The sequence below is a fragment of the Cavia porcellus genome, unplaced genomic scaffold, assembly GCF_034190915.1.
Source record: "Cavia porcellus strain 051 isolate PalLab524CR breed Dunkin Hartley unplaced genomic scaffold, mCavPor4.1 scaffold_30, whole genome shotgun sequence".
In the NCBI taxonomy this organism is placed as follows: domain Eukaryota; kingdom Metazoa; phylum Chordata; class Mammalia; order Rodentia; family Caviidae; genus Cavia; species Cavia porcellus.
The window spans coordinates 28,510,948-28,625,969 of NW_026947513.1; the positions used below are offsets into that span (position 1 = coordinate 28,510,948).

Here is a 115,022-nt window from a genome sequence, read left to right on the forward strand (position 1 = left end):
CAAAATGGAAGACTTTCAGACACACTGTTCTGCTTAGATATTTGATACATTACATTTCTCTAGAATGAATTGCTTCCCGCTGTGCGGTAGGATATGACACCATAAGGGCCAGTTAAATCTGCTTTATACCTCAGTGGGATTATGACATCAGATACAAGGCAGCCAGTCATTTCCTTCCTTTTTTCCTTCCTCCCTCCCTCTCTGCCTCTTTCCTTTCCTTCTTTCCAACTTTCTTCCCTCCCTCCTTTTTTTACTTTTTTCTCACAAGCTAGTTGGTTTGTTGAAATCTTTTCTTTAAAGAAGTTCACAGGTTGATACAGGAGTCAGACAAGTATTGTAATAATGTAGGAATTGCTACAGTGTCCAAAAGTTAAGGAGAAAAACAAAAGAAGAGTGATGAAGTGGGGCAGGCTGGGATTTTAGGAAGTGTGTCAGATTAATCTGGGTTTCAATTTATTAAAAGTGCAACTGTAGAAAAATTCTTTGTTTATCAGAGGTTGGCAATATCTGTTACCCCAATAAGCTTGCAGAACAATCGTACCCAAACGAGGTGTTTAGTTTTTTATTAGTAGTGCTATCAGGACAACTGCTAACCAAAAATGGAAGCAAAGGACAGATTTGCTAAATCTGGAACCTAATTAGCATGTTAAAGCAGCACTAAAGACCCTGTTACAGCTCTTCTAGTCCATGCTTTTCATTGTATAGTTGAAAAAATGTGGCACAGTGGTTAAAGACTAATGAAAACTCATCAGAACTCACTAACAGTGTGACAAAGCAAGAGTTTTCAAGTTCGAAGTTTATTGTTCTTTCAACTTCCTCCAGAATTACCTTTTTGATACAATACTAAAGTAATTAAGTTGGCACAAAGTTAGAACATCAAAATATTCTCCAAAGAGAATCTTTATTTACCTGGTATTTTCTTTCATTAAAGCAAATAGGTTACTGACTTTTTAAATAGAATCACAACCCTCCTGACCCACTCTCCCAAGTAGTGGGATTGTAGGCATGTGTTACTGTGTCTGGCTTTTTAAAACTCTTTAAATCAGCTATGTAAAGTGGTTGTACACTAGCTCTTGCTTTCTTGAGTTGACTGATACTCAAAAGCTCTGTAGAAGTGAGTATCAGTAAAGGCATTTATGAAGATAATTTGTTTGTTCCTAAAGGTGTAGACATTCTAAGTTTATGTCAAGTAACCTTCCCCAAAACTGAGAAATAGGGTACCAGTTTCTTGTCCTGCTCTTTGATGACATCTGTTCTGTTGTCATCTCTGGTATTGATCAAAGGCAGCTTCAAGAAACAATCATACAAATATTGTTTCTATGCTTTCTTCTGTGTTGTTCCACGCTCTTTTTCTTGAAATTTGGTTATTTTTATTTTTTTTATTTTTAAGAGAATAAAACCAAAGAAAATAAAACAGAATAAAGCCAATCAAAACAAAACAGTGAAAGTGATACAGAACCTCAAAACAAGATAATAAATCAACAACGGCTACCATAGTGCCTCTTGTTATCTTCAAAACAGCTGCCCATACTATCAGACATAATACAATCAAACAAACAACAGAATAAAACCAGTCAGAACAAAACAATAAAGCAATACAGAACTTCAAAACAAGATAATAGGAAATCAACAATGGCTACCATAATATATCTTGTTATCTTTGAAGTAGCTGCCCATACCATCAGATATAATATAATCAACCCAAACCAAACAGAATAAAACCAAACCAAACTAAACCCAAACCAAACCAAACAATGGAAATACAACATTTTAAGACAAGATAATAGGCAATTAACAATGGCAACCACCTACTCTTTTTAGACTCTTCCCTTTCACAATATCTATTGTACATCGTGGACCCCACTAACTCCTTCAGTTTTTTATTCTAGGGAGACAACATGATGTTCACCCATGTGAACCATGATCACCCATGATCATAAGTTGCATCTATTTACCTACAAGAGCCTCATGATTATCATTCTTTATAGCTGAGTAGCTTTCCATTGTGCAAAGTGCTGTATCTTTCTTACACGTTTTGTGGTTGATGGGCAAGCTACCCTTGCTTTTTTCTAGTTTTCTGTCACATGGAGCATTGTTTTCTCTCCTTTGACTTTCAATCTATGAATTTCCTTTCACATTAATGTGTTTCTTATATATCACATATTGATGGATCTTGTTTCTTGACCTACTCTCCTGTGTTTCTTTTTATTGGTGAGTTGAGGCCATCTACATTAATGGTTAGGGCCAATGTGCACTGGATCATCCCTGCCATGCTTTTTTCCTGTCGTTGGCTCCTTACTGTTGCTTTCCATTCAATTGCCTTCCCTGATCAGTGATCCCACACTGCTGCTATTCCTGGGACTGGGATCATTTTTATCTGTCTCTAGAATATATCCTTTGGTACTCTTTGTAGGTTTGGTTTGGTGGTAATGAATTCCTGCAGTTGTTCTTTGTCATAGAAGTTTCTTATATCTACATTAATTTTAAAAGATACTTTTGCAGAGTACATTAATCTGGGTTGGAAGTTGTTTTCTTTCTGGACTTGAAATATTTCACTCTAAGCTCTTCTTGAGTTGATTGTTAGTGTTGAGAAGTCTGTAATGCTTCTGGTGGATTTTCCTTTATAGGTGATCTGTTTCTTTTCTCTAATAGCCTTTAATATTCTGTTCTTGTGCTGAATTTCTGGGATGTCGATTATTATATGTCAGAGTGTAGTTTTATTTAGGTTATGGCTAGTTGGAGTCCTATATGCCTCACTTATCTGTATGTCGGGTCCTTTTCCCATGCTTACGAAGTTTTCTGCTATTATTTCTGTAAATAATCTTTTTATGTCATTTGACTCCTGCACTTTTACTGACACATATCATACTTAAATTATTTTTCTTTGTGTAGCCTTGCAGCCATTGAATTGCATTTCCTGGTTCCTTTTATTTTTAAGAGAGCTTTTCTTTTGTAATCCCTGGTTGCCATTTGTTTTCAACGTCTGAAAGTCGGTCTTTATTTCCTTTCAAGTGGTTTTGCCAGCTTTCAATGGAGTTTTTAACTTCCTAGATATCTCTTTGAAACTGTTACATGCATTCCAATTCTTCTATAGATTGTTCATTCAAGGTTTCCATTGTCCTATGTTCCTCTCTTTTTTTAAAATCTATGTCTTCTTTAGATATGCTGAGCAATTCTTTTGTTTGTCATTGCTTCTTTTACCCGAGATATTATTTCTGATCTTATTTCTTTTCCAGCTTAATGAATTAGTTTCTTTACTTCAGTTGCCATCATCCCAGAAATTTCAGGAGCTCCACTTCTTCTATGTCTGTGTTTTCTGGGCTTGTTCTGTCTGGGCTGCAGGCCAGATATTGCCTTTTCCTCCTTCATCTCGACATTTTCCTGGGTTACTCCAGACAAGCAGGTTGTGGGGTCCCAGGTGCTTTTCGCATTGGCTACCTGTTCGCAGTGTAGGGGAAGGGGTCAAGCACTTGGGTTTCTCCTAACCCAGTTTACCTGGAGAGGTGGTGGGATGTAGGATGGGCTTCACTGGACACTTGCAGCTTCTCCAAGTTGTGATGGCTGGTTTTCCTAGCCCTCACTAGCTACAGGTCCCGGAAGGTTATGGTGGCCAGCAGGCTTGTGAGGATGGGGCTGGCTGTTACTTCTTGTGGCCCACACTAGCCACCCATGGGAAAGTCCCAATGGCGGTGCCCATGCTCATAGAGGCTGGGCTGGCTGCTTCTCCCTGACCATGCTGGTTACCCTCAGGAGAACCCTGACCTTGGTTATATTTTTGCTTTTATTTTTATCTGTTAACGAAAAACATTTAAATTTTTTTATTTGTGTATGTTTGTGGCACATAATGATTACACTCATTGTGGGGAGTTGGTACACATACATATCACATCTTAGACCTTTTCTCCTCCCTCTTCCTATTCCTCTCCTTTTCTTCTATCTCTTGGTCCCCTGTAAACCTGGGTGTGCATGTATCACTGTAATATGATGTCTTTAACTCTTTTAGGAAGATACCCAGAAGGAGAATAGCTGAGTTGAATTGAATTTTTCTTTTTTACTTTACTTTTTATCAGTACCGGGGATCAAACTCACGACCACCTGCTTGCAAGGCAGGTGCTTATGCCACTGAGCTAAATCCCCAGCTCCAGAATGGAATTTCTAAATTGAGTTTTTTGAGGAATCTCCAGATTGCTTCCATAGTTGTACGAGTTTACTTTCCCACCACAGTGTATATAGAAGGGTTCTTTCCTCTCTGTGGCCTCACCAGCACTAGCTATTATCTGATTTCTTGATGATAGCCATTCTTTCCAGAGTAAGATGGAATCTCACTATTATTTTAACTTGCAGTTCTTTAATGTCCAGCAATAGTGAACCTTTTTTTTCACGTATTTTTGGTCATTTGTACATCTTCTGAGAAGTGTCTGTGCCAGTGGTAGTGAACCTACGGCACAAATGCCACAGCAAACTGCTTGCATCACTGGAAACTCACTGGTATTTGCCCTCACTGGTATTCATCTCAATTGCCCATTTTTTGATTAGATATTTGTTTGCGAGGGTTTATTTTAAAAAATTCTTTATATAGTCTAGACATTAACCTTTTGTCTGAGGAGGAGCTGGCAACTTTTTTTTCCATTCTTTTCACTGTCTTGGTTATTTCCTTTGCAGGGCAGAAGCTTTTCAACTTGATATAACCCTATTTGTTGATTATTGATGTTGTTCCTTTTGTAATTGGGGTTATGTTCAGAAAGTCCTTTCCTATATCTTCAAGAGTCTTACCTTTTTAGCTCCCAACACATTAAATATTTCTGTTTGAATATTTAGGACTCTAATCCATTTTACTTTAGTACATGCTGAGAGATTTGAGTCTAGATTCAATCTTCTGCATGTATGTAGCCAGTTTTCCCACTTGTTAAAGAAGCTATCTTTTCTCCAGCATATGTTGTTGGCCACTTTGTCAAAGATCAGATATCTGAATATGCCTGAAGTTATTTATATATCCTCTGTTCTATTCCATTGATCAACATATTTGTTTTTATACCAGTGCTTTGCTGTTTCTATCACTGTAGCTTTATATTTTGAAATGTGAGATTGTGATGCTTTCTGCTTTGTTCTTGTTGCTCAGGATTATCTTTGGTATTTTGTCTTTCTTTAGCTTTATGTGAATTTCAAGGGTTTTTTTTTCTAGTCATATGAGGAATATTGTTGTTAATTTGACCTTTTCATTAAAACTCTGTATAAATTTTGGTAAGATGGTCATTTTTGCCAATGTTGGTTTTGCCTACTCAGGAACAGGGATATATTTCCATTCTCTGATGTCCTTTTCAATCTTTTTAGAATATCATAATTTTCATCATAGAAGTCTTTTGCTTTGTTAGATCGATAAGAATTTAATTTCTTGAAGCTATTATTAATGGTATTGTTTTCCTGACTTCATTCTTGGTGGGTTCATTGTTAGTGTATAGGAATGTTGTTGATTTTATATCTGCCACTTTGCTGAATTTGTTCTAGGAGCCTTTTGGTGGTGGATCTTCTACATAAAGGATCATGTCATCTGTGAATAAGGGTAATTTGACATCTTTCTTTTCTATTTTTTTCTTTCTCTTTCCTGATTGCTCTGGCTAAAATTTTGAGTACTATCTCAAACAGGAGTGGTGATAGTAGACACCTAGTCTTGTTTCTGATTTTAGAAGGAAAGCTTTCAGCTCTTCCCCATTTAAAATGATGTTGATATTAAATTAGTCATAAATAACTCTTGCCAAATTGAAATAAGTTTCTTCTGCAGCTATAGTCTTCAGCTTTTAAAAACATTTATTTATTTTTGTGTTTTGGTATTGGGAATTGAACTCAGGACCATGCACTTGCCAAGCAGTGTGTTATGCTGCTGTGCTATATCCCTGGTTCTTTAGTTTTGTTAAAATATGAATGGATATTGGATTCTGTCAAAATCTTTTTATTTGTATAATGAGATGGTCATATGATTTTTGTTCTTGCTTCTGTTTATATATGATGTATTACATTTAACATTCATACATGTGATCATCCTTGAATGCCTAGGATGAAATCTACTTGGCCACGATATATGATCTTTTAAGTGATTTGTTGTGTTTGTCAATATTCTGTTGAGGTTCTTTGGGTCTATATTCTTTAAAGAGATTGGCCTATAGCTTTCTTTTTTAGTTGGATCATTGTCTGCTTTTGGAGTCAGCATAATGCTAGTCTCTAGGTATGAGCTTGGCAGTGTTCCTTCCCTTTTGATTTCATTAAAGAGTTTTCAGAGCATTGGTATTATGTCTGCCCTGAAGTTCTTGTAGAATTCAGTGGTGAATCCAGTGGCTCCTGGACTTTTCTTAGTTTATAGGTTTTTTATTACCGCCTCAATTTCATTGCCTGCTTTTGGATTATTTGGGATTTTAAAATCTTAGTTCAGTTTTGGTAAGTCATATTTATCTAGGAATGTAGCCATTTCTTCTAAAGTCTCCCATTCATTGGAGTATATCTACTAATAATATTTTGCAGTATATATTTTGATTTCTACTTTTTCATTTTTAATTGCATTGATATGGGTCTTTTCTTTCTGCTTTGATAAGATTTGCTAAGAGCTTGTATATTTTGTTTATTCTTCAAAGAACCAAGTTTTCAGTTTATTGAATCATTATAATTTTTTGGCCTCAATATCACTAATTTCCACTTGTTTATAACTTTTTTCTTGTATGAGGTTTGCATTTAAGCTCTTCCTGTTTTTTTAGGACTTTGAGGTATATAGTTGGGTTATTTATTTGGGCTAATTCTGTTTTCCTAACACAAGCTTTAGTTTTTTCCCTTGATTTATTCTGTGATCCATAGATGATTAAAAGGTATGTAATTTAACTCCAGGTGTTTGAAAAATTTCTGTGTTTTCCCCCATTAATTTCTAGTTTTAGCACACGATGTTTTGATAACATATATGAGATAATTCTTTTGTACATATTTAAGCAAGGAGTAATATGTGATTTATTTTGGAAAAAGTTCTATGTACAGCTGAGAAGAATGTGTAATGTGTTGTATTAGAGTGGAATACTATAGGTATCTTAATTAATTTGTTCAAAGGTATGTTTCAAGTCTGATATTTCTTTAATTTTTTTGTCTGATTTGTATATTTATAAAACTGGGATATTGAGTCATCCACATGATTAGGTTGAAGTTTATTTGATCTGTGTGTAGCAATATCTGTTTTATGATACTGGGTATGTCAGTATTTAATGCATATATATTTATAATTGTTATCTCTTGCTATTGGATTATTACTATAACTAATGTATACTGACTTTCTTTGCCTCTTCTGATCAATTTTGGTTGAAGTATATTTTAACTGAAAATAGGATAGCTACTCCTTCTTGCTTTAGAGGTTCTGTTACATTGAATATAGTTTTTCATCTTTTGATTTTTGACTATGAATTTCTTTTTGGATTAGACATGTCTTTTGTATGAAATATTCCATTGAGTTTTGTTGTTTTTGTCTTTTGACCGGAGAATTGAGGCCATTCACATTGCAAGTTGTTATTTGTGGCTTCTTTCTTTTATCCGTTTTTTTTTTTTTTTTTTTTTATACTTGGAATCAAACTCAGGACCTTGCACTTGCCAGGCACACACTTATACCACTGAGTTATATCCCCAGTCCTTGAAAGTTATTATGGAAACCAATTGATTTATTCCTGTCGTTGCATTACTTTCCTATGTTGTTACTTATTGGTTCCTTTTGGTGCCCCAAGTCACTGTTTTCTTGACTTAGTTTTATGGCCTGGGAGTGTGTGAAGTACCACCCCTGCCTGCTCCAGCAGACCTTCTGTTTTTGCGTCTCAGGATATGGCAACCATTTAAGCTGAAGTGTATCCTTGATAATACTCCTAGAAGGGCAAACCAAACAGACCACTGAGCTTTGGCTGGATGTAGACAGCAGGGGGCAGGTGACAGGTCAAGCAATCCTTTTGGTCTTTTAAAAAAAAATTTTATTTAAAGAAAGACTAAACAAAACAGAAAATAGGTAGAAATAATACATACGTTTAGTGAAAAAATAAACAGTAAGAAATCACTAGTTGATGTTTACATATTGTCGTTTTACAAATAGTTGTTCAAGAAACAAAAATGGAACATGTAAAGTGGGAATTTAAACAGCGAGACTGCAAACAATTTTGTTCAACTGTCCAACAAAAACTTAGTAACATGGTTGTGAATCTATACACTTAAACATACATGCAGTTATCCATATATTCATTTATGTTTAGATTAAACAAACTAAAGCAGGTTAAAATCATTCTCAACAAAGAATAATAGTATTGCTGGATTTCACATCATGACACTCCATGATCAGCAGTGAGTATTGTAGCGTCTTTTTTTAAAAATTTACTTTAAAGAAAGACTAAACAAAACAGAAAACGGGCAGAAATCATACATAATTTCAAAGAAAAAAATAAACAGTAAGAAATCACTAGTTGATGATTACAGATTGTCCCCTTACAAATAGTTATTCAAGATACTAAAGTGGAGCTTATAAAGTGGGGATTCAAATAACGAGATTACAATCAGTTCTGTTCAACTATCCAACAAAACTTAGAAATATGGTTATCAATCCTATACACTTAATGCAGTTATCCATCTCTTCAATTATGTTGAAAGTGAATAAACTCAAGCAGGCTAATATCACTCTGAACAAAGAATAATACTATTGCTGGGTTTCACATTATGACACTCGAGGATCAGCACTGGGTATTTAGTGTCTCTTTTTCTTCAAAGTATCTGTTCATTTCATCATGTGTCATATGTTCCATTCTCATAAACTGTTTATAGATTTTACACATGCATGAGTCTTAACATGTATTTCTATCCTTTCTATATTAGAGGGAGAAACAAAACAAAGCAAGACAAAACAAAATATATTCCTATAAACATATGAAATGAAATAAACATATAAGACCATTGTACAAATCATTCTACCATAGGTCCTGTGTTGTCTCTTGTTATCTCCAATAGAATTGGCTATATCATCAGACATAGTATAATTGAATATGTCAGTACATAACAGTATTAATAAAAACACAACTTTATATATAGTATAGAACTTTAAAAACCAGCAGTTATCAAACCATAATGTGTATTGTTGAGTCTTGTCATCTTCAGTGTAGTTGTCTATACTTTCAGACTTGATACTATCAATCATATCAGTTTTGAATAAAATCTTCTCTGCCTCATTTCTGTTATGCTCTTTTTTCCCCATCAGTTGTCTGCTTATCCTCTTCATTCTCTTTTCTGCTCCATTCATTGAGGCCTCTCTGCCACTGTTCCTGGAATCCTAGTACTTTTCTCTCTCTCTAGAATTCCCTGCAGTATTCTCTGTAGAGTTGGATTGGTGGTTGCGAATTTCCCAAGTTCCTCTTTGTCTTGGAAGCATCTTGTTTCTCCATTAATTTCTAGAGACATTTTATCAGAGTATATCAATCTGGGATGGAGGTTATTTTCTTTCAGGGCTTGGAATATTTCACTCCAGGCTCTTCTTGACTTGATGGTTTGTGTCGAGAAGTCTGCCATTATTCTGATGGGCTTTCCTCTGTAGGTTATTTGTTTCTTATCTCTAACAGCTTTTAATACTGTTCTTATATTGGATTTCTGGCATGTTGATTATTATATGCCTGGGTGTAGCTCTGTTTTGGTTGTAGGTGGCTGGAGTTCTGTATGCCTCATATGTCAGAATGTCATTTCCTTTTCCTATATTTGGGAAGTTTTCCTTAATTATTTCTGTGAATAACCTTTGTAGTTCCTTTGTTTGTATCCCAGCTTCTTCACTTACATTCTTTCTTCTCAAGTTATATATCCTTTTGTCATCTTCTAGCCTTTGTATTGTTACTGCTTGTTTCCTTGTTATTTTTTAAAAGTTTTTCCCTTTCATATTCCCACATTGCAAAATTGTCCTCCAGTTTGGATAATCTATCCTTAGTTTCTTTCAAGCTGATTTACCATCTTTCCATAGAGTTTTTAATTTCCTGGTGATCTCTTTGAATCTGCTTCATATATTCTATATACTTTTTTATATTCTTCACCAAATGGTTCTCTCTGGTGTTTGAGTTCCTCCCTTCTTTCGTCTGTGTCTGCTTGAGGGATGCTTAGTATCTCTTTAATTAATTTTCTTATATCTTGCTTTATTTTGCTAAATATTTTACTTTTGAACTCATCTATGAGGTCCCGAAGATACCTCTTTATGTCCACTGGCACTGTGTCTGACATTGCATGTTTGCTGTTCTCATTCTCCTTTGTATTTACCTGTCCTGGGTCAATGTTCTCAGGGTTGGGATCTAGAGACTTTTTGTTGTTGCTTCCTCTTCCCATCTTTTTTGCTTCTTCCAGGAGGCCCCAGTTTCTTTCTTTGTTGGTTACAATTCTTCTGAAGTGCACTGGCTAGATGACCCTCCCCACTGCAGTGTGCTAGTGAGTTGCAGACAGGGATAGTGTATGCTAGGCCCTCCCCTCCAGATCAGTCAAGCTGCTGTGGCCTGCACTACTATATTATTTTGTGCTGCCTCCCTTCTGGACCATCCAAACCTCTGAGGCCCCACTGGGTTAGTGTTGTTAGTGTGCGCCACCACTGCAGGGACTTGACCACAGATAACCTATTGGGTCTCAGTCAGGTCACGTGACCCAGGCCTAGCTCACTCCACCAATCCCGTTTGGGATGGGAACAACTGAGAGAAGTCACTGCTGCCCCTTGTATTTCCCAGTCCTGCCCGGTGCCAGAATGTTGTCTGCCAGAGCCCCCTATTTATGGATTGGTTCCACTCCTGTCACTCACCACAGGTTGATGTAGGCTCCCCGCCAACTCAGCTCTCCATTCAGCTCACTGACCTCCGAACTCAATGTAACTGCGCCTCCAGTGAGTTGAAGCAATGGGACCTCGGATGGCTCAACAAGCCGTGTGGGACCTCAGCAAGTCGCGGCAGGACCCCAGCCAGTTGCAAGTCATGCCAGGACCCTGGCAAGGTGCAGCGGGACCTTGGCAAGTCACGGCATTGGCCAGTTGCAGCGGGACCTCAGATGGTTGGCAAGTTGCCTTAATTTCTTCGGGGACAAGAGAATTCATCTTCCTCTGTTTGGGGCTCCCCACTCTGTTATGTTGAATTCTAAGTTGACTATCTCAGGGAGTTTCTCAATCTTCTGGTCTTAATTTCAGCTCTTTCAGACCCAGCCCTCTCTGAAGACCACAGTTGATTGGCCTCTCATCACAGAAGGCAGGAATGCTGTGTTCTCCCCAATGTGACCATAAACTTCTCAGGATGTCCATGTCTAACTGCACCCTCTCTGTGACTGTTTCTTATGACCATTTCTGATCCAGTTACTTTAGTAGGGGGACTCCAACAACTCTGAAGTGTAGTTGTTCCGTGGCTTCTGATTACCAGGGTAGTTTAGTCTTAAACACTTAACCCTTTCCCAAAATGGCCTCTGGAATGGAAGCCTCTCTCTCTCTGTCTCTCTGTCTTGCTTTTTTCACTGGGAATCTAACTCAGGACCTTGTGCTTGCAGGCAGGTGCTTGTGCCACTGAGCTATATCCCCGGCATCTTCTTTGTCTCTTGCTGCTATGAGGAAAGAGTTCCATTCAGAGTACAACATCAAGTTATTTTTGCAGTTTATATTGCTCCATATTCTTTAAAAAAGACAAACATTGTTTAGAATTGTTCCATGAAAATGTTTCCATTTAAAAAATCCCATATGTATTTTAAAAATCAAACAATCACAATCTTAAAACTCATTTTTTTTCAGCTTTGGTTCCCACAAAGAATAAAAATATTTGTGAAATAAAGTTTAGTCAGTACAGATATACAAATTTGGGGCATATTTGTTTTTGCCTTTTAAAAATTTCTCATCTAATGATATTTCCTGTAAGTCTTTCACAGCAAGCCATCTCACATACCTTTTCGGAAGCAGAGTACATGTTTATGTGTGTGTGTTGGGGGTGTAAGCTATTAGTAAATGCATGAAACATTTCCTTTGTTTCAATTCACTGAGCAGAAGGTCTATGCTTCTTTGTTATCAATAAACAGAAGGGTCCTGCTGTGTATAACACATATCTCCTAAGTTCTAGTACAAATGACTGCAGGCTTTCCCAGTCTTGAATCTAGTTGGAGAGCAGATCACAGAGCATGTGTGGAGGTAATTCAAGGTGTTTGCAAATATTTACTCTGTCCTAAAATTATGTTGAATTATCAAATTAGTTTAATACAGATAGTTGGTTAATGCATACTCTGTTTTGAATCAGCAGCTTAAGTACTGATACTTTGGTTGTCATTTTTTCTGAAAATGGTAATGTTTTGAAGTAACTTCTCGTGTTGTTTGTCTTTTTGAGACAGGGTTTCACTATGTAGTCCAATTAAACTCACTTCATAGCCCAGGCTGGCCTCAAACTCACAGTGATTCTCTTGCCTCAACTTCTGGAGTGCTGGGATTACAGGCATTTGCCATGACACCTAGCTCCAGCTCTTTTTATTTTGAGCCAGGATTTTGCTAAATTATCCAAGCTAGGTTTCAACTTGTGATCTGCCTACCAAGTCTCACAGAGTGCTGGGATTACATGCCTGTGCATCACACTTGGTTTAGATAAATAAATGTTTTTGTTAATTTTTTCTGAATAAACATGTGTTTTTTTTTTTTTTTATAGCAGGACTTGAACTCAGGATGTTGCACTCGCCAGGCAGGTACCTATGCTCCTGAGCTATATCCCTGGCCCATGAATAAATTTTCAAGTAGAAATTATTTCTCAAGTTCATGATAGAAAGTGGGAAGTCAGAAAATTTAAAACATATTAAAGTCATTCATAATCATAACTAGGGTTCATATTATATAACAATGCAATATATAATTTAGTGTTCTCCATCTTTTACATATATTATACGTTGAAAGTGTTGTATGATTTAAGAATTAGGAGAGACCAATTGGGAAAAACAGGGAGACTTTATTTTTAGGTGTGTATTGCCTCAGCTGATTAATCCAAAATGGCTGAACAAAGGACAAAGGACAGTTTTGGCTTTTATACATTTGGTCAAGGTACGTAACTTGTGGGCAAACAGAAGGAGAATGAAGGAGTTTGTCAAGCTGTGACAGTTTAGTATGTTGGTGGCCCTGCTCAGACATAGTAGGACGTTACAGGAACAGGAGATTATAAAATTTCACTTAGAGAGACAAAAGGTACTGCTTCAAGAGTTCCTAGATGTTAGATATTCTTTAATAGCAAGATTTTTATTGTACAGTATCTCATTGATTGATTTACTTAAGCATTACCCTGTTGTTGGTAAGTGACTTTTGACTTGTTTTTCTTTATTAAACACAATACTGTGGTCAATATTCCTAGCAGTAGCAGTCATAACATTTACGGAGCACTTACTACAAGACATGCCAAGTGCCGTGTTAAGTACTTTACAGGAATTACCTTAGTCTTATAACAATCTTATGAAGTAATAAATACTATCCTTTTATGGATGATGAAAGCAAGGCTTACAAGCTAATTAAGCAGTGCATAGTAAGGGCAAAGATTTGATCTCTAGTGTGCCATAAATAGCTGTTTCATTTTGGCTTTTATAAATAAGTAAACAAAATTGTTCAAATTGCTATTATTTGTTGGAATATAAAGTTCTGGGTCGAATTAGAAATCTATGATGTTTCTCTGTTCCTTTCCTTAGTACGTACACACACACACACACACACACACACACACACACACACAGTTTTATGAAGAGATGGCTGTTGAATTTTTTTTTTTACTTTAGTAAGTAGTATTCTACTATGATGTGATCTACAGAAAATGGTAGGAATACAGGTCCCAGAATGAGCCTTTTTCTTAGCGCACAGTAAAACCACTACAATTAAGTGAAATATAGAGGTGGTGAAAATTCCTAATTTTATGGTAACTGCATATTTGATATATGCAACATTAATATAAAGTATGAATGAAACCAGCTTAAACTAGCTCACTCTACTTCCACTGTCTTAGTGAGTAGATAATTTACAATCAGCATATCATTGATAGTATATAAGTCTTTTAACAGTCGCTTTTCAGTCTTGATGATGGTTGAAATAGTTTCATTTAAATAGTTTAAAGGGTCTCCATGGCTGACTGCATTCTTTTGAAATTCTGCCAAACTGGGTGCAAACTTTCACAAAGTCTCGATTAAAGAATTCAGAATTAAATGAAGGTTTATAGTACTGAATGACTAAAAATATGCTAAAATATATATACATATATCATCCAACCTTACCCAACTTTGAGGGATTAACTGATTTGTAATCCTCCTGGAGCTAAAATGTATTGACTCAGACACCCGTAAGAAAAATGCAAGCGACAGAGGTGGGAACAACTGAAATTTTAGTTGCAGCAAAGCTCAAGCGGGCAAACCTTAGCTTTGAATTAAAGGCCTGAGATGGGAAAAGCTACAGAGCCCAAGAATTGACTTCGGAGAGTCCGATCGGTAACTTCCACCGAAGGCTAATTTTGCTTTTTTGGGCGGGGACGACGGCAGCGTCTAGACCGCCCACGGAGCCCCGTCCCGCGCGGCGGCGCGCCTGGCCCCACGGACGGGTCGCCCGGCCGCCGCCCTCCCGAGTCTCGGCGCCCTGGATCTCTCGGCACAGCCCGCGGTGCGGGTGGCCCCGGAGCCCTCGCCCTCGGCCAGCAGCAGCAGGAGAAGGAGCAGGAGGAAGAGAAGCAGCAGGAGCAGGGGCAGCGGCATGGCGCGGGCTGGGCCGCGGGGCGGGGGCGGGGCCCGCGTTGCCCCGACACTGGCCGCGCGTCCCTGGCAGCCGCCGCCACGTCAAGGTTTGTTTAATAATCGCAGGGTATTTATGGCCGGGGCCCGGCGCCGCGGCCGGGAGCCGAGACAGCAAGCCGGGCGGCGCACGCGGCGCTGCCCTGGGCCCAGGGTGCCTCCCCCTCGGCTTGGAGAACGCTGCCCGGCCCGCCGCGAGGGGGAGGATGGAGGCAGCCGCCTGGCTCTGAGCCCCGAGGCGCCCGCTTTCCCGCCGCACCACCAGGGCTCCGTCTCCCCAAGCGGGGAGCGCGGAGAACCCCGCTATGGCGGACATCCTGAGGAGGCTGACCGCGAACGAACCTTTACGACGGTTGCAGGAACAGCTGGAGTGCTGGGCGAAGAACTACAACGTGAGTCAGAGCGGGGGATCCCTCCGATGCCGCCCCGCGGGGCGCGCCCTGCCTCGGTTCCCCCTGCGGCCCTCTGCTGGGGGACTTGGGGCTGGAGGCTGGGAGGCCGCTTTGCACAGCTCCGGCGCTTTTGGTACCTAATAGGACCCTCGGCCTCCCCCCGGGATCGTGGGACCGACGGGCACGCGTCCGCCGGTGTCTTTTTGCAGAGTTAGCGTGCCTGGCAGCCAAAGGAGAGCGGTAACCAAGGACTCTGCTGGCCCTAGCGACCGCTTATGCAGGGTCTAGGCCTGCCTGTGGCTTTCTTGGGTCTCTCCTGCCAGGCAATCCATATGACCTCCCTCCCTGATTATTATTACTGTAATTGTTATACGCCCATTCTTCTGTGTTTCTGCAAGGCTCGTACTCTGAAGAACCAAGGAGGTGTAACAAAATGGACTAATATAAACATCCGCCCAAGGAATTATTACCCAGAAGTTAGTGAAACCGATAGTCATTAGCTTTAATCATTTCATCTACGTGCTGGTCAGTCAGCACAGCAATTAAAGCAGAGGTTTAACACCAAAACAGATTTCAGGAGGCCTGTTGTCAAGGCTTTTGTAAGAAGTCAATGTTTTGTCATCGACGATCTTCAAATCTCACGCCTACTCTCCATGCTGGCTCTGTGTAAAACCTCGTTTCCAGGAAGTAGAATTTCTGTTGGATTTGCCCTGAATTGGTCTACCTCGAGTAAGAGGTTCTTGCTCTTAATATAACAGAGACACCCGGTAGAAAGAGATGTGAAGTGGAAATTAAACCCCCTCCCTGAGTCCTAATTTGTAGAAATTTACTTAATCTTGCTGATCTGTTCAGTAAGAGGATTGGACTAAGTGCTAAGTAAAGTTCCTTTTCGGATCTCAGGTTTTTAAGTGTCGATCGACTTGTTTCCTCTCTATCGTGAGTCCCTTGGCCTTCTCTTTAATCGGGTCTCCTGAAGTAGAACGGGCTTAAAGAACAGGTAGGGCTTTTTCTTTAGGTTTCCTTCTAGTGTCTGGTGGTTCTCTTTGTAAGTCAGTGCCTAGCATGTATGAGGTCCTGGGGATTTGACTCCTAGTGCTGCAACAAAACAAAACAACAGGAAAATTAAATATTACCTCTTTATGATAAAGACTTGGATTTCGTCCACCACTTCTAAAAATACCTGTTTATTACCCAGTATCAGAAGGTTGAAAACAATAACACGTGTATTTATCTTTTTAAAAATACGTCCTATGACTTAACTCTAAATTAAAAAAATTAAACATTGGGGGCTGGGGATTTAGCTCAGCGGCATAAGCACCTGCTTTGCAAGCAGGCGGTCGTGAGTTCGATCCCCGGTACCGATTAAAAAAAAAATTAACATCAGTGACACCAGCGCTGGCTGAAACAAATTAAATAGTTGTTTTAGAAACCTCCTTTAAGCAGCGAGAAATGCCATAGTTTATTACTTTCCTGTGACAGTTACATCCTGTTGCTCTGTTTTCCTTAAGGGCTTTGCCCTTTGCCACTCTGTGCTGATGAGAACTTTCTCACATCCGGTGGGCATTCTTCAGCCTCCACCATTCCCTTCACCCTCCACATCTGCTTTGTCTCTTCTCGTGTGCTCATGAATCTTATGTCTGTGTTCAGGGGTGGTATTCTCAGCTCTCATTTGTCTGGTTGCCCACTGGACATTTTTGATAGTGAGTACTATTGTCATCTCAAAGTCAAATCAGTCTAAAAGTTAATTTAGTCTCTCCTATGTCCGAGTCACACACCTTCCTAACTTGATGTCTTCTTTATGATGTAAATCGCATCTAGTTTACCAGCGTGGTTGCAACCTCAAAATTCAGGTGGAAGCTGAACACTTTTTGCCACTTTCATTGCTACGCCCATCCCTTTCCACCTTTGGCCATCTGTCATCTTGATTATTACAAAACTAATTCAAAGTAACTCTTCTAAATATCAAGTCAGATCAAGATACTCCTCTGGCAAAATCCTCCAGAAAAAGCCAACATTCCTTCAGGGGCCTTCAAAATCCAATAGAATTGTGCTCCTACAATCTCTGTACCGTCTGTTACCCTCAGTTCAGTTCACTCTGGGAATATTGGGCTTTTTGCTCTTTCTAGAGCAATGCTGTACAATGGAATATGCAATGGTGATGGATGAGTTCTCTATTTGTACAGTATATTAGAATACTGGCTATTGGATCCTTTAAATGTGACACATGTACATGGGTGGAACTGAATTTTTAATTCCACTTAAGTTCCAGTTAAGTTCCACTTAAATTCAAGTAGTCATATGTGGCTTCTTACTGGCTTGGACAGCACAGTTCTAGAGCATGGTAGACGTGCTTCTGTCTCAGGGTATTTGCACTTGCTGTTTCCTCTGTCGGGGCAAATTTCACTTGTTGATATTTGAGTGAGATATCAACATCCTTACTTTCTCACCTCCTTCCAATAATTGCTTAATGTTACCTTCTCAGGGAGGCCACTTGACCATCCTGTTTACAAATACCATTTCCTATCCTCATGCCTGGCACTCAGTGTCTTGGTTTTATTTCCATGATAAGTACATTTTCTAAGTTTTACTTATTTACCCATTTATTTACCATCTATCTCTCCTCTGCCTCTTAGAATATAAATTTCAGACAGCAGAGATGCCTGTGTTGTTTTGCTCACTGATGTATTTCAGCACTGACAACAATGCTCAGCACCTAGTAGTTGTTCAACTATTATTTTCTTAAAGTAAAATAATAGACATCAGGACACTATAGTCTAGAAAGTTTTGGTTATTTAGTAGGTAAATGGAGACAGTGACGAGGGGTGGTAATGCAGGAAGACTTCCTCATTACTCTTATTTTTTGTTATAGATAAGTGGACCGACAGGTGAAAGAAGCATATGAAATATCAGCACAGATACCAAAGGAGATCTTACTGAGGTGCGCTTCTGTTTGGCATAGGGTGATCTTTGCGGTTAGAATAGCGGTCTGTGCCAGCATGCGTGTGTTTCCTAGTACAAAAGATTTTGCGGTTGCTATGGTGTGTTCAAACACCAGCTCCCTGCCACTTCATTTCTCCTTCGTCAACAGACTTCTACATTCTTGAGGATTCCATCTAATTAGTAAATCTGTAGAGCATTTCTTTCTTTGAGGGTCTTTATCTCTTACTAGCCAGGCCAAGCTGCAGTAATTAATAAATTCCCAAATTGTGGTGTCTTTAACAGGTAAAAATTTTTTTCCCTCATTCACACAGTCTGATGACAGCCCTTCTCTATCACTGGCTCAGTTTCAGTCTCCCCTTGTCCAGTGGAGTTGCCATCCTACGTGGGACCTTGAAAGGCTGTAGGAGAAGAGGCAAAAGAACTTAAATTGCTCTTGAACGACTTGCTGTACTCTCACTTATCATCCACAGCCAGAAGTATGGTCACAAACCAGTTAATGACAGGGATATGGTCTAAGAAATACATCGTTACAGTGATTTTGTGGCTGTGTGAGCATCATAGAACAGACTCACATGAGACAGCTATGGCGTCACTAAGCGGTATAATCCCATGGGGCCCTTGTCTTGTGTGTGACCTGTTAGACAGAATCGTCTTTATGAAGCACATGACTAAAAGTTAGATGTTTTTGATGTAAATTGTAGGGCAGCCTGAGCAATGTGGAAAGCACATGGAGAACCGATTTGTTCCTACTTTTTCTGCCTCATTTGTGGCTGCAAAAGAAATTGACCAGTGGTTAAATCAGAATATCTCATTTTTGATAAAGAGGCTATCAACTTTATAAACTTGACTTTTTGCTGGGTGTGATGGTGCACACTTGTAATCCCAGCGCTTGGGAGGCTGATGTAGGAGGATTGCCTCACATTCAAGTTTGGGCTATAAAGTGAGTTGAAGGCCAGCGTGAACCATATAGCAAAACCCTGCCTCAGAAAAGACCAAAAATCAATCAATCAATCAATCAATCAATCAATCAACCAATCTTTTTCATCTTGGACCAACGGGTTAATGTAAATATCACTGGAGAGTAAATAATGAAAGAAGTCCAGTAGGATTACTCTTTATCATACTAGATAATAGATACTATAAAGCCTGGTGGAAAATCTTAATAGAAGCTTTGCTGAACTGTTGGGATATAGAGGCCAACTTTTTCTTACATCTGCAATTTAGTATCGTGACTCAAATTTTTGTTGTTGAGGTGATAGTGCTGGAGTAAAGTCAACTTGATGCCAGTTTTAGGAATCATACTCCTAAAAGTTGAAAAGACTACCCGCTTGTGGGACTACTGTTTCCCCAGATGAGAAGTCCTGGCTGGTTACAACTCGCTATGCAGAGCCTTGAAAGCTTCCAATGGACTCTTCATGTATTGTTGCCTTTACATTTTATAAAAATCTGTGAATAAGTCAGTTTTATTTTCTACATTTTACAGGTAGGAAAAAACAATCCTTAGGATACCAGTTTACCTGCCCAAAGTCTCGTTTGGTGATAAAAGATGTAACTTGAATTTGATGCTAGGTCTTTAGCATGTCAGGTCTCCTGCAGAGGAAGGGCAGGCAGAAGGGCATTCTATGTACGTGCAGTACCGTTCTCCTGCTGTCTTCCTCCACTTCCAAATCCCTTGAGTAACAGACCCTGAACAGTAATGGGTAAGGGAGGTAGAAATTTAGGGCTTTTCTTTTCTATATGTGGATTTCCGTGGCTGGTGGCAAGAGGCTGGCAAGTTTTGTCCCTAAGTGTCTAGACACATTATTATTATTATTATTATTATTATTATTATTATTATTATTTTGGTACTGAGGATTGAATTCAGGACCTTACACTTGCCAACAATTATTAGAGGATGCTTCACTTTTCCTTATTCTGTGAATTTTCTGATTAGCCAAATAGAAATGCAGTTAACATGAGTTTTTTTTAAATAAAAAGGGAAACCACTTTATGTTTTAATTGCATTTACATTTTAAGGAATACTTTGATGAATGCTGTTGTATTCTACTAATTCTTATTTAATATAGGGCATTTTTATATATATGAGACTGAAGTCACTGGAAATTGCTATATTGATGAAATTGATGCTTGAAGCTACCTTTAAAGGTACCCTTAAAATTGTTGATTGAAAATGTTCATTGGAAAATTTTACTAATTTTGTGAGAAGTATGTTAATCATGCTTTCACTCTTTTTTGTATTGTGGAAGTGACTCAAGGTTAGGAATAGAACAGTAAGTGTGAAAAAACCATTGATACAGTATTGAATTACAGTCTTACATGGGAGGAAATAGCTGGCTGTCAATATAGAAGGTAGAGGCTGCTCAAGGGTAGGGAAGTAAAAGAGACCAAAGGATCAGAGTTCCTTCTGGATGAAACCACACTGTGCAAAGCGGAGCAGGAGAGTGGCTGGATTGGACAGAGAACTGGATAAGAACAGAGAGAAATAAGGCTTGTTGAGTCCAATAAAAGCATTTATGGAAGACCTTGGAAATCAAGCAACATTTAGGGTCAGAAGCTTGTGTTTGAGCAACAGTGTGATGACATAGAAAGTGCAGAGCAAAACTAGTGTCTTGGTCTCTTTCCTGATACCACAAAACTTCTTGAAAGAATAATCAGTTTGAATTATCTTCACTTTGCCAAGTCCCATTTGCTCTTATAACCCAGAGCTATGTGGAAATATCTCAACTTCCCCACTACCTTCTGCTGTAACTGCTCTCCTAATGGTCACTAGAGGCCACCTGATGGACATTCCTCCTTTTCCAGCCCTTTTCTCCTTGGTGTCTCTGCAGCAATGGACACCTCTTGCCAAATTTTACAGATTTCGCTATTTCTCAGATACTGATGACTCCTGTCTATGAGGCTGAGTTTGTTCTAGGAACCGGCCTAGGTGCCTTCCAGACAGCTCTGTGCACAGTGCCAGAGGGCGCATTAGCCCAACCTCAACCAAAGAAATGGGCTTTTTTCTCTGCAATCTGGCTGGTTCTCCTCTTGATGAGAATGTCCTCGGGTTGGGTTAATGGCATCACAATCTACTTGGTGGCCCAAGTCAGAAAGTAGGCCCTCCTTCTTCATCTCAACTCCCAGGTAGACTCGTGAAATGTAGAGGGCTGTGCCTGGTAAACAGCTCTCAGACACCACCTGCTTTCCCCTCCAGATGCCACTGCTCTTATTCACGTTCCTGTTGTCTCATGCATATGGGAAAAAGGTTCTATCAGAAACTTAGAGCAGATCTCAAGAGAACCATGTTGCAAACACACCTGCAGTTTCAGGGAAGGAGTTCATGGGTGTCATAGCTCCATGCAATCCAGAAAATTCTGCCCCTACCAAAATTTGACATTTTTACAGTAGCCATAACTCCAAAAGGAGACTAGTACCCATGAATGTTGCACAGCGGTTAGTAGCATTCACATTTATGTTAATATACTGATGGTTATATTCTAAGTATTCTCATTTATTACCTCTCACTTTCAATCTGCATGAAGCCAAGAGAATGTTTGACATTTACTTAAGTTCACACCCCTAACATGACTTGTTCCTGTTGATTTCCCTGCTTTCCATCATGTCTGTTTCCAGTCCCGCTTTGATGTATCTGTTTGAGAGATCATTTCCATGGCTCTCCTGCCCACACAGTGGTTCTCAACACAGGCAAGGCACTACTACCCTCTGGGGTTGTGTTTTAAAGTTTACCTACTAAAATGCATTTTAGTCTCCCTCCAGTAATGCTGGAATCTTGGCTGACACAGGAATGCTTTTGGACTGGGAAAGACTGTCAGGGGACCCTTGATTTGTTGACAGTCTGCATTCAGCATCTCTCAGCCAGACAGTTATACCTGCTTACCTCCCCAGTGACTCCCTACCTGGTGCAGACTCCATGTGGTCTGCTCCGGCAGGGGGATTTCTGTGAAATGCAAAACAAATCTGACCAAATCATGCCCCTTTCCCTGACTTGCCTCCTTGGTTCTTTCCACAATACGACAACCCAGTGTCCATATTGTGCAAGTTAGGACTTTTGACTCACTTTCCTCTAACGTGCCTGTTGCTTTTTGTCCTTACTACTGTTTCTTCTCTTGAATTGTCTCCCCCTTTTTGCCCTCAGCCTTCACCTGAGCTTGTTCTATCTATGCAGCTCACAATCCACACAGAGTACTTCATACAGTCTAAGATGATTGGTGGATTTGTCCTCCATCCAGTTTTCTTGCTCCTTAAGATTAGGAAAGTGATCTGAAACTGTACAATTATTATAGGAACCGCTAATCCGGGGCTTTCTGTATAACAGGAGCTCAATGATTTATGAATGAATTAATGAATATGGAGAGAGTGTGCTTTGGATACTGTGTACTTAGTTCATAACTGCTCTACTAATCTTGTATGGTTATAGGCTTAGTAGGATAATGTGACCCCACTATAACTTAGTATGCAGTGCTCTGGGTGAGCAGCTGCAACATGTTGTGACATGCCTCAGGAAAGGGAACAGTATCACACAGTATACTCTACTGTTATTTTAGCTTTGTATACAAACAGTCCATTTAGCCCCTCTCTGCATCAGGCATAGAGGTAGATAGTCATGATACTGCATGTGGCTCTCCATTTTGGTAGGCCTGAGAGATGAACAACTTCCTGAGTACTAGGGAATGGAGCCTTCTAATTCAATATCTTTTTAAAGAGATGCAGCTCATTAGAGGAGAAAGAGATCTGAACCTACGTTTGCCTGATTTCTAAGCCCTGACTGTGTTCTACATCATAACTGTCAATTTCCCAACAGCTTCTATCTCTGAGGTGCTGGACATGACTTATTTTTCCTAACACTCTGCGAGGCATTTTTTTGTCCTTATTTTATGGAAGAAGAAATGGGCTCAGAGAGATTAAACAACAGTTGCAGGATCAACACAGAATTGTGGCAAATACAGTGAAGACATTCAGGTCTGCTTGATGCACACCCCACTCTCAGGTCATGCTCCATCCACTCAGCCATGGCGGGATCTCGCGAGAGGGCAAGAGACCCACAAGCAGATAAACAAAGTTCAGTGTGGTGAGGTGTACAGTGGTCAGGGCAAGAGCTGCTGGCTCAGTGAGGAAGGAATGGATGTATCTGTTCGGGCTGTCAATTCCAAATGTGCTGAGCATGTCAACATCATGTTCATGCACGCCTTCATCAGACATCATTTGGGCTTTTCCAGTTGCTAGGATTCCAGTGACAATGGATGCAAACATGAGAAAAATATCATTTTTAAAAGAACTTAATTGTTTTAGAGGAGGAGATGACAATGAAAGGATGAGATGGAGGAAAAAATAGCTATGAAAAAAAATCAAGGGTCACACCCTAAGCTAGTCACCAGGTGCTATTTACCAAGCATGGAAAATAAACCAACTGTCCTCTCAGGGCTACTCATCAGACTGCCCACCGCCCTCAGGGTCTCCAGGATCTGTCCTACCCCGCTGTGCTTCTGCCACATTGACCTGGTTTTGGTTCTCAAGTTTGCTCACTTATTCTTGCTTGAGACCTTTGCGTTTGCTGCTCCCATCGCCTGGCTTGCTGTTTCCCTTGCACTTGGCATTTTCAAGTCATCTAGGATTTAGCTCAAGTGTCCCTTCCTCAGACAGCCCTTCTCATTCTTCTGTCACATCCTCTGGTCCTAATCACTACGGAAAAGTCAGTATAAGTTAGTACACAAGAGTACAGGTTTTGGGTGGGCTGATTAGGGAAGAACCTAACACCAACCATCTCCTGTGAGTCTGTGCCATTCGCAGACTGTGGGGGAGGACAGCAAGAAGTCAACAAGAAGCTAAGACCTCTTGTAAGTTGGTGCCATGTGCGGGCTGACTGGGGCAGAGCCAGACACCAGCCCCTTCTGGTGTTTGGGTAGGGAAACAAGAAGAGCCAACCTCCCCGCAGCCCAAGCAACCAACTCATCTGGAGAAACAGGCAGCGATGATAGCCAATGAAGTAAGATACACTTAATGTTTGTAGTGTTTAGTGTTTCACTGACTTTCCAGGACTAAAGTCAGTAGTCTGATCATCTGTTCAGAGGATAACAATACAAAATGTAGCATCTATGGGGGATTTCCTTCTCAAGGTGGTGGCCTTTGTTAATTCCCTCTTATCTTGTTTTGAAATCCTGTATCATTCTCATTGCTTTGTTTGGTTGGGTTTTATTCTGCTTTATCTTGTTTGATTTTGTTGGATGGGATGACATGGGCAACTATTTTGAAGATAACAAGATATATTATGGTAGCCATTTTGAATTTACTGTTCTTGTTTTGAAATCTTGTATTGTATACATTGTTTTTTTTTTTTTTGCTTCTATTCTGTTTCTGTTTTGTTTGATTTTCCTATGTCTGAAGGTATCTGCAGCTGTTTTGAAGACAACAAGAGGCATTATGGTAACCATTGTTGATTTCCTGTTATCTTGTTTTGAAATCTTATGTCACTTACATTGTCTTGTTTTGATTGGCGTTATTCTATTTTATTTTGCTTGGTTTTATTCTCTCTAAAATAAAATAAATAAATAAGAGCACAGGTTTTGGAACTAAGCTGCTTGGGTCCTAATCTCAGCTCTGATAGTTTGTTTACAAGCTGAATATTTTGGCGCAAGTTTTCTAACTTCCTTGTGCCTCAGTGTTCTTATCTGAAAATGGAAAGGATCATAACAGTGCTTCCATCTCATAATGTACTGTTGCAAGGATTAACTGAGTTTTTATGCATGTAAGACTCTATTTGCACCTGGCATGTGGAAGTTGTGTAGTAAAAACAAAGTGAGCACATCATCTCATTTTCATTCACCCAGTCAATACATTTTGGATCTGAATGCTACAGAATGCAAGGCTGGGACTACATGGAGTAAGACCGTAAAATATCTGTCCCAAGGAGGTTTTTACCTATACAAACCGTTTCTTTTGTTCATACAGATACACTTTTTAAAAAAAAAATTTTATTTAAGGAGAAAAAAGAAAAAAAAACAGAAAAAGGGTACAAGTTATACAAAATTTCAGAAAAAATAAACATAGGAAATCACTAGTTAATAGATTACATATTGTCATCTTAGAAATAGTTGTTCAAGTTACAAAATTAAAGCATATAGAGTGGACATTCAAACAGACTGCAAACAGTTCTGTTCAATGATCCAATAAAACTCAGTAGTATGGTTACCTGTCTTATACACTTAAATATACATGCAGTTATGTCTTTTAGAGCACTTTCTTTTCCTCTCTTTTGTACAATGACAATTATACATTTTGGGTTTTATTACTCCCACTGTTTATATTACTTTTTTTGAAGAGAGTAAAACCAAATGTGACATAACAGGACAGAGTCAGTCAAATCAAAAGGATGGATATAATACATAATGTAAAAACAAAATACAAGGTGATCAACAGTGGTTACCATAATGCCTCTTGCTATCTTAAAAAGAATGGCCTATATCATCAGTTATAATAAAATTGAACAAAACAGTAAAGAACAAAACCAATAAAACCAAAACATTGGAGACATTAGAGGACTTCAAAAGAAGATAATAGTCAACCAGAATGGGCGTCATAATGAATCTTATTGTCTTCATAGTTGTTGCCTGTACTTTTGAATTTGGTACTATCACGCAAAACAGAATAGAGGAAAATCAGTCAAAACAAGATGGTGAGAGCAATACAGGGTTTCAAATCAAGTTAATAGTAAATCAAAGTGGATTACTATAATATATCCTGCTATTTTTTATTTATTTTTCCCTTAAAAGGATAAAAATGAAAAAGTAAATAATAGAAAAGGAGATGGAGATAAAAAAGAGGGCATAACAACAAAACAGCGCAGGTGAAAACATAGCCATTTAAGCAAAATAGGGTTTCACCACAAGATAATCCCAACATAAAGTAGTTACCATAGTGTCTCTTTCCTTGAAATCTTTGGGTATAACTTTGTATACTGTAGCATCAAACATATCAAGATAATGTAAAATCATTCAAGAGAATGACAGTATTACAGGGTATTTAGAATCAACTAACAGAAAATAAACAATGATTTCTGTATAATCTCCTTGTCTATAAAAGTTTTTGCTTATATTATCACATATAATAAAATCCAATAAGATACAACATGTTAAGACCGATGGAGACAGAAGAACAAAAGCTTGATGGGACTTCAAAACAAGAGGATATTAAATCAGCACTAGCTATTATGATGTCTTGTTTTCTCCAAAATAGCTGTCCATACCATCCAACCTTCTCTGCCTCATTTCTGTTGAGCTCTTTTTCTGTCATTAGTTGTCAGTTTGTCATCTTCATTTTGCTCTCTGTTCCATTCATTGTGGCCTCTCTGCCACTGTTTCTGGAATCTTGGTATTTTTCTTTTTTAGAATATCCTGCAGTATTCTCTGTAGAGTTGAATTGGTGGTTGCAAATTCCCCTAGTTCCTCTTTATCTTGGAAGCACCTTGTTTTTCCATCAAATTCTAAGGATAGTTGTGCAGGATATATCAGTCTTGGCTGGAGGTTATTATAGTTCAAAGCTTGAATTATTTCCCCCCACGTTCTTCGTGATTTAATGGTTTGTGCTGAGAAGTCTGCTGTAATTCTGATGGGTGTTCCCTTGTAAATGATCTGTTTCTTGTCTCTGACGGCTTTTAATATTCTGTTTTTTATATTATATTTCTGGAATTTTGATTATTATATGCCTGTTTGGGTGTAGCTCTGTTTGGGTTGTAGGTGGTTGGGGTCCTGTATGCCTCATATCTGAGTATCTTTACCTTTTGCTAAATTAGGGAAATTCTTCTGGATTATTTCTCTGAATAGTTTTTGTAGTTCATTTGTTTGTGTCCCTACTTCTTTTATGTTCTTAATTCTTAAGTTATAGATCCTCTTATCATCTTCTAGCCTTTGTATTATTGCTGTTTGTTTTCTTGTTATTTTTAAGAAGTTTTTCATTTCATGCTCCCACCTTACAAATCTGTCCTCCAGTTCAAGCCGTTATGCCAGCTTTCGATAGAGTTTTTAGTTTCCTGGTAATCTCTTTTTTTTTTTTTTTTTTTGTCTTTTTCCTTTTTATTGGTACTGGGGACCAAACTCATGACTGCCTGCTTGCTAGGAAGGCGCTTATGCCACTGAGCGAAATCCCCAGCCCCCCTGGTAATCTCTTTGAACCTGCTTCATATATTCTATGTTTTCTCTATTTTCTCCATTAGACAATTCTCCCCTTTTTTTCTGTTCTTCCATTCCATCATCTGTTTTTTCTTGGGCAGTGCTTAGCATTTCTCTAACTATTCTACTTATTTCTTGCTTTATTTCATTAAATACTTCATTTTTGAACTCATCTATGAGGCTCCGGAGATATCACTTTATGTCTATTGATGCCGTGTCTGATACTGCATGTTTTCTGTCTTCATTCTCCTTTGCATTTACCTTTCCTGGATCACTGTTATCAGGATTGGGGTCTGAGGACCCTTTCTTGTTGCTCCCTCTTCCCATACTTTCTGTACCTTCCATACAAGCATATATAGGAGGCCCAGTTTTTTTTCTCTTTGTCTGTTACAGTTTGTTTGAATCCGTCAAGCTAGGTGTTCCCACCCACTGCAGTGTACTAGGGAGATACAGACCTAGGCAGCCTCTGCTGGGCCTGCCCCTCCAGGTCAGTCAACCTACTGAAGGCTTCACTGCTAGGGTACACTGCCAGGTCCTGGGACCTGGTTTGGGCTAGCCTACTGGATCTTAGTCCAGGACGTCACCAGGCCAAGCACTCCCCACCAATCCTGCTTGAGAGGGGAATATGTGACTAAAATCACTGCAGCATCCTGTTCTGGCTAGTTTGCCCGGTCCCAGAATGTCCTCTATTGGAGCCTTCTAGTCTATTAAAGGGTCCCTGTTCCTCTCACTCACCACAGGTCGATGCAGAGCTCCCTGTCAGTCTCGCTCTCAACTCCGTTTGGTTTGCCAATTCGCGCTCTCAGAGGTTTCACATCTCTCTCCCTGCTGTGCCGATTGGTACGTAGCAGTGGCAGCAGGAAATTCAAATTGTGGCTTTCAGAGGCGCGGGTTGCAGCTTCCGCACTGAGATTTTATCTGTTCCTGTTGTAGCATTGGGATTGTATTTCCAGTTGGTTTCTCTCAGCTTAGTTCATTCTTGGGTTGGCAGGGTATATCTTCTCTTGCTTAGGACTCCTCACACCGCATCATTCTTGGATTCTAAGCTGGCAATCTCAGCCTCCGTGGCTGCTCTTATCTCTCTGCCATGTTCTCCCAGAAGTCCAGATGCACATTTTGCTTTACACTTTTTCCCAGAGCCATCTCAATGGTATCTCTTCATTCTAGTTACTATCCTCCTTGTATACTACTTGGTATTCTGGTGTTTATGGTGCCCAGGGGACACAGATGGCCAGCGCTATACTATGACTTGAAGTGACACATACATTTTTGCATTTTTACACTCATGAGATGTATTCATTGTGTATAATTATATTGTGTGTGTGTGTTTGTGTGTGTGTGTGTGTGTGTGTGTGTGTGTGTGCGCGCGCGCGCGCGCGTGTCTGTGTGATGTTATGGAGCAGGGTCTTGTGCATAGTAGCAAGCGTCTGCCACTGAGCTATATCCCCCAACCCATTGTCTTTCTTTTTCTAAGTTGTAGTCAATTAGAAATTTTACTAATGGTAAAACAGTAAATGCTCACCATGGGATGATACCAACAGAATAATAACTAAAAGACATACTTCTCCACCTTTCACAGTCTGTTCTCATCACTTAGAAGGTTAACACTATCTGAACTCTCTGCTTTCCTAAATTCTACTCAGTGTCTTCTCAGGATAGATTTCACTTCCTTTTTAGAACCCTTCCCCGATTCTTCAAGACAGTGGACTTCCAGGCTGAGGATATAGCTCAGTGGCACAGTGCCTGTCTGGCAAGTACAAGGTCCTGAATTTGATTCCGGGAATGAAAAAAAAAAAAAAAGACAGTGGACTTCCAGATATTTTCCTAAGTTGGGCTCACTTCAGCAGCACACACACAAATACTTCCCTAGGCTTCACTATTGGGAGTAGCCGTCTACTGCCCTGTCTACTCCATCAGTCAGCATGTGCCACCCTTTTGTCTTATTCTGCATTGTACCCAGCAATACTTTCAAAGAAGTTGTGTTCCCTCTGAGGGTAGCATAACAATTGAATTTATGTAGAGAACAAGAAATAATAAAGTAGGTAAATTAGGCAGCAATTGTGTCACAAAAGGTTTGTTTATAATTTTTTTTTTTTTTTTGCAGAGCTCCGCTGAGGTGGATTATTGCTATAAAAACAAAGCCCAAATCTTAGAGGCATAGTACGTACTAGCCAACTGTCTCAACTATGTAGCAGTTCAGTGCAGACACTGGGTCAGCAGCCTTACAAATCCTGTGACTCCCATCATTCCTTGTGCCCTTGAGATCTGCTCCTGATTCCTTTGCATTTGTTGTGCAGAGGGGAAAAGAAAGAGAGACAGAGAATTTCTCAGGAGATTTTCTTATTGGCCAGGCCTGGCCATGGCACGCATCACTTCCCATACTATTTATGAGGTCAATCCCGTGGTCACACAAACGCTGAAGGATTCTGGGGCAAGTGGCCTAGCTGTGTGTCCAGGAGGAGCAGGGAATAGGTTTTGGTGACCACTCAGAGAGTCTTCCACAGCACGCTTGCCCCCGGATCACCCAGGCCTTTGTTTGTGTTGTGTCCCAGTGAAGGAATCTCACTGATAGCTGCTGTTTTGGTGTTACAGACAAACTCGTGTGATCAAAATATAAATAACTGCCTTGAATTCATCGAGCAAATTGCCAAAGTGCAGGGACAACTCTTTGGAATCCTCAATGCAACAGCTCAAGAAGGTGAGAATAACCTGTTTCTTCATCACACTCTACCTTCTAGTCTCTCTTTTCTTTGTGCTTTCTTGAGTCCTCTGACTGAGTTGGTCCAGTTAGATTTCTCTGGCTAATAGAGCATGTGCACTTTCATAGGAGGATGCGAGGAAGGTATGGAAACGATCAAGTCACGCCTTCTGCCGTGGTTGGAATCTTCTACAGCTGCTTTCTTGGGAAGACCTCCTGATAACAAGCCTCCCTGTCTACAGGTAGGAGGCTAAAGCATAGACTTTGGTTTGCTGGAGCAGTAAAATAAACGGGGACTTCTGAGAAAAAGAGAACGCTTAGTGGCTCAATTTGGGTTTGATATTTATGGTTTCAGTGGGACAGCATCAAACAATTGGAGGAGAGACTAGAAAGACACTATATATACCTTGCTTAAGCATCAGGATCCCAGTGTCTGGGTAAACAAAACATTCACATACAAGGCTTTTCTGTTGTCACTACAAAATACTTGAGGTTGAGTAATATGTAGAGAGGTTTAGTTTGCTCACAGTTTTGGGAGCTAAAAGTCCAAATAACATGGTGCTGGCTCTCGTGGTGGATGGCATCCCACCAGTAGGAGACTGCACTGGTGGGAGAGATTATAAGGTGAGACAGAAAGCCAGCATGCATGGAACAGACTTGTTCTTATAATATAGCAGCTCTTTCAAATACTAAGTAGAGTTCCATGAGAATTACATTAATTCCTTGGTGGGGCAGTGCCCTCAGTGACTTAATTATTTTCTATTAGGTTCATCTCTTTAAAGTTTTTGTATCAGCTCTCACCTCACCACACTGAGGGCACACTAGAGAAATGCACTCAAACCATATCCAAAGGATAGCAATCAATTACTTTCCTTTCTTGTTATTCTTTCTTCCTTTGCTTTCTTTCATTTATTTCTTGAGACAGAGTTTTATTATGTAATTTAGGCTATCCTTGAATTCACTATAGTCCAGATTGGCTTTAAATGCAGTGATCCTCCTGCCTCAGCCTCCTGAGTGCTGAGAATACAGGTGGGTTCAGTTGCTTTACTTTTAAATGTTTAAATTGATTTACATAAATTCTTTAGCAACATTGAAATAGTTAGAGTAGGAAAGTGCAAGAATAATGGTCAAAGGATTCCCAGTTGTAGATCATTGGACAGAAAACCAGCCCCTACCCCATGGCTCTGGGTAGGGGTCCAACCTTCTATACTCAGTTTCCTTAAAAGGATTTCTCAAACGGATTTTGATGACCTAATAATTGAGTTGTTGTGAGAATTAAATATGAGAAGCATGCAAAATTACTTGCAGAGGTACATGGTAAGTACTCTATAGATGTCAGTTATCATGAAACACTTCTTTCCCCTTAGAATTTATTTCTCAGAATTTCACTCATTGTGCGTGTTATTCTAGGTAGAGAGATGGAGGATAATATTTGAAAGTCTTTTAAAAGTCAAGTTATGTGTACACAGTAAAATCCACAGGTTGATAAATTTTGACACATGCATACGTCCATGTAACTCATACCCTTATTTAGAGATAAACACTTCTGTCACTCCAGAGCATTCCTCATGGCACCCTCAGGGCAACTACTCTTTTGATCCTTGTCATTCTAAATTAATTTTGAGCTTCATGTAAATGCAACCATACATTATGTGCTCTTTCGTGTCTGACTTCCTTTTCTCAGAACAGTGTTTTGCAATCCACCATGTCATTTTATGTATTCAGACTGCTTTTTGATTTGTGTATCTTTCCAGGACACATACGATAGAGACAAACAGAAAGAACCCTGCTTTCGGGATCCAGACGCCCAACAATTAAACTTCAAGTTGAGCTCAACCCGTAGTCAAATCAACCAGCTCCAAGACAAGTAAGAGGAATGCAAGTTATCTTTTCCAAAAAGAATTGGTCTAAATTTGGAAGGAAAATAATGCTGCTTATTTAAAATTTTCAAATAAGTAACATAGTATGTGGGTGTGTGCATGTGTGCATGTGTGTGTGTATGTGTGTGTGTGTGTGTGTGTGTGTGTGTGTGAAAGAGAGAGAGAGACAACGAGAAAGAAAGAGTTGAGAGTCAGTGTCTGAGTTTGGGAAAGGATGTCTATGTTATTCTACCTGTGGTCCCTCGACTCCCTAGCCCCACAGAGCCCCTTATTGGCCTATGTTCAGGAACACGTAAAAACTGTTAGTTGAAAATCTATTAGTTGTGAAGAAAAATTTTAACAACACACAGAATGGGAAGGATTTTAAGAAAGTATCTCTGTTACTTTTCTCCACCACCGCCACACACTCTCCAGCACCCAGGTTTAAAGAAGTAGAGATTTACTTTGGTGCAGATTTCAGCCTGAAGTTGTTGAGCTTTGAGGCAGGCAAGCATGGCAGGGGAGAACCCGTCACTTCACTGCAACCAGGGAGTAGAGAGAGACAGTCAAGGCTAAACTGGGGAGGGAGACAACCTTTTGGTTCATGCCCAAGGTGACCCACTTTGCCCCACATTTGAGCACATGAGGTTTTGCAGGGATAGCCAGATATCAACCAAAACAAAGGGTAAAGGTCAGGTAAATAGAACAATTAAGAGAAAGGAGAGGAAAGAAAGACGAAGCAGCTTGCATCTGTCTAACAGAACTTTGGTTTGAGTGGTGGAAAGTTCAAATTTGGAGCAGTCGGATAGCTAACCTATCACTGCACAGACATTTCCCCTCCAGAACCATCTGAAAGATGCATACATGAGGATGCTGGCTGCATTCCTGTGAATTTCTTGAGTTGTAGCCCATTGTGGTCCTTACTTTCTGTTTCTATTACTGTATCCTAATTGGCAGGGTCTGTTTCCAGACTCTACAGCAGCCAGCTCCTTCTTCCCTCTTACTCCTCTTGTCTTTTACAGGCCCAGTACTGCCTGCACAGCAATGAGCGGCCAGCCTGGGTAAGGAGGTTCCACAGCTTGAACTTTGTGGGGAGCCAGTTTGGTTCTGACTCAGTTGCATTGCATAGGGTTGATGAGGACAGGCCTGCACAGGTTTGAAAAAGCCCCAGATAACAAAAGACTGCCAGATTGTTTTGCCTGGGGTCTGGTTGTGTATCTTCTTTTCGTTCATCTCTGTGTTTTGTCTATGAGAACATGCAGTGGATCTACTTCCAAAGCTTCTTTCACACTCTTCCTTTCTCTGTTCCACTACCACTACTCTAATTTGAAGGTATGACATTTTCGCCAACACAGATATCATCCATCTTCCAGCTTCCCTGGCTCCATCCTTGATCAACTTCAGTCCAGTTCTCACATAGCAAATATATACAAAGCATGTCTTTCTGTGTCAAGTCATTCCTGGCTGAAAGATGTTGGTGTCCTCCTACTGCACTTAGAAAACAGTTCTAGCTTCTTTGGCCTGGCTCTCACTGCCCTTCCTGTCTTGGTGCTGCCTCCACTCCTCTCTCATCTCATGCCATTCTCCAGGGCCCCTTCCTCACCTGTGTGCCTGTGCTGTTGGCCTGAAAGAACTTTGGTCTGTCCCTGGCTCTTTGCATGACTAACTGTGATGCTCCATGTCACAGCTTCAGTGTGACCCTCATAGTCTGTGATGATCTTGGATAGAGAGGTCCTTCTTCATTTCTCTTTTAATTCTCTTTCACAGTGACCTGCTTTTGTCCTACTAGCTCTTACACATTTTGGGACATTAACTAGCAGACCTGAGTGCACACTTATGATCCATCTGCCCCAGGAGACTGAAAAAGCATACACTGTCTAGCATTGCCATGTTGATGCTATTGTATGTCCAGCATTCTGATGTACAAAGAAAGTTCGCAAGCACTTGCATTGTGAGTAAGTAAATCCACAACAAAACATTTAAGTAGAATACATTGACTTGATTTAAATAATTCTTTGCACATGAATGTACTTCTTTCTCTTTTCTCTGCATGTTTTCAGGCAAGTGAATTTAGCATGTGTTTACTTTTATGTACACGTGCTCATGCATATATGCTATGTGTCAAGAGTGAAAAACCCATGGGTTTGTTCCTATTCATGCTTTCCTTTGTTTCTTGATCCATTTTCATTGTTTCTTTTCAATTTCTACAATTTGTCCTTGATAAAATATTCATTTTCTCATATTTACTTAAAACCAACAACAATCTCATATTTGAAGCAAATCATACTAATTTCCTTTCATGTTTCAGCAACTGCTCTGTGAAGTTGTTGCTACGTGGCTTTCTTTTAGATTTCAGACATGTTATTCATTCTTTCATTATTTATTTATTTTCCCATTTTGTAATTTTTAATTTGAAAGAAAATAAAGCAAAAGACAACAGAACAAAGTAAATCAGCACAGAACAATTCAAGAACACAACACACACAACCAGAAAACTGGTGATCAGCAGTAGATACCATAATGTCTCTTTTCTTTGAAATAGTTGAGCATATCTTCACACACATTAATATCATACATAGCAGTATAGTCTAAAAGCATTCCAAAGAATGAAAGCATTATAGGACTTCAAAACCAAGAAACAGGAAATGAACAATGGCTACTATAATACCTCATTTTCCTCAAAAAAATTTTCTGTACCATCACACATAAAAAAGTAAGATAAACAACAACAGCATAGAACCAATCATAACAGAAGAACAAAAGCATGGTAGTACTTCAAAACAAAATGACAGTAAATCAGCAATGGCTGCCATAATGTCTTGTATTCTTCAAAATAAGAATTCATAAAATTACACGTAATCAAACAAAACAGAATAAAACCAATCAAACAAATGAATGAAAGCATTATAAGACTTCAAAGCAAGATAGTAAGAAACCATGATAACCACAATACATCCCATTATATTCAAAATAGCTGCCCCTACCATCTGACAGCATAGAAGTTAACAAAACCATACAGACAAAGCCAAACCAAATAAACTTGTGTAAACAATGCAAGAGTTCAAGATAAGACAATAAGAAACTGACAGTAGTTTTCACCTTTCCCTCCCAGGTATTTCTTCCCCTTTGCTCTTACATTAAATATTTTGCTTTTGGATCCCGTTGATTCCTTCTGTTTCATATGCTAGAGTTCACATATGTGAGATCGAACTGTTTAAGCCATGAACATGATCTCCAATTGCATCCATTTACCTAAAGGAGACTTGAAATTATTCTACCTTATATCTGGGTAGCTTTCCACTGTGTGAACATACCATATCTTTCTTATCCAATCTGCAGTTGATGAGCAAGATACTCTTTTTCTTTTTTTAAATTTTATTTAAGGAGAAAAAGAAAAAAAAAAAGCAGAAAAAGGGTACAAGTTATACAGAATTTCAGAAAAAAAACAGTAGGAAATCACTAGTTAATGGATTACATACTGTCATCTTAGAAATATTTGTTCAAGTTACAAAATTAAAGCTTACATAGTTAGATATTCAAACAGTGAGACCAAACTGTTCTGTTCAATGATCCAACAAAACTCAGTAATATAATTGTCTATCTTATACACTTAAATATACATGCAGTTATATTGTTTAGAGCACTTTTCCTCTCTTTTGTACAATGACTATTACACATTTTGGGTTTTATTGCTCCCACAGTTCTTATTACTTTTTTTGAAAGAGAGTAAAACCAAATGTGACATAACAGAACAGAGTGGGTCAAATTGAAAGGGTGGGCATAATAGATAATGTAAAAACGTAATACAAGGTGATCAACAATGGTTACCATAATGCCTCCCGCTATCTCTAATAGAACTGCCTATATCATCAGTTATAATAGAATTGAACAAAACAGTAAAGAACGAAACCAACAAAACCAAAACATTGGAGACATTACAGGTCTTCAAAAGTAGATAATGGTCAACCAGAATGGGCGTCACAATGAATCCCACTATCTTCGCAACTGTTGCCTAAACTTTCGAACCTGGTACTATGAAGCAAAACAGAATAGAGGAACATCAGTCAAAACAAGATGGTGAGAGCAATACAGGGCTTCAAATCAAGTTAATAGTAAATCAAAGTGGGTTACTATAATATATCCTACTATTTTTTAAATTTATTTTTCCCTTAATTAAAAGGATAAAAATAAAAAAGTAAATAATAAAATGGAGATTGAGATAAAAGAGGGCATAACAACAAAACAGCGCAGATCAAAACATAACCATTTAAGCAAAACAGTGTTTCACCACAAGATAATCCCGACATAAAAGTAGTTACCATATTGTCTGTTTCCTTGAAATCTTTGAGTATGACTTCGTATACTGTAGCATCAAATATATCAAAACAATGTAAAACCATTCAAGAGAATGACAGTATTACAGGGTATTTAGAATCAACTAACAGAAAATGAACAATGGTTTCTGTATAATCTCTTTGTCTATAAAAGTTTTTGTTTATACTATCACATATAATAAAATCCAGTAAGATACAACATGTTAAGACCAATGGAGACAGAAGAACAAAAGCTTGATGAGACTTCAAAACGAGATGATACTAAATCAGCATTACCTATTATGATGTCGTTTTCTCCAAAATAGCTGTTCCTATCATCCAATCTTTTCTGCCTCATTTCTGTTGAGCTCTTTTTCTGTCATTAGTTGTCAGTTTGTCTTCATTTTGTTTTCTGCTCCATTCATTGTGGCCTCTCTGCCACTATTTCTGGATTCTTTGTATTTTTCATTTTTAGAATGTCCTGCAGTATTCTCTGTAGAGTTGAATTGGTGGTTGCAAATTCCCCTAGTTCCTCTTTATCCTGGAAGCACCTTGTTTCTCCATCAATTTCCAGGGATAGTTGTGCAGGATGTATCAATCTTGGCTGGAGGTTATTATCTTTCAAAGCTTGAATTATTTCCCCCCACGCTCTTCGTGATTTGATGGTTTGTGCTGAGAAGTCTGCTGTAATTCTGATGGGTGTTCCCTTGTACTTGATCTGTTTCTTGTCTCTGATGGCTTTTAATATTCTGTTCTTATATTGGATTTCTGGTATTTTGATTATTATATGCCTGGGTGTAGCTCTTTTTGGGTTGTAGGTGGCTGGGGTCCTGAATGCTTCATACATCTGAGTATCTTTACCTTTTGCTAAATTAGGAAAAATCTCTTGGATTATTTCTGCGAGTAGCTTTTGTAGTTCATTTGTTTGTGTCCCTACCTCTTCTTTTATATTCTTAATTCTTAAGTTATAGATCCTCTTATCATCTTCTAGTCTTTGTATTATTGCTGTTTGTTTCTTTGTTATTTTTAAGAAGTTTTTCATTTCATGCTCCCGTATTACAAATCTGCCCTCCAGTTCAGATAATCTATCCTTAGTTTCTTTCAAGCTGTTATGCCAACTTTTGATAGAGTTTTTAGTTTCCTGGTAATCTCTTTGAACCTGCTTCACATATTCTATGCTTTGTCTATTTTCTCCATCAAACAATTCTCCCCTCTTTTTCTGTTCTTCCATTCCACCATCTGTTTTTTCTTGGGTGGTGCTTAGCATTTCTCTAACTATTCTGCTTATGTCTAGCTTCAGGTCATTAATAACTTCATTCCTGAACTCGTCTATGAGGTTCTGGAGATAGTGCTTTATGTCTATTGGTGCCGTGTCTGCTATTGCCTGTTTCTCAGGATTCGGGGCCGAGGGGCCTTTCTTGTTGCTCCCTCTTCCCATATTCTTTGTTCCTTATATATGCAAGCGTATATAGGAGGCCCAGTTTCCTTCCCTGTTGGCCACAGTCTGATTGAATTGCGCCGGCTAGGTGTTCCTGCCCACTGCAGCGCTCCAGGGAGTTACGGACTGGGCAGCCTATGCGGGGCCCGCCCCTCCAGCTCACCTTCAGGTGCTGGGACCTGGGTTGTGCTAGCCTACTGGGTCTCAGCCAGCAGGGTCACATAAGCTAGGCACTGCTCACCAATCCCGCTTGAGAGGGGGATATGTGACTGAAGTCACCACAGCACCCTGTTTCGGCAAGTCTGCCCGGTCCCAGAATGTCCTCTGTTGGAGCCTCCTAGATTGTGGAAGAGTCCCAGTTTCTCTCACTCACTGCAGGTCGATGCACGGCTCCCTGCCCTTCCCCCTCTCAACTCTGTTCACTGATTCCCATTCTCAGAGCTTTCATGCGTCTCTCTCCCTGCTGAGCCGATTCAGACGCAGCTGTGGTGGCAGGAAACCCAAATCGGGGCTTCCAATGGCGCGGGCACCAGCTTCCACACTGAGGCTTTATCTGTTCCTGTTATAGCACCAGGATTGCATTCCCAGTTGGTTTCTCTCAGCCCAGTTCGTTCTTGGGTCAGCAGGGCATATCTCCTCTTGCTTAGGATTCCTCACTCCGCACCATTCCTGGATTCTAAGCTAGGTCTTTCAGAGAGCCTCTGTAGCTGCTGCTGTCTGCCATGTTCTCCCAGAAGCGAGCAGGGTACTCTTGCTTTTTATTTTTTTTTTGGTCTCCTGTCACATGAAACAATTGCTTTCTCTCCTTTGATTTTAAGTCTATGAATTTTCTTCCCAGTTAAATGTGTTTCTTGTGCACAGTATATCCATGGATCTTATTTCTTGATCCATTCTCCTTGTCTTTGTTTGTACTGCAGTGTAGACTTGAGGCCGTCTACATTAATGGTTACAACCCGCATACATTGGTTTGTCTCTGCCCTCCACTTATCCCTTCATTCAATTGCCTGTCTTTGGTGATTTTCCTCTGCTGCCGTTTCTGGAACCATGGTCATCCTTATGTTTCTCTAGAATATCCTTTAGTACTCTCTGTAAGATTGGTTTGCTAGTCATGAATTCCTTCAGTTGTTCTTTAACATGTATTGTCCATCAATTTTGAAAGATAGGTTTTCAGGGTAGATCAATCTGGGTTGGAAGCTGTTTTCTTTCAGGGTTTGAAACAGTTCACTGCAAAGTCTTTTTGACTTGATGGTTTATGTTGATAAGTCTGCTGTGATTCTGATTGGGTTTTCTTTGTAGTTGATCTGTCTATTTTATCTAACAGCTTTTAATGTTGTATTCTTGTGCTGAATTTCTGGGATCTTGATTATTATATGTGTGAATGTAGATTTACTTTGATTATGGTTAGTTGGAATTCTATATGCCTCACTTAGCTGCCTGCCAGACTCATTTCCCATGTTTGGGAAGTTTTCTTCTATTACTTCTGTGAATATCCTTTTCATTACATTTGTGTTGAACCCTGATTCTTCATCTACACATATTGCACTTAGAATATGCTTCTTTGCATCATCTTGCAGCTATTGGGTCGTGATTTCCTGTTTCCAGATTATTTTTAAGAGATCTTTCCTTTCACAATCACTAGCTACAATCCTGTGTTAAAGGTTTAGAAGTCTAGTTTCAGTCTCTTTCAAACGATTTTGTCAGCTTTTGATTGAATGTTTAATTTCCTGCATCTCTCTTTGAATGTTTCATGCATTATAATTCCTTTGTACCTTCATTCAAGGTTTCCATCAATTTCCAATGCTTCTCTTTATGTTCTGTGTCTTGTTTAGACCTACTGAACAGTACTTTCAGAGTGTTTGTGATTTCTTCTTTAATCTGAGACATTATTTCTTATTTGACTGCTTTTACAATCTCATGAAGCTGTTTCCTTACTTCAGTTGCTATCCTCTCTGAGATTTCAGGTGAGTGACTTCCGTTTTCTTCCATGACCATATTTCCCAAACTGTGGGCTAGACTGTGTGGGCTAGATGTCTGAGTTTGCATTTTTCTCCTTTGTCTTGCCATTCTCCTGGGGTTCCTCCCAACACGCTGGTTGTGGGGTCCCAGCAGTGTAGTGGGATGAGACAGGCACCTGGTTCCTCTAATTCCAGGTTTACAGGGAGGTAGCAGGGCATACAGCATGCTTCTATAGACTTATGCAGGTGCACTGTGGCTTTGCTGATGATCAGGGTGCATGGGGGCTGCTTCTCTCAGCCTCTGTGTCTGCACTGGGACTCCCACAATGGTTACAGACATGTAGGAGTGTGTTTTTCTGATTCTGCTATTGGATGATGGCTGCTTGAGGGAACCAAGGGCCTCCAATGGTGGCCTATGGATGCACAGGGCTTACCTGGCTGTCTGTCCCCGCTCCTGCTGGCTGCCTGCAGGAATGAGCCTTATGGTGGCAGCTCCCTGAGGGTGAAGGTGGATCTGCTGGTTCTCTCTGCCCATGCTGGCTGCCTGCAGGATGTGACCTATTGGTGGTGGGGCACAGCAGGCATGGGTGGATCTGTCTGTCTCCCTTGACCCACACTGGGTGTACAGAAGAAGGGGCCTTGTGGTGGTGATACTTAGCAGCCATTTTTCATTCTTTAAAAAGATCTCACGTGACATGTTCAAATGTAGTTGCTAGGACAAAATCAAATCCTTACCCTCAAGTATTTTACAGTGTAAATGTAATGAGACAGATGTGACAGAGTTCAAAAAAAGGGAGACATACTGTGCTTGAAATCAGTGGCAGAGGAGGAGGGTGAGATATGGAATTTGGAGGTATTTTTTCCTATTGGTTGTGATCTATGAAATTGATAGCCACCTCATCACATTGGTTCTGAATCTGCTTCATGATTCAGGTGAGGATTTGTGTAAGATTTCCATCACGGTGACATAATACTCTAGAGAAAGAATTTAAGAGGAGGAAAATTTATTTTGGCTCATGTTTTCAAACCATGGTCACTTGGCCTTGTTGCTTTAGGCCACGTCTGGGCCAACGATCGTATTGGGGGCATGTGGTAAAATAATGGGAGAGGGCGTGAAATAAAAAATAACTTCTCAACTGTTTGATGTCAGATGTGTCAAGTTCATGGTTCCTACAACATTGAGGACTGAAATCGAGACATGAAGGAAAAGGTTAGGAGAGCTTTTCCGGGAATAAAGAGAACACTAATTCCTGGATTTTAGTAGGGGTCTAGAATGGGCAGTTGCCAAAGCCCTTTGTAAGAGTAATTTAGTTTTTAGGCTTTAATTTTTGAGAGGGGGCCTCACTATGTAGTTCCGGTTGCCATCAACCTGCTGTGTGGTCCAGGTGAGCCTTGCACTCATAGTGATCCTCCTTTTTCAGCCTTGAGAGTGCTGGTTCTATAGGTATGAGCCACCATGCCTGGTTCTGTAAGGGCAATTTATATAGCAAAGTTGTGGTGTAGGTACTACATAGATACACCTAATACATAGATACAGCTATAATCAGCGTAAAGGATTACAAGTATAGTTACTTAGCCCAGTGTGGTCCTTACTCTGTGTTTCTATTAGTACATCCTGATTGGCCGGGTCTGTTCCCAGGCTCTATGGCAGCCAGCTCCTTCTCCTCTCTTACTCCTCTTATCTTTTTACAGGCCCAGTAATACCTGCACTGCAATCAGCAACCCACGCGGGTAAGGAGGTTCCACAGCTTGAACTTTGTGGGGAGCCAGTTTGGTGTTGACTCAGCTGAATTACATAGGGTTAATGAAGAGAGGCCTGCATATGTTTGAAAAACCCCACATAACGAAAGACTGCAGAATTTTTGCCTGGATTCTGGTTTTGTATCTTGGGTTTGTTCATCTCTGTGTCCAATTTATGAGAACATGCAGTCGATCTACTTCCAAAGCTTCTTTCACACTCCTCCTTTCTCTATTCCACTACCACTACTCTAATTTGAAGCTGTGACATTTTGCCCAACACAGTTGTCTTCCATCTTCCAGCTGCCCTGATTCCATCCTTGTTTAACTTCAGTCCAGTTTCCACATAGCTAATATACATAAAGCATGTCTTTCTGTATCTGGTCACAAGGGCTGAAAGCTGTTGGTGTTCTCCTACTGTACTTAGAAAACAGTTCTAGCTTCTTTGGCCTGGCTCTCACTGCCTTTCCTGTTTTGGTGCTGCCTCCACTCCTCTCTCATCTCATGCCATTCTCCGGGGCCCCTTCCTCACCTGTGTGCCTGTGCTGTTGGCCTGAAAGAACTTCGGTCTGTCCCTGGCTCTTTGCGTGACTGACTGTGATGCTCCATGTCACAGCTTCAATGTGACCCTCAGAGTCTGTGCTGATGTTGGATAGAAAGGTCCTTCTTCATTTCTCTTTTAATTCTCTTTCACAGAGACCTGCTTTTGTCCTATTAGCACTTACACATTTTGGGATATTAACCAAAAGACCTGAGTGCACACTTATGATCCATCTCCCCCGGAGACTGAAAAAGCATACACTGTCTAGCATTGCCATGTTGATGCTATTACATGTCCAGCATTCTGATGTACTAAGAAAGTTTGCAAGCACTTGCATTATGAATAAGTAAATCCACAACCAAACATTTAACTAGAATACATTGACTTGATTTAAACAATTCTTTGCACATGAATGTACTTCTTTGTCTTTTCTCTGCATGTTTTCGGACAAGTGAATTTAGCGTGTGTTTATTTTTTATGTACACGTGCTCATGCATATATGCTATGTGTCAGGAGTGAAAACCACTGGGTGTATTCCTAGTCGTACTTTCTCTCTTGATCCATTTTCTTTGCTTCTTTTCATTTTCTACAATTTTTTCTTGATAAAGCATTCATTTTCTCATATTTACTTATAACCCAAAACATACTCATATTTGAAGCAAATCATACTGATTTACTTTCACGTTTCAGCAAGTGTTCTGTGAAGTTGTTGCTACTTGGCCTTCTTTAAGATTTCAGACATGATATTCATTCTTTCATTGTTCATTATTTATTTATCTTCCCCTTTTGTAATTTTTAGTTTTAAAGAGAATAAATCCATAGAGAGAAGAACAAAGCATATCAAAATAGAACAATTCAAGCAACACAACACACACAACCAGACAACTGGACATTAGCAGTACCTACCATATTGTTTCTTTTCTTTGAAATAGTTTACGATACCTTTACACACATTAATATCATACATAACAGTACAGTATAAAACCATTCAAAAGAATGAAAGCATTATAGGACTTCAAAACCAAATAACAGAAAAGGAATGATGGCTACTATAATATCTCCTTTTCCTCAAAATTTTTCCTATACCATCACACATAATAAAATCAAATAAACCACAACATGATAGGAACAGTCATACAGAAGAAGAAAAATATGGTAGGACTTCAAAGCAAAATGATGGTAAATCAGCAATGACTACCATAATGTCTTGTATTCTTTAAAATAGGTATTCATACAATTACACATAATAAAGTCAAACAAAACTAAATAAAACCAAACGAATGAAAGCAGGATAAGACTTCAAAGCAATATAATAAGAAACCATGATAAACATAATACATTCCATTATATTCAAAATAGCTGCCCCTACCATCTGACAGCATAGAATCTAACAAAACAAGACAGAACAAAGCCAAACCTAACAAGATTGTTTAAACAATTCAAGAGTTCAAGATACTGACAGTAGTTTCCACCTTTCCCTCCCAGGTATTCCCTCCCCTTTGCTCTTACATTAACCTATTTTGCTTTTGGATCCCATTAACTCCTTCTGTTTCTTATGCTAGGATGCATAGCCATGAACATGATCTCTAATTGCATCCATCTATACCTAAAGGATACCTGAGATTATTCTACTTTATATCTGGGTAACTTTCCATTGTGTGAACATACCATATGTTTCTTATCCAATCGGCAGTTCATGAGCAAGTGACTCTTACTTTTTCTTTTCTTTTTGTCTCCTGTCACATGAAACAATTGTTTTTTCTCCTTTGATTTTCAGTTTCTGATTTCCTTTCTAGTTAAATGTGTTTCTGGTGTACAGTGTATCTATGGATCTTGTTTCTTGATGCACTCTCCCTGTGTTTCCTTTTATTGTTGACCAGAGCCCCTCTACATTAATGGTTGTAACCAGCATGCATTGGTTTGTGTCTGCCCTGCTATCCTCCTGTTGTTGGCCCTCCGCTTTTTCCTTCTTTCAATTGCCTGTCTTCTTTGGTTATTTTCTTCTGCTGCTGTTTCTGGAACCATGTCACCTTTATCTTCTCTAGAATATCCTTTAGTACTCTCTGTAAGATGGGTTTGCTAGTCATGAATTCCTTCAATTGTTCTTTATCATGTATTTTTCCGTCAATTTTGAAGGATAGGTTTTCAGGGTAGATCAATCTGGGTTGGAAGTTGTTTTCTTTCAGGATTTGAAACACTTCACTCCAAACTCTTCTTGACTTGATAAGTCTGCTGTGATTGTGATTGGTTTTCTTTTATAGATGGTCTATTATATCTAACAACTTCTTTGTTTTTAAACTTTTTATCAGTACCGGGGATCGAACTCATGACCACCTGCTTGCAAGGCAGTACTTATGCCACTGAGCTAAATCCCCAGCCCCATCTCTAACAACTTTTAATATTCTATTCTTGTGCTGGATTTCGGGGATCTTGATTATTATATGTCTGCATATAGATTTACTTTGGTTATGGCTGTTTGGAATCCTATATGCCTCACTTATCTGCATGCCAGATCCATTTCCCATGTTTGGGAAGTTGTCTCCTATTACTTCTGTGAATATCCTTTTAATTTCATTTGTGTTGGCCCCTGATTCTTCATCTACACCTATCCCTCTTAAGTTATGCTTCTTTGCATCATCTTGCAGCTGTTGGGTTGTGATTTCCTGATTCCAGGTTATTCTTAAAGAGATCTTTCCTTTCATGTTTATGAGCTGCAATTGTGTCTTATCAGTTTTGAAAGTCTATCTTCATTATCTTAAGCAGTTTTGCCAGCTTTTGATTGAATGTTTAATATCCTGCATCTCTCTTTGAATCTGTTTCATGCATTGTAATTCCTTTGTACCTTCATTCAAGGTTTCCATCATTTTCCTATGCTCCTCTTTATGTTCTCTGTCTTGTTTAGACCTGCTGAACAATACTTTCAGTGTGTTTGTGATTTCTTCTTTAACCTGAGACATTATTCCTGATTTGACTGCTTTTACAATCTCATGAAGCTGTTTCCTTACTTCAGTTGCTATCCTCTCAGGGATTTCAGGTGTGTGACTTCCGTTTTCTTCCATGACTGTATCTCCCAGACTTATTCTGTGTGGGCTAGAGGTCTCAGTTTGCCTTTTGCTCCTTCATCTTGAAATTCTCCTGGGTTTCTCTCAACAAGCTGGTTGTGGGGCCCCAGGTCCTTCCTGTGTTGGCTGCCCCTAGGCAGCATAGAGGGATGGGACAGGAACCTGGGTTCCTCTAATTCCAGATTTACAGGGCCATAGCAGGGCATGGAGCAGGCTTCTCTAGACCTTTGCAGCTACACTGGGGCTTTGCTGATGATCAGGGGTGCCTGTAGGTGGGGCTGCTTCTCTCAGCCTGTGTGTCTACACTGCGACTCCCACACTAGTGGCAGACATGGAAGAGTGTGTTTGTCGGAATCTGCTAGTAGATGATGGCTGCCTGAGGGACTCATGGGCCAACAATGTTGGTCGATGGATGCACAGGGCTTACCTGGCTGTGTGTGCCTATTCCTGCTGGCTGCCTGCAGGAAGGAGCCTTATGGTGGCAGCTCCCTGAGGGTAAAGGCAGAGCTGCTGTTTCTCTCTGCCCATGCTGGCTGCCTGCAGGGTGTGGCCTTTGGTGGCAGGGCACAGCAGGAAGAGGTGGATCTATCTATCTCCCTCGACCCACACTGAGTGCACAGAAGAAGGGGCTTTGTGGTTGTGGTGGCACTCGGCAGCCATTTTTCATTATTAAAACGATCTCATGTGACATGTTCTATTTTAGTTGCTAGGACAAAATCAAATCCTTACCCTCAAGTACTGTACAGTGTAAATGCAATGAGATAGATGTGCCAGAGTTCAAAAAAGGGGAGATATACTGTGCTTGAAATCAGTGGCAGAGGAGAAAGGGTGAAATGGAATTTTGAGTTATTTTCTTACGGTGATGTATGAAATTGATAGCAACTGCTTATCCCCTTGGCTTTGAATCTGCTTCATAATTCAGGTGAGGATTTGTGTTAGATTTCCGTCACAGTGATAAAATACCCTAAAGAAAGAATTTAAAAGGAGGAAAATTTATTTTGGCTCATGATTTCAATCCATGGTCACTTGGCCTTATTTCTTTAGGCCTGTGTCCAGTCCATGGATCATACTGGGGACATGTGGCAAAACAATGGGAGGGGTGGTGAAATAGAAAAGTAACTTCTGGCCTGGTGGGTGTCAGATGTGCCTAGTTCATGGTTTCTACAGCATTGAGGAATGAAGTTGAGAACTGAAGAGAGGGGTTAGGAGAGTTTTACTAGAAATACAGAGAACAACAATAACTCCTGGATTTCTAGGAGGTATCCTGAATAGGTAGTTACCAAAGCCCTTTGTAAGAGTAATTTAGTTTTCAGGCTTTAATTTTTGAGAGGGGCCCTTCCTGTGTAGTTCAGTTTCCCTTCAACCTGCTGTGCAGTCCAGGTTAGCCTTGCACTCATAGGGGATCCTCCTTCAGCCTCCAGAGTGCTGGTTTTATAGGAATGAGCCACCATGCCTGGCTCTTTAAGGATACTTTATAGAGTAAAGTTGCAGTGTACGTAGTACATAGATACACGTACCACACATAGATACAGCTATAATTAGCATAAAGAATTCCATGTATAGCTAATTAGCCCATGTGGTCCTTACTCTGTGTTTCTATTACTCTACTGTAATTGGCAGAGTCTGTTCCTAGACTCTATGACAGCCAGCTCTTTCTTCCCTCTTACTCCTCTTATCTTTTTACAGGCCCAGTACTACCTGCACTGCAGTGAACAACCCGCCCGGGTAAGGAGGTTCCACAGCTTGAACTTTGTGGGGATCCAGTGTGGTTCTGACTCAGTTCCATTACATAGGTTGATGAAGACAGGCCTGCACAGGTTTGAAAAAGCCCCAGATAATGAAATAATGCCAGATTTTTTTTTTGCCTGGGTTCTGGTTGTGTATCTTGTTTTCCTTTATGTCTGTGTCCAGTCTATGAGAACATGCAGTGCATCTACTTCCAAAGCTTCTTTTACACTCATCCATTCTCCACTATTCTAATTTGAAGCTGTGACATTTTCCCCAATACAGTTGTCTTCCATCTTCCAGCTGCCCTGATTCCATCCTTGGTCAACTTCAGTCCAGTTTCCACATAAGAAATATACATGAAGTGTGTCTTTCTGTATCAAGTTACCCCTGCTCAAAGCTGTTGGTGTCCTCCTACTGTACTTAGAAAACAGTTCTAGCTTCTTTAGCCTGGCTCTCACTGCCTTTCCTGTCTTGATGCTGCCTCCACTCCTCTCTCATCTCATGTCATTCCTCGGAGCCCCTTCCTCACCTGTGTGCCTGTGCTGTTGGCCTGAAAGAACTTTGGTCTGTCCCTGGCTTTTTGCGTGACTGACTGTGATGCTCCATGTCACAGCTTCAGTGTGACCCTCAGAGTCTGTGATGATCTTGGATAGAGAGGTCCTTCTTCATTTCTCTTTTAATTCTCTTTCACAGTGACCTGCTTTTATCCTACTAGCACTTATATATCTTGGAACATTAAATAACAGACTTAAGTGCACACTTATGATCCATCTCCCCCAAGAAGCGTATACTGTCTAGCATTGCCATGTTGACGCTGTTATATGTCCAGCATTCTGATGTACAAAGAAAGTTCACAAGCACTTGCATTATGAATGAATGAATCCACAACAAAGCATTTAACTAAAATATATTGACTTGATTTAAACAATTCTTTGCACATGAATGTACTTCTTTCTCTTTTCACTGCATGTTTTCCAGGCAAGTGGATTTGGAATGTATGTTTAGTTTTATGTACATACTCATGCATGTATGCTATGTGTCAGGAGTGAAAACCGCTGGGTGTGTTCCTATTCATATTTTCCTTTCTTTCTTGATCCATTTTCTTTGCTTCTTTTCACTTTCTGCAGTGTATTCTTGATAAAGTATTCATCTTCTCATATTTACTTAAAATCAATAACATATTCATATTTGAAGCAAATCACACTGATTTCCTTTCACATTTCAGCAACTGTTCTGTGAAGTTGTTGCTACTTTGGCTTTCTTTTAGATTTCAGGCATGTTATTCATTCCTTCATTTTTCATTATTTATTCATCTTCCCGTATTGTAATTTTTAATTTTAAAGAGAATAAAGCCGTAGTGAACAAAACAAAGCAAAGCAGAACAGAACAATTCGAACAACCCAACTCTTCACAACCAGACAACTGGACATCCACAGTAGCTACCATAATGTCTCTTTTCTTTGAAATGGTTGAGCATACCTACACACACAGGACCATCAAACATAGCAGTGTAGTATAAAACTTCGAAAGAATGAAAGAATTATAGGACCTCAAAACCAAGTAACAGGAAATGAGCAATGCTATTATAATATCTCATTTTCCTCAAAAAATTTTTTCTGTACCATCACACATAATAAAATAAAATAGACCACAACACGATAGGAACAATCAAAACAGAAGAACAAAAGCATGGTAGGACTTCAAAGCAAAATGATAGTAAATCAACAATAGCTTCCAGAATATGGTGTATTCTTTAAATAGGTATTCATACACTTACACAAAATAAAGCAGAAAAAGACAGTGAAACAAATGAATGAAACCAGTGTAAGATTTCAAAGCAATATTATAATAAACCATGATAACCATAGTACATTCCATTATATTCAAAATAGCTGCTCCTACCATCTGACAGCATAGAATCTAACAAAACAAGACAAAACAAAGCCAGACCAACAAACTTGTGCTAAAGGTACAAGAGTTCAAAATAAGACAATAAGAAACTGTCAGTAGTTTCCACCTTTCCCCCCCAGGCGTTTCCTCCCTTTTGCTCTTACATTAACTATTTTGCTTTTGTATCCATTAACTCCTTCTGTTTCTTATGCTGGGGTACATACATATGAGTTTGAGCTGTTTCAGCCATGAACATGATCTCCATTTGCATCCATTTACCTAAAGGAGACTTGAGATTATTCTACTTTATATTTCCACTGCGTGAAAATACCATATCTTTTTTATCCAGTGTGCAATTGATGAGCAAGGCAGTCTTGCTTTTCATTTTTCTTTTCTTGTGTTGGTCTCCTGTCACATTAAAAAATTGTTTTCTCTCCTTTGACTTTCAGTCTATGCATTTCCTTTCCCGTTAAATGTGTTTCTGGTGCACAGTGTATCCATAGGTCTCGTTTCTTGATCCACTCTCCCTGTGTTTCTTTTTATTGCTGACCTGAGCCCCTCTACATTAATGGTTACAACCAGCATACATTGGTTTGTCTCTGCCTTACTATCCTCCTGTTGTTGGCCCTCCACTTCTCCCTTCTTCAGTTGCCTGTTTTCTTTGGAGATTTTCTTCTGCTGCTGTTCCTGGAATCGATGTCATCCTTATGTCTCTCTAGAATATCCTTTAGTACTCTCTGTAAGATTGGTTTGCTAGTCATGAATTCCTTCAGTTGTTCTTTATCATGTATTTTTCCATCAATTTTGAAAGACAGTGTTTCAGAGTAGATCAATCTGGGTTGGAAATTGTATTCTTTCAGAGTTTGAAAAACTTCTCTCCAAACTTTTCTTGACCTGATGATTTGTGTTGATAAGTCTGCTGTAATTCTGATTTTTTTTTATAGGTGATGTATTCTCTCTAACAGCTTTTAATATTCTCTTCGTGCGCTGAATTTCTGGCATCTTGATTATTATATGACTGGGTATACATTTACTTTGGTTACGACTATTTGGAATCCTATATTAATCCTCACTTAATCTGCATGCCAGATCCATTTTCCATGCGTGTGAAGTTTTATTCTATTACTTCTGTGAATACCCTTTTAATGTCATTTGTGTTGACCCCTGCTTCTTCACCTACACCTATCACTCCTAAGTTATGCTTCTTTACAGCATCTTGCAACTATTGGTTTGTTATTACCTGATTCCGGGTTATTTTTAAGAGATCTTTCCTTTCATTATCACTAGTTGCAATCCTGTCTTATCGGTTTCAAAGTCTATCTTCAATCTCTTTCAAGCACTTTTACTAGCTTTTGATTGAATGTTTAGATTTCCTGCATCTCTCTTTGAATCTGTTTCATGCATTGTAATTCCTTTCTACATTCATTCAAGTTTTCCATCACTTTCTATGTTCTTGTTTATTGACCCTCTCTTCTGTAGACCTGCTGAACAGTTCTTTAAGTATATTTGTGATTTCATCCTTAACCTGAGACATTATTTCTGATTTGACTACTTTTAAAATCTCATGAAGTTGTTTCCTTACTTTAGTTGCTATCCTCTCAGATATTTCAGGTGTGTGACTTACATTTTCTTCCATGGTGGTATTTCCCAGACTTACGCTGTGTGGGCCAGAGGTCTGAGCTTGCCTTTTTCTCCTTTGTCTTCACATTCTCCTGGGGTTCCTCTAGACAAGCTGGTTGTGGGTCCCAGCAGTGTAGCGGGATGAGACAGTCACCTGGGTTCCTCTAATTCCAGGTTTACAGGGAGGTAGAAGGGCAGGCAGCAAGCTTCTCCACACCTATGCACCTACACTGTGGTTTTGCTGATGATCAGGGGTGCATGTAGGTGAGGCTGCTTCTCAGCCTGTGTGCCTACATTGGGACTCCCACAATAGTTTCAGACACGGAGGAGTGTGTTTGTCGGATTCTGCTAGTGGATGATGGCTGCTTGAGGGAACTGAAGACCTGCAATTGTGGCTCACAGATGCACAGGGCTTATCTGGCTGTGTCCCTCCTCCTGCTGGCTGCCTGCAAGAAGGAGCCTTAGGGTGGCAGATGCTTGAGGGTGAAGACGGATCTGCTGCTCCTGTCTGCTCACCCTGGCCTCTTTAGGATCTGTCCTTTGGTGGCAGTGCACAGCAGGAAGATGTGGATCTGTCTGTCTCTCTTGATGCACACTGGGTGCACAGAAGAAGGGGCCTTGTGGTGGTGGTGATCAGCAGCAATGTTTCATTATTAAAAAGATCTCATGTGACATGTTCTATTTTTGTTGCTAGGACAAAACAAATCCTTAACCTCAAGTACTTTACAGTGTAAATGTGTAATGAGACAGATGTGACAGAGTTCAAAAAAGGGGAGACATAGTGTGCCTGAAATCAGTAGCAGAGGAGGAAGGGGTCAAATGGAATTAGCAGTTGTTTTGTTACTTGTTGTGATCTATGAAATTGGTAGCCAGTTTTATTCCCATTCGTTCTGAGTCTGCTTCATGATTCAGGTGAGGATTTGTGTTAGATTTCCATCACAGTGACAAAATCACTAGAGAAAAAATTTAAAAGGAGGAATATTTATTTGGGCTCATGATTTTAATCCATGGTTACTTGGCCTTATGGCTTTAGGCCTGTGTCCAAGGCAAGGATCATGTTGGGGACATTTGGTAAAATAATGGGAGCAGGTAGAAATAGAAATGTGACTTCCGACCTGTTGGATATGCCCAGTTCATGGTTTCTACAACATTGAGGAATGAAGTTGAGAACTGACGGAATAGGTGAGGCGAATTTTACTGGAAATAAAGAGAACAATAATAACTCCTGGATTTCTAGGTGGGGTCCTGAATAGGTGGCCACCAAAGCCCCTGAGAAGAGTAATTTAGTTTTTAGGTTTTTTATTTTTTATTTTTGTCTTTTTCTTTTTTATTGGTACCGAGGATCAAACTCATGGCCGCCTGCTTGCAAGGCAGGTGCTTATGCTCCTGAGCTAAATCCTCAGCTCCTTAGTTTTTAGGTTTTAATTTTTGAGAGAAGGTTTTACTATGTAGTTCAGGTTGCCTTCAACCTGCTGTGTGGTCCAGGTTAGCATTGCACTCATAGTGATCCTCCTCCTTCAGTCTCCATACTGTTGGTTTTATAGGCATGAGCCATCATGCCTTGCTCTGTAAGGGTAATTCATAGAGCAAATTTGCAGTATAGGTACTACATAGATATACCTACTACATAGTTACAACTAGACTCTTGCATAAAGATTCCAAGTATAACTACTTAGCCCAGAGTGGTCCTTACTCTCTGTTTCTATTACTGTATCCTTAACTGCAGGGTCTGTTCCCAGGCTTTACGGCAGCTAGCTCCTTCTCCCCTCTTACTCCTCTTATCTTTTACAGGCCCAGTACTACCTGCGCTGCAATGAGCAACCCGCCCGGGTAAGGAGGTTCCACAGCTTGAACTGTGCTGGGTTCCAGTTGGGTTATGACTCCGTTGCATTACATAGGGTTGACGAGGACAGGCCTTCCTAGGTTTGGAAAAGCCCCAGATAATGAAAGACTGCCAGATTGTTTTGCCTGGGTTCTGGTTGTATATCTTGTTTTCGTTCATCTCTGTGTTTTGTCTAAGAGAACATGCAGTGGATCTACTTCCAAAGCTTCTTTCACACTCCTCCTTTCTCTATTCCACTACCACTACTCAAATTTGAAGCTGTGACATTTTGCCCAACACAGTTGTCTTCCATCTTCCAGCTTCCCTGGCTCCATCCTTGATCAACTTCAGTTCAGTTTCCAAGTAGGAAATACGCATAAAGCATGTCTTTCTGTGTCAAGTCATTCCTGGCTGAAAGCTGTTGGTGTCCTCCTACTGCACTTAGAAAACAGTTCTAGCTTCTTTGGCCTGGCTCTCACTGCCTTTCCTGTCTTGGTGCTGCCTCCACTCCTCTTTCATCTCATGTCATTCTCCGGGGCCCCTTCCTCACCTGTGTGCCTGTGCTGTTGGCCTGAAAGAACTTTGGTCTGTCCCTGGCTCTTTGCATGACTTGACTGTGATGCTCCATGTCACAGCTTCAATGTGACCCTCAGAGTCTATGATGATCTTGGATAGAGAGGTCCTTCTTCATTTCTTTTAATTCTCTTTCACAGTGACCGGCTTTTGTCCTAATATCAGTTACACATCTTAGGACATTAACCAACAGATCTGAGTGCACACTTACAATCCATCTCCCCCAGGACACTGAAAAAGCATACACTGTCTAGCATTACAATGTTGATACTATTATATGTCCAGAATTTTGATGCACAAAGAAAGTTCTCAAGCACTTGCATTGTGAATGAGTAATTCTATAACAAAACATTTAAGTAGAATACATTGACTTGATTTAAACCATTCTTTGCACATGAATGTACTTCTTTGTCTTTTCTCTGCATGTTTTCCAGGCAAGTTAATTTAGCGTGTGTTTTATTTTTTATGTACACATGCTCATGCATATATGCTATGTGTCAGGAGTGAAAAACCACTGGGTTTGTTCCTATTCATACTTTCTTTTCTTTCTTGATCCATTTTCTTTGCTTCTTTTCATTTTCTACAATTTGTTCTTGATAAAGCATTCATTTTCTCATATTTACTTAAATCCAATAACATACTCATATTTGAAGCAAATCACACTGATTTCCTTTCACGTTTCAGCACCTCCTCTGTGAAGTTGTTGCTACGTGGCTTTCTTTTAGATTTCAGATATTTTGTTCATTGTTTCATGTTCGATTATTGATCTGTCTTCCCATTCTGTAATCTTTAATTTTAAAAAGAATAAACTGAAAGAGAACAGAACAAAGCAAATCAGAACAGAACAATTCAAGCAACGGAATACTTCACAACCAGACAACTGGACATCCGCAGTAGCTACCATAATGTCTCTTTTCTTCGAAATAGTTGAGCATAGCTTCACACACATTAATATCAAACATAGCAGTGTAGTATAAAACCATTCAAAAGAATGAAAGCATTACAGGTTTTCAAAACCAAATAACAGGAAATGAACAATGACTACTATAATATCATTTTCCTCAAAAAATTTTTCTATGCCATCACAAATAATAAAATAAAATAAACCACAACACAATAGGACCAATCAAAACAGAAGAAAAAAAGCATGGTAGGACTTCAAAGCAAGATGATAGTAAATCAGCAATGGCTACCAGAATATCTTGTATTCTTTAAAATAGGTATTCATACAATTACACAAAATAAAATCAAACAAAACGGAATAAAACTTTGAAACAAATGAATGCAGTATAAGATTTCAAAGCAATATAATAATAAACCATGATAACCATAGTGCATCCCATTATGTTCAAAATAGCTGCCCCTACCATCTGACAGCATGGAATCTTAACAAAACAAGACAGAACAAAGCCAATCCTAAACAAGATTTTTTAGGTAATACAAGAGTTCAAAATAAGGTAGTAAGAAAATAAGACAATAATGTCAGTAGTTTCCACCTTTCCCTCCCAGATATTTCCTCCCCTTTATTCTTACATTAACTATTTTGCTTTTGTATCCATTAACTCCTTCTGTTTCTTATGCTGGGGTTCACGCATATGAGTTTGAACTGTTTCAGCCATGAACAAGATCTCCAATTGCATCCATTTACTTAAAGGAGACGAGATTATTCTACTTTATATTTCCACTGTGTGAACATACCATATCTTTCTTATCCAACCTGCAGTTGATGAGCAAGGTACTCTTGCTTTTCCTTTTTCTTTTCTTGTTTTGGTCTCCTGTCACATGAAACAATTGTTTTCTCTCCTTTGATTTTCAGTCTATGAATTTCCTTTCCCATTAAATGTGTTTCTGTTGTACAGTATATCCATGGATCTTGTTTCTTGATCCATTCTCCCTGTGTTTCTTTTTATTGCTGACCTGAGCCCCTCTACATTAATGGTTACAACCAGCCTACATTGGTTTGTCTCTGCACTACTGTCCTCCTGTTGTTGGCCCTCCACTTTTCCTTTCATTCAATTGTTTGTCTTCTTTGGAGATTTCCTTCCACTGCTGATCTGGAATCAAGGTCATCCTTATGTTTCTCTAAAATATTTTTTAGTACTCTCTGTAAGATTGCTTTGTAGTCATGAACTCTTTCAGTTCTTTAACATGTATTTTTCCATCAATTTTGAAAGACAGTGTTTCAGGGTGGATCAATCTTGGTTGGAAGTTCTTTTCTTTCTAGGTTTGAAGCACTTCACTCCAAACTCTTCTTGATTTGATGGTTTGTGTTGATAAGTCTGCTGTGATTCTGATTGGTTTTCTTTTATAGGTGATCTATTTTCTCTAACAGCTTTTAATTCTCTTCTTGTGTGGAAATTCTGGCATCTTGATTATTATCTGTCTGGGTGTAGATTTAATTTGATTATGGCTGTTTGGAATCCTATATTAATCCTCACTTAATCTGCATGCCAGATCTATTTTCTATGTGTGTGAAGTTTTATTCTCTTACTTCTGTGAATATCCTTTTAATTTCATTTGTGTTGACCCCTGCTTCTTTACCTACACCTATCACTCTTAAGTTATGCTTCTTTGCATCCCCTATAGCTATTGGTTTTTCTTGTTTACTGATTCTGGGTTATTTTTAAGAGCTCTTTCCATTCATGTTCACTAGCTGCAATCCTGTCTTACTGGTTTGAAAGTTTATGTTCAGTCGTTTTCAAGTAGTTTTGTCAGCTTTTGATTAAATTTTCAATTTCCTGCATCTCTATTTGAATCTGTTTCATGCATTGTAATTCCTTTCTACATTCATTTAAGTTTTCCATCAGTTTCTATGTTCTTGTTTATTGTCCCTCTCTTCTTTACACCTGCTGAACAGTTCTTTAAGTATGTTTGCGATTTCATCTTTTACTTGAGACATTATTTCTTATTTGACTGCTTATACAATCTCATGAAGTTGTTTCCTATCTTCAGTTGCTATCCTCTCAGAGATTATAGGTGTGTCACTTCCGTTTTCTTCCATGATGTTATTTCCCAGACTTACTCTGTGTGGCTCAGAAGTCTGAACTTGCCTCTTTCTACTTTGTCTTGAGATTCTCTTGGGCTTCCTCCCAACAAGCTTGTTGTGGGTTCTGAGCAGTGTAGTGGAATGCGACAGGCACCTGGGCTCCTCTAATTCCAGGTTTACCAGGAGGTAGCAGGGTGTTGAGCAGGCTTCTCTAGACCTATGCAGCTACACTGGCTGCATGCAGGTGGGCTGCTTCTTTCAGCCTGTGTGTCTACACTGGGACTCCCACAATAGAGGCAGACAGGTAGGAGTGTGTCGGAATCTGCTAGTGGGTGATGGTTGCCTGAGGGAACCAAGGGCCTCCAGTGGTGGCCTACGGATGCATAGGGTTTACCTGGGTGTGTGTGCCTGCTCCTGCTGGTTGCCTGCAAGAAGAAGCCTCATGGTGGCAGCTCCTTGCGGGTGAAGGCGGATCTGCTGGTTCTCTGTGCCCATGCTGGCCTCCTGTAAGATGTGGCCCTTTGGTGGCAAAGAACAGTAGGCATGAGTGGATCTGTCTGTCTCCCTTGAGCCACACTGGGTGTACAGAGGAAGGGGCCTTGTGGTGGTGGCACTTGGCAGCCATTTTTCATTCTTTAAAAAGATCTCATGTGATATGTTCTATTTTAGTTGCTAGGACAAAATTAAATCCTTACCCTCAAGTACTTTACAGTATATATGTAATGAGACAGATGTGACAGAGTTCAAAACAGGGGAGACATACCGGGCTTGAAATCAGTAGCAGAGGAGGAAGGAGTGAGATGGAATTTGGAGTTATTTTTTCCTATTGGTTGTGATGTATAAAATTGATAGCAACATCTCATCCCATTGGTTCTGCATCTGCTTCATGATTCAGGTGAGGATTTGTGTAAGATTTCCATCACAGTACAAAATCCCTAGAGAGAGAATTTAATAGGAGTAAAATTTATTTTAACTTAGGATTTCAATCCATGGTCACTTCCAAAGATCATATTGGAGGCATGTGGTAAAATAATGGGAAAGGAGGTGAAATACAAAAGTAACTTCTGACGTGTTACATGTCAGATGTGCTCAGTTCATGGTTTCTACAACATTGAGCAATAAAGTTGAGAACTGAAGGAAGAGGTTAGGAGAGTTTAACTGGGAATAAAGAGAAGAACAATAACTCCTGGATTTCTAGGAGTGGTCCTAAATAGGTAGTTACCAAAGCCCTTTGTAAGAGTAATTTAGTTTTTAACCTTTAATTTTTGAGAGGGGCCTCATATGTAGTTCAGGTTGCCTTCAACCTGCTGTGTATTCCAGGTCAGGCTTCCTCTCATAGTGATCCTCCTCCTTCAGCCTCCAGAGTGATGGTTTAGAATGAGCCACCATGTCTTGCTCTGTAAGGGTAATTTATGGAGCAAAATTGCAGTGTAGGTACTACATAGATACAACTACTACATAGATACAATTACTATCAGCGTAAAGGTTTACATGTATAGCTACTTCGCTCAGTGTGGTCCTTACTCTGTGTTTCTATTACTGAACCCTAATTGGCAGAGTCTGTTCCTAAACTCTAGAGCAGCCAGCTCCTTCTTCTTGCTTACTCTTCTTATCTTTTACAGGCCCAGTACTACCTGTACAGCAATGAGCAACCCGCCCTGGTAAGGAGGTTCCACGGCTTGAACTTTGTGGGGAGCCAGTTTGGTTCTGATTCAGTTCTATTACATAGGTTGGTGAAGACAGGCCTGCACAAGTTTGAAAAATCCCCAGATAACAAAAGACTGCAGAATTTTTTTTTGCATTGGTTCTGGTTGTGTATCTTGTTTTCATTTACGCCTGTGTCTAGTCTATGAGAACATGCAGTGGGTCTACTTCCAAAGTTTCTTTCACACTCATCCATTCTCCATTCCACTATCACTACCCTTATTTGAAGCTGTGACATTTGGCCAAACACAGTTTTCTTCCATTTTCCAGCTTTCCTGCTTCCATCTTTGCTCCACCTTAGTCCAGTTCCCACATAACAAATATAATAAAGCTTGTCTTTCTGTGTCAGGCACTCCTGCTGAAAGCTGTTGGTGTCCTCCTACTGTACTTAGAAAACAGTTCTAGCTTCTTTGGCCTGGCTCTCTCACTGCCTTTCCTGTTTTGGTGCTGCCTCCACTCCTCTCTCATCTCAGGCCATTCTCTGGGGCCCCTTCCTCACTTTGGTGCCTGTGCTGTTGGCCTGAAAGAACTTTGGTCTGTCCCTGGCTCTTTGCGTGACTGACTGTGATCTTCCGTATGTCAACTTGAATATGACACTCAACTGTCTGTGATCATCCTAGAAAGGTCCTTTTTCCTTTCTCTCTTATTTCTCTTTCACAGTGACCTGTTTACACATCTTCAAGCACTTACACATCTTCGAGCTTTAAACAACAGATCTGAGTGCACACTTATGATCCATCTTCCTCAGGAGACTGAAAAAGCCTACACTGTCTAGGATTGCCATATTGATGCTATTAGATGTCCAGCATTCTGATGCACAAAGAAAATTTGTAAGCACTTGCAATGTGAATGAGTAAATCCACAACAAAACATTTAACTAGAATACATTGACTTGACTTATACAATTTTTTGTACATGGATGTACTTCTTTCTCTTTTCTCTGCATGTCGTCTGGGCAAGTGAATTTAGTGTGTGTATTTTATATGTATACGTGCTCATGCATATATGCTGTGTGTTAGGAGTGAAAAACCATTGGATTTGTTCCTATTCATACTTTCTTTTCTTTCTTGATCCATTTTCTTTGCTTCTTTTCATTTTCTACAATTTGTTCTTGATAAAATAGTCATTTTTCATATTTACTTAAAACCAATAACATACTCATATTTGAAGTGAATCACACTAATTTCCTTTCACGTTTCAGCAACTGTTCTGTGAAGTTGTTGCTACTTGGTTTTCTTTTAGATTTCAGACATGTTTTTCATTATTTCATTGTTCATTATTTATTTATCTTCCCATATTGTAATTTTTAATTTTAAAGAGAATAAAAGAGAACAGAGCAAAGCAAATCAGAACAGAACAATTCAAGCAACACGACACTTCACAACCAGACAACTGGATATCCGCAGTAGCTACCATAATGTCTCTTTTCTTCGAAATAGTTGAGCATACCTTCACACACATTAATATCAAACATAGCATGATAGTATAAAACCATTCTGAAGAATGAAAACATTACAGGACTTCAAAACCAAATAACAGGAAATGAACAATGACCACTATAGTATCTCATTTTCCTCAAAAAATTTTTCTATACCATCACAAATAATAAAATAAACCACAACACAATAGGACCAATCAAAACAGAAGAACAAAAGCATGTTAGTACTTCAAAGCAAAATGATAGTAAATCAGCAATGGCTACCAGAATATTATGTATTCTTTAAAATAGGTATTCATAGAATTACACAAAATAAAATCAAACAAAACAGAATAAAACATTGAAACAAATGAATGAAAGCAGTGTAATGTTTTAAAACAATATAATAAGAAGCCATGATAACCATGGTACATCCCATTATATTCAAAATAGATGCCCCTACCATCTGATGGCATGGAATCTAACAAAACAAGACAGAACAAAGCCAAACCCAACAAGATTTTTTTAAACAATGCAAGAGTTCAAAATAAAATAATAAGAAAATAAGACAATAAACTGTCAGTAGTTTCCACCTTTCCCTCCCAGGTGTTCCCTCCCCTTTGCTCTTACATTAACTATTTTGCTTTTGTATCCCATTAAATTCTGTTTCTTATGCTAGGGTTCACGCATATGAGTTTGAATAGTTTCAACCATGGACATGGTCTATAGTTGTGTCCATTTGCCTGCAGGAGTCTTGAGATTATTCTACCTCATATCTGGGTAGCTTTCCACTGTGTGAAAATACCGCATCTTTCTTATCCAACCTGCAGTTGATGAGCAAGGTACTCTTGCTTTTTCTTTTTCTTTTCTTGTTTTGGTCTCCTGTCACATGAAACAATTGTTTTCTCTCCTTTGATTTTCAGTCTGTGAATTTCCTTTCCAGTTAAATGTGTTTCTGTTGTACAGTATATCCATGGATCTTGTTTCTTGATCCATTCTCCCTGTGTTTCTTTTTATTGCTGACCTGAGCCCCTCTACATTAATGGTCACAACCAGCATACATTGGTTTGTCTCTGCCCTACTATCCTCCTATTGTTGGCCCTCCACTTTTCCCTTCATTCAATTGCCTGTTTTCTTTGGAGATTTTCTTCTGCTGTTGCTCCTGGAATCAAGGTCATACTTATGTCTCTCTATAATATCTTTTAGTACTCTCTGTAAGATTGGTTTGCTAGTCATGAATTCCTTCAGTTCTTTTTTTGTTTTGTTTTGTTTTTGTCTTTTTCCTTTTTATCGGTGCCGGGGATTGAACTCACTACTACCTGCTTGCAAGGCAGGCGCTTATGCCGCTGAGCTAAATCCCCAGTCCCCCCTTTCAGTTGTTCTTTAACACGTATTTTTCCATCAGACAGTGTTTCACAGTAGATCAATCTGGGTTGGAAGCTGTTTTTTTTCAGAGTTTAAAACACTTCACTCCAAAGTCTTTTTGACTTGATGGCTTGTGTTGATAAGTCTGCTGTGATTCTGATGGGTTTTCTTTTATAGGTGATCTATTTTCTCTAACAGCTTTTATTCTCTTCTTGTGCCAAATTTCTGGCATCTTGATTATTATGTGTCTGGGTGTAGATTTACTTTGGTTATGGTTGTTTGGAATCCTACATGCCTTACGTAATGTGCGTGCCAGATCTATGTTCCATATTTGTAAAGTTTTATTCTATTACTTCTGTGAATACTCTTTTTATTTTGTGTTGCCCCGTGATTCTTCACCTACACCTATCACTCTTAAGTTATGCTTCTTATATCATCTTACAGCTATTGGTTTGTTATTACCTGATTCCGGGTTATTTTTAAGAGATCTTTCCTTTCATCATCACTAGCTGCAATCCTGTCTTACTGGTTTGAAAGTCCATCTTCAGTCTCTTTGAAGCAGTTTTGCCAGCTTTTGATTGAATGTTTAATTTCCTGCATCTCTCTTTGAATCTGTTTCATACACCGTAATTCCTTTCTACATTCATTGGTTTTTCCATCACTTTCTATGCTCTTGTTTATTGTTCCTCTTTTCTTTAGACCTGCTGAACAATACTTCCAGTGTGTTTGTGATTTCTTCTTTAACCTGAGAAATTTCCGATTTGACTGCTCTTACAATCTCATGAAGTTGTTTCCTTACTTTAGTTGCTATCCTCTTGGAGATTTCAGGTGTGTGACTTCTGTTTCCTTCTATGGCAGTATTTCCCAGACTTATTGTGTGTGGGCTAGAGTTTGCCTTTTTCTACCTTGTCTTGACATTCTGCTGGGGAGCCTACCAACAAGATGATTGTGGGGTCCCAGCAGTGTAGTGGGATGAGATAGGTACGTGGGTTCCTCTAATTCCAGGTTTACAGGGAGGCAGCAGGGCATGCAGGAAGCTTCTGTAGACTTATGCAGCTACACTGTGGCTTTGCTGATGATCAAGTGTGCATGTGGGTGAGACTGCTTCTCTTGACCTGTGTGTCTACACTGGGACTCCGACAGTAGTGGCAGACACATAGGAGTGTGTTTGTCTCATTCTGCTAGTGGATGATGACTGCCTGAGTGTACCAAGGACCTCCAATAGTGGCCTATGGATGCACCTGGCTTAACTTGGTTGTGTGTCCCTGTTCCTGCTGGATGCCTGCTGGAAAAAGCCTTATGTGGCAGCTCCCTGAAGGTGAAGAAGGATCTGCTGGTTCTCTCTGCCTACACTGGCTGCCTGAAGGTTGTGACCTTTTGGTGTTGGAGCACCATAGGCAAAGGTGGATCTGTCTGTCTCCCTCGACCCACACTGGGTGCACAGAAGAGGGGTCTTGTGGTGGTGGTACTCAGCAGCCATTTTTCATTATTTAAAACGATTTCATGTGAGATGTTCTATTTTAGTTGCTAAGATCAAATCAAATCCTTAACCTCAAGTACTTTACAGTTTAAATGCAATGAGACAGATGTGCCAGAGTGCAAAAAAGGAAATACATACTGTGCTTGAAATCAGTAGCGGAGGAGGAGGGTGTGAGATGGAATTTGGAGTTTTTTTCCTATTGGTTGTGATCTATGAAATTGGTAGCAACCTCTTCTCCCATTGTTTCTCAATCTGCTTCATGATTCAGGTGAGGATTTGTTTCAGATTTACATAACAGTGACAAAATACCCTAGAGAAAGAATTTAAAAGGCATAAAGATTTATTTTGGCTTATGATTTCAGTCCATGGTCACTTGGCCTTATTGCTTTAGGCCTGTGTCTGGGCCAAGGATCATGTTGGGGGCATGTGGTAAAATAATGGGAAAGGAGGTGAAATAGAAAAGTAATTTCTGATGTGTTAGATATCCCGATGTGCTCAGTTCATGGTTTCTACAACATTGAGCAATGAAGTTGAGAACTGAAGGAAGAGGTTAGGAGAGTTTAACTGGGAATAAAGAGAAGAACAAAAACTCCTGGATTTCTAGGAGTGGTCCTAAATATGTAGTTATCAAAGCCATTTGTAAGAGAAATTTAGTTTTTAGGCTTTAATTTTTGAGAGGGGGCCTCACTATGTAGTTCAGGTTGCCTTCAACCTGCTGTGTAGTCCACGTAGGCTTGCTCTCATGGTGACCTTCCTCCTTCAGCCTCCAGAGTGCTGGTTTTATAGGAATGAGCCACCGTGCCTTGCTCTGTAAGGGTAATTTATAGAGCAAATTTTCAGTGTAGGTACTACATGGATACACCTAATATATAGATATAACTATAATCAGCCTAAAGGATTACAAGTATAGCTACTTAGCTTGTTTTGGTCCAATAAGAAGAGGAGAGGTAACATGGGTGCACAGGTAGAGCAATGGCATTTTTAGAAAGGGGTCAGTCTAGAGGCTTTGGTCAATTACATGATTGGGCTTTCTGGACCAGATGCTACTAGTTATACTATAAGTCCATGTTACTGTTATCCCTTATGAAGGATTTAAGTCTGGCCATTGCATCTGTATTTGAGGCCTGACTTTCTTTAGATGCAGTTTGAGCCACATTTCTGATGTCTTTATTCTTGTGCTGACTTCCTTGAGGTTCCAGCTTTTTTCTGAATGTATACTAATTTTTATCTAATTTAGCTGTCTGTAACAGTGAACCTGAGGACCAGGCCTTCAGTATATGAGCTTTAGAAGGACATTAAGATCTAACCATAGCAGGACGCACCTCAGAACTGCTGTAGTGAAAGAGCCTGAATGTGACTGGGGCAGATCAGGGAAATAATAACCATGTACTCTCATTGTGTGAGGAACAACTTCATTTTCATTTAATGTTGTCCGTCCCACTTCCACTTATTTTTAAATTTAGACAGACCTATTAAAACAATAAGCTTTATGTTGACTAGCCTATAGTAAAGAAAGTCCTTGAAACTAACAATGGCAGCAAGTATGTTGAAAACTCAGGGAATTTTGCTCAATAACGTAGATGTCAGAAGCAGAAACGTAGGAACCATTGATTGCGGAGGACTTTTTTTTATAGGTGGGGAATTTTTTTCTTTTTTATATTTAAGAAGTCTGGGAAAAATCAGTCAAATCGCAGCTCCATCGTGCAAGACCATGAGACTAGATATTGGTATTTTGTTGAAAAATGCAGATTTTTCTATAGAGAGGTATCCTGGAGACTGAGTATAATTAGAGTAGATGAATGAGGAAGGTGAGAAGGAGGAACTGAACAAGTTTCCTTGTCTTTTTACATTCTATCATTAATACTTATTAATAGTCTTTAGGGGTAGTAGTTTTGTGATTTCTTTGTGTTTGACTCTGAGCAAAGGCTGCTAGAATTTTTTTGCATACCTGTCAACCATAATATTTGCAAGATTGTCTGATTAACTGCAGATGTCTTATAATTTGCTTTTGCTTATGTTGAATTTATATTGTATGCCAGAAATTCCCAAGAGAACCTCTGCCTTGATTTGGAAAGCCTGCCAATTTGAAAAATCTGTCTTTAGTTACTGATTTCTCTTACAGTGTGGCTGAAACTGGAAAAACTTGTGAACAAGCCAGGACAAGGTCGACCGTATGCCTTTTGGCTGCAGAGGAGGAAATAAATCAACTAAAAAAGCAGTAAGAAAAAAATGACAGTATTATTTCAGCCTGCTGATTAATTGTTGAACTTAACATTTTTGGTGTCTTGTTATTGTTGAAAGAATCTGTTCTCAATCAAAGAGAAAAGGCAGCAATATTTCTAATTAATGACTCATTTTTATACAACAAACATACTATCTATTTACTATAGACAGAAGATTATTTAAAGGAATCTAAAAACCTTTCCATAATTCTAGGAATAATTACTGTTAACATTTGATATTCCTTCTAATTAATGTAGCAAAAAAGTGAAGAATATAGAATAATATATATAAGGCTAAATTTTTGGATTTTATGTTTTCATTTACATTAGTTTCTATCACCAAGGAAAAAATACTACAGAACTTAGTTTTGGATAGGTTCATAATTTTTCATTATTTATTCAAATATTTACTTGAATATTAATTTTCAATGCTGGAAACAACAGTGTGTAAAAATTTGTGGAAAATCTTAGTTTAAATTTCATATTATTTCCTAAAGATCAGTTTCTAGAAGAAGAAATAAGAACAGATCCTTTAAGCCTGTACCTTTCTTGATCTTAATTGAAATCCCATTCATATCTACACACACACCCACATTTTATACATGCACCTATTGTTCTGATTTCTTTAAGAGCAGCTATAAATCTTATCTTGGAACTCAGTTTTATTTCCTGCCTCTGACTTCTCCTTCACCATCATTTTAATCTCTATTTCCTATTTGGTATAACTTCTCAAATTCACTGTTCATATTTCTCATTGATTCTCAGAGCTCCTGCTCAGTTCTTTACTGTTTTTTTTAGTGTGGTTTTTGATCCTTTGATATTTTTAGTTTTGCTGAATTTTTCTTAATTTTATTCCTTGCGTTTTCATTTTATACCATTGTCATTTTCATCATAATGTGTTCTTTTATCACTTTTGCTTCTGTTCGTTGTTGGCCATGCTTTGGGTTTTAATGAGAATACTGAATTTATTTCTAAAAAATTTTGTTTCTTTATTATTTTTATAGATCTACGCTTCCAGCTAGTGACCTTCAATTTTCATTGTAACCCCTTTCCTTCAAAGCCATGTTTTCAGAGAATGAGTGAGAGTAGGAGACTATATCTTAGACCAGCTATGATTTAGATTTTTATTTTTTTTAATTTTAAAGATAGTAAAATACAACAAAACAAGACAAAACAAAGCCAATTAAGACAATGCAGTAAAATTGTAGGGTTTTTTTTTTTTTTTAAATCAGTACCGGGTATTGAACTCATGACCACCTGTTGCAAGGCAGGTGCTTATGCCACTGAGCTAAATCCCCAGCACCAGTGCAGCAAAATTGGTACAGAACCAGATAACAGGAAAACAATAATAGCTACTGTAGTATATGATCTATGTTTTGAAGGTCCAATGTTTTTAGACTTTTGTGAAGTTGAGTATTGGGTCCTGTCCTAGATCCCCAATCTCCCAAACAAGTGTATGGTAAAAGGCTTAAATAAAATGAGACAAGTGGTATGATTTTAGGGCTTCAGGAGGGTCACAAGCCCATTAGCTGAGTCTGAGACTCTGGAGGCTGAGACAAAGACTTCTCTGGGTTGCCCATATTTATTAGGTCCAAAACAAAGGGCGGGCAAACTGAGAAAAGCCCGGGAAATGAGCAGGACCTTGGAAGTCACTTCAAAGACTTCTCCAAGTATTAAATTATGCCAATTTAGAAGAACCATCTTATCATGAAGACATGGTAGGAATAACACTGTAGGATTAATTTCTGCAGCTGCTGTCTCTATCTACCTAATTGATGTTTGAGCCAAGTGTCTGCAGCTGTGGCCTTATCGTGCCCTTTGAGGTATCTCTGGCCTCACAGGCCACTACAGACCTCGGCCAGGACCCGTGATTCATAGAGGTTCACTTACCGTGCATCAGGTCCCATTGCCAGTCCCATTGGGGGCCTAGGTCTAGGACAGACTCACAGTTAAATATAGAAAGCCTATCAGGTAGTTTTAAATCCTGCTCAGAGCTGCTTCGTAGTGGTCTCCAACAGTTGAGATGGGTCCAGTGTGTAATAGGATGACTACGCTATTTTTCCTGGGGAACCTGAATGAGTATTCTTCTGCTAGGAACCTTTTGCCATGCAAGCTGCAGATAGGAACTGGGACCTTGACTTGGCAGTTCTGTTTCCCCTGCTTTATGTTAGTTCATGTGTATTTCCAGCAGTTTTCTAATGCAATAATGACATACTGAGTCACAACTAATGATGTTAAGCATACCAATTGTTGCTTATCACCCTTTTACCCCCTTCTCTTTCCCTCCCTCCCTCCCTCTTTCCCTTTCTCTGTCTCCCTTACCTTCCCCTTCCTTTCTTTTTATGTTTTCATGTCCTCTCCTCCTCCCACACTGTTCAGGCTTAAATCCCTTCAAGCCCAGGAGGCTGCCCGCCAAAAGGGCTGTGCACCGAGGCGCCAGGAGCTGCTAAGAGCTGAGCCGAAAGGTTCGATTAAGCAGAGCGCAGACCAGCAGGACCCAGAGGTGTGCGAGATGTTTCAAAAGCAGATCCGAGAACTGAAAGATGAGATAGCTGTCCTGTCTGCAGAGAAATCTAACCACCAAGGAAGGTCAGACAGATTCTCATAGCTCTTTGCATTTGTGCCATTTTTGCTGAGTTAGTCAATAGAAAAGCCTGGATGAGGAGTTGGGAGTTAAGTTAAAATGACATAAACCAAAACTTCAATGGTCTGGAAGGCTTTGCTTTGCAAAGGGATTTATGTATTTACTTATTTAGTTCTGGGGGATCAAATCCAGGGATTTGTACATGTTATGCAAGAATTTCACCATGGAATCTCAATTTTAGAGGTTTTCTTTAACTACACCCTTCTAAAGAGAGAATTCTCTTGGATTGCCAGTACTTGGACACTGATGTTTATTGCGTTGAGAGATATGGACAGGAGGAGTCTTTGACTTGAAACCAAACTGTAAGAATTGATAATGTAAGAGGTGATGTCCACACTGAAAGAATGCGCCATAACATTAGATCTTTTTGTCTGCGGCTGGAGAGTCATCAGAGACAACTGAAATACCATTTCTCCTTAGAGAAATACCATTTTGGTGTATGGTATTTCTGTTTTTCACTTTGTGGGTAACATGTAGGTTAAAAGTTCCTGTAAAGTTCCTTCTACTAGTGGCAGGTGTTGAAGCAGAGGGCACAGCTGTATATTTGTGTCTCTGCAGTACCCTTATTCTTTCTAACCTCCCAGCCCCTAGTATGCCCTAATTCAGGATATCAAAGCACTTCCCATCACCTGTCCCCATTCTCTTAAATGTCACCTGAGTCATACATTTCTGAAACTCCCTCTGTGTGTGCTGTTCTGGCATTGACTTGTCCAGGCTCCCAAGAACTTCAGCCTTTCTGTTATGGTGGGTATATTTATGCCATGGGAATTGGCAAACACTACAAATGCGAGCTTCTCTATCTTCTGCTAAAGCCCACTGACCAGCCAATCACTGCACTGTTTTGCACAACATTTGCCCCATACTTTTTTTCGTGTAAAATTTCCTTTTGTGGGCTCCATTTCTGCTGGCCTGAGTAGTCTGATACTTTATTTCATACTTGGGAGCCATCTACTTATACCACAAGGCTCATGGGGTATGCTGGTGTGGTGCATTAGAAGTACCATAATTTGATTTCTCTCATTTTGGCTCTTGCCCAACCATGTAACTTCAGGATGGTCTCAGTAATTTTTTAAAACTTCATGTTCCTCATCAGTAAAACACACAACAGTCAAGGCTGGTCTCACAGGGTTGTTCAAAGGATAGAGTGAGGTGCTGCTTGAATGACAGTACTCTATCAATCCCAAGTCACTGTGTTGATACCAAGTCTTGTTTTTTTGTGGCCTCTGGAGACAAGTGCCTTCTGTAGGTCTTGTGGGGAAGACACCACAGGCAGCCACCTTCTGTGCCTTGGAGGGTGCTAGCTCCTGTTTGTCATTTGCAGACTTTGTGGAGTGAAAAACCAGAATCTGGAAATGATAGAGCAGGTCCAAGTGTTTCCTTGGCTGATTCTTGCCTATCAACAGGTGTACCAGGAGCCAGTCTCCTAACCCTGAGTATCAGTGCCAGAGTGACAACTACTGCAGCAGCAGGTCTACCAGCCCCTGCACAACTGTCGCCAAGCCTAGAAGCCCATCACCAAATCAGTCCAAAATGTGCAGTATGGCTCGCAAGGCTGCCCTCCTGTCCAGGTTCAGCGATGCTTATTCACAAGCCCGCTTGGATGCCCAGTGCCTGCTGCGGCGCTGCATTGACAACGCTGAGACCGTGCAGCGGATCATCTACATCGCCATTGTGGTATGAGACAGGGCTGGGGCCAGATCAGACATGCGAGGGGGCAGTAGGGACAACAGTTTCATCAAGTCATGGTGCAACGTTAAGACCGGAAGACCCCGAGGTCGCTGAATGGAGGACCTATAGTCTCTCTATTTGTCCCCTTTCTCCTTCCCTCCCTGCCTTCTTTCCTCCTTTTCTTCTTTCCTTTTCCCTTCATCATAAACATGTGAGTATGAGTTGCTTTTCACAATCCATGAGCTTTAATAATATATTAATATTTGTATTGGTCAGATATTTGTTGAAGAAGTATCTGTAACTGCAGAACCATCTTCAGTGGGAATGGACAAAGTTGATTTGCATGGTCCCTTTGTTTATTATGACCACATGAGCACACAGTAGATATATCATTGCAAATAACTATCACTTGATTGGTTTCCTATAGAAAAACTAGAGATTATAATTGTGTTACCTCTTCTATTTATTTAATGATGACTGGTTACTAAAACTGCCAGTGTACCAGCTCCTTGAGAATGGCAAATTAAAAATGTACACAAGCATGAACCTTAGCTCCCAAAATGAATGTGTTTGTTCTAGGGTAGATGCCATATTGAGACACTGAGTCCATACTGAGAATAGTTAAATATTAAGAAGTAAAAAATATGTTAGCATGAGAGCAAAATTATCAGAAACCATGTACTTATTCGTTTAAGCCAACATGGCCTATGAACCATATCTGGACTTTGGGTTTCTAAGAATACTGCCTAAGAGCTAAGAATTTAAGAATGGTTTTATATTTCTAAAGGGTTTTTAGGAAAAATATAGGACAGAAACTATGCTTTGCCTCTAAAGCCTAATATTTACTGTGTGGCTTTTCATAGAACAAAGTTTGCCAAGCCCTGATTTACAGAATTAAGAATTAGATTACTGAGTTGGTTAAAGCTGTGTAAGCATAGAGACCATGTTTTTTTTTTTATATAACTAAATGTTCCCAGTGCCTACTGTAATAGATATAATAAAATTTTTTGAATTAATACATATCTGGAAAGATGCCTGACTCTTGGTATGTGTTTATGTATAAGATAATCACTAGAGTGATAATTTTATTTTTTGGCCAATAATATGATGTTACTATGGACTGATAACAGGATTTATATTTTTGAAACTTTGCATTGCCCTTCCTATATTCAGAATTAAGAGAATAGTGATCAAATTGTCTTGAAATAGTGAATGAGGATTTTCATGTACTTTTCAGATTTAAGGTGTATTTTCTCTCAGATTAAAAATGCTTTGGGTCAACTGCATATAGTTACCCAAAGACTAGCATGAAGTTGAGTTGTTTATTCTTTCTAATTTCTTTCTTTGGGCTTCTTTACCCTACTCCTCTCACCAGATAAATCTGCTGTGTTTTCATGTGCAGGAGGCATTCCATGTGGCTAAAATGGCATTCAGACACTTCAAGATCCGGGTGAGGAAGTCGATGACACCATCCTATGCGTGCTCAAATGACTTTGAGAATGCTGTCATGGAATATATCGTTTGCCATCTTGATCTATATGATTCCCAAAGTAGTGTTAATGTAAGTATTAGGTTTCTCATAGGGACCAGTTGGTGACTAATGGAGTTTCTATTGGATACTGATAACTCAGTGGATTACTATCCATTGAATATTTAGTACTACTTTTTTGTATAGTGGAAGAGAGAAGAAAGGAACATTTAATTTACTTTACAACACTAGTTATTATTGTTTTTTTTAAAAAGACATTTTATGGAGAAAACCGTCTCACTTTTATTATTCTATTAGGTGAGTCCTTAAGATGGGAGATAAAGTATCATAGTTCTTAAGAGCACAGGCTTTGGGAAATGAGTATAGATTAGCCTTCTGACCCTGCCACTTGATTACTATGTGACATCTCTGCTTTAGTTTTTCATCTTTATATGGGGGAAACAGTGGTCTCCTTGTGGAGGTAGTGAGAGGATTAGATGACAGCAGGTCATTTGCTTAGTACAAGATTTGGTACATAGTGATCACTCATTAAAAGTAAGTTATTTAATTGTTATTATGGATTAGGAACAAGTCAGAGTTGTATGTTGGCACCTATATGCTTATCCAAAACAGAAAAAAGCAATAAAATTATAAATAAAGGCTACATATATTTTCCCCTTAGTTTTTCAGAAAGACTTTCTTGGCCATTAGCATGTCATTTTTCTGTCTCATCTTTCCTTCTTCTTTAGTAATGAGTGACAACATCCTTTTCCTTTATAGGATACACATTATTGCTCTAGTTTATTTTCATGCCAAACTCTTTTCCTACTTTCCGTCAATCGTAATGATATTAGAGTCCCAGGTTGTCAAGTTTCTTGTCACAAGTTGGTAACCAGTAATAACATTTTTAATTCTGCAGGATGTAATCTGTGCCATGAATATCAACCCTAAGATCTCCTTCCCTCCTGAAGTCGACTTTTGCCTCCTCAGTGACTTCATCCAGGAGATATGTTGTATTGCCTTTGCAATGCAGTCATTGGACCCTCCCCTTGATATCGCCTTTGGGGCCGACGGAGAAATTTTCAATGATTGCAAGTAAGAGACACAGAAATAGAAGCTAAGGGATTCCCTCACTAATTATGTTGTCTCTGTTCTCTCTGAACACTTTATAGGAAGGAACTCTGGGTGGGGAACATCACTAGCCACCACTTGTTTCCCAGGATATGCCATGTACTTTCCTGTATTCCTGGGCAGGGCCCCCTCCTGGACCCATTCTCCTCCACTGGACACATTGGCTGCTAGGGAGAACTGATGAGTACCTGGAGCCTGTCTGGAATGGTTTAAAAGAAAGGTGCTCTATAAATACAAATGCATATTATTTTTTTGTTGTATTATTTAGGCTACATTCCTCCATGTATGTGGGTCACCTGCATCAGAATCATTTAAGGTACTAATTAAAAGTGCACACTCCTGTCCCATATTCCATGGTGTTCTATCCAGCAGGTCCAGAGTAGAGCTCAGGAGGCTACAATTGAATGGTACCCAGGTCTGCCTAATGTACACTAACGTTTGGTAATGAAAGCTCTGGGCTCTCATCTAGGATCGTTTGATTTCTACTTAGTTTTACCTGGTAAATATTCTCCTTATAAATCAGGAGAAATTAAATTAAAACATTAATTGAAATTAGGTGAAATCTGAGTTCCAGCAGGAATTATAACAGAAAGAGATCCAGTTAATGGTTAGGCACACCAGCTCCATCTCAGGCTGCTTAGATTGAGATTCCATTTCATCACTTATTAGTTCTGTGATCCTGGGAATACTGTTTCATTGTTCTGTTCCTTCATTTCTTTGTCAAATGAGAGAAATAATACTGCTTTCTTCTTTGGTTGTGAGGTTAACTGAGAGAACTGAGATAAAGTGCATAGGATGCTACTTGGCATATGGTAAATGCTCAGGAGATATTAGCTCTGGGTCTTGGTTTTCCTGTAGCATTATGGGCTTGTAGCTGCCTACTATTCCAGCAAGGCTGTTGATGATGGAGACTGTATCCCTTTCTTTCACTCCAGCAGATTACAACAGTAATGGTCTTTCTGGTTGCCTTATAGTGCATCATTGATCTCTTTCTAATTTCTTTCAGGTCACTGATCCCAACATGCATCCACTTGTGGAAGAACTGGAAATTAGAACATTGCCCTGCAGTTGGATCTTTTATTACTCTTTTCTAGAGCATATTATCATCATCCATCTTCCCTGGTTTCTTGCTCCTTGAGAGGATGGATATTACTGCTTGGAAATGCTCAGTCATTTAGTTTGTGGAATCTGCACATTTCACAGACCTCTGTTAGACCTCTTGATTACTTTTATGCCTTTACCTAGAGGGGAAAATGCTGTCTTTTATGCCTGTTTGGCTATGTGGTAGAATCTGGAATTCCAAGAAATGACTGAATTTACTTCAATAGTCAACCCCTTCTGTATCTATGGGTTTCCCGTGTGCAGATTCAACCAACTAGGGACTGAAAATATTTGGGGAAAAATTTGCTTCTGTTCTGAATGTGTAATGCCTGTATTCCTTCTTATTCCTTAAACAATACAGTGTAACAACTGTTTACATGACACTTACAATGCATTAGGTGTTATAAGTAATCTAGAGATGATTTAAAGTATACAGAAGGATTTTGTAGGTTTTACGCAAATACCATGCCTTTTAATTTACTTATTTATTTTTTAATTTTAAAGAGGGTAAAATTAAACGCAACAAAACAGAACAAATCAGAACGTAAGAAAGCAATGTAAGAGACATAAATTTCAAAGCAAGACAATCAGAGATCTTCACTATCTATCAAATTGTCTTTTGTTTTCTTCTGAATAGTTGTCCATATCTTAATATACTGAGAATTCACAGGAAACAATATAGTATAGAACTGATCTCGACAGGATTATGAAGGCATTTTAGGTCTTCAGACCAGACAATAGGGAAGTCGACAACGGCTCATTCTCTTCAAAATAGCTATCCATATCTTCATGTATGTTGAAATTATACAAAACAAGACAGGCTAAAATCACTCTGAAGAAGGAATAATAGTATTACTGGATTTCACATCATGATGCTATGGAATCAGCACTGGGTAGTGTAGTGTCTCTTTTTCTTCAAAGTAGTTGTTCATTTCATCATGCATTATATGATCAGTTTCCATAAATTGTTTATAGGTTCTACGCATGCATGAGTCTCTACATGTATTTCTATCCTTTCTGTATTAGAGGGAAAAACAAAGCATAGCAAGATAAAACAAAAATTCCTATAAAAACATGAAATGAAAAAGTCATATAAAACCACAATATAAGGTGTTCTACAATGTTTACTATGTTGTTTCTTGTTATCTTCAATAGAATTGTCCATATCATCAAGCATAGTATAATTGAATATAGTAGTACATAATAATATTAATAAAAACAGGACACTGTAGACAGTGTAAAACTTCAAAAGCAGGTAATAATAAAACCAGAGTGGGTATCCTAGTGAATCTTGTCATCTTCAGTGTAGTTGCCTATACTCTCAGACTTGATACTATTTGAATAAAATCTGTCATTACAAAACAGCAATCTAACAAACCAGGTTCAACTAAGATCAGTCATGGTAAAACAGTATAAGTTATTCAGGGCTTCAGATTAAGTTAATAGGGAATTAAGGGTGATTACGTACTATGTCCTACTATTTTCAGGATTGCTGTCTGTGCCCTCAAATCTAGTACAAGTAGACCAACTGGAAGAGAATATAATCCATCTAAACAGAGCAGTGTGAATGATGTGGGTTTTAAATCCTAGTACACTATTAACAATATCCTCTGCCTTCTTTTTTAAAACTATTCCTCCCCTTTCACTCCCACAGGGTGGTGCATATTTTGGGTTCCATCAACTCCCTCAGTTTTTAGATTGGGGGGACAACCTGCTATTTACCTAAGTGGTTCCAAACCTTTTCACTCCTGGACTTGATCTCAAGTTGTATTCCTTTACCTACAAAAGCCTCAAGGTTTTCCTCATTATAGCTGAGTAGTTCTCCACTGCACAAAAGTGTCATGACTTTCCAACCTATCTGCAGGTGCTGGATGAGTTGTCCCTATTTCTGTACGGTTCCCTGTCACATAGAGCATTGTTTTCTCATATTTGATTTTTGAAACATAAATCCCTTTTCAGGTTAATTATATTTTTTATACAGAGTATCTTGGTGGACCCTACCTCCTGAACTACTCTGCCTGTGTTTGTTTGTTTCTTTTCTTTTTTATTTTTTAGGTGTACCAAGGCCATCTATGTTAGAGATTATAGCCAACCTTCGATCCCTCATTTCTGCTATGCTATTTTTCTGCCATTGGTTGTCTACTTTTCTCCTTCATTTCACTATCTGCCCCATTCATTGAGGCCTCTCTGGCACTATTCCTGAAATTCGGGTATTTTTTTTCTCTCTCTAGAATGTCCTTCAGTATTCTCTGTAGGGTTGGATTGGTGGTCACAAATTCCCCCAGTTCCTCTTTATCACGGAAGCATCTTGTTTCTCCATTAATTTCTAGAGACAGTTTTTCAGGGTATGTCAATCTGGGTTGGAGGTTATTTTCTTTTGGGGCTTGGAATACTTTGCTCCAAGCTCTTCTTGATTTGATGGTCTGTGTTGAGAAGTCTGCCATAATTTTGATGGGTTTTCCTTTGTAGGTGATCTGTTTCTTTTCTCTGACAGCTTTTAATATGGCATATTTAATATTGTATATTTAATATTCTGTTCTTATATTGAATTTCTGGGATCTTGATTATTATATGTCTGGGTATAGCTCTGTTTTGGTTGTAGGTGGCTGTAGTTCTGTATTCCTCATTTATCTGAATATCATTCTTTTTCCTGTGCTTGGCAAGTTTTCCTTAATTATTTCTGTGAATAGTTTTTGTATTTCCTTTGTTTTTACTTCTGCCTCGTCACTCATGTTTTTTATTCTTAAGTTATAGATCCTCTTGTTGTCTTCTAGCTTTTGTATTGTTACTGCCTGTTTCCTTGTTACTTTTAAGAGATCTTTCTTTTCATGATTACACATTGCAAACCTGTCTTGAAGTTTTGATAATCTATCCTTAGTGTCTTTCAAGCAGTTTTGCCAGCTTTCAATGGAGTTTTAAATTTCCTGGTAATCTCTTTGAATCTGCTTCATGTATTCTAGGTTTTCTTTATATTCTTCATTAAACATTTCTCTCCTTTTTTATGTTCCTCTATTATTCTGTCTGTGTCTTCTTGAGAGGTGCTTAGCATTTCTTTTATTAATCTTCTTATATCTTGTTTTACTTGAATTAATATTTCAGTTTTGAGCTTGTCTATGAGGTCCCAAAGATATCTCTTTATGTCCGCTGATGCCATGTCTGATATTGCATGTTTGCTGCCCTCAGTCTCTCTTGTATTTACCTCTCCTAGATCAATATTCTCAGGGTTGGGGGCTGGAGGCTTTTTCTTATTTCTTTCTCTTGTCACATTTTTGGTTTCTTCCATACAGGTGTATAGTAGAGGTCCCAGCCCCTTTCTTTGTTGCTTTTGGTTCTTCTGAAGCACACTTGCTGGGGATTTCTGCCCTCTCCAGTTTGCTGTTGGCCATTGAGGAACAAGCAGGAGCAACATATGCTGGCCCCTCCCCGCTGGGCCGGTCAGCGTGTTAGTGTGTGCTGTGCATATGGAATTGGTTAGGGATGACTTATTGGGTCCCGGCCAGGGGCATGACCCAGGCCAAGCAGATCCTACCAGTCTTCTCTGGGAATGGCATAACCGACTGAAGTCACTGCCATTCCTAGTTCAGGCCCATTCTGCCTGATTCCAACATGTTGTCTAGTTGGTCACCCCTTTTCCATGGAAGGATCTTTTTCCCAGCAGTCACCATGTGTTAATGCAGGTCCTTCACTGGCTCACCTCCGACTCCAGTGTGACCGTGGCTTTGACAAGTCATGGCTGCACGAGTTTGGGTGGCTCCAGCGAGTCAAGGTGGTACAAGTTCAGGCTGCTCCTGCGAGAGTGCTGTGGCTGCTAATCTTAGCTGCTCCGATGGTGGTCCTGAGACTGTGTGTTTGACCAGCTCTTTTCTTTTTAATTTCTTCCTGGGTCAAGAGGATCCATCTTCCTCTGTCCAGACCTCTCCAGGATGTTTTATTCTGGCATCTGAGTTGTCTCTCTCAGGGAGGCTCTGTATCCTGCTGCTTCTTGGTCCTCCATCTTTAGCTTCTCTACCATGCCATTTTAGTAAGACATCTGAGCATCTGTAGATTTTGTTATCCTTAGAGATGCTGAAAGCAAAATCTGTGCAAGGGACCACTACCTTTCCCTGAACAAGTCAAAGCTTTTGTCACTTGCCAGCCTTTCACACATTTGAGAAACCATTTCATACATTAAGTAACTCCTCCTTCTTTGGCCTCATGGCTTTGGGCATTTTCAAATTGAATGTGTTGGAGACTTTTTAGAAATAGATTTGTTTTCTTGGCCTGTGCTTCATGCTCTGTTGAATGCTCTTTTTAACACAAGTGTCCATTTTTGTTTGAATTGACCAATCAAGATGGACTAACACTCTTTTAATTCTTATCCCTTATCTGTTAGTTCAGCTAGTTTACAGTTGTTATTACTTTCTTTTCTTAAGCCTTAAAAAACTTGACTCATTTTGAGGACAACTGGAACATGCTATTTTGTCTTTGGTTATGCCAGGACTAAGCTGTAAACTTCCTTTATTTGTGCAGATAAGTGCTTTTTAGACTTCACTGCAGAACCTCATGTATAGTCACAGCATATCTGATTTTAAAGCCTATTTTATTATTTTTTGATACTAATACTTATTTTTCCTATTTACATCCCCACCTTTGAGCATGTTTTTCATGTTTCATATACAACACTGATAAATATTTTGACTCATAGGATTGACAGAGAGCCCTTAGAGCTTTACCAGGTTCTCAGTGATCCATTAAAATTATTCCTCCTCTGATACGATTATCAACCATGTTTCCAGTCCACCTACTTAATCACCCACCTATATTTCTTCCAGTTTTCCCACAGAGACAGCAGGAGAATTTTTTATAAAGAGTCTTATGGAACTTCAGAAGTCAGTGTTGCTAGCATGTCTTTGAATTACAACTGTTATAGTCCTGAGAAGACAAGGAATACGATTAATTGACACAAACTTGTCTCATTGAGTCAGTGTTGGGTCATAGATATCACTGGTTCCTATTTTAAGACCCATCACCATCTCTTTAATAACAGAATCTGAATCCATGTTTATCTAGGTCTAGAGCTAAACATAAAATATGAATCCTTACATTGAGGTTCCCTCTGTTATACTACCTTATTGCTTAACTTCTTTTTCTTGTTCTTTTGTGCATGTACAACAGGTACCGCCGCAGCTACGACTCGGATTTCACTGCTCCCTTGGTCTTTTACCATGTGTGGCCTGCTCTCATGGAGATTGACAATGTCATTATGAAGGGAGAAGCTGTCACCAAGAGAGGGGCTTTTGTACGGTGGCCTTACATAATGACAAATCATGCCCAGTGTTTGATTTATAAGTTTGAGAACATTTATAAACCCAGAGATTCTAGGAAAGAAGTTGATAAAAATTTGTTTGATAGGATGTCATACAAAGGAGAAGGAAGTGGTGGCTTCAGAAAGGATGGCTTCCTTTCTACCATGATTCCTCCTAATTAACTGGCAGTCATTTTGTTGTTGTTCTGTTTATAAGATAGAGCTAGTCATAGTTATATCCTCTATCTTAAGACATTTTTTTGATATTGTAAAGCTCTTTGAACAAATCATCTTGGAGGCTTTTTATAATTATGAGTGTTTACTTACAATTAATTTTTAAGAAATCATTTGCCAGTTTATACTGATAATTCTCTGTTTTGGGGAACTATGACTGTACTCTGCTCTTTTCTCCTTTGTATGATATGTAGAGAGATACTATTTTGTCTTTGGTTATGGTGAAAAAGGGGGCAGATCTGTTGTGGACAGAGGAGCCAGTCAATTCTGGGAGGTTGCCTCTTACATTGGTTAGAGAAACTTTAGAACATATTAAATAAGTAGAACAGTCTTCAAAATGAAGTATTAGGTATGTAAATGTGCAAATGAATGCGTGATGTAGCAAGAATTGTACTGGAACTGGTGGCCCCAGGTACTTAGATAACCTGCATAGTTCATTAAATGTAGTATTTACCTTTGCCTTCCCTAGAAAGAAGTAGGATTCTGAAGGTAAATGTCTTAGTCCAAAGCAAAGCCACTGTCTGGGTGGCTGGGTGGAGAAAGGGAATAGTTTATTTTTAAAGAACTTAAGAAAAGAGTTTTGTAGCTTAAAAGTTCCATTATAGTGAATACTATCTCAATGAAATGTTTTGTGTGTGAAAGTGGAGCCCATTAAAATTAGGTTCTTTTGATTTGACAATCACACTGCTCTACATTGAATGATTTCATAAAATATGCAAGAAGCTTCTACAACAACCACTGATTACTAAGAAACTCTTACTGGCAGAGCAGTTTGGAAGGGAGAGAGAAGAAACAATCATGATTCTGCTCTCCATCAAATAAGAATTACCTTTTTAACTTCCTTCTTCTACCTCATCAAGCATATAACCAACATTTGCCCAAGCTTAAACTCCCCAAACAAAATTAAGATACCCTCAGAGGAAGAATATAGAGAAGAAAAAAGATGAATGAAGAAAATTTTCTAGAAGGATTTTACTTGTAAAATCTCATTTTAATGAATATAATGTTTTGTTTTTAAAGATAACTTTATTGAGATTTTATTGATACACAATAAGATTAGCATATATGTAATATATACAGTTTGATATATAATTTTCTCATTTATTTAATTGAAGAATAGATGGGGAGCAGTTACATTTCACTCATTTGATTTGATGGTATTTATTTATTCAATAGTTATTTATGACCTAAGTACTGTATTTAGGTGCTAAGGGATTTTATAATGACTAAACCAGAAGCAAATTCCTGCCCACATGAATCTTATATTCTCTAACACCTGCAAAACCAATTACTCATGAAAACATTGTACTACAGTCAAGACTGTGAAGGTTCCCAAGTTCGCTACGATGGTGATTTATTTGAGAAGCTATTGCTTAACGTTGGGCAGGAAATGAAAGGAGTGTTGCTCATGCTGATAATTAGTCATGGGAAAGTGAAATCTTGTTAGATAGACCTGGTATGCATGCATATGTTATGTCCAGCCGTGTCAGCCTGTGGACACTCTTAACTTTCTATCTCTCTTTTAGTGGAATTCTGTGCGGTCTGTAAGTCGATGCCGAAGCAGGAGCTTAAGTCCCATTTACCCACGTAGCCGCATTGGTTTAAACACGGTATTTATATGTCTAATAATTTTTACTCAAAACTTCCCATGGTTGACACTTAATTTGCTTCAACGTGTGAAAAAGGTGATTATAGGGTTATGGGTAGAACACGATCCTGCTGTAATAACACTAACACCAAAATGACTTCTCTTTTTGTATCAAGAATCCAACTCAGGATCTCACACTTGCCAGGCCCCCTAAAGTGATTTTAATACTACTGTGGGCTAGGGTACATACTATTCTAGAAAGAAGAAATAATGTTTTTGTTTTTCTTTTTAATTAGTTCAAGGAATAATAGACCTTACTTTGTAGTTTTATTATCTTTGAATGATATGGGCTATTAGAGATCTGAACAGAGCAAGGGACATCTTAGCTGATCTGAGCACAGGTCTTTGGTTCCTCTAGATATTTCTGTATGAGTTTGGAGAAATTGCACAAGATGTCTGGATATCAATGCTGTAGAAAGAACGTTGGTAGTATTAATTTGTCGCTAACTCCAAAGGAGGAAAAGGAGGGTTAGTTTCCTTTCCCACTAGGTCTTTGGTGGATTACTAATACTTTCATCAGATTAAAAAATAGCAGCAAAATTATCTCTGAGCTGTTTGGAGATAATATCCCTAACAATATCATTGTGATTCACCACAAATAATATTTAATCAGTGCTTTTGAATAGGCCTGGGCCAAGATGTGGATATCGGAAAGATTATCTGTTTTTCTTTCCAATAAAAATTCATTAAATATGTGTCCAATGTATTTTAGAAGACAGAGTGGTAAAGGAGAACCACATTGGGCAATGCTCCACTTCTCTGAAATTGTCTCAAGCGATGGCCCAGGACCTGCACAGTTAGAGACTTACCTTTCTTACCGAGTTTAGCAAGCATCCATTATTCCTCCAGTGGACTCTTGGTAACACATTCCTTGTGCGTTTGGTGGATGCTAAATCTGGGAGGGCCACAGAAATGATTAGATGTGGGCGTTCCCTGAGTGGATCTTCATATAGGAAGATCAGTTAATTTTTTCAAATGTGGTACAGTGTAAATTAATACATTCACAATGTGATGCAATATGATACAGTCTATAAAGCAAAGGCCTAAAGCAATGATGGCAAATCCTTTAAAGACAAGTGCCCAGACTGTAACCCAAAACCCACTTACTTATCACAAAGTGCCAACACTGCAATTAAGCCTGAGTACGGAGGCTTTAGTTTAGAAAAAAATATACATTAACTTTTTTTGTTAAACAACACATGTGTCCTAGGTTCACCATCACTGGCCTAAAGCCATGGTAATGAGGAAGGGGTTCATGGTGGACCTGATATTTGGCTTGCTCTTTTAGAATAGGTGGGCTTCTATCCACTCACTTGGACATATACAGGGAAAGAAAATCACCTAAAAAATGTTGGGGATGTAGAAAAGGTGTGCATCTGCCAGTCATTTTGCTTTTGGGAATTGGAATTTTAATATAATTATATGTCTATATTCCTGAATGATATTTACAGTAGATAAAAATAAAAGGAAATATTGAGAGCACTATACTGGAGAACTCACAGGTCTTCCCGTTCCAAGAGGAAATGACAGAGAGGAAACAGTAATATTAGACACCTCATGTGCTCCAGACCTGGCAAACTTTTAACTCTGGACTCCAGTAGGAAATTTTATTGATGGAAGTGTTCTCTGTATCTGAATCTCTTTGTCTCTGTTTCATATTCTGTGCTTCGGGAGAACAAAGTAATTTAAACTTTAGACAAGGAAATAAAATACATTCTCGAAGGCAAAACTGCTGCCAACTTTCCTTCTTTTTCCATCATCCTCTTCTACAACAAAATGAGGTGTACCTGCAAAATAAAATGCAACTATTTTTGGTTAGTCTTTTTTTTCTTTGCTTGCTTAAGCTCTTGACTCATCCAAAATAGATTACACCTTAATCAGCATCTATTTAAAGTGTTTGAAAGCTCAGACAGAAATGATGCCTGTAGCCAAGATCAGGTCATAGTAGTTCAGTGGCTACTGCCTAGTGAAGTAGAGGTGAGAATAAAAAATGATTTTTTTCTGGGCTGCTCAGTGCTTAATAGAGCAAAGTTTTGGACACATGAGATAACTTACCTATAGGATCTTCCAGATTGCATCTTCATTTTAGCTTTTATTAGTTGACCATAATTATTAGTTTATGGAAAGCATTGAGTTCAGTATGGCTATTCTCAGGTCACTGTACCTAGCTTTTAACTAATAATGTGATGTAAAACAAATTGAGTGCTCATTTACTGCAAAAAATATAAAAGAAATGAGAATCATCACTCTGGCTGTGGGTGGGTTGGGGGGGGTGGAGAGATTACTCTGTAGTTCTCAAGTGCCTCAGAGCAGCTGAGTAGCTTCTATTAGGGAAAAAGATGTCAAAGGGCTTATCTGCTGAGTTTCATTACTGTGTAATTCATATTCCACTTTTATGTTTTCCAGGTATCTCGAAGTCGAAGTCCATCTCCAATAAGATGTCCATTGTCAAGTGAGTGCGTAGTTAAGATGCATCAAGTTTCCTGCTCCTTAACACTCTTTCTAGTAGTCAGCATTGTGCAGTACGGTGAATGGTTTGCTGAGGAAGCCTTTTCCCTGTCCATCACAGTATTCTTTTCTGGGCCCTCCTGATACTGGTGCCCACACATGTTCCTGCGGGTTAAGTAGGAAGAACTCGCAGTGGGTGGTATGAGCATGCTAAGCCTAGAATAATCACTCCTTTTCCATTTAGACACTTCTGAAAGAAATCTCAAAAAGTGAACATAATTATAAACTGCTTGTTTTTCTCCCTAGGGTTTTAAAGCCACCAGATACGTTCCTCTGCCACAGTTCATTGTAACAGCCAGCTTCCTCTGTGCCTCCATCCACCTGCCTCATCTGTCTCCGGCCTCACTTAACATGATATGAAAAGAGTTAAATGTTTTGGCTTAGCACATTTGTAACTTCAGATATATTTCATTTTATTTTACTTTATTTTATTTTATAGATACAGATTCCATTAACTTCATAAAAATGATTGTATAGGCGTTTAGGATCATATTCATTTGAAGCAAAGTCCATCATGGAGGTCCAGGATTTCCATCCTGAAATGTGAGAAACTATAGTAGTTCCTGGAACAAAAGTAGACAATCTTTATTTACTGTGTTGTGTTCAAAAGTAAAGAATCATTTCACTTACAGGTTGAGCATAAATGTTACAATTGTTGGTATCAGCTTTTAATCTGACACTGAAATTGGGTGCTTTAATAGCCTTTTAAGATTTGGAAAGCAACCTCAATCTCAGTTTGGGATAGCGATAGGTCAGTATCAGTGACTCTAGGCTCAAAGCAAAAGATGATAAGGAATATAGTTAATTGACTTGCCTCTCTGTCCTTACTTTGAGAGTGCCTGGCTTGAGTTTGTGAAGTACTGAACATTGAAGCTACTTAGTTGAGGGAACTTTCTTGCTTCATAAATATAAAACAGTGGTTTGATTAGAAGTCAATTTTGAAATAAGTGTTAACCACTTTGTGTTTATTGTTTAGGAATGTTTCACTGTCTAATGTACATTACCTGAGATATACCATTTACCTATCTTACCCATTTGTGTTGCAAATCAGACCTCCTATGAACTCATTTGACTAAAAGTATCTGAACTCAAGTCCTAAAACTGGGAACATCACTTACTGATTATAAATTGAGCTTATCTCCCTTAACTTCTTCCTTGTGAAGTACTCTTAAAAACTCACATTCAAGATAAAAATGACTTATTTTCTTAAAAGTTTTTTTTCTGTTTTTCCCTACTTTCAAGCTAGCCTTACAAGTTTCAACCTTTCAAAGACAAACTTTGAATTGGCCAGAATTCAATTTGCATAAGCTCAGTGCCAAATCCAGCATCAAAAACATCCAGACATGACTTTTCCAGAGTATCTTGCCTCTGTGCTGGGTGTTGGTAGTGGTTAGACGGACTCCTTCAGCCTTGCACCATCGGGCCCAATGGTCACCAGCTCAATCTGAGTGTGATTTTAATTTTTCTCCCTCTTGGTACATTTATGCCATCATCTGTGTGAGGCCAGGTGCTGTGCCAGAAGGAGCAGTAAATGTCTATAGCTCCGGACCCTCCTCCATCATTTACTTGCTTTGTAGCCTTGAGCCAGTTCCTTTATCTCTCAGATTCATTGTAGAGTGAGAAGGTTGGATGAAATTAATCATTCTCATAACCCTAGCGAGCCCAGTGTCTCTTTTATAGCAAACATTTATTCTGGATATCTTGGAATGAAAGCCCAAGTTAATAATCTATACACACATTTAATTTACACAGTGAATATAATACTGCAATTGTAACATAAAGCAGAAAAAAAAGCTATTTTTAATAAAAATGTATTTCAATAAAAAGCATGGGAGGTAGTAAGTTAGAAACAAGGGAGCTGAATCACTCCCTTCCTTAAATTCAACTATAAACATTACACCAATCCTAACAGTTACGGAAGTGTGCTTCCATAATCCTAAGACTGGGAAGCCACCTCCCTTCTCTCCAACCACAAATACAAGACTGCCCTGATGATTATTCAGGTGTAATATTAGAGGTTACCCAGATTGCTGACATCAACAAAGAAAAATAGTGGGAGGTACCTAAGACCAGTGGGTGTCTGATCCTATAAATACTAGAAGCCTAAGTTACAAAGCCTCTTTTGGTCTACTTGACCCTTCTGTCCAGTCTTGCTGCTGCCCCATGGTCTTTAATAAACTTACTACACACTATGAGTGTATGTCTGGCAATTCTTCCCTTGTTGTACACAAGAACCTGGAGTATTTTTGGCCCACTCCACTGTAGCATCGGGCAAGTCAGATAGGAGGACTCTACCAAACCTTGGGAGACCTCAGCAGATTCCAGAGTCATCAACAACCCAGACACCTTTGGAGACCTCAGCAAAAGTGGGCAAGCGGACAACCCAGCCAACAAAGAAAGTAACTCCTTGCTGTGTTGGAAGATTTTCTCTCTTCCCTTTTCTGGGAGAGAAAATGGATTCCCAGGAGGAGAGATGCACCAGTTACCTTGTGGAGAAGACTAGACTATGGGACAAAAGGCTTCTGTCCTTATGGGGAGGAGGAGGGATCCTGCCAGTCAGGTGGGCTTGTGGTCTGTTGTTGATTCACACAATGTGGACAGTCTACCTGGGAGGCCATGGCACATGAGAAAAGCCCACCAGAGCAGGGGAGAAGGCCACAAATAGACAAATGTCACTAGATGAACATGTTATATGGCTTAATCTAGTAAGTTGAGTTTTGTTTAGGGGCATCTGTTCCCTTCTTAAGTGACTAAAAGACATCTAGCCAGTTAGGTATTCTGTTTATGGCCTCTTTAAATGAGTTGTGTTTTTAGGGGATGTTTAATGGGTCCAAGGAAGTAACACTGGTCCTCTCTTGGGACTGGAGACATCTCGTCCAAAGAATTCATTTTAGCCAGATAGTGATCCCTAGGGAGCTTAAAAGGAATTCAACCTATCTAGGTTAAACTCTTAGTAGGAAGACTAGAAACTTAGTATGACTACTAAAATCCTAGATCCTAAATTTTTCTCCTATCTACAGATGGGAACAAACTCATATCTCTCTTCTGAGTCCCTGTTTATATGTCTCCTTAACCACTGGAACAAGCACCAAACACTAAAATCCTTCAAAAAGATCATCTTACATTCCTGTGTAGTAACAAATGACCTAAGTATCTACTTGGGAAAAGTGAGACAGGGCCTTGCCTGGGAAGCCTAAAGTATAATGTCATATTTCAATTATATCTTTACTGTAAAGAGCAAGGAAGGTTGTCAGAGGTGCCCTATGTTCAAGCCTTTATGACCCTCTACCTAAGGCCTGCTCTGCTCCCTAGAAGTCATCATCCCTCCGAAGCTTATGTTGTTGAGGGCTATCTCTTGTCAGCTCCTCCTTTCCACAGATCACCTCCTTAACAACATGCTCAGTCAATACTCTCAGGAGAAAAGGCCACCTCCTGAGTTCATCTCATACTATGTCTGGGTCTACTTACTGATAGGACTTTTGGCATGGTAAAAGAGACTATAAAGTAAAAATGGCCTTTATTCTAAGAACGCAGAGAGAACCTCATGACCACTGGGTCTGGCTTTCTCTGCTGGAAAAGTGGTATGGGGGGCACACATAGAGTTTCCAACTGAGGTGGTGCTTAAAGGTGGCATTGCTGATGCTCAAGTAGCTGATTGAGACTCTTTTTTGAGCCAAAGGTAAGTTGCATAGGGGAGGGGAAAGTGACCTCAAGATAAATGTGCCCTCGTCCAGCCTCCCACTGCCGTAATATTCTATCTAGGTCAAAATCCTTTCATTCCTGTCTTTTTATTGTTAGGAAAAGTACGAAGTCTCTCTCTCACTACTTACTGCTGAAAGGGGGGGCATCACATTGGGGTTTAGGAAGGTTGATGGGATGATGGTTGATGCCCATGCAGAAGCTGGTGCCAGGACAGCTTTATCATTGGTAAATGCCCACACATTGGATTGGAAAACACAGACAAGGTGCTATGAGGAGGCAGGCCACTATCATATTTAAGGACCCAGGTGAGGTAGAAGGAAAGATGTCTTCGATTTAGATATGTCATTTTATCAGGACCACAGTGAGGTAGAATCATTACCATGGTGGGGTAGAATTCTGAAAAATAATTGGGGGTTAGGAGGAGTGAAGTTATGAGAGGTGATTATTCCCCCATCTGAAAGGGTAAAAGTTAAGAGGATAGGTAGTTAGGACTTGCCTCTGGTCCAGGAGTTGAGCTGGAAAGTTAAGCGGTGGGGATGGCTGTGGCTATGTCACTATAAGGGAGATAAGAGCCTAGGCCTTCAGGGATCTCATGTTTGACTAAACAGCTGAGTGTAGAGAGAACTAAGACAGTTGTCACATAGACCATGAAGATGATCTTACGTATGATGTGGGAGTCTTTAGGAAAGATTGTTAAGAGTCCTGCTGTAAAAGAGATAATTAATAGAATGTAAGGAATTAGGAACCAAATTGGATAACAAAACATGACTTAACCAGAGAGTTGTGGCTGTGAGGCCGTGGTGAGATGGAGACAGGTGGGTGACAGAAGATGAGATGACCACTCAGGATGGTTAGATTTAGGGTTGGAAGGGCACCACTTAGCCTGAGTGATGTGAAACCAGGATGGGAGTCCAGCAACTTTGACCATTGTTGGGGTTGCCAAGAAGAACAGGTAGGGGCCACTCCACCTTGGTTGTAGTCCTGTGCATTTAGAACATTTGAGATAAATTAGATCTCCTGGGGATATTGGAGGATCTGGCTTAGTCTCTTCAGGGGGTTTGGGAAGGCAGAGATCAGCATGTTGTCATAACAGGTGTCAGAGGAAGGGGAGGATTGGCATATATTCAGCAAGAGGAGGGAGAGTTCAGGGAGTAGAAAGATTGTGGAGTAAGAATGGCCTGCCATACATAAGTTCAAAAGGACTTAAAAATGTAGGAGCCCAGGGAAGTGCCCTGAGGCCTAGGGTAGAAGTTGAGGCCAAGGTTGGTGTAGTTCTAAAATGAGCTTTGTAGGGTGTGTTTTTATGAGGCCATTTGCCTTTTCTACTTTTCCTGAGGATTGTGGATGGTATGGGATGTGTAGGTGCCAGGTGATGTGTAAGCTTGAGGATACCTGTTGAATGATCTGAGAAATAAAGGCTGGACCATTATCTGACTGAATACTCTGAGGTAGACCAAACCTTGGAATGGTTTCCTGTAATAGGACTTTAGTGACTGCATCAGCAGTCTCCCTGGTTGTGGGAAAGGCTTCTATCCATTCTGAAAATGTACAAACAAAGGTGAGAAGATATTTGAGAGTTTTGTGGTGGGGCATGTGTGTAAAATCTATCTGCCAGTCCTGACCAGGAGTGTGTCCTCGAAATTGATGGATAGGAAAGGAAGGGGGTGCTATATGTCCCTGAGGAGAGTTACTAGCAGAGAGATGACAGGTGTGAGTAATCTAAAGAATAATAGCCTTCAAAGAAGGGTGTGTGACTACTGGGGCTAAGAGTCTGTATAGGGCCTGTGATCCTTTATGGAAACAGTTATGTAAGTCAGTGATGATGTCTAAGGCCTGCTGATGTGGGAGAACAAGTTTTGATCCCTGGAAAATCCATCCCTGACTGTTTTGTGTGTAACCTGGTTTATGAAGTAACTGTAGCTGATCTGATGAGTAATTAGGCTGAGGTAGGCTGTTTGGGACTAACAGGAGAAGATGAGAAGGATAGGGCCTTTGTGCAGCTAACTTGGCTTGTGAATCTGCAAAGGCATTGCCTTGAGCAATGGGATCTGCAAAATTTTGTTGTTCCCTACAATGAATAACTGCTGCTTGCTTTAGGAGTAGTGCTACCTCTAGGAGTTTAAGGATAAGAGGCACGTTAATGATGGGATTCCCTGAGAGTTAATAAAACACTGTTTTTGCCACATAGAAGCATGAGAATGTAAAATGCTAAATGTATACTTTCAATCAGTGTATATATTTTTCACTTTGTCCTTTGCTAGTGTAAGAGCCCTTGTAAGGTTAATAAGTTCTGCTCTCTGGGAAGAAGTCCCAGGTGGCAGTGGATTTGCCCCTATAACTTTTGACTGGTTAACTATTGCATATCCTGCCTTTTTTTGGGTGTCTGTGTTTGCTGAATTACCATCTGTGAACTATATGTGAAAGGCTCTGCAAAGGCTGTATAGGCTGGCCATCAACACCCACTACAGAGGTTGAGGAATTAATACAAGGACCTGAAAACTCAAGAAGTACACTATAACTCACCTCCATGTCTACAAGTACAGATAATGTCTTACCTGAGCCCTCCAGTGAGACTTGGGGCTCTGAGAAGGATACCTTAACTGGGGATGTGAGCCCCGAGCCTCATCAATCTTCAGCAGCAAGTCCAAGCAGATCAGTTAGTGATGAACCTGATGATGGAGTCTCCTTTGAGAGGAGTTAGAGGATGGCTTACCCACTCTCTGGTGGCTAGGACAGTTGCTCATCCAGTGGCCCTTGAGATTGCAGTAGGGGCAAGGCCCCAAGGGAATGCTGGGCCTGGGGCACTCTCTTGCCTAATGTCCTTCTTTGCTGCACTTGAAGCATGGTCTGGGAGGGGGCTCAGGCAGCTCCACCTTATTTTGGCTTTCCTGTTTCGGGAGCCCCAAGTGCCACTGCTAAGAGATCCGATTGATATTTAGCAAATTTCATTTTTTGTGCCTCTTTTTTCCTCTTTTTGAGTTTTTTCTCTGTTGTTTAAAACATGGAAAACTAAATTAAGAAGGTCTCCTTGTGGGGTTTGAGGGCCATGTTCAGCCTTTTGTAACTTTGCATGAATATCAGGAGCACACTGAGAAATAAAATAAGAGTTAACAACAATCATCCCTTCATGAGAGTCTGGGTTTATATTAGTAAACTTAATTAAGGTATCCCTAAGTCAATTTAGGAATACACCTGGATTTTCATTAGCCTCCTGGACCTATTCTAAAAGTTTGTCATAGTTTGTTTGCGAGCAATTTTATTAAGTCCCACATTTAATCATCTTATGTATTTTATAAGAACCTTCTCCATTTTGGTAATTCCAGTTAGGATCTTGCTCCAGCACTGCAGTAGGCCAAGGGTCATTTTCAGTGGTATTTGCATTATGGCTGTGATCGGCTTCTTCTCGAACTGCTTGCCACAGCTGAGCTCACTCTTGTGAGCTGAGGGTAGAGAATCACATAAATATCCTTAAAATGTAAAATTTTCTGATATAATTCTGTGGGTCAACAGAAAAACAACCTAATTTATGGCTAATCTGAGTTAAGTCAGAGAGATAGGAACACATATATTAACAAGTCCCTCAGGGCCAGCCTGCTCCCAAAGTGGGAGCAGAGATTGAGGTGGAGAAGACTATGGAGTAGATGGTCATCAAGCAGCCAAGTGTCTGGCAGGCATGTGTGGGCAATTACCCGATGATTGGCTACAAAGAGGCTGCTCATCACCATGAGACAAGGAAACACAGGCTGCTAGTGTGTCACTGTGTGATCTTTAGTGGTCTAGCTGATGCCAGCATCACGGTGAGTCATCATGTGACCCACAACAGGTTGATTGTTGATGATCACACGAGGAGCCATAAGGGGGCAGCCATTGACCATGATACCTGTCCCAAGGTGGTGGTGCCCTGTCATGTGGTGGAGGGCTGCAAGATGGCAGCTGTCCTCCACACGAGCTGCACAACCATGTGGCCTGCCAGAAGGCTGGAATGCACAAGACAGTATGGTGAGCTGGCGGAGAAAATGGTGACGCAGGGGAAGGAGACAAAGAACCTTCAAACAGGACAGATGGCTCAGGTGGGGGGGAGTGAGAAGTTGGAGATTGGGGAGAAATGCTGGGGGAAAGATTAGAGATACTAGGGGAAGGAAGAGACCCTAGGGGAAGGATTAGAGACCCTAAGGGAAGGATTAAGAGCTCATAGGGGAAGAAGGAGAAGAGGATGGCCCAGCGGGTAGAGAAATCTTTGGCTGAGAAGGCTGTGGGGTTTGATCTCAGGGATGGGAGGTTAAAGATGGGGGCACATCATCTAAGGGGTCTTGAGGAGTTTGTGGTGCAGTAGAGTTAGCTAAAAATATTTGAGCAGGTGTACATGATTTAATAAGAGAAGAGCACGTTCTTAGAGTAAGGAAAGCCTGTACATATGGAATTTCTGCTAACTTGTCACCAGTGTAACAAAAGTCATATAAATTTTTGACAATACAGGAGTCAAACGTCCCTCTTTATGCCATGGGCTGCCTTTAAGTTCATAGGTCGGCCAAGCCTCTTGGCTGTAAAAGATTGGCTGTTTAATTCAAATGGTTTTCTTTAGGCCAAGGGTACCAAGTTTACAAACCAGGCACCCGAGAGGTGAGAGGTGTGTGTTTGGGGAGAGGAAAAAGTATTTCCCATGACTGAATTAAAAGTGAGCCAAAAGGGACAATTTTGCTTTAAGGGTTGAGAGCTCTGTCCCTCCCCCAAGGAATGTGTCCCAGACTATACCTGACCAAAATAGGATTCATCTATTTTGGAAGCACAGTTAAAGAAATGGCTCCAACTTGTGCCCAGGGATCTTCATCAAAAGGCACGGGTGGGGTCCCAGAAGACCACAGTAACGGCTCTGCCTCAGACTGTTCAAGGAATGTGAGAACTGCTATCTCAGTCCAGGGATGGAATGGGTAATCTGGCGTGAGCCTGGCCCATGGCCACAGGGAAACCCTCGGACAGAGGTTGGCTCACCTGAAAAATGAATTAGGCCGGTGTTGTTTGCAGGCTGGTGGCGACGAGTCGCAGCTCCTGCGTGTTGAGAAATGAGGAGTTAATTCAAGATGCAGTCTGGTCCATGAATTATCAGGGGGACTCAAACTGGGGAGTCACTCATGCTGCTTTTCTGATTGGGGAACCAAATGATAGGATTTTTGGTGCAATAAAAGAGAGTATAAAGTAAAAATGGCCTTTATTCTAAGAACACAGGGAGAACCCCATGACCACTGGGGTTCTGGCTTTCTCTGCTGGAAAAGTGGTGTGGGGGGCATCCATATAGTTTCCAACTGTGTTGATGCTTAAAGGTGGCATTGCTGATGCGCAAGTAGCTGATTGGGACTCTTTTTAAGTCATAGGTAAGTTGCATAGAGGAGGGGAAAGTGACCTCAAGGTAAAGGTCCCCTGGTCCTGCCTCCGACTGCCATAATATCCTATGTAGGGCAAAATCCTTTCACTTACTATGTGGCCTTAGACTCAGGAAACTACATGTAGGCCCACCATGTTCTATTGCTTCAGGAAGTGGCAGGCACCAATGGCACAGTCTGGGTGGTAGTTCCATTTTCATTTACAGATAATAGTGCAAGAAGGAATTGTGTAGATTCCCTGAGGATCCTAAAAAGTTTGCTGAAGGCTTCTAAACTCTAATGATGGCTTTCTATCTGACCTTGTGAGATGAACAATTCAACATCACCTCTTGTCGCACAGCAGTGGAAAGGAAAAGGATTATGAAGGCTGCAAAGCAGGCCAGTGAAATGGTGAAGACTCTGCAGCTTCACCCTCTGACAATCAGCTGACCATGGTATTATGTGGGTCTCAAGAAGGGCCTGAGTGAAATTATAACATAGAAGCAGAGAAACTAAATAAAAGTTATACACCAAGACCATTTTAGCTGCTATGTAACAATGGATGCCCAAATCTATGAACTACAATAAACTCAATTCAGTTAGGACTCCAATAAGAACCCAGTTGTTTTTCAATACTAAATTGGCTTATTTTGGTTTGTGGACTCCACTGAGAGTTTTGGAGCCTTAATATCTGTAGCTGTCTGACTGCCTTAAGATAATCTGACTTTCTTTAGACCAAAGTCTAAGTTAGTGTATTTATGGTGGGCATCTTTAAGACAAAGTTGAAAAGCAACTGGGTTCTTATTGGAGTCCTAACTGATAAAGTAGAAGACAAGAATTGAAGAAAGAAAGGAGGCAAGAAAATAATTTTAAAAATTGTACTTTAAAGAGAACCTGTGGCCTCAAAATACAAGTTTATTTACCTATTTTCTCCCAAAACAGCAAACCTGGGCAACTCCCTTTCAGCTGCAAATTGACCTACCTATTCCCTTTTCCTTGCAGATTTTCCTCTTTAATTCATATCGGGACTTTCCTTTTGGTGTTTTTCCTGGGAACAGACCATTATCTCATTAAGATTGTACCATCCTTTAGCATTCATGGCTAAGACTAAGGCTAAGACTAAGACTAATAGATTATAGAATCTCACAGATTTATACCTCCCAAAATACATAAATGATCTCCATTTCCCTACTGTGTTGTGCCTCATTTCTTTGAGGATCCACACTCCACTCTTGAGTGTGTCTATATCTACCTCTAATAAATATTTTTCATCCCTCTTTTACTGATGCATCCTGCAACTTCATTTTCCATGGCAGGTGTCAGTGAATCATACTTATTTTAAAGAGATTAAGTTCCTTATTTCAGCCTGGAGGGCCGTTAGACCATACTCATGACAAAATCATCAAGAAAATATTTCCTGATATAAGATCTCACTATTAGTCACTTATTTTGCCATTAAGATTCAGGAAATAGGTAGGTTCACCTCTCCGGAGTAAAAATCAAACCACTCGAGACACCAAAAGACAAAGAAATACCGTGAATGTCACATTCCTGTGAACCAGATGACAACCTCAAGTTTCTTTTCAGGAAAGAAAACACCAACCACTCTGGTGAACCAGATGGATAAAACAGATTGCCCTCTGCTAAGTAGATTATGTGACTAGTCTCACTACTCTCTTGCTTACTACACTTTCTAAAATAATAGTTGTGCCTGATTCATAAAAGTCAATGCCAAATAAATCAGAGTGCAGTTTGGTGTATAAACAATTGTCTTATGTGTGCTTGTCTGTCTGTTCAATTTTTGCTAATGACAGTTTAAAGACATCTACAGTTATTTTGTTTGAGCTCAACAATTTTTTTTCTGGGATTCATATGGAAGATAGTATATACATTAAAATATTTATGACTATAAGTGTCTTACAGTTAAACAGTCATTAGATTTAATTACCTGTTTCTATCCATGTTTCCAGCCACTCAAAATGATGGCTAGTATTGTCTGTATACAATAACTTGGGAATTTTTCATTGGTGAAAAACAATGAGCTAATTGTTATGATTCAGTTCTGATAGATAATCTAAAAACTAAAATATTAAGATAATAAGTGGGGACCCTTTTGGCTTGAGAATACTGTTAGGCAAGTCTCCCCTGGTGAATAAAGGAAGCATCTGCCTGGAAATGTTTGAATAAAGATTCACTAATGAGTTCCCCACCCCCAATAATTTCTGTAGCTTTATGGGAGACACACTCCAATAAACATTGCTGAATATATTATTATAATACCATTACACTGGCTGACATCAAAGTTTCTGTGGGTAAAATTATGATTTTCTTATTAAAAGATGCTCTTGGTACAAAACTAATTTAAAAGATAATTCCTACATAGCTGTGACACTCGTCATTAATGATTTTATAGTGTAATCATGCTTTCTGGTTGTACAGATCTTCAAATATGTAAAACTAGGTTTTTTTCATGGTGATAAACTTTTAGACTCAGATAACACCTGATGAAATTTACCTGAGATTGATAGATAACAAGAGGTAAATTTTGGTTGACACAGGTCTCTAAGTTGGTCTTGAACATTCACCAGGGGAGTATAACCAAAGACATATAAAAGTAATAGCAATATAGGCTAAATATACAAGGGAGCTCCAGTCACTTCCCCTGGCTGGCAATTTCTAGTTATACTTGTAGACAAGTTTAAGAACCAGCTGATTACAAGTGCTATTTCAGTCTCTTAAGAACAGTGTCTGACGTGGCTCCTTGCCTAGTCTTTCCATTCATTGGTTGCACATGCCTTAATTGCATGGTAAGCTTTGTTTATTCTCACCTAGAGATTGCTAAACCCCACATGATCACATAGATAAAATACATGCCACCTAAGAAACTTAACAGACAGCCTAGACAAACTTGCCTCTAAAGTATAGCCTTCCTTCAAGATCAAATAGGCTCACTAGCAGTAGTGACCTTATAACATTGGAGAGGACCAGATTTCTTTATACCTGAAACAAAGGGGCTATGTTTGTTCCTAAGTGAAGAATGTATTTCTCTTGTTAATAGGTCTAAAACAATTAGACATGCAGCACAAAAACTAGCTGCCCATACATCTAAGTTCCATATAAAACTATCATGGATGTCCTGACTAAACATCTAGAATTGGAGGTCTTTGTTATTATCTAGGACATGGCCTTTGTTACTATTTATTATAGCTTTATTATTTAAATTTTACATACTTAATCTCATATTAAAATTTGTTTCTTCTTTGAGGTAGTTAAATGACTGATGGTGGCCATCCTTTCCATGCAACCACAAATGCAAGGCCATTCTCATGATTATTTAGGCTTAAGCTTAGGAAGTTGTGCAGATTGTTGACATCAAAAAAGAGGCACCTCAGACCAATGGATATCTGTTCCTATGAATAAAGCCTGAGTTGCAAAGCCCTTTTTTTTTTTTTTTGCCTGCTCTACTCTTCTGCCTGTTGCTGCTACTCCTCTGTGATCTTCAATAAACTTACTATGCACTATGAGGTGTACACTTGGCAATTCTTTCTTGTCATACACAAGAACATGGACTATTTTTGAACCACTCAACTGTAGCACGAATAATCACTCTTCAAGGTAAAATTACAGTGTTGGATGTTTAATGTCATGCAGTATCACCAGCCAGAACCACATATTGGTGTCTTATTGGCCACAAAAGCACATAGTATGGATACTGGATGACTTTCTGAAGTGATGGGCAACTCTTATAGGTAATGTTTTGAACAGAAAATAGACTTGCAGCTTTTCTTACAGGCGCCCAGTGTGGGCAGAGAGAACCAGACAGATCTGCCTCTGCCTGCTGGGTGCCACCACCAGAGGGCCCTTTCCTATGGGTGCCCAGTGCAGGCAGAGAGAGCCAGCAGATCTACCCCTGCCTGTGGGGCACCACCACCAGAAGGCTCTTTCCTGTAGGTGGCCAGCATGGGCAAAAAGAACCAGCAGAATCAGCATGGGCAGCCAGCAGGAGCAAGTACATACACCCAGGTAAGCCCTGTGTGCCTGTAGGCCACCACTGGAGGCCCTTGGCTCCTTTGGGCAGCCAAACTCATTAACAAAATCAGACAAACACACCCCTATGTGTCTGCCACCATTGTGGAAGTCCCATTATTGACACATAGGCTGAGATAAGCAGCTCCACCTCCCCATACCCCGATCATCAGGGAAGCCCCAGTGTAGCTGCACAGATCTGGAGAAGTCTGCTCCACACCTTGCTACCTCCCTGTAAATCTGGTGTTAAAGGAATCCAGGTGCCTGTTCCATCCTGCTAGACCATGGAAGGGCAGTCATTGTGGGAAGTGCCTGGGGTCCCACAACCAGCTTGTTGGGAGGAACCCAGGAGAAGGTCAAAATGAAGGAGCAAAAGGCAAACTCAGACCTCTAGCCCACACAGAACAAGTCTGGGAGATACAGTCATGGAAGAAAATGGAAGTCACATACCTGAAATCTCTGAAAAGATAGCAACTAAAATAAGGAAACAACTTTATGAGATTGTAAAAGCAGTCAAATCAGAAATAATGTCTCAGATAAAAGAAGAAATCACAGAGTGAAAGAATTGCTCAGCATGTTTAAAGAAGATACAGTTAAAAAAAGAGGAGCATAGGAAAATGAAGGGAACCTTGAATGAATATAGAAAGGAATTACAATGTATGAAATAGATTTATAGAGAGATCCAGGAAATTAAAAAATTAAAAATTAAAAAGTCAATCAAAAGCAGACAAAACCACTTGAAAGAGACTGAAGATAGACTTTCAAACCTGGAAAATAAGATTGCAGCTAACACAAAATCAGGAAATAACAACAGGTGCAAGATGATGCAAAGAAGCGTAATTTAAGAGTGATAGGTGTTGGTGAAGAAGTCAGGCTAAACACGAGTGAAATTAGAAGGCTAATAAAGACTATTTACACATGTAATAGAACAAAATGTTCCAAACATGGGAAATGGATCTGGCATGCAGATAAGTGAGGCATATAGGACTTCAACTAGCCATAACCAAAGTAAATCTACACCCAGACATATAATAATCAAGATCCTAGAAGTTTAGCACAAGAACAGAATATGAAAAGCTGTTAGAGAAAAGAAACAGATTACCTTTAAAGGAAAACTAATTAGAATCACAACAGACTTATCAACACAAACCATCAAATCAAGAAGAGTTTGGAGTGAAGTTTTCAAACCCTGAAAGAAAACAACTTCTAACCCAGATTGATCTACCCTGCAAAACTATCTTTCAAAATTGATGGAAAAATAAGATACTTCCATGATAAAGAACAACTGAAGAAATTCATGACTGCCAAACCAACCCTACAGAGAGTGCTAAAGGATATTCCAGAGAGAGAGAGAGAGAGAGAGAGAGAGAGAGAGAGAGAGAGAGAGAGAGAGAGAGAGAGAGAGAGAGATAAAGATGACCTTGGTTCCAGGAACAGCAGCAGAGGAGGACAGCCAAACAAGACAAGCAATTGGATGAAGGGGAAAAGTGGAGGGCCAATAGCCAAGGGGATGGCAGCTAGAGATAAACCAGTGTATGCTGGTTGTAACCATTAATGTAGATGGCTTCAAGCGAGTGATAAAAACACAGAGAGAGTGAATCAAGAAACAAGATCCATCAATATACTGTATACAAGAAACACATTTAACTGGAAAGGAAATTTATGACTGACAATCAAAGGAGAGAAAACACTTGTTCCAAGTGACAGGAGATCAGAAAAAAGAAGCAAGAGTAACTTGCCCATCAACCACAGAATGGATAAGAAAGGTAGGGTATTTTCATGCAGTGGGAAGCTATCTAGCTAGAAAGTAGAATAATCTCAAGGCTCCTGTAGGTAAATGGACCCAACTAGAGATCATGTCCATGGGCCAGTTTGAACTCATACCGGTGAACCCTAGCATAAGAAACAGAAGGAGTTAATGGACTCCAAAGAATAATGTTTGTTGTAAGATTGATAGGGGAGGAAACACTTGGGAGGGAAAGTGGTAACTACTGTTAATTTCTTATTGTCTTGTCTTGACCTCTTGTATTGTTTTCACAATATTGTTAGGTTTGGCTTTGTTCTGTCTTTTTTGTTAGATTTTTACTCTGTCTGATGATAGGGGCATCTATTTTGAATATAATGGAATATATTATGGTAATCTTGGTTTCCTATTATATTGCTTTGAAGTCTTATAATGCTTTCATTCATTTGTTTGGTTGGCTTTATTCTGTTTTGTTTGATTTTATTATATGTGGTGGTATGAACAGCTATTTTGAGACATTATAGTAGCCATTGCTGATTTCTTATCATCTTGCTTTGAAGACCTATCATGCTTTTGTTTTATTTTGATTGATTCCATCCTGTTGTGTTTTATTTTATTTTATTATTTGTGATGGTATGGGCAACTTTTTTGGGGAAAATGAGATATTATAGTAGGTATCATTCATTTCCTGTTACTTGATTTTTTAGTCCTATAATGCTTTCATTCTTTTGAATGATTTTGTACTATTTCCTTAAGTTTGCTAATATTGTATGTGAAGGTATGGTCAACTATTTTGAAGAAAACAAGAGATATTATGATAGCCACTGTCGATATCCTGTTATCTTGTTGTGAAGTGCTATGTTACTTGTCTTGTTATGTTCTGATTTGCTTTGCTCTGTTTTCTTTTATTCTCTTTAAAAAATTAAAAAAAAAAAGAAAAGAAAAGAAAATAGACTTGCAATTGCATTCCTGGACAAGTCAGTGTATTAAAATCATGTGATAGTTATTTTGTCTTACGTGTTAAAAAGGCTTTTCTAAAATCTAAGTGATGAAAATGCCTACATTATCAGAATCTCTTCTCAGGACCCAAGTCATGTAACTTGGGAAAAGGTCACACAGCTCAGTGATTTGTTGTCAATCCTGTCTGGGCACTTGCTAGTTATCAGATTACTGATTTAAACTGTAGCTACACAGGAAGAGCTGAATAGTCTAATTTTAGGAAAGACCCAAATCTTGAAATCAAAGGAGCTTGGCCTGTACTTTTTTCATTTGGACATGTACTTTAACGTTAGAGACTCTGAAAGATGAGAAACTCTTATTTTGTACCTCGGGTAAATGTTGGTTTTCGTATTACTGGTGTAATACATTTCTTTGTGACCAAGTGCTTTCTTTTCAGATTGTCAGGTTCAGCAATGTCCTTCACCCTATAATCTGTAAGGCCTGATCCATGGCCACGACCTCACGCATCTACTACACTCTTCTAGAGGGTGACCTGAGGTGGCTGCAATTTGTTAGCTTCCTTTGCAGCTCGTTGTCATATTTGAGATGCTGTGTTTGAATGATGCTTTTCGTTTTTCACGCAGTTTTTTTCTGCATGACTTTAGTGGCTTCCCACAATAGGTAGGTGTGTCCTCTCCTTTACAGAGAAGGAACCTGTTCATTTAACGCACAATGTGGTCTTGTGTCAAGGTCTTTTATTTTTATCCCCCTGCCTTTTGTTCCTTCATGGCTAATAGTGTTATTCATGCACACTGAATTCCTTCTTTGCACTAGCTAGAGTATATACTGTAAACCAGTGATGGTAAAGCTAAGAGAATGAGTGCCCAAACTACAGCCCCAAACCCTCTTATTTATCACAAAGTGCCAGCATTGCAATGAATACTGAGGTTTTAGTTTAGAAAATACAACTGTTATCTCATGCTTGGCTGCTGGTGTGACTTGGCTCATATGCTGACAGCATATGTGCCCCAGGTTCATCATCACTATTATAAGGGACATAGGAGAAAACAGAGTGCTGGTTTTCATGGAGTTTAATGGACATCCTGTAGTATCCCATGGTGATTTTCCTGACATGGAGAACAGATAAGGGAAGAAAAACAATAGAGTCAAGAGTTTAGCAAATTTAAAAGAGAAAATGTTGCATGTCTATTGAAAACATTTATTTGCCAGGCAAATATCATTACATAAAAAAATCCATGAATGTGATAGTAGAATAGTAGGGTGAAGTATACAGGCAAATGTAATATAATTGTGTGTCCATAGATGAATTACTGAGCCTTTTAAAAATATCTAGAGAGCTTGTAATCCTGGCATTCTCCGCAATAAAATGTGTGTGGGAAGAGAAAAGAGAAAGGACTCATAGAAGATCAGTTATAACACCTCCCATTACCACAGCTGTGTGCTCCACCTGCTCTATTCCTAAGTAGCAGGGCAATTTGCTGACCATTGTAATTTGTTTTTAGGCACCTCACAAATCCTTCTGTATGAGGCAGATTGCTGCCAACAGCATTAGAGAGGTTACAGTTGAATGGAAGTTTTCCTCCTAGTATTGCTTGGATCATTTCTTACCCATAATTAAGGGTAAGGCGTTATGGAGCATTTGAGAAACTAGCATTATGAACTGCATTAGGTAATTGAAATATGAACCCAGGAACCATATGGGAAAATGATATTCAGTATATGACACTTAAATACCTAGTCAGTGAAGTGTATTTGTCTTAATACAGTGAATTAGCAAGGAATTTAAAAACAAAATGAAAATTAATTTCCTTATTTCAAAATGAAATGGAATAGGGGAATGTCAAAATTACTACCTGCTGGGGGTCATCCTGGCATCACACTTTCCATAGTATCACTGACAATTGCCAATCAAAACTGGGCAACTATTTCTACTTTCTCCTAGCTAAGCAACAAATGCATACAGTAAATGAGCCTGTTACAGTTTTATTTCTGTGTAGTTACACACATTTAAAAATTTTAGTAATATATGTGAAATTGTGTATTGAAATTCTGGCGCAAAATATATGTTATAAAATATAATCATTAATTGAACAATTCTCAGGCAAACTTGAGTGTCATTTTATAAACTGGACTTCTTAGCAATTGATTCCTGGTATTTGGATGCTGAGAATGAGGCTTTAAATTCTTCTTACTTAGTTATATCTTCCTTAAAAATCTTAAAAGACTTCAAGGTTAACCAAATTTCTTGGGTTATGAGTTTGAAGTTAAAATAGCAAAGTTATTTGTTTATTCCTCATTCATTAATTTAGGAGACACTTGCTCTGTTTTGTTAAACAGTATTCCAAGCACTGTTTTAGGCTTAAGGATGCAGTGTTAGTTCAGACCTTCAGTAGTGGAGAGAATACCTTTCACACTCCTTGGCAGTGTGTACCTACAGGGATGTTCCACGCTCTATGTCTGAGATGGGGCGCTGGTTGTTAATTACATTGTATGGGAGATAATAATGCACCCACAGCTTTAATAGTGAGTTAAGTGAGTTCTCTGGCACTGTCACCTAGAAGCACAGATTTACTACTAAGTGATAATTCATTCAGGGAAGCAGCTCATGGGAACACACAGTGAAAACAGACCTGAGAAAACGTAGGTATCACTGAAGGGATATGCTAAAAATGGCAGTCAGGACCCAAAGGACTTTGCCCAGGGAGGGGACTTTAATGTTAAAAGCCTTTCCCACCTAGTTACCCTTTACTAGCAAATGCATGACTTTTCAATTTTAGAGCTCAAGAGGAACACTTTGAAAGATGTTAGAAATAAATATAAATAACTGGAGGTAGTGATTTCATAATGTGAATAAAGTTTTGGATTTTTCTTGAAAGCCATGGGTAGAGGGCATGAGGACAAACTTTGGAGTCCTTAGTAGATGGTTAGGGTTGGCAAAGTGTGCAAGGGCAAGACTTTTCTCTTAGCATAAGATAGTCAGAGGAGCAAGATGGCAGATAGATAACAGCTGGCTACAGAGGCTCCCTGAGATAGTCAACTTAGAATTCAACATAATACAGAGTGGGGAACCCAAACAGAGGGAGATGAATTCTCTTGTCCCAAGAAGAAATTAAGGCGACTTGCCAACCATCCGAGGTCCCACTGCGGCTTGCTGTGGTCCTGCCGCAACTTTCCAAGCTGTCTGAGGTCCCGCCACTTCAATATTGAATTCGGGGGCTGGTGAGCCAAAGGGGGAGCTGAGTTGGCAGGGTGCTTACATTGACCTGTGGTGAATGACAGGAGTGGAGCCATTCCATAAATAGGGGGCTATGGCGGACAACATTCTGGGGCCGGGCAAGACTGGCAAGTATAAGGGGCAGCAGTGACTTCAGTCAATTGCTCCCTTCCTGAAAGGGATTGGTGCAGTGAGCTAGGCCTGGGTCACGTGACCTGGCTGAGACCCAATAGGTTATCCAAAATCAAGTCCCTACAGTGGTGGCCCACACTAACCACACTAACCAAGTGAAATCTCAGAAGATTGACTGACAGTGCAGGCCACAGCAGCTTGAGTGACCTGGAGGGGAGGTGGTGCAAAGGAATGCAGTGCACGTCACAGCAACTTGACTGATACCCGTGCTGCTGTGCTCCAGCCACTGCCTGTGGTGACTCTGGGCCACCAGCGAGACCTGCTGCGGCCCGGGAGTGACTGGGCACACACTGGCTGCCCCACCCCTCCCCCACTGCTGCCGCTGACCCAGAGGGGAGGCACCACCTGCAGCCATGCTCCAAGCTGCCGCCACCCAGAGGGGAAGTGATGCAAAGTAATACAGTGCAGGCCACAGCTTGACTAATCTGGAGGGTGGGGCCAGCATATGCTATCCCTGTCTGCAACTCACTAGCACACTGCAGTGGGGAGGGTCATCTAGCCAGTGTGCTTTAGAAGAATTGTAACCAACATAGAAAGAAACTGGGGCCTCCTGGAAGAAGCAAAATAGATGGGAAGAGGAAGCAACAACAAAAAGTCCTCAGGTCCCAACCCTGAGAACATTAACCCAGGACAGATAAAATACAAAGGAGAATGAGAACAGCAAACATGCAGTATCAGACACAGTGCCAGTGGACATAAAGAGATATATTTGGGACCTCATAGATGAATTCAGAAGTGAAATATTTAGCCAAATAAAGCAAGATATAAGAAAATTAATTAAAGGGATACTAAGCACCCCTCAAACAGACACAAATGGAAGAAGGAAGGAACTCAAAGGAGAGAACCATTTGATGAAGAATATAAAAAAATAGAATACATGAAGCAGATTCAAAGAGATCACTAGGAAATTAAAAACTCTATGGAAAGATGGCAAATCAGCTTGAAAGAAACTAAGGATAGATTATTCAAGATGGAGGACAATTTTGCAATGTGGGAGTATGAAAGGGAAAACTTTAAAAATAACAAGGAAACAAGCAGTAACAATACAAAAGCTAAAAGATAGCAAAAGGATCTATAACTTGAGAATAAAGAATGTGAATGAAAAAGCTGGGGCACAAACAAAGGAACTACAAAGGTTATTCACAGAAATAATTAAGGAAAACTTCCAAACTTCCCTTTTCCTAGGAAAAGGAAATGATATTCTGATACATGAGGCCTACAGAACTCCAGCAACCTACAACCAAAACAGAGATACACCCAGGCATATAATAATCAAGATCCCAGAAATTCAATTTAAGAACAGAATATTAAAAGCTGTTAGAGACAAGAAACAGATAACCTATAGAGGAATGCCGATCAGAATATCAGCAGACTTCTCAACACAAACCATCAAGTCAAGAAGAGCCTGTAGCGAAATATCCCAAGCCCTGAAAGAAAATAATCTCCATCCCAGATTGATATACCCTGCTAAACTGTCTCTACAAATTAATGGAGAAACAAGATGCTTCCAAGACAAAGAGGAACTTGGGAAATTTGCGAACACCAATCAAACTCTACAGAGAATACTGCAGGGCATTCTAGAGAGAGAGAAAAGTACTAGGATTCCAGAAACAGTGGCAGAGAGGCCTCAATGAATGGAGCAGAAAACAGAACGAAGAAGATAAGCGACAACTGATGGCAAAAAAAGAGCATTACAGAAATGAGGCAGAGAAGATTTTATTCAAAACTCATATGATTTGTAGTATCAAGTCTGAGAGTATAGGCAACTACACTGAAGATGACAAGACTCAACGATACACATTCTGATTTGATAACTGCCAGTTTTTGAAGTTCTATACTATATACAAAGTTAATATTGTTATATACTGATATATTCAATTATACTATGTCTGATGATATAGCCAATTCTATTGGAGGTAACAAGAGACAACACAGGAACCATGGTAGAACTCCTTGTACAACAGTCTTATATGTTTATTTCATTTCATGTGTTTATAGGAATATGTTTTGTTTTGCCTTGCTTTGTTTTGTTTTTCCCTCTAATATAGAAAGGATAGAAATACATGCTAAGACTCATGCATTTGAAGAATCTGTAAACAGTTTATTAGAACAGATCTTATGACACATGATGAAATGAACAGATACTTTGAAGAAAAAGAGATACTAAAATACTCAGTGCTGATCCTGGAGTGTCATAATGTGAAACCCAGCAATAGTGTTATTCTTTGTTCAGAGTGATATTAGCCTGCTTGGGTTTATTCAATGTCAACATAATTGAAGATATGGACAACTGCATGTATGTTTAAGTGTATAGGATTGATAACCATATTTTAAAGTTTTTGTTGGATAGTTGAACGGAACTGGTTGCAATCTCACTGAATCCCTATTTTATATGCTCCACTTTAGTATCTTGAATAACTATTTGTAAGAAGACAATCTGTATTCATCAACTAGTGATTTCTTACTGTTCATTTTTTCTTTGAAATTGTTATTTCTACCCATTTTCTGTTTTGTTTAGACTTTCTTTAAATTAAATAAAAAAAAAGACTACAATACCCAGTGCTGATCACAGAGTGTCATGATGTGAAATCCAGCAATACTATTATTCTTTGTTCAGAATGATTTTAACTTGCTTTAGTCTGTTTAATCTAAACATAAATGAAGATATGAATAGCTGCATGTATGTTTAAGTGTATAGGATTGACAACCATATTACTAAGTTTTTGTTGGACAGTTGAACCAAACTGTTTGCAGTCTCGCTGTTTGAATTCCCACTTTACATATTCCACTCTTGTATCTTGAACAACTATTTGTAAAATGATAATATGTAAACATCAACTAGTGATTTCTTACTGTTTATTTTTCTCTGAACGTATGCATTATTTCTACCTGTTTTCTGTTTCATTTAGTCTTTGTTTAAAAAAAAAATTAAAACAAAAGATAATCAAGGGTCTGAACCAGGAGTGCAGGAAAGCCTGTCTCACCTTTTCCACCCTTGTGTTTGGCTTGAGCACAGTCTTACTGACTGGCATGTGTGAGACTTCTCTTTGAAATGGTCATCTGTGATTCCTGACCCATTTGAATCCATAGTCCATTCTGTTGCTTATGGGATTTTTTTTTTTTTTTTTACTTCTGGTCACTGGACTTTTGATCTTTTGTGGTTTTAAATTGCCTAACTGAGAAAGGCAGGAGATAAGGCAGAGGAAGAATGAAAACTGTTATGGTTTTCTTTTCTTGAACAAAGAAATTTCTTCTAGATGTTACAAGAATGACAGCATAATTTAATATACATATGAATAATTTGACAGAAAGTTTAATGTGATTTTGTTTCTCAGAATGTCTTCAGTAGAATACTAATCACTAGTACTTAATCTAACACTTACCAACAGCCACAACACTAAGTATTTTATGTTATTAAACCCGTTTTACAGATTGGGAAGCTAAGACTCAAGGTCATTGTTAAATAACCTGTCCCAGATCACATAGCTAGCAAAAATATAGAAGCAAAGAGGCATTGAGGCCTCCTTCTAACTAATTTTATGAGATGGTAATGAAATGTGAAGTGAAAGAAGTGTCTTGTGGCTAGCAAAGTTTGGAAAATACTGAGTTCAAGGTGAGCTGAAGAGGTCTACCTTTAATGTTGTATTGTGCAGGAATTTCTAAGGAGAATGTCATATGATGTATTCTACAGACTTTCTGTACCAATGAAAAGGGCCCTTTTGCTCATGGAGTTCTTGCAGAAGTATTGTTCTAGAAAATCTGTTTCATAATATGCTTTATTAGGATCTGTGTTTCTACAATTAATGAGACTGCTGATCATTTCATGTTATGTTTTATCAACTTTTACAAGTGAGGAGAGAATCCTGACTCACTTGATCAATAGATTTTTCATCTAATAAGTTAATGCTATGGTTGGGGACTCCAAAGTATCCTATGTTGAAATTTAACCCCTAATGAAGAGCTTTAACAAGGTGGAAGCTTAATCCCACTACAGTATTTAGAGGTGGGGGTTTTGGGAAGTGATTAGGATTAAAGTTATTAGGTGGAGGCCAGATGATTGAATCCTGATGGTTTTATGAGAAGAGGCACAGAGGCCAGAAAAGCGATACATACACCCACTTCCTGTCCCTTGCCATGTGCTGCTCTGTGCTATTTTGGGACTCTGCCAGCAAGAGGGTCGTTATCAGATATTGACCCAGTAGATCTCGTTTCTTGAGCTAAAATAAATCTCTTTTCTTTATAAAGTATCCTGCCTCCAGTATTTTCATATAGTAATAAAAGTGAGTTAGTTACTAAATAAAAGATCAGAGCCAGAAATACCCCTTCCTTGTTCTTTATAAATGTTTATCTTTTCCTTTTATACATCCTATCAATTGTATCATAAAATATGATTCCCTCGACTCCCAATACTTATATCAGCAGGGTTTTGCCGGAATCCACATTTTCCCTTAAATTCTTTACTTTGTTATATCTTTTCATCGTCATGTTTGTTTTTTTCTCCTTGGTTTTCCTTTAGTTTCTCACTTTTTCAGGGGTTTGATTACTTTTTCAAGGTTTTGATTTTTCTAATCTCCTTGATACAAATGTATGTATATTTCTTAAATATAAGTACCTAACTATAATGTAAATATGAATCAATGAAAGAGATAAATACATGTTTGAGCACACATGAAGATTCATTAATATTCTGATTAATACAACACTTCAACTTTATGGAAATTTCTAATAATTATTTCTTACTTTTTGAATATTTGTATTATTTAAAAGTGGCAATTTGAAAATAATATATTTACAGTAATTCTGAACTATGAATATTCTTAGATCTTGAGTTACTTCAGTGAAAATGGTAACCAATATTTCCTAAATTTGTGTTTATGAAAATCACTTGTCACACATGTTTATCAGAGATAGGTTATCAGATTCTGCCCAATATTAGTGAATAAGAATCACCAAAGATATCTATATTTTAAACATCTTACAGGTTTGAGAGACTGGTTTAGAACAAACTTTAGTAACTCAAAAGTAGAACATTAGAGAACAAATTTATTTTATGGATTATGCTGTCCCTAAATTTCTAAATGGAAAATCATGTAACTTAAAAACCTTTGAACGTATTCAACTATTTGCCTCAATTAGAAACAGGTAAATTATTGAAAATTGAGTATATTTATTCTTTATCTTCATGCATACAGATAAATATATGGCAAATTATGGGCTATAAATTAAGTTTTCAATGGAAGAGAAGGATAAGAAAGAATAGCAATTTTTTTTATCTTCCCTAGAGGTAAGAAATTTCCTCTTGAGTTTCATATTTGGACAGAATGCATATTTCTTACTGAATTTAGTCTCATTGGTCACAGTTTGAATAGTCGTGGTCTCCAGCCAAAGGAAGCTAAACGTCACCTGGATGATCCAGATTTGGCAACAGCTTTATGATTATTCACATAATCTCTAGAGAAAAATATAAAATGAGTGAAACTGACATCCAAATAATAGACCTCACAGGTGGCCTACCTTGACTGGAATTCCCCCAAACAAGGAGTAGAAAAATTTGGCCTTTTCTATTTACTTGGCAAAATATCAAATGTATCAATGAGAAAATTGAAAATGAGCATGTTTCAGTTTACATTAAATGAACACTCACACATTTTTGCTTCTTTTCTTTCAGAGTCCCTGATAGTGCTTCATTACTTTCTTAATGTTACAAGGAGATATGAAGGGCTCCGGGAAAAGCAAAACGTAACCCTGATTTAAGTGTGACAACATTTAAAATACTTGAACTATTAGTGCCAGAGGAAACATTTGGTAGAAATGACAGCTTTTTTCCTTAATGTTTTCCTTGTCTAAATTCCATTTTTCTTCATTGAATAGCCAAAGGTGATAAGGTAATATATAATGATGTTGATTATTGGAAGCCATAGTTGCAAAATTACTTAGGATGACTTCTTCTTTATCAATGAACTTGATCCACAACTGGAGAAACTTCCACAGATATAAATCAATCCCAGACTTTGGTGATCTCAGGTCTCTAGTTCACACTTGCCTGGGTTTTCCTGGGAAATGTATGGAGATAACCACAAGATGGCAATGTTGCTTAGGAAATGAGAGGCCACCAGCCTTCAGTAATAAGACTCAAGCTGAGAAATAAATAGCAATTCCTTAGATAACATCTGTAACTTAATTACTGGCTTTATAGTTAAATTAAACTTAAATTGATAGAGGATGGCCAGGCATAAAATACGAGTGTGATAGAAAATGTGATGTGTTAAATAACTATGTCATTATACCTAATAAAGGATTTATTTGATCCCATTAAGCCTCGGGGAGCAATTTTTCTGCTAGAAGAAGAAAGCAATTGGGACTGGCTTTAAAAATATAATGCAATTTAGCATCATTGTTTTGTGTATTTATAGTTCTGCTTGAGATACAGTGTCATTGGTTAATAAACGTTCAGGACATAGCTCTTTGTTCTTAAATGCAGAAGAGGAGAAACTGATGGTTTCTTGTAGTATCTTCTAAGATAGTCAAGAACTTTTAAATGCTTAGTATTGCATGTGACCCAAACTCTCTTGGTCCTGGGCAGGGCACTTTGTTTCAGAAAGCTGTAGAGTTTTATCAAGCAAGTGTTTAGTTTTCAGTTGGAAGATGAAATGATATGACTAAGCAACTTTCAAAGAAATTACAGAAACTGATTATAGGGGCTGGGGATTTAGCTCAGCGGCATAAGTGCCTGCCTTGCAAGCAGGCAGTCATGAGTTCGATCCCTGGTACCAGTAAAAATGAAAAAGACAAATAAAAAAAAAAAGAAACTGATTATAGTAACAGTACTAGAGTGTTTGAAAAAGCCATGATACTGTGTAGAAGAAAGAAAAAAATCTGTAACATTAAACTATTTTAAAAAATCATTTCTGGGGCTGGGGATTTAGCTCAGCGGCATAAGCACCTGCCTTGTAAGCAGGCAGTCGTGAGTTCGATCCCTGGTACTGATAAAAAGGAAAAAGACCAAAAAAAACAAAACAAAACAAAAAAATCATTTCTATTTTTGTAGAACTATTTTCTGTTGAAAATACAGATTTCTAGCTTGCCTTCTCTAGGGTGCTTATTTGTGTGTAGGTGAGTGTGTGTGTGTATGTGTGCACATGTGTGTGTTTAGCAATGTAAAATCAGAGAACACTGATTTTACAAATCATCTGTGACCAGTTTAATATAACTTCAGCCAGTGACTACATGTCTGAGTGTAAATAGTTGTCTCCAAGTAAAATTTTACAAAAGATTTTTCTATTTCTCCCTCATCCATCCTCCATCCCTAGCTGTAAGGTCTTGGACCAGCTAGGCCAGAGGTGTGAGGAGTAGGACCCAATCTAAGATTTTCCTAGCATCATTTTCTAGTTATGTAATGGCTTTGAGATATCATTACTGGTGACTGAGAGAAAGGACCGTCTTCTTTGGTGTAGGTTTATTTTCAACCACAAAGAAGCTGCTAGTTGACATAAGTCACCAGAAAGTCTAGAACTGTAATACCTAGCATTGAGAGCATGGTCTCTGTTTCTATTTAATTTTAATAAATAGACACTCTTGATGGTATAAAGAATCCAAAGCCATGTTTGGTAAGTTATCTGTCTCTGACTAGGCCAGTGTAATAGAATCTTTGCCTGGAGCCAATTCAGGAAAGGGAAAGGAAGCTTCTGCAATGTGAAAGATGTACTAAAAGATAGATTGAAGGGGGAATTTTCAAAGAAACCTCTTTGCTAGTTTAGCTGCAAGATGTTTCTTACTATCAAGAGGGTAAGGAGAAGTGAGAGTGGTGGGTTTGCATCCTATGGATTTGGCTTGTCACAGTCGCAGTGAGAATGCCTTATTGGGATCACTGCTACTCAAAGTGCCAGTCTACAAGAAGCCTGGATCAGAATGCAAACCGATGCCCTGCTTCCTTCATCAAGAAAGTCTTGCTGTGATTAGAAAAGAGAAACACTGCACTACGCATGTGCCACAACATGTTTAGGGATACAACTGATTTATATTCTGATGCAAACTCCTTATCTAACTGTGGACCTGGGGATTGAAGTAGCATTGGAAAACACCATCATAAGCCATACTGAGACCTGTGGCTGCTGGAGGTGTGCAGTGCCCAGTACAATGCAGTGGACTTGGGTAAGAGGAGGAGGCCTTAGTAATGGGTTCAATGATGTCTTCACAGTTCTTAGAATGCCTTATCTAAGATGAGATCATCCAACCATTTGTGTTTTCTGTATGATAAACCATATTTTTCATACAGGGCTTCTGCCTTGATTCTGGGGTTGTTTGGAAAAAGAATAATGAAACTAGCCTTTGGGTAAGGATGAAGCTAATTAAGCAGTTGTACTGAATACAAATAGATCAATCGTAGAACATAGTTTAATGCACGTGAAAATAAATAGTGAAAGCAATCTGTGATGAGCAGTGTTGACATTTGAAGATAGGTTGGTGGTGGTAGCATAATCTTCTGGTTCTGGATGCACACCAGAATTTGTCTGCAAACTAGTACACTTGGCTATGGTCACTAGGCTGAGATGGGAGAGTTCTGCTATGGTCTGTGTCTGTTCAGTAAGTCATGATAAAAAGAAAACCAAACTGAAGAAGTAAGCTTCTTATACCAGATGAAATTACATTTATTAGTAACTTTTTCTCTGGAACCACAACAGTGAAGAGTGCTATGTCTAAAAACAAACGGAGGACTTGCCCAGTTTGAGTTCCTGTTGTCATGAACTATGCTGCATGGATCTGAATGCTAGCTTTCATTTTATTTCTAAGAATGTTTTAGGGCCTACCAGGGAGCATGGGACCGAACAGCCAGGCTGATGTGCAGACATCATTACATGCTGCCCTCAAAGACATTTCAAGAGAACAGTGAATAAAAAATAGAAAGAATTCAATAGCACAGGGACTTTTTATATAAACAAATATACTCTCCAGGACTCATGCTGCAAGACAGCATCTTGTGTCAGAAAGACAGATATTTCCTTGGGAAAGAATAAGATAGTGAAGGTTTGTTCATTACTGGATGTATTCCTACTGCACATTCTTTGACAGAGATTTCTAGAATATGTCTTGTTTGGCTTTAGTCTCTCTGTTCTGGAGAGTTGCCTTAAGAAGAATTAACTTAGTGACTGTAGAATGTTGTAGTACATATTGACTCTTGAGCAGTCTCTGTTTTCAAAAACAGTGAGTACTTTATTAAAAAAAAACCTCAGAAAAATAACCCATTTGGGAACAATCCTGATGTCCAGTGAGGGCTCCACTCTGGGACACCCCTTTTCCACGAGCAGCAAATAGATTTAAATTTAGCCGCTAGTTCCTCAATGTTCTGAATGGTGGTAATAAACGTATTGAACCCAAGGAAGGCTTTTTTTTTTCTCCATGAATCTGTCAATACATGTTTTTAACCAAAAGTATTAACAGTTGTGTTTTGTTTGGATTTTTAAAATTGGAGAAAAAGGACCAGAGCTAATCCTGAGCTGCTTCATAGTCAGACCCAAAATTACCATAACAGCAAAGCAAGCCGCTCCCCAAATAAAACAATTTCATGCTTGTGTGTTTTTTTTAACCCAATAAGTTTTAGGAAAATTTTTAGCTTTTGCAGAATTTTTGTGCTACTTTAAACTATAAAAACAAACCAAACAAAGCTGATTTATAAGTAAGGATAGGACTTACGTACCATAATTTCTTCAAGGCTCAAGAGTTTATAGGCAAAGTAACATGTATGAGAGCAGACATGAGGCCAGGCTAGTGATTGTGACCTGTACTGGAAAAGCTCAGCCTGTGCTTTCTCTGTAACCACCTGTAGTTGTCTCCAGTAGGTCCTGTGGGTCAAAGCCCACTTTTTATTACCAGAAACCTGGCCCAGAAAAGCCAGATGTCTCATTAGGTGTCTGGGATTTTCTATGTGTCTGTTTTTCCCTGCATGGATGTAAAGGGAGGGTTCAGACAAAATCCATCCAGGCCAGGAGTCTTTTGTATCTATATCTATATCTGTATCTATATCTATATCTATATCATCTATATCTATATTTTACCAAAAAAATGTAAAACAAAATTTTTACAACAAAATAATAGAATGAGTCAAGTAGTTAGAGTACAAGATATGGGCATAAAAAAATTCTCCAAACAATATTAGCACACACCTTTCTTTTTAATGAACTAAGAGAAACCAGTAGTATAACTATCTTGTATTTCATTTTTTTTCTTTTTCCTACCTTCCTTTGCCTTTTCCCTCATGATTTCACAGTATCTATTGTACACTTTGGCTCTTATTTCTTCTTTGAGTTCCTCACACCAGGGAGACAATGCAGTGTTTACACATGTCAGTCTGATTTATTTCACTTATAAATATTGTCTCTGTTTGCATCCATTTACCTATAAAGTTCTCAAGTTTATCCTTTTTTTATGGCTGAGTAGTATTCCATAGTATAAAAATATCCATATTTTTTATTTTATGGAAAAATGATCTAACAACATCTCAAAACAAAATAATAGTAGGATAACAATAGTTAATACACTACATGTTGTTATCTTTAAAGTAGTTGCTGAAAGTACAAGATACGAGCATAAAAATTTCTCAAATTGATATTAGCATAAATCTTCCTTTTTAATGAACTTAGAGACACTAATAGCATAGCTGACTTGAATTTTTTCCCTTTGCCCTACTGTCCTGTCCTCTTTCACCCTTCCTAGTATCTTTTTCCTTTTGAACAATTTCTTCCTGTTTCACAATATCTATTTTACATTTTAGACCTATGTACTCTTTCAGTTTCTCTCACCAGGGAGACAATATGATATTTATACATGTGAGTCTGATTTATTTCACTTATGAGTATGGTCTCAAGATTGCATCCATGTATGCAAAATAAGTCTCAAGTTTATTCTTCTTTATAGTTGCCTAGAACTCCATTGTATAAAAATACCACATCTTTTTTATCCATCCCTTGGTTAATGGACATTTGTATTGTTTCCAAGACTGAACTATTATAAATTGTGCTGCTATAAACATGGGTGCACACACAACACTGTAGTATGATGTTTTCAGTTCTTCTGGGAAGATATCCCAAAGTGGAACATCTGGGTGGAATGGGACCAACAGTCCTAGTTTTTTGAAGTATCTCCCCACTGATTTCCACAAATGGCTACACCAGTCTACACTCCCACCAACACTGGAGAAAGATTCTTTTCCCCTCAATTCCCTGTCAGTATTTGTTATTGGTTTGAGTTCTTGATACCCATTCTTTCTGGAGTGAGGTGGAATCTCAGTGTTGTTTTATTTTTTGAAAGACCAGTGATGATGAACATTTTCTCATATATTTATTTTCTATTAATATTTTTTTAAATCTGAGAAATGTGTATTCATCTCAGATGTCCACTTTTAGATTGAATCTTTGAATTAGAGGATTCTGATTTTTTTCAGTTCTTTGTATGTTCTATGTAGAAGTCCTTTGTCTAAGAGTCCACTGGTTAAAACTTTTCCCCATTCTCTGGGTTGTGTTTTTATGCTGTTGATGATTTCTTTTGCTGTGCAAAAGCTTTTTAATAAGATGAGATCCCAGTTGTTGATACTTTGAAATATTTCTCATGTAGTCTGGGTTTTGTTCATGAACTCTCTACCTACATCTATAAGACTACATATTTTTTTGTCCATTCCTCGAGTCTTTAAGAAAAAAATCACTATGGCTCGTGAAATGCAGTGTTTGCCCCTTCTTTGAATAGTGGCTGAGTTCAGTTGATGCCAGGTCCAGAGTGGGATGCTACGACACCCAAGAGAAGAAAAATGCTTCTGGAGTTTTGCAAACTTGATATTAAGTGAGATATTAGCAGGTATTCTAGCATTCTGTTGGTAACTAAGTGGTCCTCTTCCCCAACACAGATCAGAGGACTTAAACTGGGCCTTACACACCCACCAGAACAATTGAACTCTGGAGCATTTGTTCTCAAGCATCTATATAGAGATCTTAGGGAATGCCTGAGAGGTCTCAAGAATACTACACATCTCAAGTGGGTGGGGGACTCCACTCCAAGACTTTAAATATCTACTCTGGAGACATTCACATATCTCGAGAATCTTCTCTGTTGCCTCATAAGAAATGTTCTCTGAGTTAGAGGAATAGCCTTACCCACAGAACTGTGTTTCCATTTGGGTTGAGAAATGCCACCAGCAAGTGGTCTTTCTTTGAAAGGATAAGGAGCCTTGTGGGAAGACTTGTGTCAGAAATAAGAAAGTATAGAAGGAAGATCAGCAATGGCCTCCTGAAGCTTACCTATGTTACGGCACCATCTTGCAGATACATGGTGTCAGCTTGGCTTCCTTATAATCTCTCTTTTGGAATTTTTGTTCTAACTGGGAAGAATCCTTCACTGAAACAAGATTTCCTTACTTGCAGGTGGGAATTTCTGTTGTGTATCAGGAGTAAAGAGAGAGTAGAGAGGCTTGGAAAGGTGAAAGAGAAGGGTAGAGGAGTCTGTGAGAGTGGTGTATTTGAAGGGGAGGGAGCAGAAAAAGAACTGGCAGAAATAAAGCACAAGTCTATGACCTAATTGGCTTTCTTTTACTATAGCAAAATACTGGAAGCTGAGTGCTTTATAAAGAAAAAAGGTTTAATTATCCTACAATTCTGGAGGTTCAATAAGAGCATGACACTAACATCAGCTAGACTCTGGTGAGGGAAGTGATTTCAGTACCATGACTTGACCTTGACCAAGAGACATCTTTAATCCATCCATGAGGATAGAGCCCCCATGACCTGGCTACTAGGTCCCATCTGTCAAATGTTCCACCACTCAGCACTGCCACGCTGAAGACCAAGCCTCCAGCATATGAACTGGTGGGGGACAAATGAAACCACAGTGATGGACAGAAGAGTGGCAGAAAAACAGGTAGGCTTAGGGGTTGGAACATTTGTCTCCACTTCTGAGGTAGATGCTAAAATATCCACTTTACCTGGTTTCCTTTCCCTGCTCTGTCCCCCAGAATAGAACTTCTGAGCCCTGAAGAGCTCCACTGCTCAGTGAGAACCAATGCCTGACCCTTGGGAAGCAGGCCTGTGAACTTGTTCCCAGACTTTGGGTTCCAAGCATCTGCTTAGAAATTATGCTCTGCTCATGACCTCTTTTGTGAATTTGGTGAAGTCACATAACTTCACAGAGATACACTTTCTTCATGTGTAAATGAGATGTTTTGTGTTACCTGGATTTGAAATAATATAGAACGGGTGCTATACACGGGAACTAAACACATGGAGAACACTAACTTCAACAGAGAATCAAGGAAGTAGTTATAAAATGTTATTTTTGAAGATTCTGAGTGTCTTGCTTGCCTGTGTTACCATCATTCCCAGCTCTGCCTCTCTCTTCCACGGCCTTGCAGCTCATTTCCCTAATTTCCTAGGTCTCCAGCCATGCTCTCTGGCCTTCAGTTTCTGGGTGCTCTTGTAGGCATTTCTAGGAATTCCAGAGCTTTTTTGTAACTTTTCCAGTGAAGACAGAACCCTGGGATAGTCTTGAAAAACCAAGTGATGGGTACAGGCTGTCAGAGCAGACTTAGTTGTGCAGAAAACACATTGCTGCTGTTTCTTTACAAGGAATTAACAATTTTGAGAAGAAATTGTGAAAAATTAGGCATAAGAGAAAGGACTGTATAATCTACTGTCTTACTAAAAAAACAAGTAGTCTTCTTAAAAGACTCAGAGTGGCTAGAAGAGAATATTTGAATGTTCTACTACAGAGAAACTGTAAATGTTTGAGGTGATGGATGTATTAACTATCTGATTTGATCATTACATAATGCATATGTGCATGAAGACATCATAGATACCACTTAAATTTGTGTCAGTGTTGTGTGTCAGTTAAAAATAAAAATAAAAACCCATCAGGATTACCCTGCTGCAAAACCATCATTCTACTTTGAAATATTTTGTATAATTATTAGAAAAGAAAAAGAAAAACTGTCTGAAATAAATGAACTCTACCTCTAATGTTTTTCCCCTTCAATATAAAGAATTCATAAGAACTCAGGATAAAAAGCATGTATTCACTCTCCCAGTGATGAGACTGCTTTGCAGATAGTCCTCATTCAGTATCTGGAACTAACTGGTGTGATTTCTGGTCTGCTCTGGCCGGGAGCTCTGATGACAGGAAGAAAATCTCCATTTCCTCCTAGTGCAGCCAGTTCTGACGTCAAATGAAATTATTTCCTAGGAGAAGTGCTTTGTTTAGTCTAATGCAATTCAAAAGCTAAAGGCATTATCCTTTCTGTGCTGCAGATTCAAAAGCTTAGCAAAATACAAATGGTCATGTCTCCACCCCCTCTTATTTTCCTATTAAAATAGATGGCAGCCGAGTCCCCACACATTGCATTAGGAGGCCTGGAGAAAATTTGCCTCAATGATGTGCTATTTTAATGCTTAGTTGGCTAAATCCCTTGCTTGACTGGCCTCACTT

General features: G+C 39.1%; 1 protein-coding gene across 44 annotated transcripts; it reads left to right on the forward strand.

The window, feature by feature from the left end:
• The first annotated feature begins 14,837 nt into the window (after positions 1-14,837).
• Spata18 (spermatogenesis associated 18) lies at positions 14,838-83,556 on the forward strand. 44 transcript variants are annotated; one of them, XM_063240594.1, is made up of 19 exons: positions 14,841-15,167; positions 18,037-18,105; positions 29,861-29,966; positions 30,096-30,208; positions 31,721-31,833; positions 32,848-32,886; positions 41,224-41,262; positions 46,558-46,596; positions 51,901-51,939; positions 57,113-57,151; positions 63,579-63,674; positions 66,058-66,267; positions 67,726-67,996; positions 69,393-69,551; positions 70,378-70,553; positions 76,845-76,968; positions 78,735-78,818; positions 81,263-81,308; positions 81,611-83,556. In XM_063240594.1, exons 4-19 carry the CDS (start codon positions 30,113-30,115, stop codon positions 81,616-81,618), a joined length of 1,578 nt encoding a protein of 525 aa, XP_063096664.1. In that variant the 5' UTR covers positions 14,841-15,167; positions 18,037-18,105; positions 29,861-29,966; positions 30,096-30,112; the 3' UTR covers positions 81,619-83,556. The 44 variants fall into 44 exon arrangements, with proteins under 44 accessions (XP_063096663.1, XP_013009835.1, XP_063096648.1 ...); XM_013154381.3 differs by lacking the exon at positions 18,037-18,105 and having other exon boundaries at positions 14,840-15,167; XM_063240578.1 differs by lacking the exons at positions 18,037-18,105; positions 63,579-63,674 and having other exon boundaries at positions 14,840-15,167.
• Positions 83,557-115,022: the final 31,466 nt, after the last annotated feature.

Bases quoted from the DNA above. Each gene is read 5' to 3' on its own strand.
- Spata18 (XM_013154381.3), top strand. From the start codon at position 15,081: ATGGCGGACATCCTGAGGAGGCTGACCGCGAACGAACCTTTACGACGG. The intron at 15,168-29,860 runs GTGAGTCAGAGC...TTGGTGTTACAG, and splicing joins GCTGGGCGAAGAACTACAAC to ACAAACTCGTGTGATCAAAA. The intron at 66,268-67,725 runs GTCAGACAGATT...GCCTATCAACAG, and splicing joins AAATCTAACCACCAAGGAAG to GTGTACCAGGAGCCAGTCTC.